Below are 144179 nucleotides of genomic sequence, written 5' to 3' on the forward strand. Positions count from 1 at the left end.
AATATGGGCAGCTGTTCTATTTTTCACGCTTGACGCTTGAAAACAGCGTCAATGGGAGTAGATCAAATAATTCAGTCTTAAAGGCCATCGTTGGAAAACATAGCGTATCTGGAGTTATTGTCAAGAAAGAAGACGCATTAAATTAATATTTCCAGCCACACTTTGAGAAGCACTGGCGTAGTCAACACCGGTCCACATCACCTCTACTTGTACACCACATTTTTGCTCATTTTTGAATAAGTGGTGAGTATGGCGGAGTTGCCCAGTGCTAAGATGGGGACAGGCAGAACCACCCACGCTACAGACCTCCAAACTTCATGTGGCCTTCAGATTAGCTCAAGAACAGTCCGTAGAGAGCTTCATGGAATGGGTTTCCATGGTTGAGCAGCTGCATCCAAGTCATATATCACCAAATGCAATGCAAAATGTCGGATGCAGTGGTGTAAAGCACGATGCCACTGGTCTCTAGAGCAGTGGAGATGTTCTCTGGAGTGACAAATCACTGTCCATTTGACAATCTGATTGGGTTTGGAAGTTGGTAGGAGAACAGTACTTGTCTAACTGCATTGTGCCAAGTGTGAAGTTTGGAGGCGGGATTATGATGTGGGGTTGTTTTTCAGGAGATGGGCTTGGCTCCTTAGTTCCATTGATATTAACTCTGAATGCTTCAGCATACCAAGAGATTTCTGACAATCCCATGCTCTCAACTTTGTGGAAACAGTTTGGGGATGACCCTTTCCTGTTCCAACACGACTGTGCACCAGTGAATGAGCAAGTTTGTTGTGATTAGAACTTGACTGGCCTGCACAGAGTCCTGACCTCAACCTGACAGAACATCTTTGGGATGAATTAGATGTGAGACTGTGAGCCAGGCCTTCTCATCCAACATCAGTATCTGACCTCACAATGCGCTTCCGGAAGAATGGTCAAAAATTCTCATAAACACACTCCTAAACCTCGTGGAAAGCTTTCCCAGAAGAGCTGTTATAGTGCAACGGGATGTCCCTTTAGTTCATATGCTTGTAAAGACAGATGAGTGAATACTTCAGCCAATATAGTGTATCTGTGTTACACAACAGAAATATACTTCATAATGTGTTGCTAATAACTGATCCACGCTGGAAATGAGGGCCCTCACAAGCCACTGACTATGTGTTTATTCTCGTCTCCTTCTTTTTCTCATCATTTCAAATTTAACACAGGCTTTAATTAAACACTTACATGAGTATAAAACCAAACCATGCATCCCAGTCCAACATGTATACTAATACAAGCACAAAAAAGTAATTAGTTTTGAACATAATATGCATGCTATGATTGATTTCATGTGGAGGAACTTCAGAGATGCTCTCAGCTCTGCGCTATATGTTCTCTCTGATGATGAGGCAATGAAAACAGAAATGCATGACCTCTGCTCTGTGACCTGTAAATAATTGATAAATCAATTTTCTTGGCTAGAACACCAAATAATGAAGCAATGCAATTCTTATCAATTACATTTTCGTCTTAATTGTTGACTTCACTTAGCACAAAGCAGCACAGCGAAACACCATGCCATTTTTCAATTAAAAGGTCCAGATGTTTTTGGAGGCTTCAGTAGACACAGGCAGTTGTGAGAAATGCTTTATCTGCATTGTAATAATCACTAGAACATCAGCTCCAGGCTGCATTTACATACTCATGTTTTATTCCAGCCTTCTTTCTAATGCACCGCTTAATTATACTGAGCGCAGACAATGTCAGACCCCCATAGCCCCAAATTTATTATTGCACTGTGTGAAGCAGCAACCATCAAACCTAGTGTCCCTCATCACAGCATACCACACTCATCACTGCTCCCCCAATATGAAATACATATCATGCTCTCAGTGCGGCACACAAACGAAACGATCAAAGCGAGAAAATAAAACTACTGGCAGCGGTGGTAAAATTCGAACTGATCTCACACTTCAGTTCCATTTCCCATCCCTTATTTGTGGAATGTATTCAATATCTAACCGTGTTGCGTTGCACAACATTTCGAATAAATTAGCTTAAAGTACAAGGAATTAAAAGAAGTCATGTTTGTTTATCTGGTAAAGTAATATAACCACACTCTATGTGCTGTTTTCTGTGCATATTATGGTAGATTATGCGAGAGATGCAGATGCGGTACCACAAAGATGTATTCGTGATAAATAGGCAAGACGTTCAGAAATGACTAATCATATCTTGCTGGCTGAGTTGTATCTTTCTGTGTTTTGTGAAAAGATTACAGTGTTAGGCGAATCACATTGTAAAAGTGATCCAAGATGTATAATAGTGAGGTCTAATTACCTTTAATGGCCAGACCATCGTACTATGAACGATGTCTGCCATTTCCAAACATCGTGCTATTGATTTCACTCTCTTCCTTACATTAAAAAAAATACTACATATAATTGTGAATCGACACTTGTGCTGTACAGTTCATTCTAGTCAAATTCTTAATTGACACCCTTTATATTACATTCAGTTAGTTGTACTGATACTGCATTGTAACACTTGTGGTTCCTCTTTGTCTTAAGTAAATACTTTATCAGATAAATGAAAAAGTATTTATTACACCACAGAGACATTTGGAAGCTGGGAGGTGCTGACCTCACTATGTAAAGTGTTTTGTGTCATGTGTAAGGAGTGTTGGATTTGCTGATAAATTTGAACTGGAAATGTGAAACTACTACCGACGCATTTGTTTATTCTATACTAGTAAGTTAATATTACTGACACAATAGTGTGAAAGTAGCATTTTGTAGTTGTAAAGTTGTATTTGCTCGAGGTGGTTCAAACTAACAGTGGATCGTATGCTTCATATTTCCAGTCTACGCATTAACTTGCTATTAAAGACGTAGTGGGGGTAAAATAACACGATAATGTAGTGATGCATCTCAGCAAAAATCCCCTAATACACATAGTTGCTTTGTAGGCAAATATGTATTCGCAAGGATATCGGGAGAATTTGATTTCACCTGGATTCACCTTCATCAACTAGAGCGAACAAATGAATAAAAACAAAAACCATAATTGAATAAAATCCTCTCATCCCTAACAAAAATGCAATAATGGCAATTTATGGTTTGGTTGTAATGCAGGATTGCTTCTTGTATCTAAAACAGACATCCTAAGTGCACAGTACATAAAAAAAAAAAAAAAAAAAAAAACACTTTTTATAGCAATTCAAGCTGACATCTCCAGTTTGGTAAGGTCACATGTTCCATTACAGTAAGCAGAGACTCGAATCCCCGCACCCCCGCCCACTGTGCCGCAGCAACTCCACCACCAATCCCTCTGAGAACAGCCAAGCATGGAAGAAATATTCTTATTTAGATGAGGGCTCTGCGAGGGGCATAGTATGGCATAACAGAAGAAGAATACAATGTACTGTGGCGAGCATTGAGAGTGACTGCAATACAGCCCCCTTTACAGAAGGCAATCAAATCTGGCAGTCATGTGTAAAGATACTTATCTGCCTGGAGAGGATTTCAACACCATATTTCGGGGAGAAATGGAAATCAATGCTGACAGCAGCTTGTCAGTGTTATATATTCAGAACATCTGATCTCAATAGAGAAACTTCCTTGAGAAAAAAAAAGGAGGAATAATGAAGAGATATTTGGTGGTAAAAGGCCAATCCTACATTGTGAATAAAGTTAAAAACATAGCAGGGGAGAGACTCAGTAAATATTCAATATCCTGGTGAGACATTTCAAGAAAACATACTGATATTACCAGCATGCTTTTACCCACTTTACATTTCATATTGCCTCAGGCACGCTCTTGCTTTTGTTTGAAATTTGGCACATTACACTGCTGCACAAATGAGATCGAGCATATTTCCTCATTCATAGACAAATACCTCCCTTCTGATGCGGGTTTTGAGATATGTTGCTGTACAGTATTCTCTTGACATATCTATAAATTTACCGTCTCCTGGGGTCTCGTGAAATATGACAATCTAGTGGGGAAGAGAGATTTTGACATGGACAAAAGCACTTTATGAGCTGGTATTGCTGCAAATGTGGAATTATCACCCAACCACCGAAACGACTTCACAATTCCAGCAAGCGGCGTTAATCAGATTTCCCTCTCCAGAGCTGTAGTTCATTGTCATTGCTAATGGAGCCTCCTCTGCAGGTTGTTGCTCTTCACTAAATTAGTGTGAAGTCTTATCCCAAAAACATTGACTAATACTGCACTTAATCTTAGAAACTCTCAACTCCCGTGAAAAATCTCATCTGGAATGACACTGATGCATCGGAGCGTTGCCCCGCGTTGCATTCATCATGTTCCTGACAAAATTAATCTTGATAGACTGAAACCAAATTACACCTGAGTTCACACCCATTGCTCACCACAAACACTGAATAAATATTTATTGATGATAAGTGTAATTTCTTCTGCACCAGTAAAGTTGTTTAGGAAAATATGGATGAACTCGGAAAACTTTCAAAATAAAATATGGAATATATGTCTGAGCTCAGATGAAGAAGAATCCGAAAAATGTTGAAAAGAGCCCAGGGCAGCTCCTCGAGGTGGAAAACATTATGTAAAGATATTATGGAACAGTGAAGACTTTTTGAAGTTATACTGCTTTTGAACTGGTGTCCTATCACTTACGTCTTTGAGTCTTTTGAGGCAGTGTCTTAACTATTTCTTAACTTTTGATGCTGCTGAAATTCTGAATGCTGTAAAAAAAAAAAAAAAATGCAGTTTTATGTATTTTACAGTGAAAACATTAATTATGATCAAGACATGATTGTAGTGCACGTTCAATGTGGCAATATTTTCAAAATGGTTTCAATGAATGTCAGTACTTTATTTCATTTTGGACGCGTTACAAAGCCTCCGTGTTTCTCGTACATACATCTGCAAGCAGCGCCTCGCTCCTTTCTGTGGAAATGGGGTGAAAAACACCCATCTTTAGCCCTGCCAACCAAAAACATTCACCACTCACGTTATTTATCTTCCAAATGAACTCATTTTTCACCGCTAATTAAAACATGTTGAGACGAGGAGGAACATGGTAGAAGGGAAGCATTTGTTTGAGAACCGCGCAGTCATTCATTTCGACATGTATGTTTGGCTTCTGTTTAAAGAAAGCCAAGTGATGTACGAACACAGAGCAAGCTGTTGCCGCTAATAGTGAAAGGGAGCTGTTTGTATTGTAGCGGCGACGCTGACGCACCAAATGGATTGACAGGCCTTAAAAACAGAGAGTGGCCAATCCTTTTTTTTTTGGGGGGGGGGGGGGGGGGGGGGGGGGGGCACGTGTTGTAAAATAGATCGACCCTTCGCTTCTGTAATGTGACTTAATCTATTAGGGACACAGCAAACCAACAAGAATATTTTTAGATGATGGCTTTTATGGCCTTGTGTTGGTGATTAATTGAATTAAAAAATGGCATTTCACAAATCATCCCTTTAATTAGTCTGTGAGCGGCAGTGTGACGATGCTGTCTCTGTCTGAAGACGCGGAGACGGTGGTGGGGGTACCAGCAAGAGCTCCAGCAGAGGCCGGGGGCCGTTAGGGGGCTTTGGAAAGAGGGTGGTGCCGGAGAGGGGGCAGCGCAGCCCCAGGCAGCCTGTGCTGCACACCCAGGTGCTGTTGTCAGCTGGAGTCCTGGTCCAGCTGCTCGCCAAAGATTGATTTAATTATTTCCATTCCCTCTGTCCCTGCATTTCTTCTTTAATTCTTTGTCTTCTCTACCTTGTTGCCTTTTGGCTTCTCTCTAAAAACCCTGAAGGCCTATTGTGGCCAAAACAATACATCATATATATTCAAATTTCCACATTTGACTTAATGCAAATGTGACGCTTTCTTTATCGCCGTCCTCGCTTTTCAGACAAGCACACAGAAAGTAAAATTAAAAAAATTTATAAAATCACACCGAAGGTAGCTCACATTTGCTGAGCCTAATTTTGACACTCGTATCACTTAATCTACTTCCTTTCATTCGGTTCATTTTCACACATAATGAGACAGATTCATTTTATAATTACAGATGTACTGTATTGTTACAGTCCATAAGTGCTGCTGAAGGAGATTTCTGCTCTGGTCGTTGAGTATGAGGTCGTAGGACTCGTGTTATCAATTCTCAATGATTTAAATTACTAAAGTTCTTTTTCTCTTATCTGATCTTTTAAAGGGCAATGAAAGGGCCCATCTTTTTACTGAAACCCATCCTCAATCACTGTTAATGTTAACTCCATGTACACATAAGAGGGCTGATAAAGAATCATTAGTCTCGTTAATGGAATCACAGGTCCAATCCCTCCATCCCTTTCTATTGAAAAGCGCTCTTCATTTCAAAGTTGTTCTGCTTTATTAAAGCTCATTACCATTTCTCTTTTAATAAGCACTCTTTAAAGTCATTACCTGCAGTGGAGTTAAAGGCTCAGCTATTAAAAGGTTACTTTAATGTGAATAATGGCCTCCCGATATACTCAAGTTAATTACTATTGGATACTGGTTCTAGTTTAATCTAATGCTTAAACCTTAATGAAAGATATGTCACAGTAGAATGAAATGGCAAAAATGGTTTCCAATCAACAAAACTATTTGTGCTGTCTCTGCTCACACAGAAAACATTCCTATATTTTCAGCTTCATAGCAGCCTTCCAATACAATTGAATTGCAATGCGCACTTTTTCCTCGGACCGTCAATAGACTTATAGTTAGCATCATTAATCGCAACTGAGGTCGATATTAGAATCTCACTCCCATTAAGATATGCTTAAACTACATTATAAGTCACAAAAATGTTACAAAATTTCAATACAGATTTTTAAGTAAAATTTGTAGAGTTACAATACTGCCACAATAAAAGAAAGAGAAAATATTTAAAAAAAAAATAATTTTCTTTTTTCTTTGTAAAAAGCTTCTTGGGTTCACGTGAGTCACTGAATCACTTTGTGGAATAAATTAAATATGTATGTATATTAACTATGAATCACAAGATTTGAACTGATGACCTCACTTGTTTTTAGCTCACAGCTACACAATTTCACTCTCACAGTGTCGTTTCTGTCTCATTGAAAACATGTAGTTTTATTTACCTTCATATCTGTGGCACGTGAACCACTGATCCTTTTTTCCTTTTTTAAATTACAGACGCAGCATATTTACAACCTCATTTGAATCAGCAGGATGGTGGTCGGGGTGGATAGTGGGTGCGTAAAACGCAATTCTCACTCCAGAGACGCATCCGTACTCTAATCTATACTTCAGTTTAGGCAAATAGGCACTGTTGTGAAAGTTAGAAAAAGACTGAGGCTTTGGCAAATGTATTTTTTTTTTCTTGTGTTATATATGCTCACTTTAGAAAGATGATGCATTTTCCTCTAAAATTTAAATTGATCTTTAAGATCGGTGTTTTGGTCTCTTTGGCGGCACCTTTGGTAATAAGTGGTTAATGCAGGTCTGCTTATGAACCTCACTGCCACGTAATCAAAACAGCGATTCCAGTGTGATAACTGCTGGGTGATGGATCACAGAGTATGAACAATCACTTTCATATAATTTCATCAGTGGACGATGGACTCAGTTGCCATTTTGTTATCTTATTTGAAAGTCGGCCACTTTAGATTCACAGAATCCACTATTTTCCCACTATACATGGCTGCATATAAAGCAGAAATAAGGTCCAGCTCAGCCAACGGATAAGTTCGCACAATTGCAAGAAAAACAGTCAAAACCCAGAGTGCACACATCAAATTATTCAGTGCTCTGAATCCTTGCCGAGTAACATGACACATTTGACCTCTGTGTTATCTTCCTCTTTGGGGGCACGGGGTCAGATAATGCAAGCTGACCTCTTCATTTCAAACAGTTTAAATTCACAAGTGAAACGCCTAATTGCAGTGATCGGCCCAGAAGGCCAAAGGTAAAGGCTCCCGAGAAGCATTAACCTTGAGATCTTAGAGCAGTACACTTTCCAGAGAAGTTGGAGCTGCAGCTTGGGGGAGAAAAAAAAAATCGAGATATACTGTGGAGCACATTTTGCCAAACACAACAAATCAAGTGCTGCTATTTCAAATCCTCCTCATGCCTCATGATGCCATCAAAATAAAGCCTGAACATATCTTCTCTTATGCCCACCAAGTTTCTTCTCTGACAGACTGACACACATAGATAGTAATTACTGAATTTTAAAATGTTCCAGCCAACACTCTGAAAAATTCTCAGTTCAGCAATATTCTCTAATTCCAGTGTCATCACAGAGAAAAATAATTACAGCCAAGATATCACCATTTAACAAATTACTACTACTAATTGCTAAAGAGCAGACCTTCTTAATGTTTAAGATAGATGAAAGAACACATCACTCTAAGGCTGCATTTTTATTTTTCCTGAAGTGAAATATGTGTCTTATTCATGCACAGAATTAATGTGCACCAAATGCACCACATTAGCATTTTCCAGTGATACGTTTCCCTCTCTCTTAAGGTCATGTGGCTTTAACGGGAGGCTTAAGTAAGACTCATGTGCATGTGTATGACCCATTTCATAAATCCTAGTGCCTCCTCAGTGAGATAGTGGATACTAAATGTCACAAACCAGCGGGTCATCTAATCCCTTTTCCTTAACAAACCACATTAAAACAATGATAAGAAATGAGCAACGGTTGTGTTGGAGGGCTTCACTCTGCTAAAATACTCCGACGACAACAAACGCTTTCCCTCATGTCAACAACAAACGGTGCATTCATGAATAGGTTCGTCAAGATGTGGTGGACAGATATTGTTTTAGTCAGTGGTCTCCATGCATGACAGATTATTTGCAGAACTTCAATGTATCTTTGAAGCCCAGGGGTCGCTTACTGCCAGCCAAAAAGAAATGGCACTGTCAGAGAACGGATGGACAGGCGACTTCCAGCAAAGAACAGCATGATGAAAAGACACAACATTGTTACTTGATCAAGAGCATGAGGCTTCTATTGAGCGCTGGCTTTTAAGATCAAATATTTCAGTTGGAAATTGGCTGTAGCGCAGGCTGTATGGCGGTGCAGTTCATAAATATTGTACTGTATGTTTTCACGCAAACGCCATGACAAACGAGACAAAGTCACCTGAAGATGTCTGAAGAAAGCTGACAATTAAAAGTGTTATCTCGTGACTTCACAGAGGCTAAAAATAAAGAATTGTGCTTTTAGCGTTTATTAAAATTCCTCCTAATTACACAAACCAGGTTGACTGCTGTTTTCATTTTTCTCCGCTTTGAGCTTTCCATACGGGACACTTAAGAGAAAAGAGACAGCTATTGGTGAGTGTGGTCACATTCACACCACTGCTTGTCAGTAACCCAACATTAATGAACTCGCTGTTGAGTTGTTTGGTAAAATATGATTATTTTCTCTGTTCCTTGACACATTTTCAGGAGAAATAAAGGACGACAAATGGAGGAGGAGAAAAACAACTGTCTTAAATACCGACATGTGTGTGAGCATGTCAAACTGAAATGCTAAAAAGTAGACCTTCTCATCACATCCCAGCTTAGCTAGTTTCCACATCTCCCTGGAAAAGGTTGTTATTTTAAGATGTTGCTATCAGTGGAATGCACTTAAAGGGTCAGAAATGTATGCAAATGTAATTTAAAGGAATACATTTCTTGAATCTGCACACTCAAAATGAAGCTAGCAGCTAGTTAGCTTAGCTGTGCGCTAAACTGTAAAAGGGGCAAAAAACTAGGTCAACTTTGTCAGAAGGAAACACAGTTTACACGTCTCATAGAGTATGTCTTACCTTCTGTTATGGACAAGTTAATTTGCTTCCTTAATCCTAACAAAAAAAAAACAGTTTAAACATATTTTACATAAACATATTTTACTGTGTTTGTGCTAATGTACTGCAAACGAACTGGTTGTTCACGTTTTCGCATCACATTTAGAGAAATGTCAAACTTCTCATCTTACCGTAGGCAGAAAAGTAAATCATTTACTAAAATGCCTAATTTACATTTAAAGTTTTGATAAAGTATTTCTAGATTTAACCCTTACAGCATGGGTCTTCAAAAGTTTAGTATTTCCCCCACAAATTTAAATTTCTTTAAATACAAGTGAAACAAAATACAGGAGTCGTCTCAGCAGCGCACTGTTTCACACAGACCGTCACACTAGCCTGATCTGTACGCAGTAGGCCCCGCCCCCATCGCTGCTGAGCCAATCAGAGTTTAACATAGAACACATTTTGTAGGTAGGGTCTGTGAAGGTTCTCAGTCATCCAGGTCGTGGTAATCCATAAGGATTCATAGGTAGAGGGTCTCTATGTAATGTCTGAACAGTTTGGGGGTCCTTGGCCTGAAAAACATTGACGACCCCTGCTTTACAGTGCTTGTGCTTATCATCTCTAAGCTAACTGACTGTTAGCTTCATGTTTACTGAAACATGAGTGGCTGTCAAACATGATATTTAATCCCTGGCAAGAAAGTAAATAATTTACCACAACATGTAATTTAAGTATTTGACTATGCCATTGCTAAAAAAAAAACCAAAAAAAAAACCAAACAAGAACAAAACATTATTGAGTTTTAGTTGCAAAAACACACTGCACCTCTTTTTCCTGTTGCTTTTTTTTTTAATTTTTTTATCCAAAATGTCATGTTTGTTTGCACACTACTATGCTTTCATCCACCAAAGACTTTCAATATAAAGACTATTTTATAAGGGTGAACTCTTTCTGAACAATATAGTCACCCATATTACCCTCGTTCTCTCAAGTGAGGAAAAAGAAGATAGCAACGGTGCACCTCCGTAATAGCCTCATAAAAATAATGAAACTCTGATGCTAGCTGGTCTCTCTGTTTCCTGCACCACTACATTTGAACTGCATGTTGACGAAGCAACAAAGTCATCACTATCTACAGCTAGCGCTTGCATTATGCTGATGAATGGAGAACCCTGCCAGATTACTTGATTTGATAAGCAGTACAACCCATCGGTAACATAATACATCACAAATTGTTTTGTCAACAATTTATGATACCATTTATCAAATGACCATCGCAGTGGGCTGAGTTATGGTGTCATAGCTGGCATAATGTCAATACTCAAGCTGAGTTGAGGGCAGCCTGGCCGCAGTGATTTAGACACGCTACTCTCTGACCTCTTCGAAGATTTTCTCTTCATTACCAGACAAATTGATGTTGAAGGGAGGGAAAAAAAAGTTGTAAAATTTAATGTTAAATCTTTACAATTAAATATATGAAGGAGACAAAAAAGAAAAGGAAGCGGTAGAAGTCAGTAGAAGTTGAATGAAGAATTCAGTCACAAACCAGATACACAGTTAAGCTTAAATTAAAGTAGTGTAAAAAACAAATTTAAAATAAATGCTTAACTAAACACTAATTGATACTTATAGTTCATGAGAGGGTTTTTTTTTTTTTCACCCATCCCTCTCTGTTCTAGCAGCTGATCCACATCAGTGTCAAACTGGCAGCAGGGCGGGCAGAGCCCTCCAGACATCCCCTTCCCTCCTGACTTGCTCCATCTTTTTGTCACATCAAAACTTTTAGAAATGTGTCAAACCGATGGGAATTCTGCATTGAAAGCACCTCCACAAAAGGCCTGATTTTATTCTGCTCTTGAGAACCAATTTGTTGCTGCAGCCCCGACGACAATTAAAATGTAAGGCCTTAAAATGCCTCCCCGAGTCAATCCCTGTCTCTAGTATTGACCAGAATATATGGCCCGTGTCCAAGCCACCACCACTAGCTGGCCAATCTTAAAGGTTACCGCAACCACTACATGTACCCACATTAACAGTACACTCACCTCTCTGGGTTTATGGCCTGTGTAATAATTTTAAGCAAAGAGAGCGGAGACAGTAACAGAGAGCGAGTCGAGGGAGGACAAGTATAGTATGATTGATCGCGTTGAGCGGTATAGCTGTGTACCTCTCACCTTCCCCCACTGATTAGTGCCTGCTCCTGATCTCTCACATCTGTCTTGACTTCCCAAAAAAAACTGTTCCTTAGATATAATACTCTTGCGATTAAAACTTCATCGAGACGTTGACTTTTTCGGGGACATGCTACTTTATTTTTGTGCTGTTTTACACGAGTGAAGAGCCCCTGTGTAGCAGAGGGGGACACTTGCCAGCTATACTGTTAGAATAGCGGTAGAAGTGGTGGTTGAAGAATTGGATTTCTAGGGTAATAGTTTATGGAGGTTAAATAGCTTCTTTTAAGTTAATTTCAAGCCTCAATCAAACTACAAAGTCGTCGCCTAAGTGTTCTCTTGTCCGACAAATATGTCCATGATGTATCAACGGCCTAAGTGTCCATTTAACATTGTTAATGGTTTATTAGTTTACCTCCCACACTAACACATTAAATGATTTAATAACCACAAGGGATGTTAACAACACTCATTAGCAGAGATAATTTTTCCTGCACGGTTATGTACCTTTCAGACACAGCTATACAGTATATGTAATCTATATATGTAAAAGTAGTAAAAATGTCCTATGAAATCAAATCTAATGCTTAAGCGTATTTATGACATATATGATATGTTACTTTTTGGCCAGTATCAGCATCACTGACAAAAAAGTCCTTTTGTAGCTATTCTCATTATTATTATTATTATTTTAGTTTGTCATTTCCTGAAAAGCACTGCTCACTCATTATCACTCGAGGCTGTATACTCATTTTGTATTCAACGAACGGACGTCCTTGTATTGATCCTCGAATTTCGGCGCGCCTTCCTAGAAATTTCATGATCCCTCTAAATGTAGCTTTTGCTCATACTTTACTCATGTTTCCTGCAACAGAAATCAATATCTACTCTGCATTTACTTTATGTTTATATTTTGAAGTTCATTTAGCCTCCATCAGATGGCGTGCAGTTACGCATTTCTGTAAGGACAAAGATTTTACATTCAACACACAAACAGCTCACAAAATGTGACTCATTGTTGTACGTTAAATTACTCAGCATTATGCGAATATTTGAAATTAGCTTGTCCTCGACCAGCTACAACTCCAGTGGGCTTATTAAATGCTTAGTCGTCAGCATAAATAATTCAGAAACACAATTAATAATAATAGAATTTGCGCAAGAGCAGTGCTGCTGCGTGATGAAATCTTTAGATGCATTCATATATTTTTAAATTTTTTTTTAAAGCAGGACTTTCATTGTGGTACTGCTTCTTTCTGTACATATCTGAATACATCTTTCACCTGTGTCTGACCCATACATTGGAATTTTTAAAGCCACCGTCTCTTAGACATTGGTTAACGATGTGAAATCATGGAGCAGATTTAACCACTATTTATTCTACTTCTGTCTGCGTTCACATGTGCAGCCGTAATGAAGACAAAGTGCATGGATAGCAGCGACAAATATCAGGACATAAATAAAATAAAGTATCTAAACCAGATGAAAGACTGTTCATAATTAGGTTAGTAATGTCTCTGGCACCGTCTGCTCGGTCATTTCCTCCAATCTTCCTGAGCAACAGGGGATAATACAGGCGACACTCAGACCAGGAGGTATCTCGCTGCCATGTGACAGGCTGCCTTCCACATTCTTTCACCGTCCCCTACACCAGTTCTGACACAAGGAAGCGCCGGGAAGAGACAGGCATCATCTTCAGATGTAAGACACGCAGCGATTTCACAAATCTTTTAATGATTTGTGACCCCTTTGTGGACGGCAAAATTGCGAACTCATGCACCCATAACTTCTCACTTAATCTGTATTACTCTCATCACAACAGAGCAAGCCACTCTATCAGTAAATGCTAATCTTCTAATTAACAAGCTAATTAGGCAATTACAGCTTTGCAGAAGGATGCCTAAATGAAATATGACAACACAGTCACTTTCTACAGCACCTGTGGGTCTTTTCAGATGTCACAATGAGAGGCATGATGACAAAGTGTTGCCTCTACACTCATAGGTGCTTATTCCTATGCCTCGCTTAGCTCATTTGTATAAATATTGTCATTCTGTTCAGCCTGGTGTACAATACTAGTGGAAAGAACTTGTAAAGTTGCATGTAAATGATTTCTCTTGAAATAAACAGACACACCCCGTCATTTACACACCAGTGTTTTTATAGCTGTAATGGTTAGCGCAAGCCCTTGGTTATGTAAACACGGATTTGTGAACCAGTAGTCCACCAGCGTCTTACTGTAAGGAGCTGTCACATACGGAAATGAATTATGTTGACATATGGCTGAAAACAACGGTGAATAGGCCTGCTATGCAATGCAATGAAGAATCATGCACTGCAACAGAGGAGAGGAGCTGGAGCTGTACCTTTGAGCCCTTCTTGACAGGTATGTAGTGTGACTTGACAGCTCAGTATTTCAATGATAAATGCAGTAGTCCTGGGACTCCCATTCACTAAACTCAGGAGTGTGTTGCTCTGATACTTCAAGGTCAAATGAATGAGCGGAGCCACGCCGACCACTAAAGACTTCCTGCATTTTTTTTTCCTTCACACATTAAAACCACTCATTACATTCCTTTTGAAACTGAACACATGCAACTCTAATCAGTGGTCAGCGGTGACCTCACAATGAGGAAATTGCATTATTAAAGCTATTTTTTAAATTCCGTTCTTTATTAAATTACATAATTATATCATTACTGTATGTTATTGTCACTTATTTCTGGAAATCTTTTATAGTTTGTGTACTACAAATTGAAAACTACAACCACTGTGCAGTGTCTTCTTCCTATTCTGGTAGCACAACCACTAGTTCTTCAGTTATTTTAAGTAATGACTCACTGTATCATGACTTTGATTTAATTTCTCTTAGTAAAAGTTGTTTCCTTTTCTGAGGATAAATCTAGACACTGAGTCCTGACTCATGAAGATGAATCATTTCCTGAGACTATTCATGACTTCGCACTGACCCTTTGGAACATGCATTTCAAGACATTTAATAAATACACTGAAGTCAGTTTTCTGATGCTTGTAATAAAGAGCAGAATATAACGCAGTCTAAGAGAAAGTCTTTAAATTGTCAAACTGTTTTGGTTCACATTTTCTGTTTGGGGGGAAAGTGAGTTAAATTGCCATAAGCTTTAAGTGGATCATATGTAACATAACTGCCAAACCCCATTATGATAGGCCACTTGAATGAGTAGCATAAAGAAATAAGACTACTATAAGATCCTTCATTGTCAGAGATGTTATTAGTGTTCATCAAATTGATATCCGCATCTTTCATAAAAATAGCTTTTTGTTAAAAGACTGCACATGGACTTAACCTTAGGCTCCGTGTGCAAATGTTTGTTTTCTTTGCAATAAATGTCAGCGCCATTTACGTGACTTTTCACGATGTTACACCAATTTAACTGCGTTTTGTGGTATTTCTGTGGAGTTTGCATGTTCTCCCTGTGCCTGCGCGTGTTTTCTCCAGGTGCTCCGGCTTCGTCCCTCAGTCCACAGACATGCATGTTAGGTTAATTGGTGTATATAAATTGGCCACGGACAATTTATATGAGCGTGAGGCCCTGTAAATGACTGCCGACCTGTTCAGGTTGTACCCCGTCTCTATGGGATAAAGCGTGTGCAGCTAATGAATGGCTGGATGTCTTCCTTTATTTCCGCCGTAAAGTCGAGTCTGATGCAAAAGCACCTTTTGTACACTACAGCACAGAGACGGTTAAAAGCTGACTCTTACGCAGGAATATCTTAGGAACATCTTCCTTGGACAAGACAATCAGTTGCATTAAATGAAACCACCAACAGGACATTTTTGAACAGGCTGATTTAAGTTCCCGTCACCTGTGTGACTGCAACAACACAAATATGATTTCTTTGCCAGGAGACTGGGTGTCTCAGCATAAACAGAGCTCCATTTGGTTAGTCTCCGATCTCTATTTGGCTCATTAGTGTGCAACTTCAAAGACGCAGTAATGCAAACCACATAAAAAAATAAAGGGTGAAGTGTTTCAGATACATACCAACAGGATATTACTGACAATTGCACTTTTCTTCAAATGGAGTAAATTTTAGGAAGTCTCCCCCTCCCGTGCGTCTCTCGTATTCTTTGCTCAACTAGATAATGAGGTTCAGTAAGACACTGGTTGGGTTAGGGTTAATAAAACAACTATTTGATATCATAATTTATGACTAACCGTTTACAGGCCTTACATCCATTCTGACACCCTGTTGTGTGACTTCCATTGTCATTATTTTTGGCTCATGACTGAAAAATGCCTTCTGTGAGCAAACAATAGTTACTGTTCTCTTTGTCATTTTTTTGTGTGTGTGTGATTTTATTCCAGCATCACTGTTAAAAACAAATAAAACAAACACTTCTGTTAGACGTTCAACACTAAGGCATTTTACTATCACACGTGTCCCGTTTTAAAATGTACTATTTTTCTAAAAAAAAGAAAAAAAAAGAAAAAAAAAACTCTCTTGAAGGAAACACAAACCTATCTGCCCCATCCTTTAATCCCGCATGCTTATTTCAGAGTCCCCTATAATTGATGCTGATCACTTTTTCTTTTAGATCCACAGTTCTCCTCGTCCTTTTCCTTCCTTATCCGCGAGCCCGGTGCTTATTGTAGAGGTGCACGGTATATTTGCTGCCATGCATCCAGCTCAACAACTTGTCTGCTGCCATAGCAACTGCGGAGGAGCACGGAGCAGCGCCGCCTGCTTGTGCAATGGATGTCACTCGTGGCAACGACCAATCAGAAGTTCCCATCCTTTTGTACGAGCGGTGCGAAGATGGAGGGATGAAGTGGGTGGGCCCTCGGCATCATGCATCTGCCAGTAATAGGACACACGGATCGTCAGTCTTCGTCATTCTCGCCCGGGATTGGTCGAGGAGCTCTACTTTCCAATAATATAAACATGTCTACGGCTTGCCTGACTTGAACCAAGGCTTACGGGGGACTATGCAGTGCTACATCAAACTGTATAAAAACTCTCATTATGTGTTTGCCTGTGTTGTAGCAGGGCTAAATCTTTATTATTGGTAGAGAATATGCACATAGCTGCACGTGCACGCGTGAGGAAACGAGGATATCCTGCTGCCGCTGCCGCGAGAAAGAGAGAGAGGGGACTCTGCCGTTCTTTCATCATTATAATCACCATCCTAAGTACTAGCTCTTAACATTTTGTTTTTCGGTGTTCAGGCGAGAAGTGACAAGAATATAGACCCCTCCTCTGCAGGGCGGAGCGTGCATTTTCATTTCGTATTTTGTATTTTTTTTTTATTATTTTTTTTTCTACCCCTGTTCCCTGCTCTGACACGTCTGCACTGAGTGAGTGGCATTGGCACGCTGTCAATCGCTCACTACCGCTGCCATCAAACAACATAAAACACACACAGGCAGAGGCTGGAGCTCATAAATTTCAGCAGGGCAAGATATTTTTTTGCGCATCGCCTTTATACAGCGTTGTATCCTAATTAATTTCTTCTCGCTGTTGCTTTTTTTTTTCTAAACAGCAATCTCCCAACTTTTTGTACATTTCATATTTTTATAGCCACATTTGGACACCTTATGCTGCAGATTGAGCTGATTTTTTTTTAACTACTATCAGTTGTCGTGGGAATCATTTCTTTACATTTAAACACCTGCAAGCGTAAGATTGCTTTTTTATTATTATTTGTGTATACGTTTTCACGTTGGATATTTTTTATTTTTTAATTTTTTTTTTTTTTTTTTTAATTTTTGCTGCCAGTGCTTCGCGAAGAGGATTTGGACATTTTCGAGAGGAAATGCGCCGGGAATCCCATGAAGAGCGCTAATAAATGAGAGATCACCAAGGAGCGTTTCTGTCCATAGCAGCCGTCAAATCGCAGAGAAAAGACAGATTGGTATGAGGATTCGCGCCGGATACGATGGACCGTCAATTTTGACAAAGAAGTTTTAACAAAACGAAACAAGATTTATGCGTTTTTCTACAAACACAGCCACGCGTTTTGGCACTTTGGACCGCGCGTAAAACAGCAAGAGGACACCGAGAACTTGGAAGCAAGATTTACGTTAAAACATCACTGCTATAGTGTGTATTAAAAATAATAATAATCGCGTGTGCTGCCTTTCACGTGCGATTCCCACAGTCTTTCATATTTGTTGTCTGCGGCACATGCAGTAGCCCATTTCGTATATGAGTTTTTCAATTTGTGTGGCTCAGTGCACAGACTCTTTAGCGGCTACCATGGACGATCAAGCCCGGATCATGCAGTCGATCGGCGGTGTCAGTCTGGCCGGCCACTCGGTACAAGGAGGCATGGCACTGCCGCCTCCACATGGACACGATGGGACGGACGGAGACGGAAGAAAACAAGACATTGGTGACATTCTGCATCAAATAATGACCATAACCGATCAAAGTCTGGACGAGGCGCAAGCAAAGTTGGTTGATTTATATGTTTTATTAACTTCGAACCACCAAAAACCCTGAACGCATCATTATTGTGATGTGGCCCGCTTAACTTAACCAAACTCCCCAATGCATAACAATAGGCAGGAGTGGCTTTTATGATTATCTCAGACTGAGGTGTATTTATTGCCTCAGTAAACTTTAACACATGAGAAAGTTGTCGACAGCATTTTATTTCAACTGTGTGCCAACAGGCATCTGCCAGTAACAGGACATGTTGTAAAAAAAAAAAAGTTTGTTTGCACACACATAAATGTTCAGCTATAACTTGGGTTAAATAATGAATCCCAGTAGGCTCATTGTATGAGGACATAGCCATTAGGAGTAATATGTATTATAGGGTTTTATTAGTCTCATTTAAGAGTTGATTTTACAATTATTATTATTATTTTGACTTTGCAGCACTTCACAACATTATAGCACGTTGTAGAAAATGATAACTTTTAACAGACGTGTGGGGTTGCAAATGATGGCACTGTGGCAGCTCGACGTAATATGTTTAACAGTCCATTTATTATGTCAGTTACTAACGTGATTTAACAGTGAACTTATTTCACTATTTATTTTTGTCTTATACTGAAACAGGAAACATGGACTGAACTGTCACAGAATGAAACCAGCACTCTTCAGCGTTCTCTGTGAAATCAAAGAAAAGACAGGTAAGACCATGTAAAAAAAAAAAAATACCATACAATTGAAAAATACATTTAATGTGAAAGCACACATTTTGTTTTTTTTGTTTGTTTTTTGGTTTTGTTTTTTTAAATCCCCCAGTGATCCTATGGCAGCTTGCGTCCAGGTTACAGGGGACCTCTGCCCAAATTAATGAATCACTTTTTAAAATGTGTCACAGTGTCATACCGACACCGTGCTGTTGTCACAGTGCCGTAGGTAGGTTCTCTTTTCCACTGAAGATGCTCCTATTTCTGCAGGGATGTCTTTTCCAACACTGGTTGCTTGCATTCAAATAGAATGTGCGCTGCAGCTTCTCACCATCCTGGCACTGAGCTGGATGGGAAAGTCCCATAGCATATGCTCTACATAGCTAAGATCACACAGAATTGCTGCTTTATAACCTGACAACAATTGTCACGCTTTCAAGATACAAAGGGGGCTACGCTCTTAGTCAATAATTAGACTGCACATGCATGCAGGCTCCTTGCTAATGTGGATTGTAAATTGCAAAGGAGACAATCAGCCTGTTAAAATGTATTTGTAAAAAATTAATTTGGAAAAAAAAATAGCTGTAACTATAGTCTGCAGATTTTTGAAGCCATTTCATGCGAGTGCATCCTTATACACACGTACATGGGCAAAACCTGGAATTATAATTTTTTTTGTGTGTGTTTTATAACTCTTATAGCTCAAGCTTACTTAGTATTTTTTGGTGTTTCTTCACAACGTGTGTAGGACACACAATAAATTGTATCACACTAAATTCACAAATGAAGACATATTAGATTAAGATAATTTTTTTTACTTACAGTCAATGCTTTTTATGCCTCATATTTACGTGATTTTTTTATTCTTGAGACTAGAATCAAAGATGCTGTTCAGGTGCTGCAAATATTTAAACAACATCACATCACTCTTTATTTTCCTAGGAATATGTGTGCGTGTTGCGGGTTAAAGTAAAATATGGCTATAGGGGAAAAAAACACAATCGAGCAAACTTGATGCCTTGTCAGATTTGTGACCTTTGTGCAGTTTATGAGCAAATTAGCTTCAAGGAGATCATAAAAGTTTATGAACTTCCCCAGCACAGGTGGCGTCCACAGGGGCAGGCAGAGCAGTTCACGGTCTAGTCGAGGTGCTCTGCTGTGTGTGAGTGCCTGTTGAGTTTAGACAATGAAAGAGACAAAGCGTGAAAAGCAGAAGATGCCGATCTCACCTCGCACAAGATGCTAGCGATGACATGAAAGTGTTTTTTTTTTTGTTGTTGTTGTTGTTGTTTTTTTTACACACGCCGCTGTGTCTGTAGAACGGCGACCTCGGTGAAACAAAAAATTCGAAAAGTCATTTCGTGATTAGCCAGAAAATCAGATAACTTACGACAGCTCCGGCCTGAATGCTCCAGCTGTGAGCTAAGCCCCTCGAGTTTAATAAGGCCACAGAAAGAACCAGCGGAAAACTCATTCACATTTTGAACAAATATGCGTGCGTTCACGTTTGCGAGGGATTTCACAATGGCGATAAAGTGTGCAACAGCGAGAGATGGGGCAGGCGAGGAGAGGGGGGACGTGCTGGTGTGCTCGGTGTGCATGTGTGTCCATGGTTAACCTGTGGTTTAGAGTCACAGCCTCCCCCTCTTAGCCATTGACAGAGCTCAGCTGGTCTGGTGGCCTTGTTGACCGGCCTGTATTTCCAGAACACACTGAGCCTTTCACTGGCTCCTGTAGCATCATCGCAGGGCTTCCTTGGCCCTTTCATGTCTGTCGGATGACACATGGGACTGCTGTGTTTTAGCCGTAGAGCCTACTGTTGGCTGAAAATGACTTTTAATAATAAATCTGAAAGCAGTCCAAGAATCGTCCCTGTAATTACCGCGCGCATGTATCATGTTATCAGCGTGTAGATTCGTAGTGAGACTAAGCTGTGGCTTACTCTTGTTTTATGATCGAGGCGGCGAGGACAATCTCAGCTTTCTGTTTGTTTTGGAAAGGAGATGAAGAAAGAGCTTTCCCTAATAATGGCGAGACATTTTGAAGACTTTTCGGGGTGTTTTGAAGTTGATGGCACTCCTCTAACTGTTATTGTGGAGCCACAGCATATTTCTGCATTGCTAATGCCCTAGAAGTATTAATTCACTTTGATATGCTAATTAGAGAGCATTATGCAAGAAATGAGATTAAGTGGCAGCATGAAGTCATTTGCCTGTCACTAAATTGAGTGTTTTTAGCAGGAGGGTTTTTTTTTTTTTTTTTTTTTTATCCCCCCCAAATTTTCTTGGTTTTTGCATTTAGATAAGCTAAATGTGAGATTCAGTTGGCAAGTGTTTTTTTTGTCCCTTCAGTGTGTGACGCTTCTCTTTTGGCATAAACATAAAAACTGGCGAATAAAATTCTCTCATGTTTCTGTTTCAGGACAAAGGATACATTCACATTGTACCTTTTTCCCTGTAGGCTGCTTGAGAAGACAATGAATGCATTGAGTGAAAATTCGCCTGCGATTCAGATGAGTTTTGCAGTTATTCCTCTGTGCTGGGTTTGTTTTATCCTGCTGGCTACTCCCTTGTCTTGCTCTCATGCTTGGAAGAGAGGCTCACAGCAGCAGCAGCAGCGGGAGCGGCAAGAATAACAAAGGTGAAAGATTACCTCCATATGGTATTTCTGACCAGGAAAAGAGTTGTAGCAAGAGAGTGAGGTTAATCAATAGAAGAGATTACGAAAGACTTCTTTACAGGTTAAATCAATAGAAGGCTACAGAAGGATTAAGCTATCTCACAAGGTTACCTCTCAGCTGCATTGGCCAGCTCATCTTCTTTGGCTGCGTATTGACTTGTTGTTTTCCTGACCTTTGACTCATCAGGTTCAGAAACAGGGGGGTCTGGAGAGGTAGGGGAGAGAAGGGGGGGAGGGGGGAGGGAGGGAGGGTATGTGGCAGATTCAGGCTGATAAATGCTGCGTGCCAGTGTTTAAAGCAGTGGATTAGGGAGGGACTACACTCACAGGTTGGCCAGCGTTTTGTTGCACGTATTTGATTTGGCTCGTGGAGAGGTGAAACGTGCGAGTCGTGTGTGTTTTCGGGGTCTGCCTATGTTATATGTATTTTTATATTTATTTTTTTTTTTAGCTAGGAAAGACAGTGTTAACTAAATACAGCTCAGGATGAGCCTGTAATTAACCACATGCAAGGCAGACTAAAAGCATTACCTGCAGTAAATAGAGTTAGGACTGAGGAGGTAAGCATTTTTGAAATCTACTGGGAACATTAATTTCAATGTTCCCTGACAAAGTTAATGAGCCTCCTCTATCCAATTACATTATTGTTATTAATACCAATTGTATTATAATTATTATTATTATTATTATTAGCAGGAATCTTTTTAATTTTTACATTTAGTTTGCTACCTTTATGTGTTCCCTTCATCCTGAAAAAGGCTCCAGCAAATGCAGTGACAGAGAACAGAAAGCCATTCAGCGGCAGAGACAATTGACTTTGGCTGCTTTTTGTCTCCGAGAGCCCCAGTGATGCGGCTGCAGTGACTAGATAGTGTTGTGCCGAATGGCTCGTGCACAGCTGGGTTCCTGACGGACTCAATGGCAGGGCCACTAGTGCTTCCTCCTCTAAAGCACAAGGGGGATCGGGGAAGATGTGGCTATTATCTAAGTAGCTCCCAAACACCCTGCATTTCCCCATCAGCAAAGATGAAAAGAGGGAGAGCTAGACAAAGAGGGCAAGGGGAAGAAGAAAGAAAAAAAACACGAGTATACATATCAGTTTCATTTGGAAGGGTAAAAGCTTTTCTGTTGTGGAGATAGATGCCTCTGCAGCGGTGCTGGCTGGTATCTGCACGTACAGCTCCTCAAATCTGTTTTCCTTTTATTTATTTATTTTTTTTTTTTTTGCACGACGCTCCGATGCTGTCCCTCCATCTGCACATGCGAGCACCCATCTTGCACACATCTCCCCCCCACCACCCCTCTCCATCGCTCTGAGCGTTTTCTGCGGGCTCCTGCGCGATCAACAGCTCATAATTGTTTTTTGCACATACGTTATGCAAATGAGCCTTTATGGCAACTGGCATAACAATTAGCATCCTCCAACAATATTTTAGTAGGTTAATTGCAAAATTTCTGAATTGTACATCTGAGTTGTTAATTAGGCATGACAGAGGTGGTGAAATAGTTATCTTCAGGCGGTGGCAGCCAGCAGAGGCTGCTTTGGATGCAAAAAGGAAGGATTGATTGAAATTAGTTTACAGCAGTACCAGCGAGTCTGCTGGAGACTCTTTGCATGCCCCTCTTGCTTTTTGAGGCATCTGTTTGCTGCTGAAAGTAAAAAGTAAAAAAAAAAAAGAAGTGAAAAATGTGGAACAAATCATGACTGAGTTTGTGTGCGTGCAGAAAAAGGTTGCAACTTTGTGTCAATTAGAAGAGATATTTTACAGACGTGGAGCAAATGAATGACAGAGATTGTCGTGCTTCGAGGAGGATTTTTTTTTTTTTTTTAAATGCATCTCTCGAGCCTGACTGTTTGCAAAATAGTTTAAGAATTTTAACACACTTAAAGCAGTTTTCACCAGAGGAGAATTACAACAAAAAGTTCAATTTAAGTAAAATTAAAGTTGTCAACCTCTTGTTAATTTTTTCACTCAGTTGTGATTTAGCTGCGTTTATTTACGGCTAAGGAATAGAAACCACTGAGACTTTTTTTTCTTTTTCTTTCTTTTTTTTTTTTTGTACATGAACTTTTGCCTGGGTCTCCTGTGTCATGATGTTCATTACTGTGTCACTCGATGGCTGAGTGTATGTAATGCCACAGAGCTGGTTATTAGTGTAAAAAGGGTTAGAGTGAAAGACTGGTGCAAAGCAAGTCCTCTCTCAGTAATGACTCCGCTATTTATAGATCCCTATTTCATTAGCTCTAGTGTTTCAGGGAAGAGTCTTCCTCATGGGACAATAGACACCATGATGTTCATTTACTCTGTACACATTACATGTGGACAACTAAATGACCTATCATTTGTGAGCGCAAGAACACTGAAAACAATCCTGCCTTGGCTCCTGTCGTTCCTTTTGCGCAAGTAGCACTTTATTCATGTTTTTGTTCTGCGAACATCTGTTTTTGGGACGGCGCACAGGACTGTTTTGATAGTTTGAGAGAGGTGTTACTCCTACAGGTGATGGAGATCTGTAGCTAAAGTGACGAAGGAACCGGAGCCAGAAGTCAGCAAACTGACACATTTGAAATCTCCTTGGTAATATTTTCACACCGTAGCAGTCTGTGGCTCGTTCCTCGACAAAGGCGGCGCGATACATAATTGTCACCTTTCTTCCCTTTGCGCAAGCTTTCCTGTTTTCCAAAAAAAACAAAAAAAAAAACAGAGAAAGCGACTCTTGTGTTGTCTTTTCCTCATTTGCAAGCTTGGAAATGAAACCCCTCTCCCCATTGTTCCAGATGCCATTGTTCCGCATTTCGTACATTAGAATGATATATTGAAGGCAGAAATGGGAAAAAGACTGCAATGCAATGAAATTTTAATCAGCGTCTTCTGCTGCTTTAATAAGGCAAATAATTCTTATTGGCTGCTGTGTTAAGATTTCTAATATTTAATTCATAACAAACCTTGCGTTAGTCTGCTCTAGCCCTAAGACAAGCTCTACTGTGCTGCTTGCTAAAAGGCAACTGTAGTGGGGGGAAAAAAAAAACATGTAAAGTGCACAATGCGCGTTTTCTTATCAGTTGTGGCATGAGTATCAGGTTGTTTTGATATCGCCTATGAATTTACATATACGCTTTTCATTTTTTCTTATGAATGTTACTGAAAGCTCACGAGTGAGAAGCTGGGTGGTTGTTGATCAGAGACAAGGGAAAAAAACACACTGAATATACGTGTTTTTTTGTAATTTTGTCAGTGGTCAGAACATACAACATCAACACAACAAGGACTCCATCTTTTTATTCTCTTTAAGTCCTCAAAGTTAATTTTTGTGTCTGAAGTAATGGAAAAATGGCAAGGGGCCAGCAGCTAGGTGCTGGCTCATGTTACAGTGAAACGGCGGGCCCTGTTTTCGTCTCTCGGTGAAATGGCTTAATTGGTGTCAGAGCCCCAGGGATAAAGGCCTCTTACTCTGAAACACAGCCACACAGGCCCTGTCTTCCCTCAAACCAGGAGGAACGGCCGACGTCTGCTGGTGAATGAGGACTAAGCCATGGCATAACAATACCAAATGATGTTTGGGATGACAGAAATTAATATGCACTTGCTCCCAGAAAGCTATGATTAATGACAGCAAGCAGGGGAATGCTGTCCCTCCTTTTGCTCCTCTTTGATGGGGGGAGAAAAAAAAGGGCCGGTTTCTCCTCTCTTTAGAAAGTGGAGGTCATCCAGAGTACATTACTGCTTTTCTTTTCCTGCTTTTTCTTCAAGCAGGGGGCAGGAAAGGACTTGAACGCTTGTAATGAATTTTGGGATGATTCGCTGACATTGTGGGCTATGGACTGTTTGCGCGGCAATACAGGACTATAGACATACACCTTTATACCCCAGCAGAAATATTCCACCCAAATCTGAATATTAACTAGAATAATTAAGAGTCTAAACATCACAAATATGTTGCTTTTTTAAAATTTTAATAACGCAACTAATCATTGTCTTCTTTCCACGTGTAATTTTATACATACCCATTGATTCAGAGCCAAACGTGTGAACAAAATGGTGGTGTGCTGTTGCCATGATAATGATCTGTATCTGTTGTGTCCTAGGAGGAGACACATGAATATTTAATTGTGTCTGCTAGAGAGATCCCCAGACCCTTCTGTTCATTCCTTACTTTCTCTAATGTGTTTCCACCCTCCCAGGTACTTCCTCTCTAAGTAATGGAGAATTAAAGCGTGCATTAAAATGATATAAATTGCAATGTAAGGGATTTCTAAGGACATTTGTCTCCGCACTGCGCGGCTGAAAATTCAAATGGCAAGTTTTGACAACGGGCATTCTGCTGACACGGTGTATTTGCCTCACGTTGGCTCCTCAAATAAGCATTTCCTCTGTCAAAGTGATTGATATGTATTAAGCATGCGCTTTTTACATCACAGTGCTCAGCGAAGATGATGTGGGTGCAAGGATATGAGTTTTAAACAGTGAATGAGTTCCCCTCATATTGATCTATTTGTGTTGCCGGAGTGGCAGGTGCTATACGAAGACTGTGTCAGCTTTGATTGTTTGTGTCAGTGATCCGAGCCGACACTGAGCTCTCTTACTGTTCGTCACCACCGCACTTGCTTCCTCTTGATGAATGGCAGCGCACCGCACAGATCCTCAAAAAAACTCCTGCGTGTGCGCAGTCTCCCCAGCCCTGCAAATCAAGCCTGGCTGTAGCACTTAAAATATTTTTAAAAGCAAAATTGTGGGACGTACCTGAAATGTTCGGACGCTTGTTTTTTTGGTCTTTTAATGCAATTATGTGAAAGCTTTTTTTTTTTTAGCAGTTGTTGACAGAGAGGAGCTGTGATTCATCTCCCTCGCTGAATATTCAAGTTCAGCTCTTAACCTGCGTGTGTTTGTGTGTGTCTGTGTGTGTCGGGAGGCTTGCTAGGTTATGGCTTGAAGGTGAGCCTCTGTAAGTATGCAGAGCACGGCAGGCCTCGCACGGGTGCTGAAGGAGAGCATGGAGTGGCAGAGTTAATTTATTTAATGACTGAGCGTCTTATATCTCCCCAGCCCTGATTAGAATCCATGCTTGATGAGGGAAGCGATAGAGGGGTGTGCGCTGCCCCTAGGCCCTCGCACGTACACTCATGGTTTTCTTTCTCCAGCGACTACTTTCCCTGCCTCACAATCCGCCGGGTTTGCAGCGTAGCACTGAAGACAGAAAAAGGAAAAGTCCACTGCCAGATGAAATAATTTCAACTTCTGCCTTTTGCGATCTTTTGTGATCACGTCGGAACGCGCGATTGTTTTGCTGCGCGCTGACAGGAAACGCAGCTCCGAGGCTGATTAAATGTGTGCATGCGTGTGTGCGTGTGTGTGTGTGTGTGTGTGGCGCGCTCTGTGATAAAGACGGAGTGCCGTGGAGCTCTATGAACGTGGGAAAGCCAAACAGAGTGTGTCACTTTGGCAGCACGGCCTGTCAGCATCGGGGAGCTGCAGTTGTAAAAACCATGACCTTCCTCTTTGCCAGCATGTCTCTTGCAGAGCCAAAGCGCTGCCCTGTAGATCTGGGCTGGCTGTGGGAGGGAATACAAACACAGAGAAAGGACAGACAGTGGAAAAAAACGGTAAGAGCCATAATTGTGAAGAAGAAGAGGGGAGGTGGGGGTGGGGGGGTGTTGAAGTAATGAAATACTTCTTGGAGCTATCATGACTGAGAAGGTGAGGGAGGGAGTGAGAGTGGACTAGCAAAGAGGGGAAAAATACTCCTCGGCTTCTAACATTTCCATGAGCCATCATCAGTAATGCCGCAGCAGCCTCACAAACCAGAAATTATTTCTTCAGGCGTCGCTGTCAAGTGTTATTCAAATAACACCAGCCTCACATTTGAATAACAGCCGACATTTTGAATTAATTAATCAGACAAGATAGTCTGGGCCTTTTCTCATTAGTCTACAGGTCAGGCTGGGGAAGATATATGCGCTGGTGATGATATACTTGTCTTTAATAGTGATTTATGGAGATTTTGGATTGTACTCGATTTGTCAAAGGGCCTGGTAGCAGAAAAATAGAACGGTGTATATTTCATTACCTAATCTTTGATGCGTCCCGCGATGCTAAAAGATACAATCCTGTAGTTTAGATGCTCAGGAAGCTCTTTTATATTCACCCTTCTTGAGTGAAGAGGCACACACACACACGGACACACACACACGCAGACTCGCGGTTAATCTCCTCTCGTACTTTAGACCTCTCCCATTTTACTTTTCCTATGCAATTAAGCGAGGGCTGTAAATTATAACTGTGCCGTACTTTAATTATCATGGTGTAAAAATAGAGTTCCTGTCTTTGAGAGGATTTCATTAACTTTCTCAATATTCCATGTCAGCTCAGAGAATCACAAGATTGCAGTGAGGTTTGTGTTTAACACGCTCTGAATCGAAACTGTTATTTACTCTATTTACTAAGAGTTTAAAAAAGTGGGGTTTCATATATGTATATATATGTATATATATATATATATATATATAGTCTATTTTTTCAGGCTACATTTGCCTGCTTAACAGAGAGTTGAAACATTTTATTTTAGGTTCATATAAGGTAGTGTGTAAATGTAAAAGTACATTTTTAAAAGCATCGATTGTGCTGATGACGACCTGCTTTGTGGTGTTTTAGATATAAATTCAGTTTAGCTGCAACCATTTGTATATTTTTAACATGCACAGGTTTTAATTATACAAAGCAGACATGCAGCACATGCAGTTTGCATCTGTATGCGAGGCTGTGTGTGTGTTTGTGTGTGTGTGTGTGTGTGAGAGAGAGAGAGAGTGTCAGGAAGGTACGAGCTGTTGCCATTTCGGTGAGCAGCCCACACAAAATGCACCAACACCAGTGTGACAAAACATTCAAATAAATTGCTGTCAGGCTGCTGAAACACCAAGTGCAGCGATTTTTATCTGACATGTGGAAGACCCAGACATGCAGTCCTGACAAGTAACGCCGCAGCACCTGTGAGAGACGAGCGATAAAAATCAGGATATGCCTGATCCTCGGCATAACAATACCTATCATTACTTGATATTATTACTCTTCTTTAAAAGAGACCTCAAGATGGAAAGATAGTACGAGCGCGTGGGCTTTGTTAAAGTCTGGATAACAAATGGGCTGCTGTTCGTGCAGATGCACGCAAATTCATGTTTAAATTGAATTATGCCGTCTGATTGTGTATCAGCAAGTATTAAACTGGCTTTTATATTCATGCAGAATTGTTAATTACTCTAAGAAAACTACCTTCTTTTTTTTTTTTTTTTTTTGCCTGCAGGTTGCTAATTGTAAAAAAAACTCCCAAAGGAGATTTTATTTATTGTAGTCCGGTGCATGTGCAATATTAAAATTATAAGCATGTGCTCTTTTATAATTTTAATTTGTCCCGTACATAGTTAAAAAGCTGCACATCCGTGTTGATAAATCTTTCGTTTTAGCTTTCTGGGTTCTTTAAATGGAATTTAGTAGAAAATCAACCTGCCCACTGACACTGATTGACTTTGTTTTACCGTTCCAAGCAGCATGGAGGCACAAATAAGTACTAAGAGAGTCTGTGTTGCTTCACTTATTTTCATTGAGCCTGCAAAATTGACTCAGTAATTCTTAAATCCAATTGAGGAGCTTTAAAAAAATGCTTTTTAGAAACTCAGAGACAAAGGACCCACTGTGGAATGTGCCATCCATTCTCTACTGTATTGTTATTTTCTCCCTTATAGGTTACTAATGAGGAATCGGCCCTCATTATGATTTTAAGGATGAGAGAGGAAAGCTTTTAATTAATGATATGTAAATGGTTCTGAATTGATTATGTTAGAATATCAAGAGAGATGGGTAGAAGCTGTGGTGTAATATATTTTAATTAAGAATTAATTAAAAATGATGGCAATTTTATAGAGGCTCACAGAAAATAGAAGAATTTATTCTCTGTCACAAGTAAATCAGCCCCTGATTAAATAAACAGACATGTGCTGTATTCATTGTAGAGTTATATTTATACTTTGCCAGGAAGAATTATCCTGATTATTTAAAAAAAAAAAAAAAAAAAAAAGATCAGTGCGGTATGTCGGCGGTCGACCACAAGCTGGGTTCTCTGGGGTTAATGGTGATTTATCTCATTCTTAATTCATGAGATCCTCCTGGTCTGTGTTAGGTGGATCAATAAAGCTGTGTTTCCTTTTTGAATTCAGTGTCTACAATTAGATTTGCAACGTGGAACACAATTAGAAGTAAGACATGAATGCGTGTTTTTATCTCTTGTGGCAAGTGAATGCGCGTCACCCCCAAAAGATATCAATCTGTTTATGAGGTAAAAAGATTTGTGTGAAAAAGATGACTTGTGACTAGACATGGACCCTAGTTAACCTTTTTAATTGCTATCTGCTTTCTTTCATTCATCCTTGAGGGCGCGGGGAAACATAAGACGTTAGGTGCATTAACGGTGCGCGCCACTATTAAAGGCAGAGAGGTCTTTGTTTTCTGCTAACGGTGGCTCTGTGCTAAACTCCGCGATCAATGGCAGAGAGGCTGCTATCACAGCACTCAGAGCAGGCGTAGCTCAGGGGGGAGGGAAAGGGGGGTCCCTGGTGGTTCATTTTGATTGGAGCGCAGAGTTTTGTGTTGAAAGGCGAGGGAGAGACAGGCTGTTGGAAGCAAATCCCCCTGGATCAGTTAGAGCTTTGCAACAAAAACACCTTGATATTCCTGGGAACATTTGCTTAGGAAAAAGAATGAATTTAAATAAACGGGCAAAGGGAGAATGAAATGATCTAAAGCGTTTCTGAAGGTGCGCACGTTCAGAGGAAGCTTGTGTATCTGTGGGCTTAGAATTAATTTGGAGAGCACTATTCAAAGCTGCGGTGCAAAAAAATAAATATATAAAAAAATGGAAATAAATACAACTGTGTTTTGATGATCTTCCAAATTCCAAAGAAAGAATATTGCAAACAAATGAAATGTATCATAGAAAGAGGCAGTGTTAAGTTGATTATACTGTGGTTTGACTAGCAGACATAAGCAGCGTGTGCGCACAGAGCCTTTATGAGCTAACCGGTGTGGCACGGGCGGGAGGGAGGATCCGCTCCTTGAGATGAAGGAGGGGTGTTGATGGATTATTAGTCCGAGTCCCCCCATACCAGGTCACATGTAAAGGCTTAGAGGCATCATCAGCCTAATATGCACACGTCAAATATCCGTGAGCGCACACACAAATATACACATAAGTGATGTGCAAAGGGACCCACGTTCACAGAAACCCACCGGGGCCCGGATGTGTGCATGCATGCATGCATACAGTGCATGTACGCCACTGGCTGGCAGAGCATCTTCTTTCTGACACCTGCAACTAGTTGCAATACATCACTGTCAGGATCGCTTTCTCCACCTATCCGCATTTGCGCGTTAGTTACCCGCGGAGGCCTTCGTCAAAAAGTTGAGCAGTCTTGACATCAGCTCCCATGTGGGAAGGGAAAAGGTGAAGTTGTGCTGGGAGGTGCCATGGCGGGTGTCGTCGGCGGCTGTACTCTCCGCACCCAACAGCATTGTAGTGACAACTGAAGAGAGGAATGCTGGTTTAACATACAAACATCATGCCACGATTAATTGTGCAAATGACACGTGAAGAGAAATTCTAGATGGAACGTCTTGTTTTGCTGCTGCTCATTATCCGAAGTTCCAAAGAATAATGCGCGGCGTGTGCTACGTTAATGAAATGAAGGCAGTGACATAATAAAAAGCCAGGTCGAGTTTATTTTGTTCAGGGCCTCTCGTAGTGAATGTGCGTGCCCGTGTAATGTGACAGTGAGCTTGGCTGCCGAGGAGGAAGTGAGGGCACGGCGCCTCCTGTGTGAGCTCACAGTGGAGACGAGGAGCGCCTGCCAGTGGCACCGCTAGTGGGGAGCACACACGGCTCCGGCCACGACAGAGAGGAGGTGGGGAGTAGTGGGTGGGTGGGGGGTCAGCATCTGAACTGGCTGATGGGAGCCAGAACATGAAACAATGCCGGGGGAACGTCTGGTGGGTTCGCTGCACAGAATTACAAGCGAGGGAGCAGGCCTGCTGAGGCAATTACAGCTTAATGGGGTCATTTGGAAGGCAATTGCCAGGGGTTAATGTAGTATGGAGAGATGAGGTGAGATTGAAGTGAAATTTTTGGCTAGAAAATGTGTTCAAATGAAAAGGGAGCAGGCAGACAAGTCGCGCACTGATGGGGTGGGAGGTTGATTGGGGGAACTGGAATGCAGGCTTTCACTGCCACACAGAGCCACGAGGCCTCGCCATTCACTCCAGTCTACACCAGCGCGGTGAAAATGCACAAATCCACACAGGTGCTTTTTCACTCTTTCTCCTTCTGGCCTCTCCTTGAACAAGTGCTCCACTTTCCGCATTTGCTGCCCAACACTGTCCGTCTGCCGGGCTCATAGACACCTGGGCCTAGTTTCTTTTGTCTCCCTTTGACTGTGATATCAGTCCCTGCGTTGGGAGAAACAGCGATGGGCAAACAAAATGGAAAGCAGAGCTGTTTTTAAGTGACACAGAGAAAGATGTGTCAGAAAAACTGCACGAGGCACCTTAGAGTACAAGGATGAAAAGGATCATTATGCGCCTTCACGTTAGCCAGTTCATTACCTTAATTGCCCAACATAATCCAGTGTTGGAAGGGAGCACTGGAGCTTTGGGAACAAGTCTTTGCCAGGACCTCCTTGCCCAGGTCTCATCTCCCTGATCCCCTGATCTGGAGTGAGCAGACCTATCATGCTAACGCTAAACTTTGATCAAAGCCAAACTTATTTAAGGTCAGCCATGTGAAATCTCCTGAGAGCTGCCGTGTGCACCGAAGCGGACTGTGATATAGGAAGTAGTACAGCACTGTGCCTTGCTGCTGCTGCTGCTGCTGCTGCTGCTGCTGCCTGTGACCGCGCTGGATCACCGGACAGCAATAGCATTATCATCAGCCCTTTCAAGTCTTCAGCATTTTTACACGATTATGCCCAACAGTGAAACTTAACATCGTCCGGGGCTGGAGATTCCTTCAGAGTGTGCTCTCTCTCTCTCTCTCTCTCCTACCCTTCCCTGTCAGTCTCTCTCTCCATCTCACTTTCTGTCATCTCTGTGAAATCTGTGCCCCCTCCTAATTCCCCTCTACACAGGGTTTTGGCCAAGAGCCGGCCACTTCACTGAGGCAAATTTTCCCAGGCTCCCCAAAGGCTATTTTACCAGGATTCCCATTAGGTCTTTACCCATTACCAGTGTTCCAAATCATTTACAGGAGAATCTATTTATTTTATGCAGTGGTGGATTAGTTTGACATGGCTCTCTGTAATGAAGCCTTTGATGTGTGCCTTCTCCCTATTGAGTAATGTACTGTTTTTTTTTCTCTATATTTGGTTAATTTTTATGCATTACAGCAGTGATTATATAGCTTGTATATGCCTCAAATCATCCCCACGCTACGCTTTCCATCACAGTACAATACTGCACAATGTAAAGGTGGTGGAGCATTGTGTTAGTGCTGCAGGAAAAACAAGTATGATGCAACTCTGTTGTCATTTTGGAGTGACAAATAGACAGTGGCAGACCATCAGAAAGGGGAAAAGAGTGGAATGGTGTCGCTGACAAATGGCTATGACCTTTGGGTCTTTTGGCCTCCAGAGTGCAAGGCACATGCAGTGTTTACCTCAGGTCAGCAGCAGCATGAACACACTGGTCCCCCCATGGTGTAAAGCCTAGCACTCATCACATCTGAATTGTCAGTCACTCTGATAACCTTTAGTCAAAGTGGATGCAGGAGACTGGAATATGGTTTTAAGCCTGTGTGTCTTTTTACATTTAAAACGACAGTTGTTTTGCCCATGCTATATCACGGCTAATTTGAAAGCAATCCATAAAGTTTAAAGCCTTTACAACAGCAAAAGAGAAGCGTTTGCGCCTACAGCTAGTACACACTTCTCCATCTCTGATTCCATGTCACCAAAGCATCCCATCAAAGCCAGCCTCCTTCCTGTTGTAAGGTAGAGGAAAAAAAAATCAATGCCGCAATCTTTTCTTTTTGCCTCCTCCAATCCGTAATTGAAATGGAAAATCAAATGAACGGCAAGCAGATAATTGTTTTATCAATATTCCCTGCCTGCCCTACAAGGGTCAGTGCAGAATGATCATGAGTCGGGGATATGACGAGGACAAAATGTGAAATTGAACAGCTAGGAGGCAATAAATCAGCCTTGACAACTAAGAGTGACCAGCATGTAGCTGCGGCGGGCAGCTCTCCCTTCAGAATTTGTCCTAAAGCTGTCTACACTAAATGGAGAATATTCATCTCATTATTGTTGCACTTAATATTGCTATCAAATATTATTCTTAGAGTCCAGACGGGAAGTCAAGGTCACCCGTTCTATTATTGTTGTCATTGTTAGTGTGTGATATTGAGAGCATAATGGAGGGCACTGCCATATGGTCTGCAAGGCTTATAAAGAGGCAAAGAATAAATTTAGTCATTTGAGTTGAGGAAAGTGGTTCGCCGTTTGGTTTATTTTTGATGCGGTCATGAGTATTTCTGCTGCTTATAAATGGCTATGAACATTTGAATACCAATGAAAATGTGGCACACAAACGCAAACTAGTTCTTAATGAATGTTGATACAGTTGTCAGGTTTCACGGTCACAGTGTAGATGTTTGTGGTATTTTGTGTTAGCTTGAGACAAAAATGAGAATGAATAATGAATGAGCAGCTGACATTAATCATTTGACGATCAACAAAAGTTCCACTGGTGTAAATTGTATTAAATTCAGCAGAAAATGTGTTAAGGAGGTTGAAATGCAGCCCCAAGTCCAAACGCATTCAGTTTACCATTATGAAAACAAGGAACATGTATAAAAAATAAAAAAAATCTTCATACTTTACAACCTGATGACAGACAATGCCAAACTAATCGATTAATGATTCACTGTTTCAGCTCCAATTACACATGCCAGGTTATTTCTGCTTCTCTTACATTATGCATCTTTAAATAAACCCATCGCACCAGCTTTCTTGTAAAAACTGCAAATAAAACCGTTGCCAGAAAATCGACATCTTAAATCATGTGACGTCCCTTCCCATCTGGCTCATCCAGTTGCACGGCATTGACAAAAATATGAAATTGATTTGGTTGAAGGGTGTTAAAGAGCCGACAGGAGAATGTCACAAACAATGAATGGTCACAGCTTGGAGGAAAATCAATGACAGAGGTTGAAGCCAGTCTCGAGTGCTGCTTGGCAGCATTACACTGTTCCTGGAAAAGAGTTGTCTTCTGGCCCTGGTTGTCTGATCAAAAGGAAAACTTGACCGTTTTAATGATGGAGGATACGATAAAACTGACAGCTGAAGCAAAGATTGTTTGACTTCAGTGTAGGTGGCAGCTACAGGCGTCGTTTGAAAATCATTTTTAATTCACTGTTGCTGGATGATTTCCTATATCCATACTTCACGTGTGGGGTTGTAATGCAGAATCACTGCGGTAGCCCGTGGAGCAATAGCTGCCAGCTTGTAGTGCATATACTATATAATGTTTGCAGTGTTATTTTACATTGCAGAAATATGTAACAGCATTGCTCCATAAATCATGCTGGCCTAGATTCAACAGATGAGAAAAACATCTCTGTATTTTATTGTGCTAATTTCACTGTGTGGATAATCAGGAAAAAAAAATGAATTGGCAGAGTGTCTTTCAAGTGGACAAAGTGATGAAAATCCCCCCTACTTTGTTGGGATTGCAGTTGTAAGCTTTGCACCATATGCTACTTTCCTCTTTAGCTGGGATTATGCCATCATTATTGCTGATAAAAGCTGTTTACTGCCTTGGCTCCAAATCGATGCTCGGGGCGCTCTGAAACTGGCATTCCCTCTCCAGAAGAGTTCATTCCATGCCAGCTGCTCAGGATTCAGCCCCCTTTTGTTTAAGATTTCACAGTTTTTGTAATGTTTATTTTCTATTTAGTAACCCCCCTCCCTCACGTACAAGGTTTTTCATACATTAGCATATGTTTGCAACAATTTGACATTTACATTTGATTTGCTTACAGCAGATTGAAGGCATGGTTACACAAGGCTCTCCCTCATACGGGGCTACAGTGCTGGTTAATGCAGCAGAAATTGGAAGATACAAGTAATAAGTCCTGTTGTGGGGAAATGTCTTTGGTGCTACAATTCAGTCATGGCGTCGAAAAAGCCTCCGGTTTTGTACATGCATTCTAAAGGCCCCCCTCTCATAGTGTTACCAATCAATGGTATAATCAGTCAATGCAGATTCAGCCCGACAGCTGTGTTAAGATAACAACTGGTTCTCATGACTATACCGGCCCCAGTGACCTTGTGTGCCTCAAATTAATAATGTAAAATCAACACAAGACAACCCCCCCCAACCCCGCCCCCCTTCGTTCCCATGCAGACAGTGATGAACTACCTTTTTGCCTTACCATCAAAGGCCACTCAGACTAAGTCATGTTTCAAGCCATATATAATAATGTCACATTTTCCTTTACTTTTTTTTTTACTTATTTTTTTTTTTTCTAACTTGGGCTCCATGTCCCTTAAATAATGTCTTTCACTCTTCCTCTACAGCTCCCTAGTACCCAGGGAAATCATACTGATCAATATTTCCCATTTTAGAGGAACTGCAGCAAACATTCACACAGGATTTACTGTAGCCCTCTGTTAGACTTTAATCAAGCTATAATTTAGATCCAACAAACAAAAGGTTCTCTTGGAAAAAAAAAAAAGGGAAGTCTGTTTTTACCGATTTATTATTTTATGAGGTTTATTTAGTCTTCTGTCGCCTTCCAGATTGTGCTTTAGTTTTTATTTTTCACCGTGGTCTATTTTTATTTCCACATTGACAGATTTTTTTTTTCTTCTTTCGTGCAAGTGCTTGCATGCATTCATAATGTCTTCACAGGGCATAAATCTGAACATGCTATCTCAGTACTTCTTTATATTGGTCAAGGGCCATTGAGCAAAACAGCTTAATGTGCCCTTAACCGTTTCAGTCATGGTAGGAAATGGAAAGACTGCTGACTGGTTGACACAGGGGCTCTCAGCCTCCACAGTCTGTTTATTGTTTAATCATATAGTGTGTCTGATTTTCTGGAAAATGCATTAGAATAACCATTATTGGGGAGTTAAAAGATGAAGATGATGATGATACTGGATGGTTTTTATTTATAGGCCTATAGCAACTAGCTATAAAGCTAGTTTTCATACAGTATGTGACAAAAGGTGACACATTTCTTTTTCATCAACCGCTAATGTGAAGACTATCAATGTTGCAGGGCTACTTCGTTCACAGTGGCAAATATCAATACACAACTACAGAAAATTAAATTTAAAAAAAAAAAAAAAAAAAACATTACATGAAGATAAATGAAGTGTTTATCTTTTAATGCCAAGGTTTTAGCAGTTAATATTCCTCTCATACCTTTTGGGGTATCATGTAGCAGCTCCCCGCTCATGCATGACTGTTGAGACACAAACTCAAGATTAGCAGAGCTACCGATGCTTTGGTGAGCTAAGGCAGGGTGAGCACAGTGAGCGTGCAGTGACAGTGAAATGGGACATGACCCTATGCATGTAAAAGGACAAACGGGTACGCCAACTTTTCCTTCAGTACTTTAATTTATTCATAATGTTCGTCACTCATTAAATACAAACAGGTATGACCAATGTGCATGTTGCTGAAAGGATTGTGTGACTGGAACAAATTACAAGACGTTTGGGTTTGCTCTCTGATCTCTGCTTGAACTTGATGAGGACTGGGTGACCGGGGCTCGGGCTGTTGTTGACTGCTATCCATGGCAGGTGGTGACAGAGCATGTGTGGTCCCCTTCACAGGTGTATGCAATTAGCCTGACAGCTAGCCCTGGATTGCCGTGAAATAGGACCCTCTACTGTTTACGTGACCGCTCGTGTGTATTTAGGTGTCTGCTTTTGTGTGTGCATAGCAGTTACCGGCAAATAGAAACCGCCGCAGAGTCCGCCACAAGACCCTTTAACAAAGCTCCGTAGTGCAGCAGCGTTAGATGATGTTGTACAGCACACTGTGTGGATCCAAACTGGGTGTTGTTACGAGGGGCTGGAGAATCTGTGTGTCATTTATTCAGCCTCCTGTAATGGGGAATGGACTTGGAAGAGAAGAGAGGGTAATGTATTGGAAAATATCCCTTTCAGCACCTCAGCATTACTTGTCATAGGTCAGGCTTAAAACGTAGCTTGATACAGTTATTAACTCTAATCCGGGCATAAACACAAATCCTCAAGCAACAGCCCAATTAATAATTTGCATAATTAACATGCATTTTAAATAGAAGCCGGTCTTGTCGTTGCCAAAGCAGGGATGGGGGTAATTAGGGCTAACGGAGCAGTGCCTAGGGCCCTTACCCGCGGACGTGCTGCAGTCATTTCCAGCAAAAGGATTGACAAGTGCAAGACAAGCTCCCTCGGCTTAGAGCAAAACCCCCTTTGACAGAATTAATAGTTGACAAACTGCTCCTAAAGCCCTGGCATTGTTTCTGTCAGTTGTTTGGTTTGATGTCACTGTTAGACATTATAAATCAATAGTGTCAGGATTTAGTAATGTTTATAGCCAGCCGTGGTTTATTATTTCATGTGACTGTCATGGACAAATAGTATTTATCATAGCTGTCTATAAATTACTGCAGACAGACTGTTGGTTTACCCAAACTCACTCTGCTCTTACAGGGCCCATTCCAACGTCCACTTACATATTTAGAGTAATTTATTTTCACAGCCGTGGGCCCACATTAACCCTTTGTTTCTCATACTCCTCTGAGACTTGTCGTGGCTTGATCGCTGCGCCCCGGCTGACACATTGACACATCAAAATAGCTGATCAAAGCTCATTCCAAACTGCAGTTTTGTTTTGAGACTCTCATCTGTCAATTGCTTTCAAAAGATTATTTTTTTTTATATACACACACATATATATATATATATATATTTTGCCCGTCCTTCCTTTTTTACAGCTTTCCCAGCGGCTGGCCTCTCCTTCCTAGCTAAACATGGTTCCGCTGGGGGGGGGGTTAGTTTATTTTCAAAGAAGTAATTTCTGATGAAGACGTACCATGAGAAAGTTCTCCCCTGCTTCGTCAGTGTCACCGCGTTACGTGACAAACTTCACGCGTCCGTTTAACCAGGCGGCTTTCAGAGTAACAAAATGGTCCTAACCTTTGCGTCAGCACCGCACTCATCAGAAACAATTAGAATCACCAGTTTTAATGAGATGATTGATTGGTCACCTCGTGCAACGCTTTGTCAACACAAAGCAAGAACACAACCGCTGTATTCAGTGATTAATACTGTCTGGTAACATTACCATTACTTACATTTACACATGGATTTGTCTTGTTTGCGTTCTCTATTATAATGAATATGTAACAATGAGACGTTATTGACCAAAGCGCTCTGTGCTCTGCAGTCACCATTCGGGTATATTGATGAGTTTTATGCACCTTTGTTTTTCGTTCAAATAAACATGAGCACAAGTGGCTTCTATGATTTCATGGTTTCATTTTCTAGTAATCTCCTCTTAACATATTTGCTAAGGCTGTGAAAGGATGTCAGTGAGCACTAAAAAGAGAGAAGAGAGGGTAAGCTGAGCTGAAGCGGTGGTATTGATCAGCTCTGCCATCGACTATAAGGTCCACTTTCAGCAGGGAGGTCATTAGTTACTCCTGTGTGCTAATTCATCCCTGGGTTGAGGCGTATCCGTTAGAATGCTAATTCACTGCTATGATCTGACAGCTGGGGTAAAGAAAGGGGCAGGCATGCTGCCGCAGAGAGAATAGAGGAGGGGAGCTGCACCGGCCTCGTGGTCTGGCCTTGTGCTTTGGTAAGGAGGAAGACTTCGGTACATGGGTACATGAGTGTGCATGGAAAAAAGGGGTGCACAGCTGACCCCTGCTGTCTTTGCCCCCTAGCAGTAATGATGTAAAAGAAAGATGACATTTGGTGTCCACATTTAACTTGCATTTGCAGTCCACTTGAGAGGTCCAGTATGCGTGACCTACCTTGATTAAGCCCGGGGCTGCCTTGGACTGTACCCTTTAGACTGAAACAAAAAGTGGAAGCTCACAGGAGAAGGCTGAGCCTGTATAATTGGGCCAAGTAGAGCTGCGGGAGGCAGCCAGTCTCCGCTTTGCCTTTTGTATATTCATGACCCCCCCGACTTGATTGATGGAAGGATAGCATTTGGTGACACTGTCATTTGCAAGTTGAAAAGGTAGCGTAGTGGCTGGAGCAGCGCTGTGGCTGTGCCTTAGAAGGGGCATCGAGGAGGCTCATTTCTATGCTGATGATATCCAGCCCCCTCTCATTTTCTTTGTCTCCGTTAGAAGGACATCTGCTGACAACACAGAGTTTAAAAAGAACCAAGTTGAAAATGAAAAGGGGGGTAAAGAAACATACATCTGTGCGTTTGCATGTGAAAAGCGCACGGCTGAACGCCGATTCTAATCAGTGCGAAAGTTTACCGTTTGATTTCTGCATAATTGTGTCTTACAATTCGTTGAAACTGAGCATTTTGAAGCGGCTTGCCTAAGAAACCTATCACAGTGTGGTGGGATGATTCACACATATTGGTTTTTGATGTTACGACTTTGAACTTGTGTGCTATTCCAGCTGTCAAATGAACATTAAGAGCAGGTTGCTTTGAGTTTGACAGATTAAAATCATATCTTAGCTCCAATGCTCCACCCACATCTCAATTTAAAGCTCTCTGAAGTGAATCCCTTTGTTATGCTGCTGTCAGGGTTATTATACTTTTAGGTTAATTAATGGCTATTGACTTTATCTTCTGTTTCCATTTTCCTTTTGTGAGAACACAAATGCATTACAAGTAGAACGGAGGAAATCTGTGGTATTATTGTTAATTAGCTGCCACATATTGTCATGCCACAGATATTTATTTTCCTTCTTATTGATAGAGTCGCAGGTCACAGCCACCCTTGATTCTCAAAAATATTACCCTGTAAATCAGTCTTCAGTCTACATTTCATTATGTCCATTTACATAGAAGAAACAAACCATCCTGTTCATGTCTTAAAGACACATACTTTGTAAAAATAAATAAATAAATAAATAAAATACAAAAATTGTAGCAGCAACCACATTGTCATTTCTCTGGTCATTTTAGGTGTAACAGGTTGTTGCATGCAAATGAAAATATATGCAGTATACATTATGTCTGATTTAATGTCACTATATGGAACGGCGCGGCTGCAGATCTGATAGAAATGCAGGTCTAGGACCTAGAGCACTGTCACATCTTGACAAACACAACATGGTATTGAAATAATAAATGTGACATTTGACATCCGCGGGTAAGTGAGACTTCACTGCCAGAAGATGCAAATATGTCTAAAGCTGTCTAAATATTATTTAAGCCATACTGCTCTTTGAATGTGTAAAGAAGGACACGGGCTGGGGACAGAAATCTCAGTTTCCTAGAGACACTTCAGCTATCCCCTCAGCACTACAACCCACACTTATCCGAGCCACAATTTATAGCTGCGGTGTGAAGTGTTCGCCTGCAACTCCCATCTTTGTATTTACACCAATTAGCACATAAACTCTAATTACCGAGATCAAGGCAACCGGGAGTCCATAAATGCAAAGCGACACGGAGAGCCAAGTCAGCTGACGGAGAGGGAAGGTGACAATAAATAGGGAAGTATCAATTAGGCATCAATGACGCGATGATGCATGAGCGTGCTGGGAGGTGTCACACAGAGGGAGGTGGGAGTGTGAAATGTGTGGGGGCAGCAGGGTCCACGGAAAGTTGCACAGGCTGTGGGGTCTTGCAACTCACATGCTGACACACAGCGCAGTGACACGTTGACTGTGCAACACGTCTCCATATTAACACAGAGGAACAATCAGGCACTTCTCTTGTGTCTCAGTGAAAAGTGGTATTTATCACAGCGCTGCGCTGCGTATAAGGTAACAATTAACACATACTAATTTAAGAGGCAAAGTCAAACGCTACAAAAGTTCAAAATAAGAAGAAATGAGTATGTTATAGCAAAGGGTGATTAAAGAACCATCACAATCAACATCACGGACTTGACAGCTTAAACTTGTGTTTAATTATAAGGACTGGAAACCCAAACACAGCAGGAGAAAGTGGAGGCTTCATATAATGGCTTGAAATGGATCATAGACTATGCTTGAACCACAGGTTAATCCCAATAAATTGAACTTGATCAAAGTGTATGGCAGTGGAAAAAGGTACGGCTCTTCACATTAATCTAACAAACGCATAAAACGGGATTGGCTCAGCTCTATAAATTAACTCTGGCTGCAATAACGCTGATCAGGAGAAATTTTGCCAGCATCGGCTCAAGCTGCCCGTCCATGTCTGTGGTCTTGTTATTACATTTTTCTTGATCTGATGGTGTTATCTTTTCAGAGTGATCTCTCTCTTTTTTTTCTTTTTTTTTTTTTTTCCAGGATGGCCCAATGATGGATTTGCAAAGTGGTTGTTTACAAGAGAGTGTAGAGCATTAAAGAGCTGCCAGAAGGTCCATTAACATAAATGTTTAAATCAAACACACAAACTCATGCGGCCAAAATTAAGCTGTTTCCTACATTAATCTGCCACATCTGCTTTTGGTCCAGCAATTAGTCCTCTCTCATGCCATCCGCAGCTCGCTCAGTGACCGGTGTTTACAGAAAAGAGGACATAGAGGAAAAGATATGAGTGTGTAATGTCACCGCTGAGGCAACAGCGTCGGGACATGGCGCCGACGGGTTCCAGAAAATAATTGTCAGCCTTGTATATTACAGTAGGGTTTGTGGCATTACTGTGAGATCTCGCAGACCTGGTGTGACGCACCAGACAGTTTACTTCTTCTTTTTTTTTCTCCCTCTATCACCACATGGCTCCGCTGCTGATTTAAAGCCTTGTAAAAATGTCTAATTTTAAATACTGTTTGCATGCAGGTCCCAAGAAGACATTTCATGCTCAGCAGATTTACATTACAGCCATTATTATGATTTTACGATGCTGAAGACCTAAAAAGTATTTCCCGAAAAAAATGCTTGGGAATTATCCAAGTATTTAAAAGTGTAAATATTTGCTTAAGTCTAAGTTTCTCTCCCTCCAGAAGCCAGACTGGTCCCAGGCATTGCAAGAGATGAAAACTTTTCCCTATAGAGGTTGATGACACGTTTGTCCTTGACCCCAAAATCAGTCCCTCAGGTTTAAGCGAACTTCCCAAAAATTTAGAGACAAATGAAAAATAACGTGGCAAGTGAATGGATTTCCTTCCAGTTTTCAGGAAATCACCTTAAGCACGACAAATTCATCCAGAGTTTCATCCTCCTCCTCACCTCTCTGCCGTAGATTTAATGGACTGATTTTTATGCTGCTGACATCAGGGAAAAGATGACAGAAGTAGATGCGCAAAATTAGCCTCAACTTATTCTCGTCCTCCCCTGAATTTACAAACGCTATCTTGTCATTCGCGACATCATACTCAGAAGTCGGCGCTTGCCAGCGTATTTCTCAGACGCTCACTCTGCTTCACGCCTTGGAAGTCCTGGAAGAACTATTGGAAGCAACCGAATGTGGCTGAGATGAATAAAGCATGTGAATTGATTCCTCCATCACCTGGATGGGCTGTTGATTTTGGGGAGAGTTATCGCTGTTTTCCTAAGTGTGGCGTGGAGATTTGCTGGAGGGCTGAGTGATCGATTCAGCAGCCTGGAGCATCCTAGTGTGTTTATACATGGCTTGTATGGCAGCTTTCATAAGACATTTACCCCATGATTTGCGATGAGCTTATGTGTGAATAATTAATGGCAATTAATCCTTAATTACAGTAATTAGGCAAGTCACAGGAAATTAGGCTGCAGCTGGAGAAGCCCGTGCCTAGGAAAGGGAGGACTGGGGCTGAGAGAACGTGCCATTTAGTGACAGTGGAGCCATGGTACAATGATTGCGTGGCAGGCCTGCACCAGTGTGTTTGCTTGCCAGCAGAGATAAGAGTGTAAGAAGACACAGATGCTATTGGCCAGTGAGCCAGATCCCGCAAAGCAAACGCAAGCGCAGAGCATCGACACACCTAATAAAACCTACCTATAAAACTCCCAACACGTTGACCTTTGACCTCGGCAGCACATATTTCTTAGTTTGCTCCAAATTGCACGCTAAGAGGTGATGAAGCACTTCAACAGGTCGTGACTGATGAGCTAACACTATTTTCTTAATGCTGCACAGTGAGCTGCCTTTTCCCCCCCACTTTTATAAAACTAGGTTTACCACTTATTGGGGGCCCTGGGGCAGCAGACTTGAGCGTCCAATGTGCTGTTAACGCGAAGTTTATGAATCTACTGTGGCTGCACAGAGAGGCAGTCTGAGAAATATTTATTTGCACCTCCAATAAAACAATTAGCCTGCTTAGAATTATTAAAGGAAACTACAGCAGGCAGAGCTGTTTGGTTGCTGATTTCATTGTTTGGTAATGGTGAGAGAGATTAGGTGGATCTGTTCTGGGCAAAGGCAGAGCAGAAGAATAGGGACGAGGCTCTCCTCGTCTCGCTCGGAACTCATTTGCGCTTTTCCATGCTTGCCTTGATGAATTTCCGCTTCTTTCTGCTCCTGTTGCTTTCAATTACACTCTTATTCACAATCCTAATTGATATGCCAGTCTCAGTAGATGAACCATGGACTTTTTACAGTCCATTTTTCTATTCTTAGACCAACGTTTCCGCACAACAAAATGAGACAATGGATATCACAGATGAATGTTTTCGTTTTAAAGCGTTCAGAAACATGTATTGCTTTTTTCCGAAATTTAAAATCTATAAAATCTGTTTTGCTATTTGATCTATTAAAAGTATTCTGCTAAAAGGCTTTTATTTTCCAGTTTATTTCATGGGCCCTTTGCCAATACGAACTCTCACAATCGTCAACTTCTTTAATGCACTGCATACTTTTTCCGTCTTTCTTTTTCTACAGAAGGATTTTAAGCTAACAGGGATTGTAAGTGAGTTGAGGAGGCAACCAACTGTGATATTACATTAACCCATAGTGCTTGGCCATGTCTGTCAGTGACTGAAGAATAAAGAGAACATGCTCTGCTCTACTCTTTAGCCTTCAGAAGTGCTATTAGAAATAATGAGGATTTATAGTAAGATAAAAGACGCTCCACTCGCTCCCGAATTCTGAATAGCTGGTCATATTGCACCACCAAAAGCTAAATAAGGCTCATTGGTGATGCATGCACAGCCATCGTAATATGATTAGTGTATGCATTGTATTATATATTACAGAGCATCTCATTTCTCTTATATTCAGATGCGAGCCGGGTGTTCAAAAGCAGATATTACAATTTGTAATGATGTGAGCTTGTGCTGCATATGTAATCAAATCTTTTAATCAGAGCTCAACGGGAATGTTACATCGCCGAGCCATTCAATAAACAACGGTTCTGCTGCCACACTCGGAGGCCCTTAGTTTTCCTTTACATATAACATGAGTTGGGAGCCAGCTGAGTGGTCGGGAAACAATATCTAAGCAGGCTCTCCGCTAGCACGGGAAGATACTGCTAACAGTGACAAGGTCAGCATGTTCCACGGGCCCCGCACATACATTCCTCACTATAAGTAATATAAATGAGGTTGTGTTAGCTGTAAACTCACAGCGTGTTGCCTGTAAGCTAAAGGGTAACTGCGCAAGAGAAACACCTCCAAATCTCCTCTTGAGCAGGTCTGACGGCACGTGGAAGTCTGCGGCATGAAAGATAGAGCCGCCTGAGTGAACCGCGTCTCCCGTGTCAAGATTTGTGTAGAAATGAGCGACTAAAAATGCGACAAACGTGGCTCAATTGCGCGTATGCACGCGCGGTATTAATGGAAATTTTCGCCACAATGTGCGCAGACAACGCTACATGTGCAACGTTAGCGCGAATCTGCAAACTCGACTGAATTCGTCGAGATCCAGCTTTCAGTTGAGGCGGCGGAGTATGTGTTGTTAGGGGCATTCTTGTATCTACAGTGGTGTTTACTCACATTGGCAATTAATTATTAATGCAGAAGCACTGAGAGGTTACCGAGATATGGCGTTGAGGCTTTCCAAGTACTGCCTATATATATGAACAGTCAACGTAGTGAGAGCTTCAAAGGAGCCCTGTGAAATCTCTCAGAGTCTCACGGAGAAAGCTTATTACAGTTGAAATGTTTTTCTAGGAGCCCCAGATATTCTTTGTGAATGCTATTGCCTGGAAAATATGGGGTATTTTTGTTTGTCTATATCAAGAGACGTGTAAACAAAGAGACAGTCAGCACTTGCAGCTTACTTGGCTTGAGTATTCCAGTTCACAAGTGAGAAGTTGTTTGTGCAAAAAAAAAAAAAATGTGAATATTTGACAAAGAGAAAAGATGCAGGATTCCACGTCCAAAAATACATTATTTTCTAATACACCTCGTCCCCCTGCAAGGCTAATCAGTTTTCTCTCATTAATTTCAGACATGGTGTGTACAGGCAGACATGGGGCGTGGAGGTTTTAATAACGGGCGCAGTGATAAACATCAACTGGCAATGTGCTCTCTTTTTTTTTTTTTGAGGCGTCTTTGTTGCCTGCAGAGCCCTTCTTGATGACACCTCTGTGGATCCGCTAATGGAGGAGGACCTGTAAGGCTATCCCCTGGCCTTTGTCTGACCCCTTTGTGGAACTGAATTCTTCAGATGTTTGCAGGATCAAGTCACTTAATCTGTGGCACAGACTAGGGCCAGCGAAAAGAGGACAGGGAAAGCACAGGAGGCAGAGGAGGAGGAGGAGGAGGGGAAAGGGTAGCAGACAAGCGCCTCACTCTGTCTGAAGGCAGAGCATTCGGCGAGCGGGGTAAAGAACTGCAAATGTCTGCCTGTTCTGCTATGCACCATTGTTTCATACAGAGCTGGAAATAGACAGAAACAGTGTAGCAGCAGAGCTCCGGCAGGCAGAGCGTTTTATTACCGCTAGACCATAGACTTAGACATTAGTGAATATGGCTCATTAAATGGCATGGAATGTTACCATTTTACATAATTCCTCCTGTATCGTTGTTGTAAATGAAATCCAGTTTCTATCTCTGACTGCACTCCAGTCACTCAACAGCCATTACGGCTCTCCCATCATGCCCTGGCACTCCTTGAAAGCAGCCATCTATAATTTCACGTCGGTGTCACGCACAAAAAGCGGGGTTTTACCAGCCTAATGGCTTGGCGTGGTTGATGTGGGAAGGATACTGCGCAAATAGGAAGAAATCTGAAGAAATATTTGAGAATTAAGCAATGATGTATTCAGATGGCTGGAGAGACTGGGTGGGCAACAAATATAAATAATGTATGTGGCAGCGCTCCTAAACATAAGCTGGAATTTGCTGCCGTACTTTTAGTTCTCAATCACCTTGATGAAACAATCTCGAAGAAATGGCTTTGTGAATGAGACCACTGACAAGCTGATTTTCCACCCCTGGCATGAGGCTGCTTTCTCCACTTAATGTTCCCCGATAAAGTGTAGCACAGAAGTAAACTAGAAGAGCCTCCACTCCTGACACATGTGACAGTATTTGCATCAATTATGCAGTCTACGGGCTGCGGCAAGAGGGAGGGGAGGGGGGGTGGGGGTGCTGGTGGCGGAGAGGGAGGAGATAGAAGAGAAAAGGGTTTGTGACAAGATGCAGAGGCAGAAATGAGAATTTCTCTTTAAAATGCATTCTTTAGAAAATAACATTCAAGATCATTTACATGAAAGCGGCTGCAGCGGTGAACTCGACAAAGCAGCAACAAAGTCTGTGGAGCGTTTTGACACTAAAGACTTTGGCAAACAGAGTACAGTATAATGGAGAGTTCTTTGTCTCCTCTGGATTCACTGTACGCTGAATATCTACTCTGAAGAGGACTGGAGGAGGCAGTGAAATGAGGGGAGAGACTCAGTTTGAGTAGTGAAGGAGGCTCGAGTCCCTCGCTGCTGAATTCACCAAAGAAGCAGAGTGTACAGGGACAAATAAGCCAAATAAGCAGAGACCTTTTTAAGTACTGGACTTTCTAACCACAGGAGAAAAAAAAGGCAAAAATGAGATTATATCCAGAGGAGAGTGCATTAAGATGAGCTGTTAAAATAATGCTCTGGAGTTAGCACTGAACAACTTTAGACCGTGCCGGCTGACAACAATGTGGAGAATTGTGTGTAACAAAAGGTATTAGTAAACCCATGAGGATGCTATTCCCACAGTAGCAGAGGGAGATGCCTGTTTATTGGCAGAGGGAATAACTTTTAAACCGTGTCCCAGTTTCAGCAGACTCTCCAGCACAGCATTTTATTTCACTGTGTCCAACCCTATTTCACATCCTAGTTAAGTACACTTACAAATCTGCTGTGCCATGGTTTCTAACCTCTACTACACATGTGAATCCACACTGGCACACACACGCACACACACACACAAACACACTCAGAGAGTCACATCACTAGGCCTGTCACTGCCTTTTATCCATCGTCAACCTTCAGCTGTATGGTTTATCCGTAGTGACACTATAGCAAAGTGCTTGACTGCTTTTTGCCAACAGACTGCAACACTTTAACTGTACTTAGTCATGCATCATTATGGCAGACTCAAAGCGGTGTGTCTGGGAACGCCTGCAGATGGTGGAGGCTGAACCATTTGGAAAAAAAAGGGCTCTGTGACAATGATGCTTATTGCATGAGTAAGTGCGTATGGATGCAGGGGTGTATCTATAGTGATGAATAGAAAACACTGCATTAAAAAGGTGTAATGTGGCTAATTCAACAGGCTCGAGAAAGCGTTCTCTGTGAGATATGATATATAAAATCAACGTGAACGTCTTTGTTAGCAGGAACCTTTTATACCCGTATTGATCAGTCATTGTTTACTCCAATCGATGCTGACTTAGTGAAATGCAGCCTCCTCTCAGTTCTTCGCAGAGATTTAACCCTCTCCGCGTCGCATTTTGCGGCTTTGTTCTCCCCTTCAAACCGTCCTCCTGCTCAAAATGTGATAGCGCTCACTGTCACTTGTCACTTTCTCTTTATTTCAACAAATGACAAAGCTTTTACAATTCAGCATTCCGCTCCGCACATGCCTATTTCCAACGGATCTCTTCTGCTATTGAAAGATAAATGTTCACTTCATTCAATAGAAACCTCATTCAAGGTTCATACAAAGCTGGCTTCTTTATTCTTTAAGGAAATGAAGAAACCATTAGCAAAATATTCACTCACGGAGAAAGAGAATCTTATCTTTATTCCGCATGACCATGCAGAGCCATATTCCTTTTGACATCATTATGTAAAACCAATTTCTCTTTCATATCATTTCCGCTGTGCTGCATTACCACCTCTATGCACTCACTATTCTTTATTACAAAGTAGGTGGCCTAGAGGAAAATATATGCATTTGTTCCTTATGGTATAAAATATGCATATAGGTGCCTCATTTCATCTGCAATCTGTGTTATTCCTTTAAAAATTCACAAGTGCCTGCAGTCCCTCTTTAATATTTAATTTGACAACTTTTTAATCTGTCTTTATGTGATGATGAAGTAATCGTCAGCTGTCACTAAAATGATTGAATTTTACAATAGGACCGAAGTGACTCATAGGTTGTAGGCTTCATTATTTGTTTTGGTTCAGCTGCAGCGTGAGCTTGAGGGAAAGAATATCCTTTTCACACGCTCATTTATCTTCCATCTTTATTCATCTTTTCTCGCAGGCTCCCCACACGTAGCAGATCTACAGTACGTATAACCCCCATACATCATCCGTACTTTGTTTGCTAGCTCTTGGTTTGAACCAAATCGAAAAATACTGCAGCCTGTTGGCATGTAAAGAGTATTTAATTGTGAATCCATGCTAGTTGCTGTTCAGAAGTGCTTCATTTATTAGCGAGAACCACAGAGCGATGATAATTACTCCCTTTTCTGAACTTTAATGATTGCGTATTATCCATCAAGCTAGCGAAATAATTAGCAGGAGTGTGTCATGAACAAGCCTCCAACAGCTTGCAAGGTGAACACGGGTGCACTTTCTCCTCAGCGAGGTTACCAGAACGGAATAGTTAGGGAAACAAAACAAATAGATAATGGGGCAACACAAATGAATGTTGCCGTAGATGAATGACTGGCTCTGGCTAACTCTGTACCGCCACCTCTGCCGGCCTCTCTGGCAATCTGGCCATGTTGGGCCCCCACTGTGGAGCAGCATGGCACTGGGAGTTGTGGTAGCCAGTCCCCCCCTAGCCCCAGGCTGCTTCTACCTTTGGTATGCTACTCAAGGTTAAAGGGATCCCAGTTGGGTGTTTAACAGCGTAGTGCTCAGATTTGAGTGGCTTTCCAATCCCTCCCTATCTCCGCAGTGGAGAACGAACACGGGGAACTATCCGGAATTGTTCGTCTTTTACATCCATAACATCGACCCTTCTTCACAATTCCAGCTGTAATATTACCACAGCAGACCTTTAAATCCCTGCACCACTGTAATACTCTTATAAAGTAGCAGGGGTAAGTGATTTGAACCATTTTACTGCGAGGATCTGCTGTTTGCCGCACATGTGAAGCTTTTGCTGACATTCATTTTGAAACCACTCGGAGCACTTGCGACTCAGAGTAACAATGCTGGAGGAAAAAAAAAAAAAATGCCTGCTGAGCTCTACAGTGAATATACCTCTGACCCAGACCGAGGAAAGGGAGATTTATGAAATCCACATGTTTAATACATTTCATTTTGTCCAAGGGATTTGTATTGCTTACCACAGTATTTTAGAGTTGAAACATTCTGTGTAGTCACAGCTTGTATTGTCTGAGGAGAATAAACCCTGTCCGGTTCTGGCTGCTGAAGATTTGTTTTATGGCGCCTCCTTTTCCTTACACACATCAGCCATGCGCCATCTGAGGCATTGCATTTTGTTGTGCTGAGGTGTTAGGTATATACGCCCTTAATCTTTAATGCATAATCCCCTGAAAATCCGCCACATAAATGAAAAAGATAACCCTCATATCAGTGCGGTGACAGAAAATAAGATAGCTGGGTAATTTAATAAAGGATTGACGCTGGCCCTGGTGTGATACGGTGTGTGACCTCTGTGTATTCATTGTGTAGTGCGGAGCAGGTGAGCGCGGCACGTAGAGAGTAGTTCTTCCTAGTGGTGAAAACCCATCCTGGGAGTGTAACATCTGTAGTGACAAACAGAGCGCACCATATGGATTAAAGCGCAGGGAGGGTAGTCACTGAGATATTTGCTTTGCCGAAGTGTTGACACAGTATGAAAAAAAAAAAAAAAGCAGAACCACGACTATACTTTCCCCCTGTAATCAGGTGGCGTTTATCGCAGCGAAGTGTTTGCCTACCTAATGGTGTTTCCATTTTGCGTGAGTCTGTGTCACTGGTTTCCCGTTCGCTTCTCCCGCGGCAAGCGCCAACTTTGTTCCGTTTCGTGAGACTCAACAAAAAAGACAGCCTGATGAAGTGGGTGAGAAAGAGGAAGTGCTGCGAAGACGTCATAACCGTGGTCAGCCGCGGTTGTAGGAAGCGTTGAGTTCATTTAGCAGCTGACCACATCATAGTCATAAATACTCCTCCCGGGGAACGCTTGTTTTACATCTAAAATGCACTTGAGTGTAATGTTGACAGATATAGCTTGTGACGAGTGATAGTCAGAATGTATGAGCGCCCATAATGCCGCTGTCAGCCTCTGGTGCCAGGCTGAAAATAAGCAGTTCACCTCTGTTTTCATTCAGGAGAGTGCAGCAGACAGCACCGGCTTCTCCGCTGTATTTATTGACTTGTTTTACTAGCCTGAAACAGGGTGCTTTTATACGGGCCTGCTCAGTCTTAAGACTCTCCAGACATTTACATTATTCCTGACTGAGTTACACACACGTATAAAGCAGCACGTCCGCAGGCTAGGTTAGATATATGCTCTTTTTCCACCTCTCTTGCATTCATACGGCCTCATGCACCATTTTATAGCCACAGCATTTTAGACGTCGTTACACTCCGCTTTTCCTCCTGTTACCGTTGTATTTCTGTTCAGACTAATTATTTATATTTTGTATAAATAACAGCACGTTTTAGACTCTATATTTGAGCGCTGCTTGAAAACCCGCCTTTTCTCTATTTCTGCTGATATTTAGTACAATTCACAACGCTCTAAAAATCATCTTTCGCTGACTAATCTGCACAACTGCAGCAGAAGATAATGAATGCCAACACCAGAGTCACAGCCGAAACTATGATCCCACCCCCCCACCCACCCCCTTCCTCCACCCAGCCTAAACCTCCAGCAGTATTTACATGATATTTCATTTTAGAATAAACCTCTTTTCTCTCCCACTGTGAAGATATTGAACTCTTTCACACAGATGTCATCTTAACCAAAGCTTATTAAAAAGATGGACATCAAAGTTGTGGGTGCCCATTTATCTTATAGCGCTCTAATTGGCCACCACAGGCTAGAGAACAACTAACTCCAAAATAGGAGGCGTCGAGTGGTTGGGCTAAAGAAGGGGATGTCTAAAGACCTCTCAGTGGATTCGGTGCCAATAAATCCTCCCGAATGAAAGCGGGGCTTTTCTAGGCGGTATGGAATTTCGCAAATGCATTATGAAATGTGATACGCTGAATTAACAGAACACTTATGGCCACGGGGTTTGGTTCCTTTGTCCCGGTGTGTTCTGTGGCTTACGTTGTGCTGTGACTTCAATGTTTGCTTGACATCTTTGCAGCTTTTGACATCATTGCCGACGACGTGAGGCAATGCATTCTGAAAAGGTCATACGGAGCAGTAGGCATGAGTGAATTGAGATTACATCTTACAACTTCGCGCAGTACGTATTGTTTTTGATTTAGCCATGCAGCGCGCCGAATGAGACTGATTCTTCAGCCAGAAGTCTCTGCTACTCGATCAAACACCACACACAGGCCTGAGGTGAATAATGTATTATGTTTTCCACTCAAGTGGGCAATAAAAACACAAAAACAAAGTCATTAATTGCCCACATACAGTAACCAAATGCCATCAAGAGCCTGTGCTCTCATTAACCTGGCACCTAATTATCTGCCTCCAGTCTGAGTCCTGACAAGCCCCACCGTCTGAACCCTCGGCTTAGTTGTGTTGTGTTGTGTCAGCACTCGCCAACCACAGCCAAGGCACCATTAGGTACAGAGAAGACAAAAGCTTCTTGCAGCAAAGGTTCCCTCTGCACGCGCCACCACAATGTTCCTCCTGTTAATGCCTTCCCTTCCAATTAAATCTGCAACTGTTAATTATTGTAATTATGAGAGTGAGCTCCCAGCTCTACGCAACCCCCACTCCACCCCACCACCACCACCACCTCCCTCCCCCAACCCCTCCCTCACTGATGTGTGGAGACGCTACGGGAGCTGTTGTGTTGCTTCAGTGGCGCCTTGTCTCTGCTCCAGTGAAGCCCTAGCAGGGAATTGGATGTGGAAGGGGACCGGGTACACATGACAGGGGTGACGTGGGGGAGACTGCACGGTTCGTCTTAGATAACCGGTCGAGCAAGTCACAGCCAACGGCCACACCTCCAATCTAACTCATTAAATGGTGTGTAAAGCACACGCTGGGAATAATTAGCACGAGATAACCTTTTTTTTTGTTACCTCGTTCTCGGGGTGTCCCACAACAACAACAAAAAAGTGTCATCTTTACGGATGCTAGGAAACCATTCGGCCAGCCAAATGAAACGAGGGAGATGATGCTCTCCCAGCAATCATTCACTCATTTTCCTGCGACCATGCCACTGCTGCTTGGCTTCTTTCTTATGGTAATGTGAAACTATTCTCGCCGTGTTTTTTTTTTTGAGAGACACTTGCGATGAATCCAAAGTGATGTGTTGAGTATAAGGAGAGCTGAAAAAGAGTGGCTGGCAGGCCGGCTGCCTGTTAAGTCTCTGCGTGTCTCAACATCCTCTTTGGCCTGCTTCTGTCACAAGCTGTTGTTTAGCCCGGACCTGATCTGCCCAGCTACTCCTTGCACCACACTCTGCAGACCTAACAGAAACCTGCAACATGGCTCAGACTCAGGACGCTTCCAGAAACAGCACCGTTGCTGAGGTGCATCCGACCTGGAGTCGGCCGCCTTTTTGCGATCTTCGCTGGCTCTCGCCGAGAGAGAGAGACGATCTAAAAAAAATCAACACATCAAGCGCAGTCTCATTGCGTTGTCATAACCTCAGTTGCCTTGTAGCAGAGTCCTTACACGCTAGCAAAGGAATCTGGCTTTAAAATTTGGAGCTGAATTCTCTTCTATAAAAGACACTGAAGGAAAGAGCAGCTCCTTCTGCTTCAGGCAATGCACCCTTTTCGTGGATACACTGCAAAATCTAAATGATGGACTGTCAACTCTCTTGCAGAAATGGCACTGCAAAGAATAATCTCTCTGGCAGTGGATCATGGTTGGCTGTATGCTACCAATGCCGTTTCTTTGTTTATGCGAGCATGTAGCCTTCACACGCACACATGCAGACATGAAAGTATTGCACATGCACAGATACACACTCCGAGAGACAGATGAATGCAGAACACATACACAAAATGCTTCAAGCCTAAATCCTTTCTTTGGAAGCATACACTGAAATATATGGGATTAATAACCCGAATAGCATTATTTTTTTTTTCACCTCTAGCCTTTAAAATAATGCATGCTTGGCTGGGTGTCTGGGTGAAGTTTTGCCTGCGTATTTGCCTGGTTATCGGTGTGTACAAGACCTGCTGTGTGACCTGGTTTCATGCAATCTCCATCTTCTAATTAGGAGGCTGCAGAAAAGGCTGGAACGAGAGGAGGAGTGATTAGTTGCCTTTGGGTATTTCATAAGTGGCTTTCAGTGCCACATTTGCATTATTTGCTTGGGGTCTGAATAACAAATCAGCCTACCTTTGCAGCAAATTGAGGCTAGCAGCTAAAGACCATCAATACATGAAATATAAAATGAAACTGAAGAAAAGAAATAAGCAAAACGTGCTAACACAATATGTGCGGGATGAAATGAAATATTGAAACACGAGATGCAATAAGACTCCTCGTCCGAGTCCAGAGCGGACACTACCGCACGTCTCTGATGAAATGCATCGAGGACGTTTCCCTTTATGCCCGTCACAGATGTCTCCCCGAACAACACGTGAATCTTTGTGTGTTCGGGGCTCGTTCGGTGAACCGGCGGACCACGTGAACCATGCGAGCCCTATGTTGGAGCCCCATGCTGTATGTGTCCTGTAGGGTCAGTCGGTGTGCTGATCTGTAGCAGAGGTCCTGTCCACTCATTTGGCCAGTCTCCCCCCAACCGCTGCGTGCGGCCGCCATCGCCAGGCCTGGTCAGCCATCACTACCACTTGGCCGTTTGCCCACACTGACTCTTAGAGGGCAGGAAACAAAGTGGGCACTCACACGTCCGCGTACAAACACACAAACACACACACACATCCCACACACATGCAATCATGATCACAGCGAGTGACAGTGGCTCTTGTTTACCCAGCCCTCCCACCCGTCCTCGGTCTCCTTTCATCCTCTCCCTCTAGTCTGTCATGTTGTGTGTCACTTCCCACAAATGTCAGTGCCACCGTGGGACAGTGATTAATTTTGGTGTGCCTGGCAAAATGTCTTCAAGATGTTTGTTTGGGTTGTCTTTTCCCACCCGCTTGCCCGCCCCCGCTCCCCGCATGTCTCGGAGTCGTGGGTCGAGAGTGGCAAGCACCCCTCCCTCTCCCCCAACGCGCCCCTCACCCGCCTCCCGCCGCTGTCACAGCCTCCTTTTTAGTGCCTCATCATCGTCATCATCATCATCACTGAGGGACAAAGGCTACCTGAACTGACAGAGATCTTCTTTTTTTGACCAGAGCCACTTTTTGTCACTCCGCAGCATCGCCACGTCCATGCGCTGTCTGTTTAGCGTGTGCTGGTGGTGTATGATGGGAGAAGTCTTGACCCAGCACTGGGGGGCTGTAACACTTCACTGTCAGTGCGGCTGATTAGCTTATCACTCACCGCACTGGGAGGAAATACATCATCATTCCAGACAGGGATTCCCCAGTTTAGGGCACATTCCCTGCCTTCTTTTAGTCGGCATTTAATCACCAGACTCTTTGTCTCCTCCAGTATTTCGGCATCACCTCTAGAGCCAGTGGCTGGCGCTTTACAATGAGACCTTTCTTCCTTCCCAGTGAGTTTTAGTCAAATCAGAAAAGCTACATTACTCGTGTGAAAGCTCTTCTTATTATATGGGCTGAACAGGCAATGCAACATCCAGACACATGCAAGGACACGGATCATTTTCCGTGCGTGTGTGTGTGTGCTGGGGGGTGGGGGGGCATACTGAGCCATCTTCCCAAATGATTCTTTTCAGCTCATTCAAAGAAAAGAAGAAAGAAAGTGAAACACAAAGTGGCAAATGTGATTTGGCTTCCACACAGTGTGGTATCAGGTATGGTAATTACTCTGCCATTAACATTGGGAATAGTTAATGTGTATTAATGTGTTAATGGCATGTTAATTACTGTACATGCTAGAGAGAGCCCGCAGGCATTCTCTCAGTTTCTTTGTGCCATGTGGATGTAGGCCAACCTTAAAAAAAAAAAAAAAGCCTTTAAGAACATCGATGAAAGGGGATCCTTATGTTTCATTTGTCAGAACAAAAGATTTTCAATGGTAATTTGATCCAGCTCCTCGCTCGTATAGCTGAAGGTTACTGATCCAGGCGCCACGACAAAGGGGATGATATGAAGTCAAAGGAGATGTGGAACGCGGCTGTAGTGACACTGGCCTCTTTGTGAAATGGATACTCTAAGCCCTCTGTAGTCTCCAGTGTGTTGCTTTGGCAGCGGGTTTTAATAACACGGTGGATTAGAAGCCCTGGATGGTGAGTGCCAAGCTCGAGTTAAAGCTCACCTTGGACGAGCCTCAGTAACAGGCTAGATGCCACGGTGTTCTTTCTCCTCCTCCTCCCAGACTTTTCTCCCCATCGCGCCGTCTACTCCGTGGCTATAAGAGAGATGACCTTTGCAAATATTGACAGAAAATAAATTCTGCTTCGATTAGTTAGCTTTGGGAGACCTTTGCGGATCAATGCAATTAGATGAACAGGGTGTCGATATGCGGCCGGAGTCGTTCACCGGAGGCAGCGGGTAGGAGAGGAGCTGCAGGAGGTCAGGGTTACTTGTAATGAACAGGATGTTTTGGAAACAGTTGGTGGAAGTAACGGAGCCGCGGTGTGTATCGTCAAACACAGACAGGATCGTGTTACTGCTACACAGAACCCTTTACTATCTGTGAGTTACTGAAGGAGAAATATCATACCAAAAAAAGAAAAAAAAAGGAAAAGAAAAATCTTTGGCTTTATTAGCAACAACCGTTACTCCTCCAGTGTATCTTCCAGCGTCTTGCAGGGCAGTCAGTGCGGCAGAATGAGGTGGAGGAGTCCAGAGCCACCCCTTCCCTCTTCAGCCGGTCACATTAACCCAGCAGGGCTCAGCCTTTATGGCTCTCCTGCTCACACTTCAGTGATGAGAGTAAACAAGCAACAGGCCAAAGGTCAGCTAAGCCCACAGAATAAAAGAGGGCACAAGGGGAAAAGAGGTGGGAGGAAAGGAGCGTTGCCCGAGGCGGTGCTCAGATCACTGTCAGGGCTTCAAGCAGGGAATGATGTACGAGACGACAGCCCCGAACCGGAAATGATTGTAAACAGAAAACAGAGGAGCGCACGGGAGACATTGTCTTTATCTGTCAAATGTGTTACTTCCATTGATCAGATAATGACGGTGAAACCTGTAAAAAGTGAAAAGAGGAACCACCCCTGACTGATAGGGGTGGATTAATCACATCGTCTGCTTTTGTCTCAGCCACACAAGAGAAATGAGGAACATTCATACACGCGAGTGCTTTTGCCCAGCTACCCCGCTTGTATTGTTGAATGACAAATGAGCCCGATTAAGGACATGTGACATTCTTATTATCACAATTTCAGATTTTTTTTTTCTTTACATCATTAAACAGATTCTGTTAATTAAGTGAGTCGGCGTCGTCACCAGGCCTACATGAAATGCCCGGGAACGTTTATAGATTTTTCATTCTTAAGTTTCCATGGCTCCTGGGCTTTACCAAGGTGACACGGCCGCACTTTCCCTTTGCACCGAGATTAATCCCACTTTGACTGTGGAGGTGGATTAGAGCTAAACTCGGGTGCCCAAACTTGTTTTAATACCCATATCATCAGACAAAAACAGGATAAAGATTTGAGCAGGAAAAGCAAAGCAGCATTGCGGTGCAAGAATGTGACTGTGGAATTGCGAGTTACTATACAGATTTGTCAGCCGTACAGCAAATTAAAGATATTATCTTGCTCAAGCTTATATTGTGGAAGTTGTGTGATGATGTTGAGCTCAGGCTGCGAATCCGCAATCTTTAGCTGCTCCAACAAAGGTGAGCAGAAAACGACAGCGAGGCAGAGATATGTTTTTTTATTTATTTATTTTTTCATTTATTTTTAGTATTTATGTGCTTGAGACGGACGCTCTGCTCTCTCTCTCTCTCTCTCTCCAACATGTGTTATGAATGACCAGTCAGAGCTGCTGTGGCACAAATACACCCTAGTGGACTCCTGCAGCACCGTCCGCTTCTCACTGCAGCACAGTAATCATTTTTATCCTGCTGATTTCCCAAATAGAAATGGACACGTATGATAAAAATGTCACGGCCACTCCACATGTCACTGGACTAACAGGATTACATGTCACTTTCTAATGTCTCGCTCTGTTTTCCTTTGCTGTGAATGGCCGCAGTATTGCGCGCAGGAACTTTGTGGTAATATATGGTAAGAGACAAGTAGCTCTTTATGGCCTGTGATTATTTAGTTTGAATGAAACCAGTGATTTATGCCCATTTAGCTGAAAAGCCCTGTAAGTTCCCTCAGCTGCATTTCCCCTGGATATAGAGTGAGTGGAGTGAAAGTGACAACTGGGTTTGGTGTGGAAATGTACGCTGCGTCCCAGAGTTATATTTAATATACCTGACATGAAAAACGTGCCTACCTACTTACCACCACCCGCAGCACAAAGGAAAATGCAGCCTGCTGAGCTCGTGTTGAATCAGAGAGCGGGAGTAAATACTGAATTAGGAAAATATGAGCCACGGTGGCAGACAAACCACCAGCTAGATACACGGCCAGGCATCTGGTCAGTCAGCATTTAAATCACGTGCCATTTTGTTTAATGCCGCACAAGCTGGAAGAGAAACCGTCGGGCCCGTCCAGAACGATAGCTTTGGGTGGAGTTGTGCAAATGCAGTGTGATGTGGGTGAGGGTTAGTGGAGCAGCGGCATATTGTCCACATGGATGGCTTGGCTGTGCGAGCCTGATGGAGCCTTGTCCAGCATCTCAATGTCTCCAACACAAATAGCCACATTCATCCACTCCTCTCACACCATTACACCTAAAAGACTCAAAGCCAGCCGATCCATAAATAGAGGCAAATTTGTTTTTCAGTGGCACTGCAGTCGAACAAAAACACAGACAAAGACGAAAACATCGGGCCACTATACGTTTCCCTTTTTTGAAAAAAAAAAAAAAAAGCAGTATTGTGTTTATAAGAAAGATATAAAGAGGAAAATTAGTGTTTTCTCTCTAGTATTTACTCCTGTGGATAGTGTGCAGGGTCAGTCGGTCAGAGCATGGTAAAAGGGCTTCTCTGATTGCATGCCTACTGGCTGACACAATAGAGCCACTAATCTTCTTATTTAGAATCCAGAGGCTGGCCATATCTTAATGAAGCTGTAATGAGCTGTTGAAAATCCCTGAATTGCGGGAGGGATTATTGAATTGAAACAACTCTGGTAATCATAACGTTCGAGTAGCTACTCAGTATTTACTGCCCATTGAGCCACATTTTTATCCACTTACTGGACTGGATTGCTCTAGCTTGTTTTTGCTGTAATTCTGACCTGCAGTGGTTTTTAGTTTTTTTTTTGTTTATCCCCTGAAAAGCCTGCCATCGTGGTTACATTGCCAGTGCATCCAGGCGTGCATGTAGGCTATCTGCTGTGTGATTACGACTTGCTGACAGGCTGGCGAGACAGAAAACCAGAGGAAACAAACAGCAGGATCTGAAAGCATTCAGGAAACAAAATTCATGAATTAGCACTTTGCATAGAATTGGCTGCAATCATTTAGATTTTTTTTTTTTTTTTTTTTTTTTTTTAACTTCAGCACATTTACTTCACCACGTCTTGCAATGCCATTAAATCGGGACTGTAAAAATAATGCAGCATCCAAACCTGGTGAGCAAACAGAAATGAGGAAAACCGTAGTTACTCTCTGCAGTTCCCAGCATTCCCTGTGTCAAAGACAGAGACAAGACACATTTTCTAGAGGTATAGTTTTCTGTTTAGCATCCTTTCACAGAGTAGAAGTGCCACTTCACCATTGAGCATTTGTCAGTTTATGGATGTTGCTGTCATGTCAGCCTTCCCGTACACACAGTGTGCAGTGCAGTGTGTAAATAAAAGCGAGCAGGCATAGACATGGGCGACAGGAACACAGCGCATACACAAGAGGCACTGCCTCTGCATACCTGCAAGGGAACGCCACATTGAAACACACAAATTTAATAAAAATAATAATGCTTTTAATTGCACTCAACAGCTACGTATATGTTTTGTTTTGTTTTTTATTTTTGGTGAATAATGTTATTTTCCAGTCTTAGCATATTCCTGAATAGCATTAGCTGAACCCGTGGCCCTGTTTGTGTGTTGCTGCAGGTCTCAGCATCCGTGGTGCCCAGGAGGAGGACCCCCCGGACCCACAGCTCATGCGTCTAGACAACATGCTGCTGGCAGAGGGAGTGGCGGGACCAGAGAAAGGTGGCGGATCTGCTGCTGCGGCCGCCGCTGCGGCGGCCTCGGGTGGGGCGGCCGACAACTCCATCGAACATTCCGACTACAGAGCCAAACTCACCCAGATCAGACAGATCTACCACACGGAGCTGGAGAAATACGAACAGGTGAGCAAGTGCCGCCAAGGTTGACATCTTCCAAGAACGGCTTGTGCAAGAAAAAGAAGATTAACGTAGAGCATGTGCTGTTCTTTTTCTCAATACTGAAAGGTTTAAATCCCCATGTGACTGCCAGCTATTTTAAATTTCAGTTCATGTTAAAATGGGCCTATTGAGTTTTACTTCACATTTCGCGTTACTTCAAAACATGTTTAAACCACTTATCCTGTGTATTATCAAGAAAATTACAGAGGATATGTATGAATGTATTGTCAGCTCGGGAAAAAAATGCAGTATTATTCATAGTGTTGATTATAGAGATCCAAAGGAGCGCTCTAGTCATGTGTTAAATGAAAGTATGATCAGTGCCTTCACCTAGCACTTTGAGCCTGCCATTAAACACGGGGGCAGTATGGGCGAAAATAGAAGGTGTAACAGTGATGCCTCAGCAAGCCAGCGAGGTAAATTAGACTAATTTACTCGGCACTCTCCAAGAGAGGAGGTGGGTTTGTGGGGGCACACAACACTTCGCCTGGAGTAAATGCATCTTTCTTAAGGGTGTTTCCAGGTTTTAATTATCTAAATGTAAATACTTAACGAATTTTACTCAGAGTAATGAGCTAAAGTGTGCACTACGTAAATGAGTTATTCTAATTAATCATGTATGAACTACTGGTTTAACGAAAAGCTGTTTAAATTCACTCTGCATTAAGGCCGAGCCAAATAGCAATTTTGCATTTATTCAAAGATGACTTCACCTATTACGTCATTCGCAAACAGTACACACACTATTGTGGCTTTTAACACAAACAGCGTGTATGGAATTAATCTATTTAAAGTATGATAAATGTATACCACTTTAGATCATCAGTCATGGAGCTTTTGGAGTTTTTTTCAAAAAAAAAAAAAAAGAAAACTCATTGCTGCGATTTGAACATTTACAGAACTGACTTTTTTGTCACTCTTGGCAGGCATGCAACGAATTCACCACCCACGTGATGAACCTGCTGAGGGAACAGTCTCGCACGCGGCCCATCTCTCCCAAAGAGATCGAGCGCATGGTGGGAATCATCCACCGCAAGTTCAGCTCCATCCAGATGCAACTGAAGCAGAGCACCTGCGAGGCCGTCATGATTCTGCGCTCCAGATTCCTCGACGCCAGGTCGGTGGATCGCGTGTGTTTGGTGCGTGCGTGTCTGCGTGCGTGCGTGTATTAGGTGGCGCAAAACTTCCACTGCTTCCGCCTGACCCATATAAGCAGATCCGGGGGGTGAGGTCAGAAGTTTCTCCCAATTTTCTGGTGCAGCACACAGTGTGAGTGCTGCATAGATGCATGATTTTAATTATGCTCATGTTCCATGCATTATCCATTTTCAAGACAATCATGCCCTCACACCTGAGAGCAGTTAAGACCAAATGAAACGGGGGGGGGGGGGGGGAGTCATGTGTAATAGATGGAGGGGAGGTCATCAGCAGGTGTTGTGGATTACTCTAATCACTAACAGTGTGGTGCAGTGGGGAGCTCTGCGGCGAGTGGCACAAGTTTGGGCCAAACAAGCCAAGTGGAAGCACATTTGCTGCCCACTGCCTGTGTGAAGCGCAGTAAACAAGGCAAAATAAGCAAATGCTCAACAACATGATAAGTAGTGCCCTTGGGAGGGAAGGGGACCCAGATCTAGTTAGAGTTTGCTTGTTTCTACTGCAGATCCCTGGGGCTGTGGCACTTCAGGAACAATGCTCAACTGTGCATGCCATGATTTCTATAATGTACTGAGATGCACTCCGACTGGGCTTTGCGCTCCATCACGAAGCCCACCCATCCGCTGCCCTAAACTCTACACATTACACGCTTGGACTGGATATTGGAGACCAACAGACCAAATTAAACATTGTATGTGTTTTGCGACTGTGTGTGTTTATTTGTGAGTGTGTGTTGGGAGGGGTGTGTGTGTGTGTGCTTGTCAGTTTATTGGTCTGGTCGGTTTTCTTTTGTGTGTTGACGAGACTCTTGGAGCAGGACACGATATTCTGCTCCTGAGGGCCCTTAGAGCCCATTCCTCATTATTTTCACCATTTATGTGTGAGATTGATTGTGTAATTTGTGCAATCCAAATGGATGAGTTAATGCTGGTCTCACTAATAGGCTTATCCCGGCCCTTCTCTCGTTCTGCTCCCCACTCAGGCGGAAAAGGCGAAACTTCAGTAAGCAGGCGACAGAAATCTTGAACGAATATTTCTACTCGCACCTCAGCAACCCGTACCCGAGCGAGGAGGCTAAAGAGGAGCTGGCCAAGAAGTGCAGCATCACAGTTTCCCAGGTGGGTACTGCTCATCTAACAGTAGCTGGTGGGTAATCAAGATGGGGAAAGGCTAAAGCCTAGAGGGATTGTTACTGTAGGTCACACCACCAAGACACAATGTCCTCTGCTAACCTTGACATTGTGACTGCCTAATGATGCTTCAGTCAAGGCTGCTCCCAGTCAGTCAGAGCAGGGCCACAGGGAAGGGAGGCCTATATCATCTCAGCCTCAATCAAAGCACTATGCTGTCCTTCCTTAGCCGCCCCGACGCTGGGTCCCCTGCCATTTTTCCCTCTCATTCCCATCCACCATGTGTGCTCTCTTTGTTGCCTGGTCAGTCGCTCAGGTCATGAGCTGGGAAGAAAAAAAAAATAAAAAATGGCATCATCCATTACTTTAAGAAAAGCAGTTAAAGTCTGGTGTTTCAAAATCACCGGATGATACAGGGTGTTTATTTCTATGTTTGCTCTTCAAGTAACCTTGCAGGAGTCTGCTAATTCACAGTTATATTCTACACTTAGAAGATGCTTTTTGTAAAGATTCCCACTTTTATATACAATAGCCTCCTGAAGGCAATATCTCTCACACCTAACCCCCACATCCAAAGTGTTATTATCATCCTGTGTCGGCCTTATTCTGCTATGATTGTGACTACTACTATCTAGTTTTTTTTCCCCGTACTCTATTGTTCTGTGGTTGTCCTCATGAGACACGATATCAGAGAAACATGAATCTTTACAATAATCTGCAGTGTTTTGTCTGTGTGGGGAGGGGGTGATGAGGGGTATATTGAGTGTAGTCATGAAGAGTCAGATACTGTAAAAGCCCATTCTTTTTTGCCTTCAGGGGGTGGGAAGCACCATCACAGTATCACAGGTATGTCATAACTTCTCCTGATCCACTGTTTTCATTTTTTGTACCTCCTTTGTTCATGTATGTAATAGCCTCACAGTTTTTCCACTGCACAGAACTTCCCTCCCTCACACTACAGGATCAATGCTAAGGTTATAACAGAGAATATTGAAGTCTGAGTTTACACCTTTAAAAGAGCGGATAAGATCTTTTTTTTTTTTAACACTTACATTCCACTTTTAAGTCACACAAGATGTCAACTGATTCATATCCATAGACTGCACCCACAGTATTCACCATATTATGTGTGTACAAATGTGTCACATGTAATTCTTTTAGTTTTTGGCTATTGTTTACCACATTATCGTTTTGGTTTCTGTTGTAGAGCGTTGACTGATTGTGTGGTCTTTTGAATCTCCAACCTGCACTCTGAGCTTATTTCCTCCCCCCTTCCACCCTCTCGATCACCGCGTGCTTCGCAGTGGTCTTAAGAAACGGCCACCATCCCTTTACAAATGGAGCTCAACGCTGTTTTCTGAGTGCCTCCCAAAACGGGCCACTGTACGACTTCCCATGAGAACGAATCAGTCTTTGCAGAAATTAGAGGGCTTTTAAAAATTCACTTGAACTCATCTCAGGCCCCATTAGTGGCGTACTCCTCGATAAGCGGAGGCCATGGCAGACATTCTTATTGACTTATTCTTAGTGCTTTGGCTCATTTTAAGTGAGTAACAAAGTCGGAGGCTTGACATAATGCCGGGTGCAACATAAGTACGTTATTTCTCACTGTGGCTCAACCTTTCACAGTCACAAATAGCTCACTGTGGTCACACTGAGGGCCCGGGCTAAGTAATTTTTCAAACACCCCCAGACTCTGTTTTTTTTTTTTTTTTTTTGCGGCGCTTTGTTGATTGCACAAGTAGTTCATTAAGTAAACACCATCCGTTGCAAATGGTATGCCAATACCACTCTGCAGCTTTGCTCGATACATCATCGCTGATGAAATACCCTGCGTCATTTTAACAGGGATCTTTTAAAATGCATGTGAAGCACAGTCGTCTCCCCTCCACACAAGAAGCAGTGTCCTTAAATCCCGCACTGATGATCTTGAACAACATTCAGCGAATGCATTGTTGTCTGTTTGCTTTGTTTACCGAATCCTGCTTGTTCGTAGCAAATAGCTGGAGCACAGTGATGTATCTAATGTACACTGTTAACGCCACCTAAGTGGCTCTCTAAATACAAGACCCCGTGCTATTTCCTCTGTCACTTTGCATGCGAATTGCAATGAAGGCATGGGATTAAATGGTTGTGGTTTGTGTTGAGGTTTTACATACGCTCCAGAGCCCACGTTAGATGTAATTCGTGTGGCTGGGACGCTGTTTGACAAGTAAACCTGATACTGATGCAGAGATAAATTTACATTTTCAAAATTTATAAGCCTTTGCTTCAAAGTGACGCTTTTCAATATTTCATCTATTTATTATTAATGTGGTGTAGTGGCAGCTTTGCGTTTGGATTTAAGTCTTACAGCAGGGCATTATTAACCCAGACCGGATCACAGACGGGCCGTGCATCGCTGTACATTGACGGGAGAGTAGTGTTGACCTGAAAAGGGGGTGAAATAGTTTGAATTATTAACAACAGCAGCCTCCCTAGTGGGCAGCAGCAGAAGGAATGGTATCATGTCCTTGCGGAGGAGCCTGCTCGGTCATTATACGATCGCTGCCTTTGAGGCAGCTGATGTCAGGTAATTCAGCCTCACAACCTGGTTCTCAACAAACATAGGAGTCAATTGAATGCATGGCCTGCCACGAGATAAAAGGGAATTAGTTCTGTAGATTGGGTTATGCTCCACACCTTACAGTGCTGTGCATTTGCTCAATATTTAGCTGAACCCCAGAAAGCCAGAGTTCAGCAGGCAGGCGAGGAACGTGTATGCAGAACAAAGAACAAAGTGTGGTGTAACATCCGGAAAATTGTCACTCAGTGTAGTCCCTGAACGCAGCCGTGACACACGTCATCGTGGAGGACAAGAACAGAACAGAAAGTTGGTCGATCTCTCAAATGTTGATGTTTCCTATGTAATCGCAGTAACTTGCAGAAGTTGCTCACACCACTCCTACATTGGTGAGCTATTAAGTCACATCCGATGACAAAAAACATGTGTCTCCGTGTGCAAACACCGCAACTGGCCACAACTGACATCTCAATAAATGTGCATCTATTTAACACGCGGCTTGTATAAACATTTTGTTAAATTAAACAGAGTGACGAGCTTTTGGAAGCATTTTCTGTGATTTCCAGGGGTTTGTGGGCACATTGTGAGCTGTCTAAAAGAGCGAGAATATTGCACCGTCTTTGGCTGTACAATCCACTGTAAGCAGGTTAAGTAAAAAGGATGATGGCCAGGGCTTTCATTGCTTCCAATTAAACCTTGCTTGTTAGTTTAACCTCTAGGTAAACCCATCAAACAATTGATGTCAAGGAAACCCTGCCAACAGTGGGCCTTGCCTGAATGGTCATTAATTTTAATTGCCTAGATATTAAAGATTTAGAGCACAGAGACGTGCGGGATAGAAATGATCTGATGTCCTGCAAATCCAGTCAGTTTTTACGCCACAGCATTGGCGGGCTGCTGGGGATATTAAAATTTAAGCACATGGGTGGAAATTAAATAAAGCGTCATTAGGGGCAGCTGCTCTTTGGCTGGTCCAGCCGTGGGCTGCAGGGCCTGAGAGGGGGGCTGCAGCACCGCGACAAGACACTCTAATTTATAGGACCATTAAAAACAAGCATCATCTCATTATTATTCCGCTGTTATTGCAGAGCCAGCATTCACATATACAACTTTTCGGTGATGCTGGATGTCATCATTTAAGTCGGCGAAATTAACATTTCCAGTTGCTCTAAACCTGAATGTGGAAACGCAGTGTTTAACGTTAATTTAATCTCAGTTCTTCCCCCGTGACTCTGGAGTTCCATTTTACTTCGGTAAATCATGTGGAGCTTTTTTAACACATCAGTTAACAGTGACTGGCCCAATAATCTGTTTACTGCTTCACATGTCTGCAGGTCTTTACCCTCTAACTCTTGTTTGCAATCATTGTAAACAAAATTTGCTTTCCAAATCACTGAGCATGCATGCACACACACTTAGACAACACGCACACACACGCACACACACACACACACACACACACACATGCAATCACTCACTGATGTGTTTGTATTTTATCGTCGTAAAATAAAGGCACCATTAATGAAGGGCAGCTTATTTTTTAGAAAGTAAGGTGATATACGTGCTTGAATAGGACAGGGTGAATACAACAGTATGTAATGTTCTCTTGCATTTGCAATACAACACTGACATTGACGTGCATCCTTAACTATATTTAATCATCGGCGTAATTGCACACATGCATTTGCATAGGGTGTCAATCACGTAGATCCACAGATCAGGAAACAGGGAGAATTGTTTACACGGTAGAATATGATCATTCATATATTTCACAAAACTGAAATGCCTGAATTAGTATCCTTAACAACCCGTCCTGATATGAGAAATGTATATAATAGGCCGACTTCAGTGTCTGCGCAGTAGAAGCCTCTTGTGTTTTAGTTTTGTCAGGAGACAGATCTAAGAGCATGTCATGCTCCCATCCATGAGAAGACACAAGTGGCTCCTGATTATGGCTTAATTAGCTTGTGTACCCAGCGGACATTACTGCAGGGGCTGGGAATTGGGTACTTGATGGACCCAAACATGACATCTTGAAACAATCACACTGCTCAGTGCACGGTGCTGTGGCTGCTTGACGTCTGACTCCTCTGCTCCTCCTCCTTCTGCTCTCCCACACAGGTATCCAACTGGTTTGGCAACAAAAGGATCCGGTACAAGAAAAATATCGGCAAGTTTCAAGAAGAAGCCAACCTCTATGCCGCCAAGACTGCTGTAAATGCAGCACACGCTGCAGCCGCTGCAGTGCAGAACAGCCAGGCCAACTCCCCTACCACACCTAACTCCGGTAGGCACTCCTGCATATAGACAAAACAGATATGCCCTCTACCTCAGCCCTTAACCTGCCGCCTGCTTGCCTTACTCTCTCATGCACCATTCACACAGGCAAGAGTGACAGGCTCTGCTCCCAGCTTGGGGATCACAGTGTCTCCTGTCTATAAGACAGTTGATGCCAAGCAAACTCATGCATAAAGAGAGCGTTCCTGACTTGTGAACCGAGAACACATGTATTTTTGGCAAAGTAAAAAAAAAAAAAGAAAGAAAAAAAAAGAGAGAAAGCGCGAATACAGAATGATGTCATGGGATTTGTTTTCCCTTGACTTTCTGTCAACTTCCTGTCATTTGTAATGTAATGGTATGTAGTCCCTCGGAACGCTAGAGATTTCTTTTGCAAAATAAAGTGGAACATAATTGCTGGGAGCATTTTACCTACAGTGCTAGCTAGCATCATATCAACATGGCATTATGTAAAGTTCACACTGAATATTTTAAAAGCCTGGCGTCTGAAAGGGCATATGTAGTCCAGTTTAATGAGTAATGTAATGCTGAGTTTGGGCTAGGTTGACCTGCGTCGGGATGTGGTAAGCTTATGAAGTGGTCCCTTTTTCTTGCACCCAGGATTCCAGATGAAAGATGAAGAGTTTCAGCTGGATTCTGCAGAGAGCAAAAACACTCTTTTAAGCAACATGTTTACTGGTACTGGTCTTTTCATAAGCTTCTTATTGTCCTTGTCATTTACCATGTGATACCTCCCTGCCAACCGTAGACTGGAAGTAGGTGATGTGGAACAATTGGGAGCTTAAGCGACCAACCACATATAGAACCGGCCCCCTTGTGTTGTGTGATTTTCATTTCATTTGTATTCACCCCATTCGTAGAAAAAAAAAAAAATCTTTAGTCCTTCTGCATATCGTCCTCCTCTGTTTGGCTTTCCTTCCCTCACCTTTGTAGTTGCTTGCTTTATGGGAGTCTTTCTTCTGTGCTTGTGTCTGCCTGAGTGGGGTCTGTATACGCAGACCCGTGCGTGACGTGCGTGTCTGCATTATTTTTGCGTGCGTGTCTGTGCTTTCCCTTTATAGCCCTCTCATGTATTCAGCTACTTACATCTTCCCTTTCCAGGTTCTTCAGGTTCTTTTAACCTCCCAAACTCTGGGGACATGTTCTTGAGCATGCAGAGTCTGAATGGGGATTCTTACCAAGGGGCACAAGTCGGAGCCAATGTACAGTCACAGGTAGGATCAACAATCAGGGACAGTTCCTGACAACCAGTGCAGAGAGCTGTCCTTGTCTTGCCTGTGTACTGAGCCATCCACAGTGCAGTCTGAAGCACATTCAACCAAACATAGCAAATAAGAAAAGCACGCTGCTCGCAGTTCAAATTACCGAGCGAGGCCTCCCGTAACATCCGATTGGCCGAAGTGTTTGCTGACTATTTCGCTCTGGATGGAATATTTTGGCAGCCAAAATATAATCCCACCCCACTGCTATCATGCCACAAAGCAATATCCTGGTTACTGTACCAAACATTTTGTGAATGCATTTGGCTTTGACTTGAGCTCTTGGGTTGGTATTGGGTTTTTGGTACGGCGTTTTCCCCTTTTTTCTGTGCCCTATACTTCTATCTTCCTGTCTCATCTTGTTATTGTTTGTCGTTGACGTCTGCCATTTTGTCATTTTAAACGCAGCTACACAACTGACACACTCCACACACTCGCTATCATGCACTTATAGAAAAGAGAAATGCTCACGGTTAAGGTAATTTTAAGAAGCCGTAGTGATTTATTTTTTTATATCATTATTATTATTTTGACTTTTATTTTATTGTTTCGTTTATCTGTAGAAAATATGAAGATTTCAGCATGCTCATGACATAAGAAAATCTATTACCAGCGTTATGCGGTTAGCACATATCTCAGGAGTTTTTACTTTCACACTAGTTAGCATCTTTTGCTTCACCGAGCATGCTTTAGAAATAGCGTTGAACAGCCACGAGGCACACAGTTGACCACCTTGTCCACCTTGTCTGTCCCTTCAGGTGGATACCCTGCGCCATGTTATCAGTCAGACGGCAGGATACAATGATCCTCTAGGGGGAAACACCATGTACAGTCCACATGGCTTGAATGTAAGTAGAGGCAGGCATGAGCATTGTTTTTTTTAATCAAATTGTATTACTTTACAACCGTACACGTATTTTAGCTTCCCACAGCATGTCCCATACAATATTAGACACAGTGTTTTGTCACCTGATATGAATAAAGGTTGCATTACATGAAGCATGTTACACAGCAGGGGGAATAAAATCACCCGCTTTCCTTTAAGACGTATTAATACTTTGCTTGACTCAATCCAAAAAAAAAAAAAGGGATTCAAGGCACAGGCATATCTGTTGCATTTCAGCTGTTTTGAAATGCTTCACAGAATTTTCCATAGACTTATCTCCTTGATAAAATATGTACCACGTGATGGCCCGCAGCCTTTCCCAGACATGAATTCCATCTTGCCTGATGAGGTTTGATATGGCGCCTTTTTGTAAAGCAGCGCATAATCTGAAGCTATCAGGGTAAAGATTAATTTCACTGATGAGGGAGGATGAAGAGTGACTCTCCCTACGCCGCATCAGAACCGCGGCATTTTCTCCCCGTATTGTTATGCCTGTTGGGCGAAATGCACGCGTGTTTTGCGGTCTAATGTTATTTAAAGCTTAAGCGTCAGAAAGAGGTATTGCATTTGCAGAAACGGTGCAGAAAATTAAAGTAAAAAAAAAGATTTGCGTGAAACAAAACTCACGTGTTGGCTGTAAACAAACTGTGGTGGCTGTTGCAGGAAATCACTGCTGTTGGTGTCATTTTGGCTTTGCTGCAGCTTTATTGCTATAAGCTCTTTAGGCATGTCAGCTCCTAGCAGGATCAAGTGTTTTTCACTTTCTCACAAGGTTTCTCACTTCCATGTGCAGTGTAGACCTGCGCCTAGTGGCTCACCACAGCTCAGTATGATCCCCCACTAAAACCTTAACTGACAGAGCTGAAGAGCACGTGGGAAAGAGAGAACGAGAACAAAAAAAGGGAAGTGTCGCAATAAAACACGCCGAATGACGAATTGTGGCAAAGCCCCTGGTTTTTAGTAGAAGCCCGTGAATTTTTCTTACAGATATATTCACACACACTAACCTTTAGCTTTGTTGGCGGTGACGTAGAGGGATCCAGCAAAGGCTAGGTCACGCCCGGAGCAAAGCAAAGTCAGGCTGGCTAAGACTGGCTCTCTTGGAGAGGCCCTGCCTTGTCACTTCCACTCAGCTCTCCCCACCTCACCCAGGCCGAGCCCTCCCTCTTCCTGACTGACAGGAGAATATGTAGCGACAAGCTGTCGGTTGCTGCTGAAATCTGCTTAGACACTGATTTCGGGGACTGCTCCCATTGGTCAGGACACAAGACAAATTTGTCTGGAAGAGTCTCTTTGCTGATGCTACTGTAACGTAAAGACCGGGCTAATCACTCGGCATCATCGTATCTGTAACATTTTAATAGTGGCTGACACATCCGTGCGATCAGAATCCAATTCTTTGTCTGTTCCCCTTCCATTTTTGGAGTGTCTAGGGCGCACCAGGCTCGTGTTGCAGAGCATGTGATTGTAATCTCAACCTTTTCCCATTTGTGTCCTAGGCTAATGGGGGATGGCAAGATGCAACGACTCCGTCTTCTGTAATATCTCCAACAGAAGGACCTGGAAGTGTGCACTCTGATACCTCGAATTGATCCGCTGTTAATGCATCTTCGCCTCAAGCAGGGCATGGACTTTTTTAACTGGCTGACCCAACCGCAAAGAATATATTTAAAAAAAAAAACACACAAAACAAACAAACAAAAAAAAACAAAAAACTTTTCACAACAGATTGGTTTTCCTGTAAATTTTCCGGTGACCATGCCGCACGCATACACATGACGTCCTCCATTATGAACACCAAGTGTTTCCTGATCGCTCAGTGTTTTCTTTCTGTGCTCATGAATCAAGTGTAGTCGCCATGCTTTTTATTTGTTTGTTTTAGGGGTAAACACGCGCGCGCACACACGCACACGCACACGCACGCACGCACGCACAAGCGTACGAATAGACACGTCCCACAGATGTTACTCTGTAAACTTTTCAGGATAATTATCTCATCTGAGCTCAAAATACCGGATGACACTCGTGTAATTTCCGTGACATTTTATGACATTTTAAATGCCCATTTGTCTGATTGGTGATTTAATTACTACATCCCATTTTGATAATTGGTTTCCCTTTCAGTCCTTACAATACATAGATTAAAGCAGTTGTTTCTTTGACTGTAATGTGCTCCCAGTCTTGTCCGGCAACTCAACAATGCTGCTGTTGACAGCTCAATGGCAGCTTTGTAGTTACTTTCAAGATTTATTTTTGCCTTACAGCTGTATACATTAGTGCGAGGAAATGACTATTCAAACTCTGGAACATAAAGAAGTGTAATTGATTGCTTGACTACAACATGACACCGTTCCATATTTTATAATTCGATGTTTAGTATGTACATATGTAAACATTTTTCTTTTCTTTTCTTTTTTTTTTTTTCTACTGCTTATGGAAATAAAATCCTCCCCCGCATAGTAGATCATCCCGTCACGGCACACAGGAGCAGGCCCCACAACAAAGAAAAAGTTGTACATAATATAGCTTAAGAGTAATTATACACGCCACCAATCGATACACAGCTTTATTACCTCATTCATAGAAACCAATCATTTCTAACATTTCTGTAGCTTAGAGTGCTCACTTACTACCTCTAAACAATATCACCAACATCGTTTCTCTGGCCCTTATTTCATGTTTTGCTTTCAGTTTAATTTTTTTTTTTTTTCTTATGTAGTTCTTTTGATTACATCTTGTAACACTGTAAACCCTTCACTCTCTATGTAATCTAATGTATATTTTAATCTTTTAATAAAATGATGTTGCCGTACCGCAACTTAAAATAACAAAAATAAAAAAAATAACAATATTAATACCATGGAAAAATACGACGGGGAAGGGGGAAGAAGATGTTGTTGGTCTGTGGCTTTTACGAAGGGGGGGGGGGGGGGGGGGGGGGGGGGGGGGGGTGTGATGAACATTGTTGATAAATTAACACCAAACAGTGAAACTGTTGTAAATAACGCAGAAGAAGAAGAAGAAGAAAAAAAAAAAACATTTTGAATGTTGCTCATCTTGTTACTAAATCATGCAAAAAAAAAGAAAAAAAATCTCAATAAAAACTGTAATGCATAGAGGTTTCAGTATTCAGAACTGTAAATTTTCAGCTCTGTTCAACAGGGTTCAAGACTTCTTTTCTCTTTTTTCTATTGTATGTGATTCTGAAACTGAAAAGTCATGACAAATGATTTGTGGCAGTGATTCTAATGTATTAAAGATGTTTAGTGTTACTTTCTAACCAGACTACACCCTGGACTGAAAAGTCTTCCTTGTGGTAGTTGTGTAATTTCAAACATGAATAAACCTTTTGCTTTCATGACAGCAAGGCGTGTTTTTGTCACGTTTGTTGAGTAAGTAGCAGAGGCTCGGTCCTTTTCTCTCCGTCATAAACTGCCAGCAAAGGACACGTCTTTATGGCGGTTGCTGCAGCAGTCCATTAATATCAACTGCGTCATTAAAGCCATTTATTTTCCCTCATCAATGATAAAACAATATGTTTATTTTATTTAGGAAGGGACGATGCACATTAATTTAAACACGCGCATGCATCCATCATGCAGATGTGCCAGATTTAGCCACGGAGGCTAATTTTTATCTAGCAGGTAGGAAGCACATAAAATAAAAAAGCACATAAGCAAACACACACACACAAATACAGCGTGTGTGTGTTTTTTTGTTTATACTTTTACTCAAATGATATAAATCCAGGCAAATATTTCATGTGATTTATTCATTATGCATGAATATGCTCACTTTTCATGCGGTGGAAATAACGTGAGGACTTAACCTGCTTTGCAGCTACTGTGGCGCTGACATGGTTAGTGCAATTAACTGAAATGTCAGGCACTTCTAATTCAGGCTATTTTGTCTGTCTGTTGTGGAAAGGCTGGCTTAATGGATCATTGGTTACCAATTCCACATGGAAATTGACATCCATTTATTTTCATTTTCTCAGCAGAGTTCTTCATTCCTGTCTTCCTCCCAAGCCCGTGTCCAGTGTTTGTGCCTTTCAGTCGTGGAGCCACCTGGATTTTCCACAGTGTAGCCAGGGACGAAGCTCCCGAGTGTTCGCGCACATGAGGCACACAGAAAAAAAAAAATCCACGCGCAATGAGCGAGTTTAATGCGCGCGCGTGCGCACGTGGTTTCTATTTCGACACATGAGAGCAGATAGAAAAAAAAAGAGATGTAACATGATAGCGCGAGTTTAATTCAAGCGCAATGCACAGACGGTTTCCCGGGAGATCATATTTGTCCACTCAAGCAGTGAGGAACTTCATTGAACACCTTTCTCTGGAAATCATATCTTTATCCTCATTTTACACACTCATGCCAGAGAATGTCCAAATGCACTGAGACACTTGTTTTTTTTTTGTTTTCCTCAGTAATTTAAATAAATAAAAAGCCATTGTGTCCTTTATCGGTTTTTAAAATCTCTCCGCGCCATTCTTTGCTATTATTTTTATTACTATTAAAAAACATGCTCGAGGAGGATTTCGCAACATTTCACTCCGCATCTACATAAGCTAGTGTGCTCCATGCTGTTTAAGACCATTCTGCTCTGACAAAATGGTGTGGGCATATGCATACATACATATCTCCTCTCAGGAATTAATGAAAGCGTGGAGCTCAGCCCACTGCCGCTGTAGTCTGCCGTTTGGATTATTGTCTATTTGCTCACTCTACCTTTACAAATAGATGCATTTGCTTCCTCAAGACTTAAAACTATTAGATATTGTTTAAGTACTGCACTCAGCAAAATTGGTCTCGGAACCTTTTAAATAAAGAAGTTACATTTTCTGAGATTATGCCTATTAGAGGTTTTTCTAAGGTTCATTAAAGGCGACATTTTCTAAGTAAAATTCACCATGAGAAGCATGCATCATTAAATATGGAAATCCAGAATTATATTAGCAATATGCACCAAGCTAGTGCCAATTAAATTAGAGAAAGATATCATTTATATTATTAAGGTAGAGTTCATATTAGATTAAATATAAAATGTGATTTTGTCACGGTTTGATTTATTGCTCGCGGTGTATTGTTCACAGACCCATGCTACACTGTATTTCAATGGAGTGATTGTTTAGATTAAAATGTAAAAAGCTGTAATTGTATCACACTGTCGCTAAATTCAATTGGTAGGAGGTTCAAACACAAATGCGTTAGTGTATTTGTATTTTTTTCACTCTTAAATGTGACTATAGATTTATACAAATGTACACAAAATTGGCCTTTAACAACAGCGGCATTATGCTATAATTAATACTTTCTTTAAGAAGCTGGAATGTGTTTTTAGAGAATCAAATAAATCAGTCTGCACAGACGGAGTGTGATACACTGGAGCTTGTATCCTTGTTAAAAGGTTGCAATAATATGAGGAAACATGGGAACTTAACAGGAGTTTTAATAATATCTTTGTTTCTAAAGATATTATTAAAGATTTGACTTGATGAACATCAGTCTCTTAAGCAACATTTACAAACCTAACAAAAGAACATGTATCATGAACTACATCAATTATACCTGGACTTATCTAGTATATGAGGTGTACAGTGTGAATCACCAACGCACAATGGAGAGATTTAACTACACACAGAAAACACACAAACTCAGACTAGCTACGTGTGTGGATGCACGTCTTCTGCGCTGGGCTTGGGTTCTACCCCATCATGGATTGATCACTGAGAGGTGTGTGTTAGAAGAGATGAGATTTAACCGATTTCATTCAACCAATCTGTGCAGAATGGTTTAATCTACAGTTTATGACACTGTAATGTGTAACATGTGTGCAGATATAGGCGCATGTTTACAACATGTGTTGACAATTATGAAATCTCTGCTTACAAATTTCGGGTTATTGTAACCGTATTTTACTGTTTTTTCATTCCCGCATATTTTAAAAATTAAGTTTGACCATATTTATTTATTTAGTCTTGGGTATGAAAAATGTAAATTTCTGTAGGAGCGTAATAACACGGAGTTATGTCTGCACTGAGAACGTTTTTCTTTGAACTGATAATTAAAGGGAAAGTGTTATTCTCACAATCAGACTGTGATCAGAAACCATTTTAAATATTAAATAACTGTAAATATAAGGGTATTAAAACCCTTAATTAAGGCGGTTTACATCCAGACGAGCAGGATTTCCCTGAGTTTGGAGGAAATATCTGGTTAACTTGCTAATCACTACTCTTGTACAGTATAATGAGTTTGCTTCATTAGTGGCTGCTTTGGGAGACGCTCATAAAGCCGGAGACATGAGCCTGAGACTAGTGTACAGTAGTTTGATTTATTGAGCAGAGGTATAATGGGCCATAGACCGCCTGCACTGATCTCTTCAGCAGCTCCGGCTTCTATTAAGAGATGAGTCCTGAGTGGCCTTTGAGCTTAAAACAGTGGAGTTAATTAACATTTGAACCCACCTCTTCTTACATCTTTAGGAGATCATTTTCAATTTCATTTCAACCCATTCACCCATTTTGGTGCAGGAATATTGCTCTAAGACTTGCACGCGGGCTCATCTCTGAACCGGCAGTGGCTCATCACACGTAGTTGGGCAAACGCAAGCCACGTGAAGGCTCATGACAGGAGACAGATGTTTGCCTTACCTCTTAGCAGACGCGTGTCAGCGAGCAAAGGCTGCCTTTGTGCTGCTCAAATACACTGACAACAAGTCACAGGAAATAGAAAACAGCGAAAAATAGAAAACAGGAGCGGCGTTTTTTTTTGTGTGTGTGTTTTTTTTTTCTTTCTCACTCCCACATGCGCACGTCGCACACCGCAAAGTCAGTAATTGTATCACGTAACTTCATTGAATCAGTGTCTTCTTTCATTTAACGTTTGGACCTTTCTAATTTGGCTTCATGAAAATGCAACTAGTGAGCCAAGTACGCCACCGCTCAGCAACTCATAAGGCAGATGTAAGTCACACAGGAAGGTGATGAATGTAGAGCACGGTTTCACGGAGAGCCGCAAAAACTCAAGTGTTGTAATATGAAACTGATTGTGCTGACCCCTCTTAAATTAATTTAATCCCTACTAGTGCGGCGTCTGCTTTTGATTAAATCTGCCCCTTTGTGGCCTCATTTATACTTAAACGTTATTATTTTTCAAAAGTAAAGTTGCGTGTCGCTTCTATAAATACACGGAAGATAGGAGGTGCGTTTTAGAGGCAGGAACATTATCCTTTAAGACAAGGCAACCTCAAAACAATGGCACAGTGCTCAGCTTATGTGGCAGTTACACTCGTACAGCTGTTTCCATTGTAGTAAATTAATTACATATTACATGGTATTAACAAAAGCCATGGCAAAGAAGACTGCATGATAGTAAATAATTTATAAATCAGCTTTGCAAGTGTTTAATTCAGCAAAATTGTTAGACTTCAGTCATGTATGTAATGTGTTTTGGTGTGAAACATTGATCATTAATGCGAATTTAAGACGCACAACATGGCATAAAAGCGTCTAATTCACCTCCTGTCTGCACCCAATTAAAAACATTACTTAGTTTTGTGCGGTTTGCATAGTGAAATAAATGAAAAATATACACAGTTTAAAATATAAACCTGCCTGGTATGTGTCAGTTTATCTAAGACACAATATATCCTCCTCTCTCAAAACATTCAAGGATAGCACTCAAGAAGGCTGTGAGCATTAACTTTAAATCTGGGCTACTGGTGCATAGCATTTCAGCTAGGAGTTGGCAAGGCATGCCGTCGGACAATTATATAACTGTTAAGGGGGATAGAAGGTGGTCAGATTGGCAGGGCAAGGTAAAAAGAAAAAAAAAAGTTTTAAATCAGGAGTACAACCTATGCCTGGGCAGCCACTGTGGCATGAAGAATAATGTGGTGATTTATGACAATGAGACACAGATATTTATAGATATATGTATATGGAAGGTGTCTACTGGAAGAAAAATATCATAAACACAACTGGAAATTCATGGAGATACTTTTCTTCTTCATATCACATACAGCAATATTCGTATTATTAATTAAGTAAATGAGTAAATAAATAAGACTATAGTGGAACAGTGAGGTGACATTTTGCTCTTTGGGCCGGCTCAAAGATAGATTCCAACATGTAAACACCAAACATTCAAATGTATTTTTCTCATGTCTCCTGTCATAGCTTGGATGTACTGTATATCCTGACATCTGAAAACAAACAAGCCAGTTGTCGCTGAACCAATTTGTTACTGAAGATTAGGCGAGTGGGACACTGAGTAAGTACACCAGACACCAGACTAAATTCATTTGCAAGCTTTAAAAAGGGTATAAAGTGACAAGTCTACCTAAAGTGACAACGCGCTCTTGTCTAGATGCCTCTGATGTTTGTATTCATTCTTTCCGAAAGCATAAAAAGCTCCGTTAAGTAGCCCCTTCACGCGCTGGAGGTGGGACGATACAAAAGAAGGATGGCAACATGCTGGGAAACATTATCAAAAGCTTCCTCAAGTGCTGTGAGTCATGTCGAGCTTCTAAAAGAACTCAGCAGTCAGAGTTATGTTTGAGGTTTGCTAACCTGGATGAACCTTATTGTTCACCTTCCTCATTGTTTGCAGCTGGAAAACAGGAGCCGTCTCAGCGATAGCTGCGCAACGCTGGAGCAGCCACCACCAGTACACCATGGAATTGTACCAACCTGTCATTTTATTGCCTCTTTCCACCAGCAGGGATACAGATCATTGCATACATTCTATTAAGCTGCATCTAGATGTCCCATGTGTGCTCTCCCGTGTCTCTTTGTCTGCGTGAGCCATGTACTGGTTCAGCTGGGGAGGGACCATGAGATCACTATCAATACCCTCAAACGGGAAGAATTTGATGGTGAACATTCTGACTTTACAAAAGACGCAACAATTTACAAACGGTGGAGCTGACTGTGTGTTCATGTACATATATGAGTCCAGATTATATTCATCCCAGGAGAACCTTTGACAACACGGCAGTGTTCAGAATGGGCAGAAGATGTCTTAAGAGACAGATTCACCCGGCAAATGGAATGAGTGACTTCAAAAAGCGTCAGGGCAAGATGAAAGGGTTTTAAACCGAGCAGTGACCTCCGGGGCTATGAAGTGAAGCCGACGAGGAAATGCATAATTATTGGTGAGCCTGCTTTGAGTAACAGGTTGATGCCCTCACAGGTCGCTAGCTATCTGTCTCACCCACACTTCGCTTCGTCTTTGTCCATTTTTAAATTAGGTGGAGTCAGGCGCTGCTAAGCACGCGCTAAATATGAGTCTACAGAAGGCGGCTAGCTAGCTTAGTTTAGAGTTAAGAGGTTTTATCCGAAACGAGAAGGTGTAATCGTGGGTAATGTGCGGGGGTATTTTGAACCAGTGGCGCAGTAACTTCTTGTAACTTCACGCCGCCAGCACAAACTGGTAACAATTTGTATTTATTAGAGAATTATAACACATATTACATATGCAAATATGTGACGCATTATGCAAGCTTTAGGTGTTTTTGTTCACCTTTACAGGAGTTTAATATTCCCATTTATCTCTTGGTAAAAAGAAAAACAAAAAGTAAAATTTGGATGTATGATCCTAAAATGATCCTAAAATGCTGCATGACTGTCATAGCTTGAGCCATCTGTTTTCATCATGATTATTTGAAAGGACACAAAATCATCCCATACACATTACTGCATTTCATAACATGTTGGTGAAAAGTTAATTTTGCTGAAGTCAATTCATACCTGTAACCCACCGCACGGCAGCTTTGACTCCGGTTATTACTTTAAGTAACAACACATTTTTACAGCACATTTTCCATCCTCTGTGCACTATCTAGTGCAGTGTGGCTATAGGCTACATTGTGTAATGGGAAGTCATTAGCTTTTGGTCTGATGCAGTTTGTTCTCAGTCCCTCGCTGCTGCATTTATATTTCATATCTTATGTTTCACACTGTATTAACAGCTGTGGCTTGTTTTTGCCATCTGCAGACAATTACTTTAGTTTACTTGGCTTTGTAATAATAACATGTTTTCTTCTTGCAACTCTCTCAATAGACAACATACTGCAAATTCTTGACAGGTGCTGAGGCATTTGCTCGGGAGACATGGTGAGGAGGATTATTACTGCATTATTTAGTTCTCCTGAAATAAACAAACACGTTCCCTTCCTGGCATCATGTGCGACTAGCAAGTCAGCAGTGTGTTTTGCATCGCTCCAGCTCGGAGCAGCCAATTATGATTTACGTTGACTAGCGAGAACCTCTGTGCCCCTATTCACCTCCAACAAGACCCACTTAGTGTAGAATATTTTCCCTTCCATACGCTCTCATTTGCTCGGTATCTCCTCCTTTTATGACCTTTTTACATTCACCTTGCCTTGTTTCACCTACTTGCTATCACCACAGTGGCTCAGGTTCCGCTCCACAGTCTAGTTTCAGTATAATAACTTGACACTTCACATTGCATTAGTCTTAGTCCCGACAACAAGGTTATGTGACCTATAGTGTCAGAGAGCATACACCATACTTGCCTGAAGTAGCTATTTATCAAGACAGCTTTGGGCCACCTATGATTCAGAGCAGAACAAATACAGATGTGAGGCGGTTATACTGAGGACATATTTGTCCAGGAACTAGAGCTCTAGCTGGCAAACACCATCACACAGTTTTCTCTCATAGACACTTGATTTTTCTGTATTTTTCATATCTTGTCCAAGTCACAAAAATGTATCATTGTTTAAATAGCATGGCACAACTGAAAATGTTAAATGTCGCATGAAAGGTCATGGTATGTGCTGTAAATAAGGCAATGCTGCACGTAATGATTTAATTATTTCAGAAATGCGATTCTTGTGCTTTTAGATGAATTACACGTTAACACATAACACTATGACTGTGTTTTAGAGCCTAGGTCTCCAACAGGAGGTCCGCCGAGGTACTGCAGGGGGGGTCGCAAAATCTTTGGTTGATTACACATTTTTTTAAATTTTTTTTTGTTTTCCCAAACAAATTTAAATTTCCTTAAATACACATTAACATGAACACAACATATTTTAGTAAAAGCTTAATATTGAATGCAAAATGATAATAATAGTGTCTATTTATAAATAGCACTAGGCCAAGTTTAATATACAACACTTAATCTCTCCATCCGTTTGGGGGTCCTTGACTTGAAAAACAGTGAAGACCCCTGTTTTAGAGCATATATAAATGACACAGGTCTTTGGGTAAGAATTAGCAATGTATAGTATATTCTGCAATTACTCTTCATCTGTTTTCAGCTATTGATTTACAGGAGCAAGAAGGAAGACTGTGGCCAAAGGGTCTGTGTGTTGGGGAGGGGGAGAAGACCCTGAGCTGCAGAGAAGGAAGCTGATTCTGAATCCTGAGGAAGTCATTATGAGACCAGTGACTCCACTGGTCCAGAGCTCAGCATAGCTGACCATTAGCATGATGTCATATTTTACATGCCATCAGTCACTCCACCACTTCTGGCCATCAAATCTGATGAGCATACAGATATTGGCCATTTAAGAATATTGTCATGAAGAATTGTGGCCCGTTGTTTCACAACAGATTTATGACGATGACAGGGGTTTCTTGTCACGTCAGTCCAGCGATGTATAAAATGTGGGAAACATCGCCCGCCGCACTCTTTACTGCACATCTGGGCTTCAAAACAATCTCTTTACAAGGTTTTACAAATAAAGATAAGTTCACCTGAGGAAATCAGCCAGATGATCTAGTGAGGGTGTGTTTCTCTTTGGTTTGGAAGACAAATTATTTCAACCAAAATCCTGCGTTAGAAACTGGACGAGGGATATAACAGAGATGCCGCACATGAAGCAAAGGCTCCAGTGTTCATGGCCGGTGTTCACATTTGAGTTACACTGCGGTTGTATTTCAGCTACAACTTCACCCAATCCTGGAGCTACTGTAGCCAAAACTGGATCACAAAACGTCTTGTATGAAAGAAAGCACAATTTATATTAATAAATAAGTATATAGTCTCTCTTGGATATGTATCACATGTTTTGCTTGTGTCAGACAAGGGTCCTCAACCTGCTTGAAACATTATTTATAGTCAAAGCAAACTAATTGCAAGCTGCAAATCCACAAATATTTAACCACATGTCTCTGTTGTTTTTTTTTCTTGTGTGTTCATGATGGCTGCCAGACATATCCTCTGTCGGTTTGGAACAAGGATTCTGTGTGTCCTCAGAAATTAACACTGCGTACAACGTAATGCAGAGATAGTCAGCGGGGGCAGTATGACGATGTGACTTGTACCCAATTTTAAAGACCAGCTCATAGACGACGTCCAAAATTACTGACATCTCTGCAATCTGGTGTTGCCGATGCACAGTAATACATATGTTTGTCAAAATAGCTAGAGAGAGACGTACAATCTCGCAAAAATAGATGGAAATGGAAGTTTCAGATTACCACGTCTAGGCAGAGAGAAAAATGTGGTTAAAACCATTGTGGGGATGGTAGCGACAATTATGTTCATGCTGTAGCTGTATGTCAGCACAAACATGCTGTTAAAAAAGTAAGCACCTATAAAAGTCAACTGTCATTGGTTTATCATAATTAAAATGCATAAATTCAGAATGCTGTGTGTGCGTTTGCATTAAACAAAACCCCGAAAGTTGCGTGAAGAATCAGAAGGCATCCAAAGTGTAGAATGTAAAGAAGAAGTTTTAGCCTTCGGTGGGGAAAATTTTATCTAACAGAATGAACCAAATCTTAACCACAGCTCAGACTTGGAAGGACGTTACAGATTAGAGGTCTTGCCTTATTTCTTTTTTTTTTTTTTTTTCTGTTGGTGACGTTGTACAAGTGATGGTATTTTTATAGTATGTGGTTTCTCTGTATGAAAGAGTCACTCGTTTCTCATGTTTTCTTAAATTTGAAAATGATGCCTCAAAATAAAAAATATTACAAACACCAGAATCACCTCAGATAGCAGTGTAACCACCGTGACTACATGCTCCACCGTGCTGCATAATTTATTTTATTGCACCAGAAGTAAACCCCTATCACTCTTGCAAACAATTGCAGCCTTAGTAAATGTGTTTATCTTGTTTATTCCTCTCTCTCTCTCTCTCTCTCTCTCTCTTTCTCTTTCTCTCTGGGTCTCTGGGGTCCAGGCGGCCCCTGTCTGCTTCCTGGTGGTGTCTGGGAGCCCAGGTCTATGAGGCACCAGGATCATTTTCCCTCTGTGGCTGTTGTCACTAGCATGGACCGAGCTAATTCATCTTGCTAATGGCAGGTGGGTCAGTTGAGCGCTATAATTGTGATTTCCTTCCCTTTCTGTGTTTGTAGTTGTTGTGCCTTGATCTTATAAAATAGCACAACCAGCTTTACAAGACATCAGCTCCTGCCACCAGCGCGTTCATTATTTAGGGGGATATGAAATTTTAATTTTTAGAGTTCACCGCTTTCAAATGCCACACATTTGTTGGATTAAACATAAAGTTTTTTTACTGAAATACATAATTTCTTATAAAAAAAAATATCAAACCCATTTAAGGTAACTCAATAATACCTTGAGTGGCCCTTAAATTGTATTTGTAATGTAAAGAAATAGCTGGTGGTCATGAGATAAAGAATGCAAGGCATTTCTCAGAAAGTATAAAATGAGGTCTATGCTTAGCAGATTTTCTTCAGAGTTACTTGAATGAAGTCAGCAGTCAGTTGGAGTCACTGGGGCATGAATCTCCAGAGAGCAGTGGACATGGAATGAGCCCGGGCTGATTTCAGTCAGGAGGAAGGTCGTCACCACACAAATGAAAAACATGAGAAGTGGTTCAAGGTCTAATCAAGTCCTCAGACTGCACTCACTGGGAGCAATTAAGTTCCTCCCTCTCCCTCAGCATAGGTAACCAGATCCTCCTATTGACATTCTCAATAAAAGGTCATTTACTGTATGGATGAAATGATCAGGCTCCATTGCCTGAGAACCTTTAGGGCCTAAAATTGACTTGAAAATTGTGGTCAGAGCAGAGAGTATGACCAAACGCAGGGGGTTATATCCAAAATTGACAAGGACACAAAATCGAAGAAATTATTCACTTTAAAGAAAAGGAAGAATACATTTAAGAAGTGGTTTAACAATAAATGATTGCAGCGTGTATTTGTAATCTACAAGCAGGATCTTCGCTGCATGCATTTTCAAGACCTTGGCACTGAGTCCAAGCCCAACCGCAGGAATTCATTACCATCATTGCTAGTCTGACACAAATTAAGTCCTGGTACTTTCCGTCTTGCTTCTCAGACCACAATACTTCATCATAAGTCATCCTTAATTTGTGTGGTTGTGACAGGCTCTTGTTGTCAAGTGTGTTAGCTTGCAGCTCCCTTTGTCAAAACCTGTCAGGAGTGTACAGACTGGCAAGGAGAGAGCAACGCGATTCTCGCACTCTGATCGCACCGAGAATGTCTACAAAACTCCTGCTTGTCTCCGAGCCAAAACGTGAAACAACAGTCCTCCAAGGTTCTTTCTATGCTGGCTCCCTTCACATGCATTTTCCACAAATTGTTACATCACGGGGGAAGTACTATATATGACAGAAGTCTACACAGTCCAGCAGACTGTAATTTGATGCGGTTTTGGCTTTAAAAAAAAAAAAAGACTTAATTCAAATCTTTACCAACAGTCAGAACGTTGTTTCCATCCTTCACCCCCCAAGAGGAAACAACAAAGTCTCTGTTTCCTCTCAGAGCGTCTGGCTTTCACAACACATCCCTCTTCAAATTAAATGTAACTCTGATGTTTACCAAGTAAAATTGAATGAAGGGCTGGAGATGCCAAATGACGCAATAGAATTTGGGATCCCCAAAAGTTTTGTTGCAGAAAGAACCAGATTATTTTTTCCTTTAACCTGGGTAATAATTGGCATATATGGATTCCTTTATGCATGTGCAGAACTTCTTCATCTCCAAAACAGTGAAACACATATAATGAGCTTTCTTTTGGGAAGCAGTTGAGGGTTAACAGCTTAATGCCCCGAGTCAAGAACACATAATGGAAAAGGGATTAGAAGGTGGGGGAATCACTCCTCTCTGCACTTTGACCAAAGGACCAACTCAGTCACTCAGTACGCTGCTTGTACTATAGAGAAAAAGATTTACATGGAGTCTGAAATACACTGCAATCCAGAGCAACATTTAGTCACCTAAAATGACATAAGAGATGAAAAATTGAAACGTCTGATCATTTGACTTGATTTCTCTTTTCCCTGCCATCCCTCCATTTCCGTTAATTACTTCCACAGCACTACGCAAACTCCCCTGGGCTCTTTACCAAAAAGCAATAAACATTCTATCGCACTGACTCACCAATTGGTAAACAACTGCCAAAAAACTCGAATAAAAGCATTTAAACAGAAAATCCATTTGGCCTGATTGATGAAACATTATCCTTTTTAAATGTGTTTTTATTTTCTGACTGCTCTTGACCCCAAGTCCACAGATAAATACTCCTTACCCTTCAGATTAAAAATATGTACCTGCTTATGGATTGATATGTACAGTTTGTAAATGTCTCCACAGAGATTTAATTCATAGACATTTTGGAAAAATTTAGTAGAAAGCACCGAGATATAAGATACGATACGACAGGATACGACAGGATACGATACGATACGATACGATACAATATGATACGATACGATACGATAGGACTTTAAAGTTTAGTATTCTAACAGCTATCTGGTGTCAATTAGTCAATTGAGGAATTACAATTTTTTGGCACTTTTGTGTTTCACTTTCAGCCTCACAGGTTTCTCCTTAACTCCAAACCTTTGTACTAAGCTACTAAGCTAAGCTAACTGTTAGCTTTTTGTGCCCTTTCATTTATGGACATATGTGACATCTAATCATGTAAAGAAAATAATAATAAGCAGATTTTCCAGAAATGTGTAACTATGTCTTTGTGGTTTTGGTTTGTAGGCTAGTATTTTGAATTCACCAGCTTTAACACAGCAGCATTTCTTTGATTATTCTCTCTATATAAAAGCTGTTTCTTCTCTCACAATAACTGTTCTCTCACAGTCCCATCTTTGTAATCTGAAACTGTACTCATAAATCATGCAAACTAATCTGAATTCTGTAGAGGACAATTATCATGTTTTCTGTAAAGACTCTCCACAACCTCCGGTTATAGATTATTCACTTTCTTCACTTTTCATGGAGGCTGTTTTTTCCTGGTACCTTTAGGTAATTGAATGCAGAGGCAACAGAGGAAACGTGAGATTTATTTTTTTTTCACAGAGCACTATGCATTTTGGCACTGTGACTATGTGCAACGTGCAAAATCTCACAAAGCATATATTAAAGTGGGTGAGGCGGGTTCTGGGACAATGAAACAAATTCGGTGTTGCACGTGGTGACTGCCTTGAGTCGTTAAATCGATGTTTTACGTTATTTCAGAATACTTTGTCATTTGCTAATTTTTAAAACAAGCTCGCGTACATGCGTGTTTTAAGAATGTAGCTGCAAGTTAATGTCATTGTCTTCTACGAAGTTGAAACACAGACAGCAGCCCAGCAGGCAATGTTAGGATGATCACAAAGAATGTGGTTCGGTTTGTAAGGGAACTTTGACAAACTAGCATGCAGCATGTCATTCATAGAAATAAATGGCAGGCTGTCTGTGTACTAGTTAGCACAATGGTGTTCCTCACATTTGCTGTCACGCCAGCTTAAGCTTACTGTTTAAGAGGTTGACGATTTGTGTGGGCTGCGGAGGAAGACGGGTCATAATGGAATCGTGGTGCCAATCCGCAATCTTTCAACAAAATTTGAAATTCAGGTTAACAGTGTATGGGCAGTGTGATAAGAAAGTGTTCTGTTAGCAGAACAGTTTGAGGGGAAAATATTAAATGAGACGATTGAGCCAAAGCCAAGAAAGAAAAACACCTATACACACAAATACACATTATATCTCAGATGTTTAACCCCACAGAGCAACCACGAAGATACTCCAGAATCAAGTGGTGGCATCTCATCCAACATAATTCTATCTTTCCACTCACCAAATTGCAGTAGAGAGTAGGCAAGGCATGTAACAATACGTAAAAACATATAAAAAGACAGCCAACACAAAAACAAGGACAATGAAGAGAAGACACTAAAAGTACTAGATTGAAACGCAATCAAATCCACATAAAAAGAGCCTAGGGGTTCAACTTCTGTATGCAAAACAACTTCAACAACAGCTAGTAACCACTCAATAGAAATCTAAGCTAAATTGTGACTTCTGCTTGGTTCTTTCCCAGATCACTCAAAAACTAGAAAGAATATCTTAACATCCTCTGCTGTCTAACAGCAAAGTTGTTCCTAAGTTTGTTTGTCATATCTTTTTACTCTGGGCACGCACCAGTGGCATTGACTTGATTTTTTATTTTTTTTTTTGCTGCTGTGATATTGGTTTAATTATTGGTGCAGGAGACACATGCAGCTGGTACAACGTCTGCAGTTTTAATGAGTCCAGTGAGCTTCCCCAGAGCTAAAGTATAGGCACGTTTCACCTTCCACTCTAACAACACAGAGATTCAGAGTCTTTGCTTCTGGCTAGTGCAGGTTTAGGCATTTTTATTTTCATATTTAGACAGCAGCATGCTACTGTACCTGATTCCAGTCTAGAGTGAAGATAGAGACACATATAAGAGGTTTAACATGTTGCTAAGTGAATATTTTCCAACAAAAAATAGTTAGGCTTAATAAGGAATTTCCCTCTAACACATCTCTGATGTTTTATTAAGTTGCAAGTTTGATTTACAACTTATAGGGTTGTTAGAAGTCAATATCACCATGCTCTCTGTGATATTCAGCAGGGGAAACAATGCAGCCGAGTCTTTTGAATAAGTAAAGAGACACTATTACTAACACATTCCCGTTGGCACTATCAGCAATGAATCACGAATGTGGTGAAGGGGCTGTTTTTGTCTGAGAAAGGGACAGGGACTGAAGAGGGTTATCAACAGTTTCACACATCCACCGATTCCCTCTGAAGTGAGATGCTCCATATAGGCGCAAAAACACGAACGGCAATTGCACAAAATGTTGGCGTCCCCTAATTGTTTATTGAGTAAAGCATTTGAAGTAATTAGGAAGGGGTTCCGACAAAACGAGGCAGGCTGTGAGGTCTTTAAATTTTTATTGTCCACATCATTTGGTTTGTTCTGAACGGCTTCAGTGGAAAAGCACATTTCAGCAGAAGGTGTCACGCCCGTACACATCGTTACGTGTTCATAGTGCTTACTTGCAAAGTGACACTCTTATTCATGTCTCAGTGGGCATATGCCACACAAAGGAGCCCTCACACACAATGGATTGCAGTCACAGCGGGCACACACTACGCGGCGACTGGAAGAAGTCGCACTGATGCATCGACGTGACGTCAAGGCAAACCTCAACATCAACACATTGCTGGCTATCTTTGGAAAGTGATGATGATCTTAGCTGTGCTTCTCATCAACAGTGAGAAAGATTGCTATGTACAGCTGCCTGCGCGCTACATCCCATTTGACATGTTGACACAGTGGGCCCTTAAAAGTGCATGTGTCAGGAACTCGGAACTAATAGCGCAATGTCTAACTTCAGAAGATTAGCCAAGCTACGACATAAGCTGTGGCTGCTCTGGTGTTTAGACGCCGTTTTTTGAAAAATGTGTGTGGCAGTTGTACGTGAGTAGAGAGAAATGAGGGCGACGGGGAAGGCACAGCGAGAGTGGAAAATAAGTGAAATGTAAGTCATAGGTAGCAATATTTTGATAAAGTAATCATGCTTCAGGAGCAAACCTCGGACTCCGATAGCAGCCTTTGGTGATTCCGCGGAGCTCCTCCGAACATGGCAGCATCAGATTTACAAATTGAAAATCATTAATAATTCTAACCAGGATGTGATAAATCTGGAATCACTCCCGATGAACCTGGACACACTTTCATAAATCAAAAAGATTACTTGGAAATTTTTTAAAATCTGACGTCAAAGTGTCAGGCTTACTAATGGTTTTTGTAGATCCCTTACCGTGATATATCATTAATCTGAGATACATTTGAAGTGTGTCACCGGGGCAATATGTGATCCCTCTAATATTAGGAATACGCTGGTCTGTGTCAATACTGGAGATGGAGGGGATAAACGCGGGTGGAGGTGCTGGGAAGTAAGTTCCCGTGGCTCACATTTTGATAAGGCGGCTCAGTGAATAAATTAAATGTAATCGTCCTGGTGGTGCATCATGTCAGTAGTGATGATAATAATAATGATCATGCATTGCAACCTGAACAGTTAAGCTAATGTAGGAATGATAACAGACAGAGACTCTGTTCTGTTTTAATGCAGTGCAGTGTTTCCCTTTCTAATTCCAGAGAATATCCACACAGAAAACTCTATCCCCAAAATCTGCCTCGCTGCTGAAATATGTTCTTTATTCTGAGAGCAGTGTTGCTGAGACTTAGGAGTGCTATTGTGAAGAAGGAGGTATTGACCGTGATGGTGAACAGGGCACCTCTGTAATCTAAATGTCATTCACTGAAAAGCATCTCCCACATAGCCAATGGCTTTCATCTGAATGTGCCTCCAAAAGATTCAATTACTTTTTCTCTCCTTCTATTTCTTTCACCCCCTGATCTCCACCCTTCCCATGCACTAGTTGCTTATCTGCCGTGATTATAGTCATTATGAAGCAGCCGTGTCTGTAGTGAGATTTCATCAGGAGAAGACATGCTCTGCCAGCTGCCTCTGCAACCAGGTCCCGTTTAGTAAAGGAGCCGTGCGAGGAGGCTACCTAGACATGTCACACCGGATCGTTCAGCTGCTCCCCCGACTTATCGTATAGATTCTTGTGCTCATCGCTTAAGAGCCAATTACAAATTGTTACACAAACATGGCGAGTGGCTCTATCTCAAGCCTTAAAGGTTGCTGTACTGTGACAATGCACACCTCAGACTGTTTCCTACTCTGGTGAGGCAAGGGTAAAAGTATGGCAGCCTGAGGATAGAGGGTTGTATCAGACAACACAGCTGCTCTTTTCATGTTCAAAATCTGTTTCTCGCACGTCTCCGTCTAGGTTTCAGCGGAGGGGGGGTGGGGTTTAAATACGATGGAACAAAACTCATTTTTTGACAATGACATCAAAGGAGATGGCTGCTTTTGTGTTTGAAGTGGAGCATGTTTGAAGTGTTCAGAAGACAGTGGAGTGGTAGGGCAAGTTCATTGTTGCTTCGCTCTGGGGATGATTATCAGCTGCTATCGGCACGAATCTCTGAAACAACTGTCAGCATGACATGTGAATAATGATCTCCCTTTTTCACCTGCCGATGCCAAACCCACTCTGACACCTAAATACCTACAGTACTACCAGAGTTCAGGCATTCGTTTCTTCCTTCTGTCTTCGGCTGCAGTTTTAGACAATTCTTGGAAATTACGGGAACGGTTTATCACCTGCCCTCGTACTCTTCTCTTGTGAGCACTAAACAACAACCGATACATGGTTTTACATGGTAAGTGGATATATAACCTCCATGAAGCCTTTATACCTAGTGTATTAACACTATAGCGTTGCAGAATACAAATTTGTATATGTTAATATAACTAGTTATTTAATGTTAAGTTAAATTTAATTTAACATTGTTGCACAATTCATCATAGTATGTACAAAACAAAACGTGCCTTTTGCTTTTTTGAAAGGTGCATTTTATACAACACACTATGACTTTATACAACGCACTACTACCTCTCATCTCATCTTATTTTATTCTTAAATTCTATTTTTTATTTTAACTTGTTATTCTATTTTATATTTCCTATTCTATATTTATATTATTTATATATCTCAGGTCTGTACATTTATATCAAGAGCTGCTGAACAGAATTTCGTTGTGCCTTGCATAATGTCAATAAAGATTCTTGATTGATTCTTGATTCTTGACTTCTGATGTTCTTAAGTCTGCTGTATTCACTACGGTATCAATTAATGACATTTATATGGTGTTATTAATTAGTAATTAGATGACTTTGAAACTAACTCATTTAATAATGGTCACAGCTTATCATTATCTTAATACTAATTGATTTTCTTACTTGTGTTGTGCAAAAGGCTTGAGATTCCTTTAGTATAAGGATAGATGCTGGTGAGAAACAGACTGGATGCATTACACTTGTTTTATATATATATATATATATATATATATATAGAGGTTGTTACAGAGTTTAATATTTTTTCAGAGGAGAATAAAGAAATGACATGAATGTTATGTGCCAAATGTGTTTACATGTGCAATATTTCTTCAACCAGACTGAATTCTGGTCAGAGATTACAAGGGTTTACATGGACGGATGGAATAAAATGATGTGGTAGGATATATGCCTTCAATTTTTTTTTGGCATGCTCAGTGTGGCTCTACCTACTGTGGAGTGCCAAATCTGGCAGATATACAACAAAATAAAGAGGAGGAAGAAGAAAATTCTTCCTGATTGGGCCATTCTCTTTCTCTTGACATTAGGTATTTGGCTATAATCCCAAACACTAGCATAACACTGGCGTGAGCTACACGCAACCTGTTTCCTGAATATGTCAAAGGTTAAGTCATGCATATAAATTAAACATAAGTAAAGCTTAAAACATTTTTTAAATGTTAAATTATGTTGATAAACTCTTTAAATGGCTCACACCACATTAACCGTGTTAGTATGACACATTCAAGGCTGATAACTGTTAAATTAAGATTTACAGGACATTTTATTTGCTTTGCTATTACACAAAAACATCTGTTTTGGATGAGCATTCTTGCTTACCGAGTTGAATCATGCTACATTCACAGCAAGTGCTTCCCTATGGTAGTGCTGTGAGTCAAAGAGCAATGGCCGACACTGCCCTTGAATGTAAACCTCTCCTTCATAGTTACTATCATATAACTGTGCGCCCTTAATGGTTACATTAACCTAGTAAAATAGACAAGTTAACAGTCTTCCAATATGTGTAGTGAGCTCCAGATTTAGTTGGGCCTCTAAAATCCTCCTCTGCTAACTATTATTGTACATGGGTTGGCAGTCTATAGTCCAGCCTGTAAAATCTTTCAGGAAGGGTCATTAAGGATATTTCATTATCTCCATATTGCCAAGGTCAGGTTGTCCATATATCCACTTTACGGCTGCTAGGGGAATATGCTGCGACTGTAGTATAATAGACCAGAAAATGTCCACACCAGGAATGATGGGAAATCAATATTGGGCCCAGCTCATCAATACAAACCCCATTTTCACAAGCAGGAAGAAGGTACTCTGGAAAAAAATGTTGAACGAAATAGATTGAATCAGGGCGAGAAAATAAAATAAAACAATGTTTTATTGTTAATAAAATGTTTGTTTTTTTGGGCCATACGATATGCTGGGAGACTCGTCACAGAAGAGGTTTAAACCGGTTTGGCTTGATTTCGCTTTAATCTGCCAGCACTGGATCAGGCAGTCCATAAATGTCCCAGCACAGTCGTGTAACCACGTTAAAGGAGGAAGAAACATGGGTAGTGACAATGATTTGCCCCATTTGTTACAGCAGTGGCAGCCAGGAGCCTCAGTCTGCCTTTGGTTTGTTAGAAGAACGTTGATGCCTTAAGTTTATTGCGGCGTAATGAGAAGAAATGTAGGAATGTCGACAAACAAAAGAACATTTGTGTCATTACGACTTAGGGAGGTTGTGTAAATCAGTCCATTCAGTCACTGCCGAAGCAACTCAATTATCACGCAGAAAATATTTTTTTTATTTCATGTTCACCAAATTTCGATTCATTAATTAAAGCCTGAATAAGAAATCTGCACAGCGTTCCTTCGCCTGAGAGGTGTAAATATTATAAGGTGAAATTGTCAGTACATTTAGGCTATTTGTTAAATAAACATAGCAGAGCCTGTTGAGGTCCAACAAGGAATTTACAATGTGCTATGGTGGAGAAAAGAGAAAACAGCCTGTGGTTGTTTAACCAGCCAGTGGTAGCCTTGGGCGTTGTTTGTTTATGCAGCACAGCTTCCAACAAATGAATATCACACTGGCAAACTGATGTTGGAAAAAAAAAAAAAAAAGGGCCATGCATACAAAAGCTTCTCCCTTCCTTGCCAATCGACCACCAGCATCAAAACAATCCCTGATACTTCAAGTTATGGTTGTTACTTCTGTCTCTAATGTGTTTTTTTATTAACATTGAATAATTATAAAGCACAAATACAGACTCACTGCACTCACTGTACAGTGGATACATAGTCTTTGTGAGAACATTACACATTGTCTGCTGCATGTTAATGGCTTATTGACCATGTATGGTGTAATGAGACCTTGGGTGCAGGGGCAGCCATGATATATGAGGGTGAAAATTGGCCTCTGCTGCACTGATGACCTAATTTCAATATTCAGGGACTTGGGGATGGAAATGACACTTTTCACATTTAAGTGCTTTGTATTAGCCCCTGGCTTACTGTACCTCTGCCTAATCCCAGTCCGCAGACAGAAACGCACACGGCACAGAGAGACTGCAGACTGTATGGACCTGAAGAATTACAGCCATTCATTGCGAACGCAGCAAGGTGTGCACCCTACAACCAGCAGGCAGGATGCACAAAGAGGGAGCTTTTGACTGGTTCTAGGAGTCACCTTCATCTTTTTTTTTTCTTTTTTTTTTCTCCATCCAGCTGACTTGATGCATGCATTCAGGAAAATAAAGCAGAGGCAGATTCCAAAAGGGCTCTGTCTTCAGAGATAACCTTGAGGATGTATGGCATTTAGCATTCCGCTCAACCTCGGTCATGGCTTCCTGAAAGCGGTCACGGCTTCCCTAAAGCACATATTTTGATCCCTAGCCTTACGTAGGGAAATATTACTACCTTTTCATGTAAATGGGGAACTTTCCTATATTTTTCTCCCTGCCTCCTGCTACACACCAGAATTTAAAGACTGTCATTGCATGTTAGGGCAAATGGGGATGAAGCTCAATGACCTATTTGCATTTCCGTGTAGGGGAGGAGAGGAAGGCGAGGGTGGGGTGCGCAGCGGAAGGTGGTGAAAATGCAGACTTATTTATCATTCATCCTTTATTTCTCTTGTATTAGTGAGTGGAGGTGTCATGTTTGGCACATCGAAACTCTGTGTTCTGCCAAAGAGATGTGACGCCAAGAGAAATAGGTGTTGTTTTAACCTTGAGCCTGATTTAAGCAAACATGAATATATTACGTGCAGTATCCCTCATCCCCCAGCTGACGCGCTCGCACTGTATTCTTGCAATGTTTCTGTATATTAAGTGCAGTCTTTACTGCAGACAGGAATATGAGCTGTCAGCTTCTGCACAAAGGACAGGTGAACCACAGCATGGCAGCTTTGCTTTCTTCCTTGACAAGGGAGAGGAAAGGAAAAAAAATATTCTGCTATAACAAAAAACAATATATATGTGTGTGTGTGTGTGTGTGTGTGTGTGTATATAAACTTTTCTCACCTGAGATGCAGTACAAGAGCAGATGGGACAATGTGTAGGCCACAGCTACACCAGGAGAGAATGTTTGTTGTGCATGTGTGTGAGTTTTTTTTTTTTTTGCATGCCATGGGGACAGTGCTGTAGCTCATGGTGCTCCGACAGGTCCACTGTGTGTGGTGTTCTGCAGCATCAGCAGCCGGACAGGGGCCAGACGGTGGATTTATGATGCCAGGGAGCGGAAATGACCTGCTTCTGTCATTGGGTGTGTGCCCCATCACGAGAGGCCCTAAACTATATTGGCACAGCGCTGACAGACATGTTTGTCATCCAGTCAGTTTTGAAGATACCAAGCAAGGGGTATTACTCCTTTGACAAGTCCCTACACTCAATCTCTGTGTGTGCTGTGTCTGTCTTTTCTGCTCGGCTCTGCTCTGCTCTGTCTGGGGTTTTTGTTTTAACATTCAGATGTTTTGTTTGTCAAACTGTGTATGTTATAGCAGCACACAGCAGCAACACCTTTCAATGCTCTGTAAGACATTAAATTGTCCAACTGTTACTCTAGTTGCTGTAATTACTTAACACATTGATTCATTAAGCTGAACTATCATGCATCTGTGATGTTTATGCTGCTCAAATGCAATGCATGCAGTCTTGACACATACACACGGATGTGCATCCAACTTTTCAGAATTAGGTGTGGATGCATTGCATGAACAGTGACACCTTCTGGCTTCCTGAAGAGGCCAGCTGTGGTTGGATTCAAGTTTGCAGTCGGTTGTGTATTTCCTCTTAAAAAACACACACATACACATCATTTATATGTATATTAGGTCTTTCATGTAGAATTAGCGTGGATCATAATTTACTAATGAATAAATGATTGTTATTAGGAGACAATTTAACATGTCATGTATGTATTCCAGAGACTGCCTTAAGATATTTTCAAATAAGGGAAGACTGACCGCACTGAAAGTCATAATGAGCTATGTGAGGTACAATTAGGCAGACTAATTGATGTTAAATGTAATGTTTGTCATAAGGGTGAACTTTGGAGCTCTGGCATGGCAGTCATAATACATAAAGTGGCAATCAACATGTTTTAAAACATTTAAGAGGAGCTTTTACAAATATAATCCTTATAATTGTGGGCACGTTGCTTCAGTACAAGTCCCTGCATGTTGCTAACTTGCAAAATGCGAGACGTCGCTGTTTACCTGTTTCCTCAGATGCGCTCACCATGACAGATGTTCATTTTAACCTCCGCTAAAAGAGATTACAGAAACCAAATACAAGAAGTTAAGGGTGGCACGCTGCTGCGTCAAATAGGAAAACTGATGTAGCTAATAATTCGTAATCACTGTAGTATTTTTCAGCACATGGGTGTAGAATGCCCCAACCAGCCCGACAACAACAGAGCCCAGACTGCCAAGTGGGTAATAAAGGATCCAGCTGTAATTGAATCTCGATCATATCTTAAATCAATCTTTTGTCAGTGCAAAATGGATGAAAGATGCTGTAACAAAAGCCATTTCACAACAGTAAATCACTTGATCAGCTCATTTAGTAGATGCACACCATTTATTAAAGGCTAAAAAAAAGTGAGCACTTCATTAAATACTTTGAACCGTGTCCCTAATAAGAATGCAAACTTTGGACAGATTTATTTTTTTTTTCCTTTGGCATAAAATCTCTGACCTACTTATGCGATTCACGCAGAAGACCACAAATTCCATGTCTAGCCACTTGAACTTGCAAACATTTCACCGAGCAACCATCTACAGAGCCTTGCCTCACCCATCCACTCCGATGAATATTTTATAAAGATGCAAAGATTTCCTTCTTCTCGGGGTAATCAAATGCACACAGTGCTGCGGGGATTTTAAAGAAGAGATATAAAGTCACATGTTACGGAAAAAATCCATTTTTCTCTAGCCTTGCATTCATTTAGGAATCAATGCGCCCCTCAAGAGAGTGGCCATTTGAATCACACGCACACACGTGCACACAACTGGAAACTCAGTTTGTTATTATTCTGATCTTCTGAGCTTTAAATGCTTTTAGACAGCCAGCATTAGTGGACTGCAGGTACTTAGTGTTTAGTAATGGCTTAGCTGAACACTTATGAAACATGTTCATTAGGAGAAAAACACAAGGTCAGAGCAGTGAATTAAATACTTTAACACAGTATATAGCAACAGTTGCACCGGTAATCTGCTCTGTAAGTAAGAATCCTCAGTAAACTAAGAGTTCTGGGTTAGCGGCAGAACATCGTCACTTGATAAATTATACCATGACTTCATAGCTTCGAGTGACTAATGCTGTAACTTCACTCATTCTTGATCAGAGCTTATCTTTGTGAATAAACTGTACAGATTTCGTTTCATGCACGTGTTTAAGAGAACAAAAAAAAATGAGAAAACAGAAAGAAAGAGTAAACAGTGAGAAGGGATTCATATAATAAACATAAGTTTTTTGTATAATCATAATTTTTCTCCTCTGCCGTATTTCCATTAGCGTATATTCAGTGGCCTTTGAATATTTTAACTGTTTCATTTTTTTTTTTTTTTTTTTTTTATTGGAACTGCTGGCACACTGTGCAATCCATTTGGGTCCTCTTGTTATTTTTATTGTCATGTTTGAAATGCTGTAATGCTGAACTGTTTTAATTAGTACTCCGCACTTCATGGAGATCATTGTTCACGCTTGCCTAATTATGTTTAGATGGCCCAAATCTCCATCAAAGGAAACCATTATCCTACATCGACGGTGAAGCGACGGGATTCCATCTTCACCCCCTAGACAAGGCTATTACTGCTCTGCCTTGGCTTGGACACGCTAAATAAACACATCAATTTCATAGGTCTGGAAAGTTAGAGATTGAGGGGAGATTGTAGTTATCAGCCGCATACGGTGGATGATACAGATACCGTGGTGAACATCACAAGTGTTTTTGCACAGGCTGGGTCGGCTTCATTGACGCGTTTTTAATCGCAAACCTACATTTGACGGGAAACAAGCAAGGAGGAATGAAATGTTATACCTCCATTATTTATATATCTCTTTGTAATGCCTTGCTAATGATGGCATTTAAGAGTAGCGGGGGAGGGGTGAGATTGGCAATGTAGTCTTTTTTCTTTTCTTTTTTCCTTTTTGCATGCATCCTTGCCTGAGAGCCCAGTGAATGTGATGGTTTCAGATTTGATTAGGCAGCCCAGGGGCCTCAGCAGTCCAGCCCTGCAATGGGCCGGCAGGGGCCTTGTACAGGCGTCTCATTGCTCACCATGCCTCAGTGGTGATGTACACATCGAGTGTGACCGCCCGCTTGATTTAAACAGCAGTCCAGCCTCGATGTGGGAGTGCACTCACTCAGTGCAATATTGTGGGCCATTCATCCAGTAACCACTGGACATTGGTCTCTGCCAAATACATCGAGCTTGCCACCACATTTGTGTTTGGAGTGAGTGAACTGATGCTGTACGAGCGCCGTGAGACTTGCGCTTGTGTGCCACGCTCCCTTAACGCTGCACAAAACAAATTTCGACACAAATCTTGACAAGACCAGATTCTGTGCAGTGTCACAGTGTTATAGCGAGAGAATACAAACTTTATCTATGCGAAACATACAGAGGTCTATAGGTGTGAATAATACATATCACAATATTCTTCTACCTTCTGAACATTTCACTAATAAAAAATGTAAATGCATGTCTGTGTGTGTTGCTTTTAGATTTTGGCTTAAGGTAATTTTATGTTACGTTTATCACAAGAATCTTTTTCAGGTTGTTTTGATGAGCTCAATCATGCATTTCTTCCATTCATTGATTCTTTTCTGCTTATCTGAGGTTGTGGTCGCGGTGGCAACATGCTAAGTGAGAAATTCCAGATGTTTTCCTCTTGGATGAACCAAAGAAAACTCGTAAAGTCGTATTCAGACACTTTGCAATGGCTATGCTTCGAACAAACACTGCACCAAGAAAGGTTTGTTTCTACAGCCTGACAATAATCGGAGTAGCTAACATTGGTAGCTACTCAAGCTAATGAAGGTGGTTAATATGAGTTTATGTTAGCTAGCTTTAGCTTGTTGTTGAATTCAGTAGAATTCAGAATGTAGAATTCAGTTTATTCACATATGTTTAAAAGTATGCGTATAAACACGTACGTTTACTTTGTGTTGTTTTAGAATACATGCTGCTGGCGTTGGGCATTTCAAGTTAGCTAGGAGCCTCAGAATGTGGTTTCATTTTCAACTTCAGAATAAAAGCCTAATATTTAAAAGGAAACAAAAACCATCAAACTGGCCCAGATAACAGTACATCTTGTTCTTTCACTTCAGATAAAATGAGTGAGGAGCTATCAATTTTCACGATTATAAAATAACCTATCCCTTTTCTGTCCTTAGGCCACCACCAGGATGTCCATTCAATTGCATTCAGTTGTAAAAGTGCAAGTGAAAAGCGCTATATAAAACCAATGCATTATTATTATTATTTCTCCAGATGTACTGTATATGTAGAAAATAAATACTTGACTGACTGATGTGCACTATCCACGGAGTTTCATCAAGTTTGTCTCACAACCACAGCATCACAGTGGGTGACAACAATTTACACCCAATGGACTCAAAGTTACTGAGATATCTGGGGTGATAACAGCCATGACTCCAGCGTAGCATATCCCGCACGCATAGTCACGTGCAGCAGCTTGTGTTCTGCCCACAACGAAATTAATGAGGAAAAGCACACTGAAGTTTTATTTTATGTTTTGATTTCAATCTCTTATTCATCGCTGGGCACAAAACAATGATTCCATTTGGAATTTAGTGGCCTTGTAAACTAGCCCATCACGCAGTTTCTTTATGTGAGAGCATGGCGGCCTCTGAGCGCTGAAGTTATATTTAGAAAATCCAATTCTTTACTCAGACCCTCAGCCTACAGGCCTCTGCTTTGCACAAAATGAGCAAAGATATTTTCATTTCCTAATGGTCACCACAGTCAAGCAGTAATGAGCTGGGCCAAGGAGGATTGTTATTTTCTTAAGGACCAAATTAAAAAAAAAAAAAAAAGAGGAAAGAAAGGAAGGAAGAAGGAAGAAAAAAAAGGAAAAATATCCTGAGTAGTTCCATCATTACAAAAGGAAGCCTAGAGGAGAGTTTGCAGTTCATTAGTCTACACTCTTGGTCCTCCTTTCCTACAGGGCGAGGGAATATGGGTGATAAATTGTGCATCCATTCACTTCCACAGTGCAAGTTGTCATTAAAGGCCCAACCTGGAATTGGAATATAGTGCCACCTTTGAGATCCACCTGCTGCTGTTTGTATTTATTTTGTAGTGCTAGAGACTTTTATAACTCCCAGAGAGAAATACTGACTTCCTGAAATAAAGACTACAGGCTGTGTAATAGCCTTCAAATGTATTTTGAAGTTGATTCAACTGTGTTTAGTTTATAAACTCTGGGAAAATGGACCTGAATATTTTGAGTAATGCTCTTTTTTACACCACACCAGATATACCCTTTCAGAAATATGTTGTACTTGCGTGCTACACAACAACAACATGTACCACATATACACTTTACATTGTACTACTAAATCTGACTGAGTGCTGTGTTTGTCATTGGGTCTGGGTGGTGAGCGACGCTCTTCTGATTGATTAATAGGTGGGACCACTACCGTACGCCGAGTGGAACTAAAGCTGCTAGGTACATGATGTAGCTTTCACAGTTTTGGACTCTTCATCTTGTCGCTGTGATGAATGCTGACATGTGAAGTATGACATCATGCCAGTGGGCAGCTTTTTTTGAGCTGTGCACCAGTGAGGTCACTGGTCTCCTAATGACTTCCTCAGGGTTCACAGTCGGCCCCCTTCTCTGCAGCCCATGGGGTCTCCCCCCCTCGCTCCCCCTCCCTCCGCACAGCGCACGGCTCACCCAGCATGGACAGCTCAACGCTTGGCTAGCCGCTCTCATTGTTCCTAATCAAGAAATGTGAGGCATAAAGATGCAGCAAGTCAGTTCATGCATGCCCAGTGGGGTCCTTTTTGTCAGACAGTCAGATGAAGCCACGTGGAAAAAAGCGGGCTCTTATACTGTACACACGCACACAGAGGGATTAATATAGGCCAATGGTAGCTACCGCTGGTTGGTTTGCGTATGAGATGATTACACATTAGGTTCATATGAACATGGATTCTTGCACATGATCTAACACAGCACACATATTTTTTTTATTTTTCACATTGTGAGATTACAACGGCGTGTTCTCACACCAGCAGTGCATTTTTCGGCACAATATATATATTTATTCTGCGTGTAAGTAATGGACCACAGGCCTTGAGTGATTTTTTTTTTCTGTTCTTCTTGCGCGTCTAAAGGCAGGATGAGAGGCATGTAAATCAGGCAGTCCATGTACTTCTTTAATATTTAACATAGGTTATTAGACAGGGCAAAGATTTGACCCCCGAGCGCTTCTGCACATCACATGAATAACTAATGTTGCCTGATTATGTTAATCAGTAGTACTAGGCAGTGATGACCAGGAACCTAGCACCACTGCTGCAGGAGAGAGCTATAATCTCAGACGCATCACAAAAACACAGCCCGAGCCCATCATTAGCTCTGAAACACAGCAACTGCACAGTGTGTGCAGCACTGGGCAATTTACACTTCACATGCTCAGCTTGAATTTTCCTTTAATATGTATACTGGAGATAAACAGGGTGCATTTGAGAAGCTACTAGCTGTGATCTCCCTTAACAGATAATCAAATATTTGCATAATGATAAGAAGAGTGAAGCTACACCAGGCAGCTCTGCACGCTGGCAGCTCCAAATGGCACCGAGAGGAAGCTAAAATAAACTTCTAATCTCACTTCTTATATTACCAGCTATGCTTGATGCCAGAGACACAACAACAACCACATATTTAATTTGTTGGTGTATTTACAGATTTCAGTTTCTATTCATCTTTATGTGTATGTGGGTAGATGGGTGTAGCCTAAATATGGCAGACCTCAATAATACTCCAGTTGGTCTGGATGAGACATCGCTCTATAAAAGCCAATAGTCGGCGTTCTTCTGTGAGAAAGTGCATCAGTGAGCCTGCGTGTGTTCGACAGTGATCTTAGCTCTGGCAGTATTATCATATGAGTGAGAGAACTTTAGGCTCGCTCTTAGAGAGGGCCCTTTCTTCCCGGCGTTGACAGTGCTGATTTTGAAAGCTTATTGCTGCGTCATAAAGCAAGTGCCTGTCTTCTCTCCTGTTTGTTTTGAGTCAAAGATAAAAACATACTCCTGGAAAGCCATTTAGAGGCAGAAGTGGGCTGAGTGTGGCTATATTCCATCCCCATCACCAGGGTTCTTTGGCCTCCACCATAAAGAATTCCAACGAGACAATTTTGCGCAGTGTGGGGTGAGCTGACAGGGAGTGTTATTAAAGCGCAGGGTGCTGACCGCTCTCAAAGTTATTAAAGTGCTGTGAGATTGTGTCTGTGATAGCCCTGCCGGTCGGGATGTCCTTCACACACATACAGGTACATTACAGCGTGGATGCGGTCATCGCAGTGAGAGGGAGAGAGAGACGGAGGTGTGTGTGTGTGTGTCAGGGGGACAGATACACACAACAGGATCTACTGGAGCACTATCATTGTCTTCATTCGTCCATTAACGATAACCATAGTTAACCCATGACTGAAGACACAGAAAGAAAAAAGAAAAAAAATGGGAATTGTAGCGTCTCAACAATTACAAAGTTGGGAGCTCAGTGGTTGTACCAGACGCACAGTGAACAACATTAAGCCCAAATAGAAATTATGCTCAGTTTAAAGTAAATGATTTGTAATTTGTATTACAACAAAGATTTTTATCTTTAAATAAATAATTCTAAAAAAATGACTATTACCATTGTGATGCTAACCAGTGATGGCTAACAGCCAAGTATATACTCAAACAGGGGGAATCAGATATACTGGCTCCGTCCAAATGTTATAACCAGCAAGTATAAAGATCAACAACTAGCTTTTTTTTCTTTCCTTCTTTTGTTTTTACAAAAAAATGGGGGGACGATAGGCTAGCAGCCCTGTGGCGACAAGAGAAACCATCTAAACGAGTTGACAACCGATAGGAGCGACTGATGCAGATGATACTGCCCTCGACTCAACTAGCCGAAGGTTTACCATTGAGCTAATTACTGTGTGTAAGGTGTAAACTGTCCTTTACTTGTCACATTTCCGTGTGCACTCTGGCTAATGCTGCAGAACCAGCTATAACGATCTTCTTTGTGTTTAGAACCTAAAATGAATTTATATAAAAATGTTCCACAAAAAGAAAAAATAACTGAAACTATATTTCTCAAATGGAAAAAAACAAACAAACAGAAATACTAAAGGAAGCCTAAGGCTTCAGTAGTTTTGTATGCTTTTGTTTCAGCCCCTTGGTGAGTTTCAGATGTGAACGTGGGTGCAGCTGCCTGTGTAAGATGATAGGCAAATGGGAGGAGGGCTAATGGACTGATTCTGTGGGTTTTAGAGGAGAGGGAAGAGGCCTGGAACATCAATCTGCTGTCTGTTCGCTCTCAATCTGTTTCAGCTCTGACATGACAGCATGGGGGACTACAGCCCTCGATTCATCACCGGGTCTGGAAATAACAGGACACCTCCAGTTTGTCATACTAGATTAGTCTGTGGCCCGTAACCACTGTCCTTAATAGAGTCTCCAGCGTTTCATCTGAGCTGTCCACTAGACCACCACCATAGACCTCAGGGGAAACACACTGGGTGTATCGACATCTCTTGTTCTGGTTTGGGTGTGGACTGTATTTCACCTCTACTGTACTGCTGACAAGGAACCAACCATTCACAAGATCTAGCTTTTTTTGAGAAAAAAAAAAAAGAAAAAAAATCTGAATACAATAGAAGTTGTTATCGCAACAATTTTTCTTTAATGCAAGGATTTGTGCGGGTCATCAAATCCTCGTCAGGTATGCATCGCTAGGATATTTCAGACCTTCACGGCAACGTTGGTGCTTTGAGCACAATCCTCCAAGGCCCATAAGTCTGAATCACGCACATAAAACCAACTGATTGTAATCCATAAGATTTCTTAATTGGTGATTAGCTAATACTTGGCAGATCACAGGTCCTGACAGCGGAATTAGCCTCTGTCTTTAATAAGCGTTTGACCAGACAGCCGGGAAGTGTAATGGACAGTGCAGGGTGAGGCCAAGACTGAGATAGCTCCTCGCTGCTTCCCCTCCTGACCTTGACTGGCGGTATGGCTCTTTGAAAGTCTAAGTACCTATCTTACAGTATGCCTGAAGCAATTTAGGAGTCCATACACATTCATATAAGTCCTACTTATTGATCCTTTTGCTGCTGTTCACACACAGTCTGGCAATGTAGAGTTTCAATTATCTCTCTGTGAGCTGCCATTGTCTAGGAAAAATGTGATCTATAGCGAGGGGATCTGGAAGTCTGCAGAAGAAAAATAACAACAAAAATAAAGCAGTGAAACATCGACAGCGTCGGCATGTTTTCAATGAGGAGATGTGTTTGACCTTGTAGACATAACTAAAGAACAGTTTGTAAGTTTTTAAGACATGCAACTGATGCAACTGGCTCCCGTGAAATTGAAACTTTAACTCTCAAAAGTGCAAAGTTAAAATTCACGCACGGCGCACGCCATCAGCTAAAACTCAATCACTTCTGCATGTCACTACTTACACCGAACTTGTCAGTTTTTGTGTGCAAACACATATAAGCCGGGCCCCCGTGATGGATACAGAACTGGTGGGGGGGCTGCTTATTTAGACTGGGATGATGTGTGCTGTCTCCGGCTCCAGAGGCTGCCCCTCTTCCTGTTTACCTGGGAGTCCTTTGGGGTGAGGTTGAGCTGAAAAGCCCAGTCGGAGCCAGTCAAAGGGAGCGTGGCGCAGTCTTGACCCTGGCGCTCCACTCATTGTGTAGTGCAGCGGTGTAATGAGGCCCTGTGTGGATATTGATATGACAGAACAAAAGGCCAAGGTGCAGTAAGGACAGCAATCCACACGTTTCACACCATTTGTTTTTCACACCGTATCCATCACATTAATGGGTCACCTTTCTGTGACAGCTCATGATTACCTGCTTACCCATGGAGAGAAAAGGGGGTGAGAGAGAGAGAGAGCGAGAGAAAGAGAGAGAGAGAGAGAGAGAGAAAGCCTGGTAGGCGCCGAGACGGAGAGATAGGCAAGAAGATAGGGAGCGAGGGTGCTCCAGTAGTGAGGGTAAAGGGTGAGTTGGGGTTGGAAGGGGACTCAGGGAGCGGGGGGAAGGGAACCTTGTGCCATTTTTTTATTCTTTCATGAAGATTGGCTCCAGCCCTGTCATCATCCCCACAGAGTGAATTTATGACAGGTCAGCTCTCCATGTAGTCACCTGATGGATGGAGAACATCCAAGTTTATTTGGGGCATAGTGGAAATGGCTGAACAATTCCCTAAAGCACTGATAGATTTTCTTTATTTTTATTTTTATTTTTTCATTTACGTTGACACAGATATTCACCGACAGCCAATGAAATAATTAAAAAAATTGCTTTTTTTTTATTTCACCCATATCTCCTTTTTAACCAGTTTTACCTCCCTAAAGTACGTTTTTAATTGTCTCATTTATGAGAAATTCGAACGGCATAATGCATCTATTACCCCTCATAAGTGAATAATTATTGGCAATAAGCCGTTACAGAGCAAAACTTCGCCTCCCATTGATCACATATCTTGATATGAAGTTGTATATTTGCTTGTATTTTTCTCCATCCCTCTGTTGATAATTGCCCATGCAAGGCTCGTTTGCCGTAATGTCCAGCAATCTGAAATGCTGAAACTCTTGACTTGGATATATTTTATTGCAGAAACAATGAGTCTGCTGCTGATACTAAGAGTTATACAGAATATCATTTTTTTTCCTAATGAACGCCGTTCTGACAATAACACTGGAGCGTACAGGCGAGTGCAGTGGTATACTTAGGCTTGATTTTCAAAAGTTCAGTTAGACGCAAAAGAGCTCGCGTTCTCACCTCGCCTGCTGCATTTGTTAGCGGGGTTTCAGTTATTGTTTTGCTTGGCTCTTGCAAATCTATTGCGTTCTGCTTAGCTCAACAGCTATTGATGCCGGCCATTCCCAAAGCACAGCCACTGGTGTCATCTATAAAATCTTAAGTCACTTAAGATGAGCGTTTCAACCTCAAGTCACTGCGAGGAAATGGCAAGATCCCATTTTATGATAAAACAAGACTACAGCGATGTATCTTTGGAAAGGCCTTACCTCAGCACATCAGGTGAGAGGCAGGGGAGGATGAAAGAGGGAAGAGAGAGATCACTTTGTCCCAAATTAAAAGTCAGAGTGTCATCTTTCGGTCTAATTGCCTGGAACCATTATTGGACACTGCAAAAAATAGTGTCTGCATATGCATTTATTTTGCAATCAATTGACGTACCTCACTCTGAGCGTAGCCTGTCGGGACCAAACTCCAGGCATGCAAACATGCTCTTTTTTGTATGAATGGGGAAAGGATTGCCAGCCCATCCTGCAGAGAGACAGTTTGCCATATGTCATAGCACCCAGCAGATATGAGGTGATGGTGTCAATACATCTTACGTCTGCCCAGTGGAGGCTTACTCTGCATTACGCTAAAACATGAATTATATGAGTGGAACAACGCTGTGTTGGGCTGGGACGTAAATCAGAAGGGAGAGAAATTGCTGACAAGTTTTGCTATTAAAAGATAATTGTAATCAAGGTGCAAGACGAGCAATGAAGTGGTGATAGCAGATAGATAGACAGCTGCAAAAGATGGATTGTTTTAATTTGCACCAATTAAATTGAAGTTCACTGGATCATCTTCCTCAATCTTCATGAATACTTGATTTTCTGGCCGCTACAAAGCTATTAAAAAGAGTGATTGGACTCTAACACTTGGTATACCATATTTTATGCCATACTTTCATTAACCCTTTGTAATAATACTTATTTTAATAAAAGGAACTGGGGGGAAAAACATACTACTAAGCACAATATCCCATGACTATTACGCACGTATTATTTACACCGTCTGTAAATGAATCGTCTCATGATTACAACTGGTGAGTGGTTTAAAATTGGTCATTGTACGTAAGGACGTTAAGTTTTATCTAAAATGTTATTCTTCACATGTCTATTACATGAGACTGAAAGAACAATTTGACCAATTCCTTTCCAAGAATTATAATATAATATAATATAATATAATATAATATAATATAATATAATATAATATAATATAATATAATATAATATAATTTTTTCACGCAAAACATTGTTCTACACCGATCTGCCACAACATAAAACCACTGATAGGTGAACTAAATAACAGATGAGATGGGATCATCTTGCGACAATACAATGCTCTGGGAAACATTTGGACCTGGCATTTGTGTGGATGTTACTTAGACATGTACCACCCACCTAGACCAGACCAGACCAAGCACCCCCACCCCACAGCAGTAACCCTGCTTGATGGCAGCAGCCATCCATAGCAACCTGACACAGACCCAAATTCCACTCTAAATTCACTAAAGAGCCGAAACTAATCAAGCATGTGTGGGATGCACTGAAACAAGCCTGATCCACTGAGGCCCAGAGAACCCAAAGTCCCCCCCACTAACAACATTCTCTTGCCTGACATCACTGGACAGTGGGCACCCTCACAAGGCCCATGTCCATTCCCTGATGAGTCACAAGTGTTTTGAAGACACAATATTAGGAAGGCGGTCATAATGTTATGCCTGGTGTATATGTCACTACTATTTCTGTGATGCTCAGAAACACAGGACCATGCACCATGGATCCTAAATTGAATGACGTACTCCATATTTAGAGAACATAATTCATTTCCATAATGTCATTTCCTGCCTGAGTTTTTAGGAAACACGTCTTAAACCGGAGTAAAGTGTATTTGTTAGAGACTGCGTTCTGCTGCTTTATGAAATACACCGGGAAGTATTAACAGCAGAGTTGATTAAAAATAAACTACTGTTCCCTGAAAGACAACTCATTGTTTCATATGATTTTAACTTTATGGGTAACAACTGAGCTGGATGACACGCATAAATTAGATCCTTACCAGCGGGATCGGCTCTTCTGTTGGTTTTGGTCTTTATCGCCAGACTTAACAGTGAGCAGGTTAGGTGTGTTAACAACACACTGAACAAAATTACAAAGCTCATCAGTCGTTAGAAACATTGCTAGAGGGTGCACCTAAGTGGTCATTATAACACCTTCCTTATGGTTATCCCACGGATGAGAGGAGAACAACTTAATGTTGCGCACACACATTCTCATGCACGAGCTTGCGCACTCACAGCCACTCGTATACACACATCTTCAGCCCTGATAGTGTTTTACATTGTATTCGTAAAAAAAAACAAACAAACAATGAAATACAGTTTAGCACCTTTGTGGTTAGGCAATGATAAAATGAAAACTATAGCAACAACACACAAGAAAATCTCTAAAGCACAGAGTAGCACGCACATGAATGTAATTAGTAAACGTGGTGAAAAAAAAAAAGAGAGTAAACAAAAGAAACAGACGTGTGCTAATTTCCCCAGTCTGAAATGCTTCTGTTGTAACTGATGCCCATGCGCTCTTCACGGTAACGTGTGAATTCCTAAAGGTCAGTGATCTTTTTTGCGTTTCTCCAAATCTGATATAATATTTCAGAGGCGGGAGACGCACAGCCTCTGGAGCAGAAACTTTGCGTATTTAAGTGAAAGTTATTTGGTATTGGCAGATGTAAATCGATGCTGTAAATCACAGTTTCATACACAGCAAAGGCACCGAGTGTGGTTGCGAGTGTGGCGAGGCGTTTCAGCGGGGGCTGGGAGCAGCGTTCCACAGTGTTTGCTTCTGAGCCAGACTCGCTCCGAGGCAGGGTGATTAGTGCTTGTCGGTAATTTGGCAACCTTGACCATGTAACCTTGCTAAAGCTGGATTAACATTTTACCCTGGAAAAGCCAGAGATGCCTTAAAACATGTTCCATTTTTCTGTTGCTTATTATGAAACAACAGCCTACAGAGGGCTATTCAAATAAGTGCCCACAGTGTGCTGCATGAGCACTCAAGGAGAAACTTTTATTAGACTTAAGCATGCTAAGTGTCAAAAAAATTGTTGACATATCCATCTAACCGCTCACTGAAAACATCACATACATATTGCTTTACATATTGAGTATCCCAGGGGTTAACAGAGAGGGGTATTTAATATGCAGTATTTAATTAATGCCAGAAATAGCATGTAGTCTAACAAATCTATTAAATCATTTTTATTTTATTTTATTATTATTAATAATTTATTTATTTATTTATTTTTACATTGGACTAGTTTTATGGGGAAAATCAATTTCTTTTGAGTTGTGTTGCTCTTTGTTTGCTATTAGAACACGTATGAAAATGATTAAGGTGCCGGTTACACAGGGTAAGAGAAAAATCCCAGCAACCCCCAACATCCCATTCTCCGTCACATCTCTTTTTAAGAAATCGCGACAGATGTGGACTTTAAACACAGTCAAATTGTCTGCCTTTCACTTATTTTGAGTCATTTTACAGTGCTGTAGCTCTAATTTCTGCTAAGATGCGGAATAAAGTGAAGATGGATGCAGCTAAAGGATGCCGACAAATGACGTGCTCTCCGGAGACCTAGTGTTCCCTCCCCCGCCTCTCTAAATAATTTTCACACAGTCCCTAAAGTGACCGGTTCCACATTAGCCTTTAGAATTAATTGTACTCTGTTTTGCTTAAAGCCCTCTTTTTCATTACATTACAAGGTTGTTTTCTATTTTTTAAGTGCATATCCTCTGTTTTTGTGACATTGGTGTATCCAAGGTAGGTGGTTCGCTGCCCTCCCACAAAAAGCTCAGGCTTATTATTGAGCCTCTTTATCTTTACTGTAGCTAAGTTGTTAATTAGCTAGACCTTGAATTAGATTATTTGCATGTCTGAACAAGGGCTAAGGTATTAATGCTCCCTTAGGACAAACTGTAATAACCTCTTCGGTGGCTCCAAGATCCCTGTGGAGGGGGCTGCATGGACGCTAGCCCCTGGAAGGAGGGAGAGAGAGCAGCCATTTCATCCAATTAGCTGTGGATTATACTGCTCCTCTCCCTTTGAATCCTATTTGCTGTGATAAGGTGTTCTCCTACAGGGACAGAGCTGAGCTTTGCTATCAGGAAAAATGATTAATTCACAACCCAATATTAAAATGCAGTGCCTTCCATTTCACACTGTCTGACATAGGAGGAAGAAACAGCTCAGAAATCAATACAGGCACTAAACAACCACGCAGGAGAAAGAGAGGTTGGCCAAGTAAGAAAATGCCCCTACGAATATAAAAAGTAAGCTGCATTTCATTCTACACATCAGACTTCTACCGCTCTCCGTGGTACGGTATGTCCTTGAATTATTCAGAACCTGTTAAACCGTGGGAATGGTTTTAAGACTAATGTGGCACAATATCATGGTCGCTATTGTTATTGCATTTTACTGTGCAATTTTCACAAATATTTATCTCTTCCTTTCTATCTTCCCAAGGGCATTTAATTTTACAATTCCACAGTCCCTGCACCTCTTTGAATAATGGTCACATATAGGATGGAGTCAAAGCAACATATTTACAAGCTTTCATGTCTTTTCTAACCCGTGTCTGGGATAGATGTGGAGAATCTGGAGTCCAGATTTATATTTTCCAAGCCCTCCGACGCTGCACAAATGATGTTTAAACACCCAGCACCTAGGGTTTAATTAAGTCCCTCTAATCGTGTTCCAATCAGAAGCTTGGACTGATGGGCTGGAATTCCTGATGTGCATTTCTGTCAGTCTTAATTGGATAATTGATTGCCAATTTGAACCTGGCCACACACTGCATACACAATAAAGCGCCTGGCCATGTTCCTTGAGGATTCATTTTCCATCCGAATAAAGATGCTGCTTCGATAGGCAGAACTCCAACTATTGGTCTTGGTGAAAAATAAGCCCTGGCTGCTGCTTTAGATTGGAAGTCCGTTATGAATGCCTTTTGAATTTTTAGTGCATGAACACAGTTTTTGCTTGTGTGAATATTTTTCTGTTGTCTTCTGGCTCCTCTCCTTTGCACTAAAACTACATAAAAAGACAAGACGACTGAATGCTGAGCTTCCGTTTGGTAACAGTGACCTTCACATAAAATATTTCAATTAATTACACTTAGATTTGGAGTCTAAGGAACTTTTACTACACTGTTTTGTATATTGAGAGCAGTGCTAACACTAAATACCTTCTCAGCAATATCACAAGTATAAACCTGAGCAGAAACCCACAGGTTAGTTCATTTGTTGAGATAAAGAAACATTTCAGGAGACAGGATGAGCTAGCCTGAGACCAAAAGGATGAAAATAGGTTACTCCGTAAGACACAACAGCATTGCAGAAACGGTTCATCTAAGTCTCAGTATGTTTGATTGAAATGTTCAAAGTCAATAGACACTGAATCCTTGAATCTTGTCCACACGTAAAGTGATGTTTTTGTCACGCGTTGCTAATTGTGGACATTCCAGGCTCTAGTTGCCAAGGTAACCCTCTTGTATGTTTCACACACCGAATGCTTTGAGGACAGTCTATGGACGGAGCTAGCCTAGCTTCAACAGTGACCATTCACCCACTTGGTACAGTATTTTTGATCAAACTGTAAAAATTGTGAATTGCCAACAACTAGGTCTTCTTGCTGTCACCGTGCTCTACTTGGAAAAAACAAAACAAAACAAAAAACAAAGCCAGCAACGCAGCAACTCATGTGTTTACCCGATGCTCTAAGCTCGCCATCAGCAAAGGCAATGTCGTGGTGGGAACCAGTTTCCTAGAGGTAAACCAGGAGAGTCAAACTCATTTTAGTTCAAGGGCCACATACAGGCGAATTTGATTTATAGAGGGCCAGGCCAGTAACAAAATACATATAACAACAACAACAACAACAACAACTCAGTGCCAAGAAATACAATACCATTAGGAAAATGTTAAAATTTAAGAAATGATCCTTTAAGATATATAAGTGCAATTTCAGCACATTGCTGTAGTTAGGTTTAGCATAGATCTGGGTCTGTTTTGTTGTGAGGTGTTGTCATATGTCGCAGCTCTTGCTAAAACAATGTAACCCATAGTAGGAAAATTAGGTATAGCACTTACTTTTATGGCTAAAGCTAAAAGAGCTGCTATAGACTGGCCCTGTCCAGGGTATACACCACCCTCACCCAGTGACAGCAATAACAAGCAGTAACAGTGCAAATTCATGTGGTGGGTCACAGTGGACCCTGTGGTGGGCCGGTGTTGGCACACGGGCCTTATGTTTTACCAGCCCTGTGGTAAACCAAATCATCAAATGCTTTGTTTTTTAAAACTTTTTTCCCCCACAAATAATCACAACAACTTCCTAAATTTCATCAACTACCTTCGTGTCATGGATATGTCATGTCATGTTGCCATCGTGTGTCGACCCATTTTATTATCGAGGCTGCTATTAGAGAATTTTAACATGTACTCGTCACCTTTGTTGACCTCAAATGTCCAAGGTGTGTGGATAATAGATCATTTTGCTCAAAAGAAGAAAGTAAAATTTTTAATGTGAAATATACCATCAGATTCCACCACTGATGAAAGTCAACACACAAGCAAATAGAGCAGGGAAGAATTTACTGCAGGGCTACTGCGTTGCATTGGATTGCATCATACAGGTGACTCTGTTATCCTGCTCTGTGTGTTTTGTTAAAGTAGCAGTAGCATGAAAACAATCAAAAGGTGATGCTGAGAGGTTGAAAAGGTGCTAAAAGAAAGACAAGGAACACATTAATATGTATTAGGTGTAATATCTGACGTACCCGCCCTCGGATCTCCTGGATTCATTTGCCAGCGATGATTTCTCCAAGTAAGCTATTCCCGAGGCTCTACCTTTGTTTTTATATGGGTCATCTGTAAACCTGGAGGGTTTCAAGGTACACGTGGCTATATCTTCACTGACTCGTTAAAAGACAAGACAGTCATATCTTTATTAAAATATAGAATTAACCTTGATTGTAAGTGCAATAGAAAAGATTAACGAACTAAATAAAATACATTATTGTCAATTTTTAATTTGCTATCTTTTTTCTTCTAAAGAAGCAAACAAGGCAATGGTGGAAACTTTAACTTGCATTGTTTTGATAAGTGAGCTAAACACTTAGTGCCTCAAAATCTATCTCTCTAAAGAGACAAAGACATGGGTCTGGGAGAATAAACAACGAGAAAGAACGACATGGTGTCGGAGAATGATAACAGGTTGTGATAATGGTGAACACATTTCTAAATATGTTTATGCAGTCATACACGTTTTCCTTGTCAGGGAAAATTTCTCTGGAGAATGTGAACCAAAGCGGTTTGATGAGAAACAGATTTCAGGGAATCGACACAGCACCGAGCTGATCTCCTCTGATCTCGCAGATCACTGACCAGTTTTTTTCTCTTCTGGGACAACGCTGCATTTGGTTGCGTTTAACCTCCCCTTCTGAAATGTGGGTATGAGTCTGTCCTACGCCATCAGAGTGTCCCCAAACACACCGCAATTGAATCATTTGTAAGAATAACATTATCTCAGCTTTTTGGTGAGGAGGAACATTCTTTAAGGTGCCAACATGTTTTGACATGCCAAGGCAAAAGCCTCTGGAGGCCTAATTTTGTGCGGACGTCCACAACTGCCTATGAGTCACACTCTGGGTGGGCTAGCACTGAGTTATTCTAGTCCCTCTCATCTACTCAACAGTCCCTGCACTGTTTTCTCTGAAGAAATTGCTTTTTTCCCTCTAAATAAGAATTCTTCCAAGGAGCCAAATGGTAAAGAGAGAATTCTCCTATTATAAATGGCCTTTCTCAGCCGTGTAACCTCGCTACAAGTTTTAGCACTAAAGTGCAACCCTTGGTGGGATTAGATATTTTGGCCACCATTTGTACAGAGTGAAGTTTCTTTGGAGTCTCCTTGAGACAAGTGACCAGTGCAGGGCAAAGTGAAGGCCTTATCAGTCACCCCACAATGGTGCCACCCCATGAATTATATTAGCGACGGATGTGGCTCACCAAGCCACTGCATTGTGGACCATCTGGGTGACAATAAACATGTCGCCACATGGTTTCTTCCATCATTCAAGTCCAGATAGCAGATCTGGACCTTAACTATAGCTCACTATCTCCTGGATCTCGGCGTGACCTGTTAGAGAGATGGAGGTGAGGCTCAAGGATATCTCTCACAGAGTCTGCTTCAACACCAGGAGGTTATTATAGCCATGCTGGGGGGAGGCAGTCAGTCTGTCTAGTGTGCTGCTTTCTCCCCTTTCTCACTGTGTGTCTGTTTGTAACACAGATGGGGAATCACTGATTAAAAAAAAAAAAATGTTAAAGTCCCACATGTAAACAGAGCCAAATGTATAGGAGAAAAACAAAATTGTGGATGACAAGAGAAGGTTAATACAGTCATCATCAGATGGGGCAGCATTAAGTACAGCAAAGCAATTAACTCCATGAGCATGACAATTAATATAACTATATTATTGGCCACTAAGAGGCAGTAGAGAGAAGTTATTTAAATTTCAAATTAGTCAACACACCTAGTTTCAATATTTACCCTCATTGTTGCTCCGGTCTGGGTCTCCACCATCTCTAGAGGGAAACGCTGCTGTCGTTTCCTGCAAAAAAATTTGTGGAAGTGGAAAAAAAGTGGTGTGAGAATCAAACTGAACAATAAAGAAACCTAAAAGCCAACACGAGCTGACGACAGTAATGTTCTGCCACAGGAGAATTCCCCATAGCCAACACTACACGTGACATGTCTGTGGATTCATTTTTACTATACACAATATTAATTATATAATTTTTTTTTTATTTTATTTGCTTTGAGTGACAATAAAATCAAATAGAAAAAAATGAATGGTAGTTGATCACTGAATGGAGTAACACATAAGTATTTGTTTAACGTGGCCCTGAATGCACTGCAGCCAACGCTTAAGAATAAGATAAAAAAAAAATAAAAAATTAGTAGCCTTCATTTTCCTCCTGCCTTGGCACTTCCAGCGATTAGACTGTTCTGCAGCTTAAATAAACGCAAACTTTTGTTGTAAATTTCCTGTGGTAAATCCACCTCCAGCAAATAGGTTCCTGGAGTTAGTTATTTCCTGCTGCTGTTACTGATAGAGAACCATACAAATTAATCATTCACAAGCAAAAGGATTCAGTGGGCTAAAAAATTGTGAAGTTCCACAAATCTGGCACGAGGAAAAATTGGTTAATTTGACTTAGCATGCTAACGCCTTGATGATGAAACCAGAAGTGAGACTCAAATGAAGCGTGCTAAAGGCAGGCAACAAAACGACGGTGGAAGACCAATGAGGAAGTGAAAAGTGAGGCATAAACAATGGCATTTAATACAATTTCATAAAACCACTTATAGCACATGACAGGGGCTCACATGTAATCACTGTAAGTGGAGACGAAGATGGGGGCTGCGGTGTCGCCGTCACGATGCCAGGACACTTCTTCATGACACATCCCCTGCTTCTTCTCATTAATCCCCTAAGCTACGTTCATTAACGGTCACTCCCTCCGTTCGGCAAGCCTGCACACCCGGGTGAAGTGACACTAGCTATCACAAAAATAACCTGCTGTTAAAATGCAATAACATAATCTAATATAGCTTTCCGCTACAATAATACATCAATTTGAATCAAATAGTAAACACAGTTGAAGCATTACACTGTTGTAAGATTTTAAAAAAGGAAACAGTAGTGTTGCTAGGCTCGCATCCCAGTCGAATCAGTAGACAAGCAGGGGGAAGAGCTGGGAAAGAAAGTCATGTTCGTGTATTTCACCCTGCAAACATTGAAATGGAGCAAACAGCTGACACTGAAGGACAGTTGTGTGAGGGTGGCAGTCAGCAGGGAGAGTACAAGAGGAGATGATAAATACAAGAGATTTACAGGTCCTGGGAGTGTCAGATGCACTGTGGAAATAGTGCTGGGTGTGCTGTTATCTAGATGGGCCAGTTAGTGGCTTTTGGAGGATCCCCTGTTCTGAATAGGGCTGTAGTTTCGGAGGGCAGCCTTTATGGCTCACCAGTGCACTGACCACAGCCCATTAACTCAAAGAGCCTCCACAGGAGCACTGGAGCAGGGAAAGGGGCCGTGACCTGCCCGAGACCATCTTATTACTTTAACACATTATGTCTCCCACTGCGATCTTTTTATTTAAGTGACTTCAGCAGAACGCATCATCTCGGGCCAAGTCGGGGACAGACAGGGGTTTCTAGACAAGAGGCGAGAGGAGGGGGTCAAATGATTTATTGGAAACGTCTGCTATTGGGTGTTACGGAAAGGAGTGCAAGGATGGACAGTGAGCAAAAGAGTGGAGGGAAGGAGGGAGGGAGGGAGTGGGGGGGGGGCAGTTAGTGATGAACCTGACTGCGACGGGAGCTGTTTATGGCGTGGAGAGGCCGAGCTGACCCCAGAACAGCTTCTGAACATGATTCTCGTGTTCTCACTGATGAGCTTTTGCAGCCCTCTGATGGCCACATGGCCCAGACAGCAAGAGTGGGGGGGTGGGGGAGGACGGGTGGGCAGCAAAGAGGGGGCCCGGGGTCGGGGGAGTGATTCATTTTACCACCATGTCACTCTTTATGGGCCAGACCACAAGAGATGGCCTCAAATGTTACAGTCCTCAGGAGGAAGATCAGCGTGCTTTCCCTAAGTGTTACAGCAGCTCAGACAGACTTACTCACCTATTGGGAGCTCCTCCTGGATTTGGACTGTTTGTTCACATCAGTTTCAGTTCACTGTTTAAGAGCGAGTGGCACTGTGTCATAGGTTAAATCCCACGCATTGGCAGTTAAATCTGGAGATCCTCAAAGAAAGGGGGGCAGAAACAAAGCGCGCACCAAGAACCTGAAAAATTTTGAATGAAACGTGTCGTTTGCTCCTGATACTGACTGATACTCACACACTCGTCAGCCATTTATCATTTAGCATTACATCCTTGTGGCACAATTTGGCACCCCATGAATGAAGCATAGTGCTAATGTAATACCTGCCAGTGCAGGTAGTAGTGTTTTAAATTGAAGTCAACACTAATGTGCAATTTACAGTGCACAGTGCGACGTAGCTATGGCGTCACTCTGGACCCTACGCCATGACCTCACAGCGTGTGAAATGCATGTGGCACAGCTGCCAGACAAACACAGAAATTTCTCCTTTGTTCAGGCCCATATGCACCGTCTACTCAGGCGTCTCCTCTGTGTTCTGTGTGGCAGTGATTTTAGAGAAACTAACTGTTGAACCACATTCATTTACTTCAACTCCAACAAGAGCTGCTCAGTTCCACTAACCATTGTGCAAAGTGCAGAGTGAAACTCAACAGAGCTGGCCAGTCGTGGCCTTGTGTTTTGGTGGTGTAATTATGGAGCAATACGTACAAACCAGCACACAGGTATAAATGCTTTTGACGGCGTGACGCTGCAGTTCCTCCAATGACCACTTGAGGCTCCAAAAGCAAAATAATACAATCAATGCAAAGAATAATCAAAATGCTCTCTACAAATAATGTCCCCATCCATGACAACTGCTTGGGGGAGATTTATTTGTTAATTGTTTGTCTAAATCACTTGAAGGCTTAAGGTTGCACAATTTAGTGACAGATGAGTGCAATCACTGGTACCAACCTTTCTGTATGGACGTCGCCCTCCTAAGCAGAAAGCGTGCGTTTGATGTCTAAGTAATCCATAGTATTTTAGACACAGTTCTACTTCAAATATATTTCAAGGCATGTGTTTTTTGATTCGCAGTGGAATTAGTTTCATTTCATCAGTGGAATTCATTTACATAGCTTTGCATGGGCTTGATGGAAGAACTCACATCTTGTCAATAAGTATCATAAATATTCACCGTGGTTTTAATATATAATATATATATATATATATACATTGATTGATTGATCTTTTGTTGATATTGTTTAGAGGATGGACTGACGCGTCACACCATTTAGTTCACAACTGCCCCCCCATCACCATTTGTTGGCAACGGGACTGAAATTTATCCAGCGCGATAGAAAACCTGACACATACCCCTGGAAGTGCAGGAAATATTTTCTTTTTTCAACTCAGAATCAAGGCCCCTCAGGTTCATGACATGGGTCATGGACATTCCACCATGGCTGATTTATTCCAGCCCATTAGGATTACACAGACAAATCTGAAATCCTCCCCATTTTCCAAGGCTGTGCCCCTCTTTTTCACCCGACAACCCACACATCAAAACTATCATTACGTTCTTGTTAGTTCACACTGCCGATTAGAGGAGGGCAACATAGATTCATGCCAAGGGCTAAATGTGTTTATTCTAATTCCTCCCCCGTCTCTGCTTTGTCAGAGACAGACACCCACCAACACGGAACATCTGAACGACTCCAACAGCTCACATCAGAAGGACTCAATCCTTCAGGAAGTGGAAGTAACCGATTAGATTATGTCATTGCCACAATCTGTTACGAAAAATAAACACTGGGCCTTTTCATTAACCTAATGAAGACGAAGCACGTTGATGAGCTCTTAAGTCAATTAACGATATTTAAAAACAGGCGGTGCAGCCCCAAGGTAAATTAGCATGCAGAGAGTGAGGAGGACCCAGGTTCAAACAAATTGTGCGTGGAACCCTCTGGTTCAAGCCGCTTGACTCTCTCTCCACTAATGTACACCCCTCCTCTTCTGCTCAAACAAGCTTTCATTAGCCATAATTAACTGCACGCTTTCTGTCTTTGCAATACCAAGAAGGTTCACGCTAAGAACGAGGGGAAAGATGTGGGGAAGGCATGCACCGACCGAGGTACCGCATTTAAAATGACCGATCGCATTCTTTGTGCGCTTTGATGAGAGAGTGATGCAGTTCAAGAATAATCTATAAGATTACAAAGAGAGTGCAATATGGTTGAAATAATAAACTCGGAGCATCTGGACTCAGAAGTCTGTTTGCTTTGTTTTCATGCCTTTCTTCTCTCTCTTCTTTTATTTCTCTGTAAACTTATTTGAAATCCTCCTGGGTTTTAAACCCCTCTCACTCGCTTTCTTGTTCTCTCTCTCTCACACACACACAGACACACACACACACTCACTTGGTCTCTTGGCTGCAACAAGGTCTGAAAAGATTGCAGTTCATTTCGACCCACAGTGGATGGAGGCCTCATTTAGTGGCTGCTGGCAACTCAATCAGGCTGCCTCACACTGATGAGTGAGTGACTACTTTCAGAGCGCCAGTCAATATGTGTCTGCTGTGATAGAATGTCAGCACCCATGCCCTGTGTTCTCCTGACCCAATGTTATGGCTTTTTTATTTTGTCTAATCAATGATATATGAAACAACACAGACACATTTCAACAATAGATCTTTTTCTCTCTCTCGCTCTCTCTCTTCTTAACACATGGTCTGCCGTGCTCTGTGCCATTTCTGTTCATGCTGTGACGCCCTGGTTTAAATAAGCAGTTTCCATTTTTTTTTTTGCAGCTTTTTTCTTGGATGTCTGGATGCAGGCAGAATTCAATATAGATGGAAAACAAGCAATAAAACAGTGTACCTGGAGTGATCCAAGCACAGGAAGCCCTTACCTTCCTCCAGTAGACATCATTCAGCACTGATGGCTCTAAAACTGACTCCATTTCTTGCGCAGTTTTGACTGATTTTTTTTAAGAAAACAAACCACTTTAATGAAATAATATGTATTTCCTCAGTGCAATGTCCAAAGCCCACACCAGGACCAGTGTCAGTGGCATGCTCTCATTGAAATACAGTGCGTAGACATTTTCTTCTCAGGTTTGTTTACGCTGTTCTCTTTGCTGTGAGTAAAGAACAGCCTATATTTTGAGTCTGGTCAGATGAGCCAAGCTCCCTGTCCCCTGTGTCCTTTATTTCACACAGCCCACTGCACATGCTCTGCAGTCTGCTGACCTCTTGACCCGCCTGTCACTGTGATGGCCTCTGTTATCTGGAAGTAGTTATTTCATATAGATGGTCTCCCTCACTGCTGGGGTTTTATTGAAAATAATCATCAGAAGAATTACGCCAGGAGGGAGCAATCTTTATATACTCAGCATTTAACATTTAGAGTTGGCTACAGCTATCAATGCAGGAAGAAACTCCACGTGCTAAATCACAGTAGGATTAGAATTTGTCCTAATTCACCTGTGATATACATATATATACATTTTTAATTATTTTACCTTTGGATGGATTGTAGCTGTTGTGTGGATATCTTTCCAGTTTTGCTGTCATTTACTGATGTCATATGTAAGGTTTTGTAAGTGTATTGTTTTCATTAGCTTGGACAGTGATGTATGTATAACTTGACCTCTTTCTCTCTCTCTTTTTCTGTCTCTACCTGGTTGGCCTTAGGCCGATGGGTCCCTCCACATGAGCTGGGTTTTGCACAAGGTGTAGTAGGAGTTTTTCCTTGCCACCGCCCCCTTCAGGCTGCTCTGGAGGTTTCAGGATGGATTTTGTAAAGCGTCTTGAGGCAATTTGTATTGTTATTGACGCTATATAAATAAAATTGAAGGGCACAACTTGCCTGTATGTCAGCTTAACAAATTTAAAAAGGTTGCCATCATTAAGGTTAATAATATTTAATTACCCATGCTTCTTTTTAATGTGAATTTAAGTGTGACTTTAGAGGCCAATGACCTTTCACGTCAGGAGTATCAAAGCTGTCTTAGCCGACATCAAAAATCCACCAGGACTCCACTTTCAGATCCAAGCATTTTGTTGGTCATTCAGAAATAATGCTGTTTTGTTATTGCAGGAAACAAATAGAGTTAGATTCCTGCCGTGACTAGTAAAAACAACCGCATGTTTGATCGCCATTAAAATAAAAAAAATAAATAAAAAAAAGACTTGGATTTATGTGAAGCAGAAATAGCAACATTAAGTGACTGGAGCTCAAATATTTTTGTGTGATTCTTGCCATGCAGAATAAATCAGAAGGAGAAGTCAGAAAGTGCATTAGAAAGAGACACATGTATGAACACTCGGTCAAAATCCGGTTACATTAGCCTAGACTATAGGTCTTCAACGGGGGTCTGCTACCCATAGGGGTCCGTGGAGTTACTGTATGGGTGGCCATAAATCTTTGGTTGATTAGACATTTTTCTATATATATTTTTTAATTTTCCTCTACAAATTTAAATTTCTTCAAATAAACATTAACATGAATCTAAGATATTTTAGTAAAGAGGTAAATGGAGGTAGAAGATGTTATCTTCCAGTCAGCACTTCACTCATTCAGCGATACAGGTTCTGTCTGAACAGCTCATTGTTTCACCCAGAGCGCCACACTAGACCTGTCAATCTAAGCCTCCTGTACACAGTAGGCACCGCCCCTATCGCTGCTGAGTCAATCACAAGGCTGCATATTACACGCTAACTCTGTCAGGTTACCTGCAACTGGCCAAGAGTCAATTGCTTGTTTACGGCAGTTGCACGGACACCTTACTAAAAAATAATATTTGAACCTGTGTATTATCTGACTAACTTAATATTGAATGAAAAATGATAATAGTGTATTTATAAATAGCACTAGGCCGACTTTAATATAGAACACATATAGTAGGTAAGGGATTCCTACTTAGTTTGGGGTCCTTGGCTTTAAAAAATGTTGAAGACATTTAGACACGTCCACACCGCTCCACGTTCTTATTTTTAAATATATGCCGGTGCAAAGCAAATAAACAACAATGTGTGCTTGAGCGCATATGTATGAAGCAGCTGGTTATTAAGATATTATAAAAGCAGGAAAAATAGTTACAAAATCAATCAACTTCTAAAGTCTTCCCAGGCTTTTTTTTTTTTTTTTCTTATGGATGTCCTGCCTGTCTCCTTTAGTGTGTCTATCAGTAGATGCATTCAGCAGAGATTTTCAATTTATTTCTAATCAAGCTTTATCTAATATTCTCCCCGACAGGCAATTAAAAATTCAAACTACCCTGAAAAGCCATTGCTCACTTTTCACTCTCTCCCAGTGTTCATTTAAGGATGTTATTTCATTAAAATCTCTTGTTGATGAGTTTGAGGTAATTTGCAAGCCCATTTGATTACCGTACTCTGCGTTGCCATTACCACGTTCCATGGGTGTTGTTGATTTGTCCATGTCTGTGTTTATGTGTGATTTTTATCATTGCGCTGAATATTAGCAGGGCATCGCTGAAAAATGCCGTATGCATAATGCGACGCGCAGGAACTGGCTTGTACAGACAAGGCAAGGACAACGCCGACGTCCCATGCACGCCATTTCATTTGTCAGCAATGTTTCTGCGAGAATGTATATCACCATCCTGCATGGTGCACTATACCTCACCGGGTTTATGGCCAACCATGCACAAACCGAATCCCCTCTACAAGATAGAGCTTTGAAATGGCAGGGAATAATTGCAAAGGGTGAATTTGTCATTACGAATCATAATGAGATTCTCCTGGTGAGACGCTTTGTTTGCTGGGGTGAGAAGCTGCTCCGTTTTTAAAGCCTCGTAAACAAAATGCCACAATGTGCTTTTCTGCACCTAAAGGATCAGCCGCGCACTCTTTCATTCTATACATCATTCCGACTTGTTTATTTAGAGAATAATTGTGTCCTTGTTTATCGTCTCGGGGGTAAAATTATGTGGCTGCAATTAAATTAACAATAAGTCTGGAGTTGGTTTGGATTCATATGGAGTAATCATCGGATGTTAGACCCTCTTAAACTTGTGGGTTTACCCGAGATGACAGTCTTAATCTGTGCTGTGCTTTTCTTGATCCCCCAATTTAATCAGTGAAGTCCTAAAAGAGTGGAAAGCAAACAGGTAAACAATAGATAGACAGATAAAGAGGGAGCAGGATGATGAATATTATTGCAGAAAGTTGGGTGATGTTCCCATCAATTCAGGGCGTGTGTCTGTTCATGTAAGAATAATGTATTCTTGTGGCATTTGTTTATAATAGACAGATATATGGCATTAATTTCCATGCACTGCTCCATTCAACTGTGATGTTGATGGGTCCCAGGACCATGAGGTGCCTACAGCTAATGTGAAATAAATGCCCAGAAGGGCCTTGATCAGTATGTGCTGGAGGTGCTTGAAAGGAGAAGACGAAAAAAAAAAAAAAAACACATGGAAAACAAACCACCCTTAAGTGTTGCACGCTCTTTGCCTATTTAGGGCAGCCATGTCCAGCAGTGGATTTGAATATGCATGACTATCCCAGCAACCCTTGCAGCACAAGTCTGTGTCCAGACACCGGGCTCTTTTCCGAGAAAGAATACACATGCACCTCATTTGAATATGTTGCAGGCCCTGTCATACACAATAAGTACATGTCCATGAAAAGTATTTATTGGGTGAACGATGATGATGAAATAACCCAAAAACTGCACCAAACTGGCCCCGTACCTTAACAGTTTGGGAGTGTTTAAATATATAAAAATTGTGTTTTTCAGCCACTTCTCATAAAGTCTTGACAGCCAATTGTTAAAGCAACAGACTTTTTGGAAAAGTGCATTTCCTTTCTTGCCAAAAGAAAATGAGTCTCTATAAACAAATAACTGCATGCAGAATGTGTTGGCAGTGTTCATGATTTTGATACCAGAACTTTTCTGATTTACGTTTGCCGTCCCTATAGCATTCACTGATCACTTTTGAGCCGTCAATGTTGAGAGCAAAGGAAACAGATCTTTCATACCATGTTGGCAAGCAAGCTAACTATGCAAGCTATGTCACGTTTGTCAAACAAAAGTGGTTTTAGACCCTTAACTGAGTGTAAACTGCCTGGTTTCTCAACTCCATTCTTGCATATAAGGTTTGCGAATTGGACTGGGATCAATGACTGGTGCATGAAAGCTGAAGTCTTGGCCCGGATATCCATTATCTGTTATCCGGATATCCACTGGCCACTAGGGCTTGCACAATTTGATATTTTTATGGTTAGTCAAAGGGTTATGTGATGAAAGTCATGTCGACACAATAAGTTGCTTGTGATGTCATTAATTTAAAAAAATGTAGACAGTAATGCTCGGCAACAATGAATTCAAGGTTTCTTCCTGTCAAAAGGGAGTTTTACTTTGCTGCCTTCAGGCTTGCTCTGAAGGTTTCAGGTTGTTTTTTTTTTTTAGACAGTTTGTACTGTTATTGACACTATATGTATATGACACTATACTATATATGCTCATATGCTAAACACTGTGCACTGCAGAAGTGTATAACCTGTATAAAACAGGCAGCAACTCAGCACCATCAGTAGCATTTGATGGTACTTTACAGTATATTATAAGATGGGATAGTGTAGCCGGGGTCAAAAACAATGTGTTATTTCTCTGAAGAAGTCTTCATGTACTGCACCTAAAGGTCTAATAACTTGAGAAAATGAAATTCTCCAACAAATTGTTACAGCAAGTTGTTAATTGACTGCTGTCCAGAGGATCTGGACTGTTCCTCTGCTAGTGTTAGTGGATGCCTTCAGATGAGTGCGCACCGCAGTAGTACTTTTGTTGTATTTCAGAACTGACTAACATATTCTGCATGTCACGGTAGAATGGGCTTCACATTTCATAAAGTTTTTCCAAACACTTTATTGACCACTACTAGATTGCTGCAACGACCCACTGGGCTCCTCATCCGTCTTCTCGGAGGGGGTTCATGTTTTTGTTGTCATGTCATCATAGCAGTGAGGTCAACCAAACATACTGGTCGACTGGTCTGTACAACCCCTACTGGCTACAAAGGAAGACCAGAACACAGTGGCCTTTGGCCTCAGATGCTTCATCACCAGATAATTGCTGGTTCTCAGACTGAAAGATTGATCTCTATATCTAGTGTCTGTGTAGTAAATACAGATGAATTCACCACATTGAATATATTAGCTTGGTTCAGTATAATCCTACATACACGAAGCAGTGTGCAGCTTTAAAACTTTAATGGCTTTAACGGATTGAACAGACTAGATGTGGAGTACTACTTTGTTGAAATTAGTGTTAAAGGCCATCATCGGGTTTCTTGGCGTTTGCTGTTTTTCCAACTAAGTTGACTCGCTGCTCGCTTCATACTTCCATACAGACATGGAATGGTAAAAAACTACTGTATTCCTTTTTGTGATGTGCATAAATGTTTAATCCGGTAGGAGATGAAACAAATGTTGGGCTACAGAAAAAAAAAATAACGACCTCTGCTTCGTCCACCACCACAACTTCCAATGAACGTTTTCCCATCACTGCACTGTTTTGTGGTATACTTCTAGTTTATTGAAGTCTCGTCCTGATGAGTATGTCAGCACGGCTGTTGACACAAATCCCTCTTGAACACTAAGCAAATATGCATCTGCACATTAGCGATGAGCTGATCTGAGGGAAGCCAAGTCTGCACATTGTACCGTGGAGCCACAGCGTTTCTGGAGAGAATCTGACTCCATTCCAAGCAACAAGTTTGTATAATACGTTGCTTGTAAGCCAGGGAGCTGGAGACCTCCAGTTTACATGTTGGAGACTTGGAAGGTGGCAACATAGTGGATGTGAAGCCATCTTCTGTGGTCCCTGTGCTAGACTGGCTAATTAAATACTAAGGAAGGAATAAAATCTTAATGAGAAACACAAGCTTGTTGTGGTGTTTGGCACTGACCAGCTCCCTCTTATTAGGTATACTTGCCCATATGTGCTTGGGTGAAGTGCCCATTAGAGCCTTCCCTAATGGATCTTCATCCATGGCACCGAGTTGCCAGAGGAATGTACATTTCGGCAATTTCCAAACTTGGCAGATGAGAGGCCCCTGCTATGAAATTTCTTCGCCACAATAAATATTTTATGCAAATTAAAATTAAATTCTTTGCTTGGTTTAGGCAATTTCTCTTGTAAGTAGTGTATCTGCGAAGGAGATTACAACATTTGCTGGTTTGTTTATAATTTAATTTTTTATGTTGTGGCTGGCGGTGGGGAAAGACAGAACACCTGTGAGTGTTTATAATGTCCCATCTCCCTCACAGCTGCTCCTTTTCAAAACACCTCACTGGTGCAATAATTTCATAAAATTTCATGATTTACCATCTGGTAGACTGAGCTATAAGCACATGCAATAAGCATTTGTATGGCGCCGGTCCCAGAAAGGTACAATAACTGTATATTTTAACTTAATGGCTTTTCGGGGCATGCAAATTTCCACAGAGCAGATTGCAGAGATGCTACAATGTAAGTCTGGGCCCGTCTGTCTGCCTCTGTCTCTCCCTCCCTCATTCCCTCCTATACAGTACACGAGTATCAAGTGCTATAAAACATCCACACACAGTGGCCCTCTATTGCCTCTGTCTTTGACTGTGAAGCAGCCCATGTCAGAATCTAGATATCAAACTCTGGAGAATGAGAGACACAGTAGGAGGTACGAGCAGATTATTTTCCTTTTAGCATCTAATGTCTGTGCATTTGGGTAATTAAAATGATTACTACAACAATTACACCAAGTAATTAGAAACTAATTACACTGGCATTTTTTGTGATTACAGGAGCAGATGAAAATAGTGTTCAAAATTAAATTCATTGCATATTCATGGAAATGAAATTAAATAGTGCTGTGTGGATGAGATAATAGAAGCTCAGAGGATGGTGTTCTGGGGGGTTTAGGGAACCGTCTGTGGCTAATGCTCTGAAAAGGCATTTTGTTAAATCAGTGATAATCTTTTAATGGCCTTTAAAGAAGTTCATATTTAGAATACTGTCAAATGCACTAAAGGGTGCGATGTTTTTACTTTCTCTGCCTCTCCTCGTTGGCTCTGGGAGCGATTAAACCTTTCAGCTGCGTAGCACAATAGAAACATTTATTCATGATTTTCACAAATGAAGGGAAAAACCAGGAGCTTTTATGTGTCCTTTATGGTGCTTCACGCACAATGATTAAATTAAATGTACATTCCCGGATTCCTTTATATTTTTTTCTTTCTGTGCATCGACTCTTTTTTTTTTTCCTTTTCAAACCCGTCTTTTCTTTCCTCTCTCGCCCCTTCCTGCCTCCCATCTATCGACAATAGTCAGGGCCTTAGCTGCTGCCATGATCATGTAATGAGATTCTTCAGATTAAATAGATTTCCTGTTAAACTTGGGGCTCGCTAGATAGGGTGTCAGGAATGAATGGTTATTAACATTTAAATATATCACAGAATAAGAGAGAGCAGGATGTGAGTGAGTGAGAGGAGGAGGAGTGAGGGGAAGAGAGACAGAGAGGGATGGGGGAAAAACAACAATATGAATTTTTCATTGTTATCGAGTATGGATTTTCCTCTTCGCCAGATTTTCTGTGGGACCTGATGAAACCAAAGTAATTAGAGAGACACAAGTGGGGCACCTAAGAGCCATTACAGCGAAGAGAGCTCATTGTTTATGGAGTGAAGCCAATACGGCTTCACTCGTTAGAAAAGTAAAAAGTCCATTCCCGTTTCAGCTGCCATCGCGCGCCTGCGCCGTGTTATTACACAGTATTAACAATGTCAACGTCTCTGACTGGCTCCACTGTGAGGGGACTCATCATGAAATTGATGATCTTGTGATCTGTCTTGTCAGCTTTTTTTTTTTTCTTTTTTTATATGCCGCTATTCCTCAAAGGGAGGATGAACCTTGAAAACCGAGCGATTGCACTTCAATTTCAAAACCTGACTATGACAGACAATGACAGCATTTGTCTTTGTTAATACCGGAGCTGAATGCCGGTAGACGTTATTACGGCTGAGCAGAACGCGGGGAAATTTGCGCAGCCCCACAAGAGGTTGTAGGTCCTTACACATTATTCTTAAGTGGTGCTGTGAGGGCTGGCTAACTGAACGCTGAACACTAAAGATAAAATACTGTCGGTTGTAACATAATGATTAAAAAACGTTATTTTACATCAGTAAATTATACGCCAGCTTCACTTTGTTTAGGAACTGGTGGACTATTTTTTTTGAATACTTACTCCATCATTGATAATCTGTATGTATTATGAAAGTATTACATTCATAGCATCACTGAGCATTCACCTTTCATTTGTCCAGTGATTAGATTCAAAATACAGATACACAATCAGTAGCAAGTATTTGCAGTCTGTCATTTTAATGGCTTTTGTGGCCAAAAAATAATGTACTGCCCTATTCACACAGCTTAAAGGTCTATAAAAAAAAAAAAAGTCATTTTCACACGGCTCCTTTCTGAGTGTTCTCGCAGATGGTACAGCATGCTATGCTTATACAATATTTTCACCCTAAAAGACGGCTCTCCCTTAAGCCAGGCACATCAACAAACAGACAGGTGTGCTATTTACATAACACCCTGACTTGCCGCCGAGCAGCCTCTGTAAGTAAATGTCACATATCCGCTTTCACTTGAAGTCCGGCAGTCCCAACTGACACCCGTCATATTTTTTCAGCCCCGTCCAGCCTGTGATGTGTCTGCGTCCACTGACGTTGTACACTGGGTAAATAGCAGGCTTGATATTTGATCTGGAGTGGTCAAAATTAAATGTTTTCTCTCATCTGTCACCCTGAAGAATGACTGAGACCACTTAAATCCATTTCAGCCGTGCAGAGGGAGGTATGGAATGCGGCGTTTGTCGCTGTCACATGTGCCACGTTCACCTTAAAATACAATGCGGAGCCAGTGAATCTGACTTGTTAAACGTACAGTCACTTATGTCTGTCTCAGTTCCTCTTTGCCTGCGTGTCCACATATGGATGCATGTGTGCGAATGAAACATGTTCTTTTGACTACAGAGGAAATGCTGTATATGAAAAGTTAGGGTGTGGCTTAGGTGGAACGAGTCGCTCATGATCACAGGCTCACCATCAAAATATGTCTGAGGCCCCGTGAAAAATAAATAACATGAGAGAAGTCCATATATGACTAACAATAACAACCACAATCCAAGAGGCAACCTCCAGGTCTGAGCAACGAAGCCCGTGCCAAAAAACTGCAGTTCATCGAGTGGCCTCTTGAGGCTCCAAAAGGGAGCAAATGCTCATAGACCCCCATGTTAAAAAGCCCAACATTACACCATTATTAAACATGTTTACGGCCTGGTACAAAAAAAGGTTTTGGTCTCAATAGTTTATTTCACTATTCCAGACAACAGTACGGGGTGTGTGAATGTTTTTCTAATTTATTCGTTTATTTTTTATTAAGAGTTAAAATTCTGCATAATTAAGGGCGTTCCCGTAATGCGTGACCAGCGGTAGCCTGAGCTAGCAGTTAGCGTAGAGTTGGGTGGGCGAGTCTCAACGTCCGACACGACCCGCCAACGTCACAGTGGGTTTGTCCGTAGTATATACAGTCAATGCCATGAACCTAGAAAGACTCTACTATGCATCAGCAATTCTCCACAACGCCTCTAGGGGGCCGTTTATCCAATTACAGAAATGATCTGGCCTTTGCTTGGTGTATATATACACACACACACACATACACACACACACAATGGCATTTACCAAATAACTTTTGTTGAGGGAAGCAGTACGCATATCACACCAAACAACTATTTTTGGTAAAAATGAACAAATGTTTTGGTCCTGATGGAAAGTCCATTGTATTTAACTAGGGTCTTTGTAAAAAGTTTATAAGGCAATAAACAATATAGGTTTGTGTTATTTTACAGCATTTGGAAAAAACATAAAAAATGATCATATATTGAAATATATTGATTCGTATCAGATATGTAAATTGAATGTTCTCCACTGATGGCACCAATATTAAACTTAAATTGCAACCGTGTTGCAGAAGAGACTACTTATTAAAGTCCTGTGTTCGCGTTTCTGATGGGACTAACGATGACAAAGCAGCGGCATTCAGCTGTTTTTGTGGTCCTGAGCTGTGGAGTGTTGTCAGGAACTCTTGAATTATCAAACAAACAAGACAAGAGAGCCGCTTGCTTTCCCTGGAGTTCAGCGCGCTGCAAGTCATCCTTCATGCAGGGCCAGCCTGGCTCTGGGAGTGTGGAAGCAGGTGTGGTGGCAGGACAGTGGAAAGCCCCTCTCCGGCTTTGTCTTCACCGCTGCCCACTTGTTAATGACCGGGCTGTGGGAAGCTAGTCCTTTGTGTACGCCGTTATAAAGCACTCAAAGCCTCCAGGATGGCAGCAAGCTCACTCCTTGGCCCCAGGGCACTCTGTAGAGAATAAGACACACCTCATGCTTTGTTTTCCTGCTCCGCGGGATCCCACACCAGAGGAGAGCCGGTGTATAAAAGGAGCAGCGTCTCAGTCCTCTCTATTAAAAGCATACCTCTGCTTACACCTTCTGTCAGGTAAAGAAACTTTTTTTTGTCTTTTCAAGCACGGTTTGTGACGTGTGAGAGGATATGCAAAAAAAAAAAAAAAAGTTGCAGACAAATATTTAAGAGGATTCTTGATGAATATTTAGATTGGACCTGATACGCAGACTTGAGGTTCGTTCCAGAAATCCAAGACGAGGAGACGACCGTCCGTATCGTACAGGCACAGGCATCACTAGCATCTTAACATTAAACGAATACTATAAAAAAAAAAAGTTATTTTGCATTATGTCTGATTATTACAGACAGAATTGAACGCATAAATATGATGAGCTTGCGCCAGGATTTAGCCCCGCCCCAAACTAAACCTCGTAGCTGCTTGTTGCTAAGCTAGGCTATGCTAGGCTAAGGTAACATAAGCATGCATTATATCATATTTACAGATACAATGATGATGACGCAAAGATGATCATTTCAAATTCAAAGATAATAAAATTCCTCTCTCCACCAGACAGAGCTGCTGAAGATACGGAAAGATACCGTGACTGTTTTATCATATTTTAACCGTGTCCACCAGACGGGGTGAGACTTTCCCTCTCCTTTGCAGTTTTAAGAATAAGCTGTGCCAGATGTTTCTTAGCATGATGCCGTCACTGAGGGATGTGTAATTATAGTTGGGAAATTTCTCCTTTGTCTTCAGATGTCACGGCGCACAAACTCGACAATACAGTGTGGTGAGGTGGGGGCACGGTGTGATCTTGTATGATGTCAGACCTGTATGTCCCTTTTAAATTATCTGTGTGCAGTTTTTTTTTTGTGTGTGTGTGTGTGTGCGGGAATCAATAGCAAGTATCTGAACAAGTTCATCAGGTTCGGCTCTGCTTTGGTTTGTTAACCTCCTGTTTTTCCATCACCGACCGTCTTTCCAGAGTTTATTCAATTTATATTTAGGCTCTCAGAATTACAGCCATACATTCATTTGACATCGCTATCAATATTTATCACATTTATTGTGCAAACATACAGGATTTCACTGGTCAGTTACAAGAGACAATAAGACTGCAGACCAAGAACTCATAATATTTTGGTTCCAATTACTATTGATTTTACAATTGGTTTGCAGCAGGATGTTGTTTTATTACTAATATGTTTAATGTGTAAATCAATATGAACACTTGCTTGGCTCACTCGTAGGAAGGCCGTAAAATCAAAGACATGAACTTCAAACAGCTGCGGACTCTTTCTGATCCTAGCCGTGAAAGACCACAACAGAGGCTTTAACGCCATTGTTATAGGCGTGTAATGCTGAAGGAAAACAAACAAGAATCATTACATCATTGGTTTACATGTAGAAAGAAAAAACACACACACACACACACACACACACACACACACACACACACACACACACACACACACTCACTTCAGCGAACCGCTATCTTTTCACTACGCACGGTAAAGAAAAAGATGCGCGTTTGGCTTCGGGCTGGCATGTTTGTCACATGTTTAAGAGCATTGTGAAGCTATTGGCTCGAAGCGGGGGGCTAACAGAGAGCCAGCGGTGGGGTTTATCTCAACAAAAGGCCGTCAAATGTAAGTGCAATTACTGCCACAAGCAATAAAACAGCCACTGCATTCCATAGCAACGGTGAGAGGGCGCCTAGGAACCTGAGAGCTTCACCGGCCTTCCCGTGTGGGCCTCAGTTTGAGTGATGACGGCACAACATGATGGAGTAAGGCGCAGGGAACCAGGCCGTGTGGAGCACATTTATAATCTGTAATTGATAATGTAATAAAGGCTGCGAATAGGCTCGGAGTGACTTTTGGCCGTTTGCAGTCACTGTCATGGCAGGCTTGTGTTTTTCATGCCTGGATGGAGGTTGCTTGGCGATGTGGGTTCATTCTACCAAAATTACCAGCGTTTCTCTCTCTCTCTGTCTCCCTGCTTTCTGTCAGTTCGCTCTTTATCACAGCCCACCTCCACCTCTTTTTTCGCTCCGCGGACTGTGTGACATGGAATTGACGTGGAGGTTCGGAGGCAACATGATGCTATTGAGCTGTGATGTAAAGGTAGCTACCAGGCTTCCTAAATACATCCATGCTAGAGTGGGCATGGAGGAGGCGGGCGGGCGGGCGGGCAGGCAGACAGGCCGGCGGGCCTCACCGCTGGGTTTTTAGCTCAGCTGTAGGCCGGTTAGATCAAATGAACCGCTCCGTGCTTCTACAACAGCAAGGTCAGGCCGGGGATCCGTGGTGGAGGAGGTCACGTGACCGTGTGGGATTTGAGGCTGCTGAGATGGAAGCCAACACTTATGAAAGCTGACAGTGATTAACCACGTCGGGGTGTTTTCACATAAAGCTGAAAATATAGACTTTCAAAGGGCGTGTTGGAGTAGCACAAATACGTGGTGCTGTTACGTAATTGGAGACGTTTGGGTGAGATGCCGGGGAAATGTAAATGATCATTAAAAAGGAACGGCGTGCAGCTGCGTGGGTGAATGAGTGAGTGGCACACACGCAGCCGGTGGACTCTTCAGAGGGCTGCTCGCTACTTGACAGTGTGTCTCACTAAAGTGTCGGGGTTGAGGGTGTCAGTTGTGGGGCTCTAAAGTGAGACGGAGGTGCACACTGGTCAAATCGAAGGGTAAAGTGGTAGCTTTGGCTGCACTCCTTCCTAATGCCCTACGGCACCTCCACCATTAGCATTCCCCACTGCGACTTGAGTTCATAAGACTAATGGAGTTGCTACCTGGGGACATTAATTGTGCGTGACACCACTTGGGGGCTTTTGTGCACTCACACTAATATCACTGCGCCTGCCTGACAAAGCGCCCGAAAAGATTACAAACAAACCCCAAATAACTGCCAGTGTTGTGTTGCTGCTTGACAGAAGAGTATGTGTTTCGATGTGTGCGTGTGTGTGCGCGCAGGGTTTAAAGGGTCGAGGAGGCTACAGGATGCCGTACAACCTGAGGAGTCAAATGATATGCGTCTCACCCGAGTGTATGGATGACTTCATCATTTTCGGGACAACTCCCAGCGACAGTGGCGTCAAACTTTCACACCCACATGACATCATCCAATAAAAATGCAGTCCCCGGCCCCCCCCCCCACCCGAGAGCGTCTTCAATCCACAAGGCACAGCAGGCAGGAGATGTGAGGAGATGTACTTCTGTGCCTGTAAAAGTTGAAGCATATTAATGTACACTGAGCTATCAGTTCATTAATGCATTCTATTACAAAAAGCCCGCAATAAATCCTACCTCTGTGAAGCTTTATTTTAATAGGGATGCTTAATTTTTTTGGTGGAGCTGTGTCACGCTGTGATTGTTTTTCCCCGTTTCAGGCTGCGCAACAGTGAAACATCTGACTTTCTGTCCACTTACACACAAAAAGGGGAAAGAATAAATACTTTACAGGGTTGTATTGTATTAGATAAAGTGTTTATATCACACTTATTGTTTGAAGGATATTTAAATTCAAAACTTGGTGTTTAGTGCTTTAAAAACACTGCATGTATTTTGTAATGAACAATCAATTTCAATGTACAATGCTTGAACATAGCATCAAAACATTTTTTTTACATTTTATATAATTTTAAAATATATGCCATTGCTCCCTTTTCTGTATTTTTAGTCTGTTTATCTAAAAAGACATGTTAATGAGGAGTGTGTGAAGCCACTGGTTAATTTATTTAATTACATGTACATTGCATTTGTGTTTTGTGATACATGTAAGTCAATATATAAGCGTGGGACTGTGTTTTGGGTAAATGCACAGACACAGAAACAAGATGAACACACAACACCAGTGGACTGCACTGATTTCAACTGAGCCTTTTCAGAATTATGGTTAAGACAACACTTATTCCACTGTTATGTCCCACATAAAAAAAAAAAAAAAAAAAAAAAAACAAATCACAGTAAACATCGCAAAGTTTTTAGTATACATAGCTCAGTGTTGTACTCATTAAAACGCAAAACCTGCGATCATGAACATTCAGTTGAGTGGTTTTAAAATATTATGGTGTGTATTTAACTTTGGGACAAATTGAAGTTTCCTTGTCTTATCTTACAGCACAAACACGAGGTAACAAACCTAATGAAAATGTTTAAGGAAATCTGTCATTAAACTTTTATCACTAAGAGGTGTGGTGTGCTCTGTGAATTTATTGTGAAGGGGGTAAAGGGTAGCGGCCTCTCTCCAGAGAGTCAAAGCAATTTACACTTCCATAATTACATTTGTATTTACATTAGGACACTGAAAGTTTGATTTGTCATTTCTGATCCAGCCCCCCCCCCACCCCCCACCCCCCACCTCCACCCCCCGTCTGTCCATTCTCTTCACTGCCAACTGGAAAATCATTATCCCCTTTTGTCATAGCATGTACTAGCAAGCCACAATAAAGCACGAGTCATGTAATGAATGTCAAAACTATTTCCATCAGATATTGTGAAATATGGGTTCAGAAGAGCCATTCAAAGAGATAATATGATAATTTGATTTCTCAGATAGGCTGAACGGAAATGCCTTGTCTGGACATTTTGAAAAGCAGAATCCATTACTTATTCTTAATTCACCCTGGCATAAATTAAAGGATTTCTGCAGGCCATTAACTCATCCATTAATGCCCAGGGTCAAGATTATTGAAGCCCAGGGTAAGGCAATATGAAGGGCTATTTCTTCAAGATGTGTCATCTAATGATTACAGTAGGGTTCTGAATCCTCTGCCATTAATTGTGAAATTATCTCCTCCTTTTGCTCCAGATAAACAGCAGGGAAAGATAATAGTCACACGGGTAGATAATCCTGTTGCAAAAAATTAATTTCCATTTCATTTGTTTTGTTATGTTTCAGGCAATTTCAGGGCCGCGGTTGATTGTTTCGGAGGATATGAAGTGTAAGAACAGGGGAAACTACTGAAAGGAGGTGTAAAATTAGGTTTGTGTCAGCACAAAATTGAAACCCGCTGAGCTATTTTTAATTTAGAGTGTTGGAGTGTATGATGAAGGTGGCCACGAATGCAGGGGAGTATGAACAAATAAAAAACAGGGTGCAGAGGCGCGGGCGCAAATTGCCGTCCCGCTTCCCGCCGTGGACGCAATATATAATCGTCCTAATTTGCTCCACGTGCCCCTGCGATTGTCACACAATGTAATTCTCACTCCGGTTCACCAGGAGCTGTGGATTTTGCGCCGGAATAAATGCAAATGGAAGGGAAAAGCGACGGTGCTCAGGTGTTCGGAAGCTCTCTAACAATTTGGGACCTGTGCAAAAGAAGATGAAATTAAGGCAAATAAAAATCATATTAAAGAATATTACAGCCTAACAGCCATTAGTCTACGGCTTCCTGTCAGCTTTTGATGGATTCCTCACTTAGTTCAATGAATGGTCTAATGACATTGATAAAATCACTTGCAACCAAAATACAAAGCCAGTGTGTTCCCCTACTGCACATATGAAACAGAGGACAAATTCACTTAAAATGTCTGCAGTTACTCATGCTTTTCAAAATTGTATGCAGTATTTACATGGAGAGAGAGAATATATCGCGAACAACCCCCACAGGAAAAAGAAATCCCGCGCCTTAAAGCAGCTTATATCTCCTCACTAACTCCCTGGATCTTCAGCCACACTCTGACACACTAAGGGGAATTAATTTTACAAGCAGGGAGTTCCTCCTTATTGCTTCCTGCTGGAGCTGAGGCGTCTGGCTTCAAAAATGATCCTGACATACACATGCACAATAGATGAGCTGTACGGATGCTCGCAGCCCATGAATACAAAGCCAGACCTGCAGCCGGTGGAGTCGGGCAGACTGGAAACACTTCAGTATTCACTGACCTCTTTGCTATTTCATCCTCTCTCAACTATTTTTCTAGTTTGGGGAAAACACTTTCTATCACTGTCAGGTTGGGCAAGGATAAAAACTCTCTACTAGCGGATTAGCTGTCTGCCTGCTCTCGCCGCTGTACTGCAGCAATAAAACACAGGCTCGCACAGCTCCCTCACCTTTACTTTGAAAGACCAATTGGGAATCAGATTTATTTTGCTTCATAATTGTAGCAGACTCCCACTGTGATAGAATATCAAATTGTGACCGTGCGGGGTTTACGCGAAACCCGAGGAGCAGTGGCGGTAGTTTCAGAAATGACTGCCCAAACGTAGGGGTTTTCTTTGTGTGGAGGCACTTTACAGACGGAGAGCTCGTAACCTGCCCTCTCAGCTCACGCGTTGCCGGCTCCCTCACCTTGTTTGTCTCGAAAACGTGCAAATAAAATAGCGTAGTTCCGCGCGCACCGCAACGTGACAGTGCAAAAAGATATGAAAGCGTTCAATCTATTTAATTAAGACAGCTTAGTAGTGGCACCCGGTTGCAGGGTGTTTAAGCTAATTACGGTATTAATTACAACATTAATTAAATGACATAATTGCCTTTCAAAACAATGACTCCTGTATCCCTGCTAAGGTAAAGGGTTAATTTACTGTGGAAGCAGGCATGCATTATTTACATGCTTGGATGAATAATACATTTAAGAAGTGGGCTTGTAAATTTAGTGGCACAAAGGAAAGAAAAGCTTAGTAGCTAAGGAAGGCTGATTTAAACATCTGTCCTAAATGAGTATTTCTTTGAGTTATGGCCACACCACAGAGGGGTAGATCTGCACAGTCGATGTCTGCGCAGACACAGGGGAAAAAAACTTTACTGGGTAAAGAAATCAAACGTGTAATTTCATTATCCCCGGGCACTGTATATAGGTGCTGTATGATAAATTAAAATATCATTTGCAAATATAACGCCTGTCATTCTGTAGGAACTCACTTGACTAAGTCCTGTTGAGGAATCCGCGTCTATATTTAGTGTTGTCTTAAGCGACGACTTCCATCCATTCCCGTTTCTAAAATTTTATGCATGGGCTGTGTGTACCCCTGTGTATTTGTGATTTAATAGAGTCGAAAATCTGCTATTTGGTGAAAGCAAGAGCCTGTTTTTTTTTTAAGGATTAGAAAAGTAAACACACAGTCAAAAATAAAAGAAAAAAAGGTAGAGCTGCGATGGAGCCACGCTGAGCCGAAAAACACTTTCAATTTCCACGGACCAGACATACGAAGAAAAAAAATTACATCTCAGTCTGACGAGTGACTAATCAAGGCAAGCGAAATGCTGCTGCAATAAATTACTCCACTGTGAAATAAACCACACAAACAGACTGATGATAATAAATGTAAATTATTTCTGGGGAGAAATTTTCCTGGTACATGAGTAATATGAACCATCAGGAAGGAGTCTTCCTTAACATTAATTACAGAAAATGACAAGTGAGCTGACAAGTAGGAAGGCTCATTATCTGAAAACATATTCACAACTTCGCAATTTGCACAAGATGGACTCCAGCTAAATTAATCTCCTTTCTTTGCATGAGCCCCTTCTAATTTTCATGTTATTAACAGGTTTGCAGTATCACTCAGTGCTTGTCACCCTAATCAGGTTTTTCGGCGTGTTCGGGAAACCGTGGTGTCATTTGAAAAGGATCAGGCCTCATAATGTGCTCTCCATCACGCGTCTGAATCTACAAGGTTGCTTTTAATAAGGTTCCTTAATCATTTCTCCTTTTCTTGCTCAACTTTTGGCCTGGTTGGCTTCTATTATCACTCTTTTCATGGAGAGGCACTATTAAAAGAAGGGCTGGCTTATCTAGGAAACAGGAAAAGAAAAAGTCACTGGGGCGTTATGTGATAGAAATTTCACATGACCTTCTATATCCTAAGAGCAAATGTGATCACATAGTGTTTATTGTAAGCACTGTACGGACTCGTATGGAATTACAAACCGGAGAAGCTAATCTAAATCCTCAACTGAAATACACGGATTAATTTGAACCAAATAGCTCTGGTCTGGATTTAAAAACGAGCAACCGGAAAACACGTGTTTACGTCCGCAAGTACGGCACCACAATAAAACCCTGGATCAAACTAAAAAGAAACCTCATTACATTACAATTTAAACACACATATGATTGCAAACCATATACCATTACATATTATATATTATTATTAATAATACAACACATGTATGATTAATTAATGTATGAGCAAAGAAGCAAAGAAGTGAATATATTTGCTGAATAATTGCTGACTGCTCATTTTATTCATTTTACACAAAAAGCAACTACATCATGATGACTTAGTGAATACCAATGATATAAAGTAGTAAATTAATTTAGAGTAATGATATTTTAATTTTGGATTATATTTCAGAAGGAAACTGACTTTACAAAAGATTAGATGTATAAAACCCCATCACGAATGACACACAATGAACTATATAAATATTTAAATTAAGAAGAATTATTAAGAAGAGTCAGTCATAGTAAGTAAATTCTGCTTACATCAGTAATTAAATGAAATGAAAGCTTTTACTTTTGCACTTTTTTGAGTTTTGATTTGTTGCACTATTGTTGCGTCACTACATACTCCAGTTACTTTAAAAAACCTAACAGCTGTTCTTAGCTAAAGCTAAATGTCAGTATTATCACTTGGTCACATGCCACGGTTACGTGGTTACATGTCATCAGACAGCTTTGTGGTGGCTAGATGTGACTAGTTCCGGTGGTTGGTTGCTGTCATTTGTTGCTTGATGTCTGCACTTCGACTTTTTACGCTAGGCTACACTAATGTAAGCAATGTGGTTGGTTTTAGCACTAAACAAATTAGCAACTCAATATTTTTGGCGGTTTGGCCTGGAAATCACTGGCTGTATCTGGCAACACCGCAAACCATACTTGGAAATCATTATGTGATAGCAATCACTGCACAGGGACTTACACAAGGAAAGACATAACCACGGAAACAAAATCCAAACAGTGAATATAAAACTATACCTCAAACAGTTAAAAATAAAATCAATAAGGTCATAGTGGGAGTATGTAGGTTTGGAGTCACTCCGCTCAGAATTTATTATCCCTTTCCACAGATCAGTTGGCAGCAATTAAGGAATTTGCATATGTCGCATAATGCGTGCTCTGATTGGTTGTAGCATGTGCAATTTGTTTTTTTCTTTGTGTTGAAAGACACTCCATAAGGAAATCTAAGAATTAACAATAAACAACTGAGTCTGGCTACACACGCTAACAGTATACTTCAGTTGTGTAGATGTTAAATACGCACTGCAGATCAGTAGCGTCAAACTCATTGTAGTGGCCCAATGTGATCTCAGTTGGGCTGGACCAGTAGCATAGTGACCTGTAAATAACAACAACTCCAAATATTCCCATTTTAATGCAAAGAAGTACATTAGGAAAATGAAAACATTTAAGCTCAAATTTAAGTGCAATTTTGGAGCCTTGTTGCCATCTGCTGTTTAGCTCTGGGTCTCAGTGTTGTGTTATGTCCCCAACTCTTTCCCTTTATGGTCGACAAATAAGGAACAGGTGCCAATTTATTTGAAAATTTGCATTTTTTTTTTAACGTAATTTTCGCATGTTATACCTCTGGTGGAGCGGTTTTGGCCCACGGGCCGCATGTTTGACACCCGTGCTGTAGATAGAGGAAATGTGGTTAATACACAGATTTCATAATACATGAAATCCACCAGCAAATAGAGTTTTCCTCTTCAAGATGTCGTCCCGCTTTGATTCCAACACAACCATTACTAGAGACCTGCCATTCCAACACAAATTGAAGCCTTAATCAAAAGGTTAAGCTTTGCAAAAGATGCTGTATATTTGTCGTTCCCTGAATGTGTACCCGATCATCTGAAACCCTAAGAAATGCCGGTGAAAGTCTACAATTTACATTTAGATTACAGCTAATTGACTAAAAATGTATCCTGCGTTTGAGAAATTCAGATTTTTTCCACTGTTTCCCAATACCCCGATGTAAAGCAGTCCACATATCCATCATTCTAACCCTCTTCCACTTCCCTATCCATCTCATATCTTGCACACAGCATGCACAGGGCGCCAGCAGTAGCCACTGCAAGCAATGCTGTGAGTTTTGTCTGGTTTGAATTAATAAATCACAGCAAATATGAGATATCTGCATGTCCAAAATGTAATCTGGAAATTTGCTGTATTGCAAACCCAGTTTAATTCACAGGTAGCCTCATGATAGCTGAAGCAGAAATGCAATATGTCATGCAAAATTAGTTCAGAGAGAATAAGTTTCAGAGGGAAGCAAAATGTTATGAGGGAGTCCATAATGGCAGAGGCAGCTTTATCTGTGCTGCTCTCTCACACACACTCTAATTACATTTCACAGATTGTACTACAATAGCTGCTGGTAACCTTTAGTGGATGGGCTTTTCAATAATGCAAAGTACACATTTTCGTATCTATTTTTCCCACTGTGCTTCCCATTTATTAATTTGCTGAACACAATAAAACAAAGACTCGACGTAATGTGCTCCTTTGCTCAAAAGGCACCCAACAAGATAAAAACACAAAGCCATCTCTCCATAATGAAGAATGGGCTTGCATGCAAAACCAGCAGGATAATGTCTGATGTTTCCAATTTGAAAGGCCATTTGGTTAGTAAGTATAAAATGGGTCCTTTTGTCCCTTTAACTTTTTTTTTCTTCTTTCTGTATTTATCTCCCAGTTCAAAATAATTCATATTCAAGTCACAATTTACACTGTAAGCCTAAATAAAGCATTGCATTATGTATAGATACGACTGGAGCATGCATCGAGCAGAAAAATAAAGACAAATAACGTAGTGTATGTAGCACTTATGGTACAACTATTAGTCTGCGGACATATTCCCAGACATGTCTCCAAAGGCATTTACTAGAAAAAAGCTAAAAAACATCTATAAAATCCATTTCAAAGTAAAATAAGAGAAATTATTTGTGTTTTGTTTTTGTAAAAAAACAAAAAAAAAAACACCATCTAACCCTGGCATATGGCATAGCTTCTAGCAGGCAATCAATTTTGATAGTTGAAGAACCTAAAACATTGTTCAGCAACAAAAGTCAAAATCTAAAACATAGAGACTGCTGTGTTCATAAAAAACAAAAGTTAAAAATGTCAACAATTATGCGAAGGTCTGCCTCCGGAATAGCTCTATTTCCAAGTTGTTTTAAATCTGAATCTCCTTGCCTGCAGTCGACTAGCATCAGTCTGCAGCACAGTGACACTAAAAGTCCAAAGTTGTGTGATTTGTGTTCTGTAGTTCAGCGCTTATTATATCGAAGAATTAAAGCAGAGAACCATAATGAGCACATTTTCAATGATGCGTTGCGCAGGTGCACTTATAAATCTATCTGCAGAAAGACTGTTTTGTGGCCCTTGGTCTAACAGTTTGCCTCATACCACAAATAACATGTTCCTTTGATCCAAATCAACTATGGCAGCTGCTACAAGGGATTTTTAATTGAATGATTATTGTATTAAATAGTTGCTTTTAATGGAGCGTGCACCTCTGCAATTATTTCCGCTTTAAGAACTGAACCCTGGGCAGGTCTTTACAGCCACAGGCGCTTGGTTCGCTTCCAAATGAGTGCACACTGTTGGTGCGAATTCAGCCTTTCACCTGCAACACAAACATACAGTTGAGACCCGACTAATAAGCAAACACATTTCATTTCCAGATTTATAAATACATCGCTCGCAAGGATTCAGAAACACATTTTGCCTTCAAATTCTTGGTCGTGACTCCAGCCTGGCAGCAACAGATTCACAGCACAGAAGGCCTTTTCAAGCGTTAGGACTTTGCTAGAAGCATAAAAAAAGAAGTCTAACAACTACTAATAGAACAAATCCGAGTAGCTATCTTAATCCTGTGATATTTTTTTCTGATAGGATCAATATTTGCCAGAACAGTTCCCTTACCCACACGGTGTGATGAAATATTGAATGTTTGAAAGAGGTGATAATGTTAGTCCTAGTCTTTTCCTAAAGCCAAGCACGATCCCAGATTATGGGATCATTTGTGAAAGATTCTGCTGTTGTCTGAGAAGATATTTTCCCAGACATCAGAGAGATGGAAAGCCCACATGATCAAACATGAGAAATAAAGCCTCTTACACTACTGCAAATGCAATAAAGGAAGATTCAGTGCAGAATTTATTTCCAATTGGACATCTATCATCTAAACAATCAAGACCCGCTGTACATCACATCCAGAGGTTTGTGTATGGAAATGTTTCACTTCGGCAACATGAGACAAAAAACTAAACGATTCCACAACATCTCAACATTTGACCATTTGCTTTAATAGTAAATATTCTATGTATGTTGAATAGTAACATGTCTCATGTTATGATTTACACATGAAAGTGTCCACTTTCACATACTGCTCATCTAACATAGGTAATTATAAAAATGAAAAAAGGATTGTGTGTGATATTTCTAAGGAAGACTATGTAAATGTCCTACATATTCTTTAGTTTTTTATTTAAAAAATAGTTAAAAAAAGACTTGCATTTTATATTGGATATTTGTGATTCTGCACTTCTGTTGCACCTTTCAATAAATTTTAATATCAAACAGGGATTAGTGGGCAATCTGCTGTCTCTGAGCCTAAGCCACTAGTGTTCTAGGCTGTGTTCTCTATTGTCACCACCTGGATTTAACCAAGAAAATACGAGTCTCGTGTTGGATAATTACTGCATGGGCGATTATCTTTCAACTGGCAACAAGTTATTTAACCCCAATTGATGCAATGAGCAGACAACCATGTGTAAAGACACATCCTGTGGTGGAGAAGATGTTAGTCTGTTTGAGAAGGGTCAAATCACTGGGATACATCAAGCAGGGCAAACATCTAGGGAAACTGAACAGGGCTATGTTTAATAGTGGAAATAAGAGCATTTCCACACATACAATGTGAAGATAACTCAAGGGACTGGGACTGAACAGCTGTGTAGCCTTAAGGAAACCACTATCAGTGAGGCTAACCGGGAAAAAAAGGCTTTAATTTGCTAGGGAGCATAAAGATTGGACTCTGGAGCAATGAAAGAATGCGGTCATGTGGTCTGATGAGTCCAGATTTACCCTGTTCCAGAGTGATGGGGCATCAGGGTAAGAAGAGAGGCAGATGAAGTGATGCTGGTGTTATGGTCTGGGGTTGCTGTAGTTGCTCAGGTCTAGGTTCAGTAATAGCTGACTACCTGAATATAATGAATGACCAGGTTATTCATCCATCAATGGAGATTTTTCTTCCCTGATGGCACAGACATATTCTAAGATGACAATGTCAGGATTCATGGGGCTCAAATTGTGAAAGAGTGGTTCAGGGAGCAAGAGACATCATTTTCACACATGGATTGGACCCCACAGAGTCCAGACCTTAACCTCATTGAGAATCTTTAGCATGTGCTGGAGAAGGCTTTACACAGTGGTCAGACTCTCCCATCATCAGTACATGATCATGGTGAAAACACTTGTTTTGCATTAAGGTTTTACAATTCTTCAAAGAGAGTCTCATTTGATATCCTGAAAATAAGTGCTTAACCACAGCTTTTATTAAAAATGGTGTTAATAGTTTATCATAAACAAAATGAATGAAAAGATATATGTCATGTGTAAAAGTCATTCATTTATATATTGTTTCATGTCATGTTGTGTGGATAGTATGCCTTAACAAAAGGGGAAGCTTCTATGAACATGAGTGGGAATTTTTTCTGCATTTTTGGCAGTTTAATCCAATTACTTTAGGGCATCTCCATTCAGTTTTTTAGTATTGCATAGTACATAACCTAACTTCCATTAAAAGTGCATTGTTTTCAAGTCCGGTTTAAATATTGCAACACAGCAGGTTTATATTCACGCATGTGAAAAGTATAAAGTCTGTGGTCTGGCGCACTGAAAAGTCTCCTGACCTTAGCTTCATATTGAGCTGACTGTAAGCAAGAGAGCTAATAAATATGATTCTAAAAAGTGAGTCTTCAAAGTGAGTGAAAGAAAGTGAGTTTTTGTAGTTTTGTTCAGTGGTCTGTGGTCATGTAAACATTTTGCACTGGCTCCAGTTGTGCAGAAAGCTCAGATGGCTTTTTGTTTTCTTGACTTACATAGGCTTGGTTATCACTGTGTTTGTTAAGAAGTGCATTATTATTATTTTTATTATTCACATAATGGATACCTTGTGGATCATAAAGCATGCCATGTGCTCATATCTAGGGGACAGCTTGCGCAATCTATGTTGGCAAAATGTTTTTTTTGTCATATTAATATTTCACTTTTTTTTTTCTTTACACCATTACATTGTGGTCACACTCAAAAAAAAACAAAACACCTTGTTTGCCAGTCCTCAAACAGTC

The 144179-nt window shown here is 41.4% G+C and overlaps 1 protein-coding gene across 7 annotated transcripts; it reads left to right on the forward strand.

Moving 5' to 3' along the window:
- The first annotated feature begins 16724 nt into the window (after positions 1–16724).
- Positions 16725–72588, forward strand: pbx3b (pre-B-cell leukemia homeobox 3b). 7 transcript variants are annotated; one of them, XM_047592263.1, is made up of 11 exons: positions 16725–18349; positions 18957–19036; positions 60556–60797; positions 61760–61950; positions 62971–63106; positions 63935–63964; positions 67803–67968; positions 68580–68657; positions 69081–69193; positions 69997–70086; positions 71624–72588. In XM_047592263.1, exons 1-11 carry the CDS (start codon positions 18102–18104, stop codon positions 71714–71716), a joined length of 1467 nt encoding a protein of 488 aa, XP_047448219.1. In that variant the 5' UTR covers positions 16725–18101; the 3' UTR covers positions 71717–72588. The 7 variants fall into 7 exon arrangements, with proteins under 7 accessions (XP_047448219.1, XP_047448221.1, XP_047448220.1 ...); XM_047592264.1 differs by having other exon boundaries at positions 16737–18349; positions 18963–19036; XM_047592265.1 differs by lacking the exon at positions 63935–63964 and having other exon boundaries at positions 16733–18349.
- Positions 72589–144179: the final 71591 nt, after the last annotated feature.

The sequence above is a fragment of the Mugil cephalus genome, chromosome 8 (genome assembly GCF_022458985.1).
Source record: "Mugil cephalus isolate CIBA_MC_2020 chromosome 8, CIBA_Mcephalus_1.1, whole genome shotgun sequence".
Taxonomy (NCBI): Eukaryota; Metazoa; Chordata; class Actinopteri; order Mugiliformes; family Mugilidae; genus Mugil; species Mugil cephalus.

What these genes read in the sequence shown, in the direction of transcription:
- pbx3b (XM_047592263.1), top strand. Translation starts at nt 18,102, where the DNA reads ATGAGTTTTTCAATTTGTGTGGCTCAGTGCACAGACTCTTTAGCGGCT. An exon ending in TGAAATCAAAGAAAAGACAG is followed by an intron (nt 19,037 to 60,555) that starts GTAAGACCATGT and finishes GTGTTGCTGCAG; the next exon opens with GTCTCAGCATCCGTGGTGCC. An exon ending in GCACCATCACAGTATCACAG is followed by an intron (nt 63,965 to 67,802) that starts GTATGTCATAAC and finishes TCTCCCACACAG; the next exon opens with GTATCCAACTGGTTTGGCAA.